The sequence below is a fragment of the Patella vulgata genome, chromosome 4 (genome assembly GCF_932274485.2).
Source record: "Patella vulgata chromosome 4, xgPatVulg1.2, whole genome shotgun sequence".
NCBI classification, from domain to species: Eukaryota; Metazoa; Mollusca; class Gastropoda; family Patellidae; genus Patella; species Patella vulgata.
The window spans coordinates 77,536,128-77,680,306 of NC_065882.2; the positions used below are offsets into that span (position 1 = coordinate 77,536,128).

The 144,179-nt window shown below is 36.5% G+C and overlaps 6 protein-coding genes across 12 annotated transcripts in view; 1 reads left to right on the forward strand and 5 right to left on the reverse strand.

Moving 5' to 3' along the window:
• Window positions 1-4,360: 4,360 nt before the first annotated feature.
• LOC126819425 (uncharacterized) lies at window positions 4,361-7,253 on the reverse strand. Its single transcript, XM_050547445.2, has one exon. It carries the CDS (start codon window positions 6,777-6,779, stop codon window positions 4,953-4,955), a length of 1,827 nt encoding a protein of 608 aa, XP_050403402.1. The 5' UTR covers window positions 6,780-7,253; the 3' UTR covers window positions 4,361-4,952.
• Window positions 7,254-10,890: 3,637 nt separating this feature from the next.
• LOC126819431 (EF-hand calcium-binding domain-containing protein 14) lies at window positions 10,891-45,095 on the reverse strand. Of its 3 annotated transcripts, none has more exons than XM_050547459.2 (15): window positions 44,869-45,095; window positions 43,046-43,227; window positions 31,541-31,677; window positions 30,448-30,543; window positions 29,502-29,594; window positions 28,051-28,137; window positions 27,406-27,489; window positions 27,036-27,143; window positions 25,026-25,118; window positions 24,357-24,437; window positions 23,752-23,887; window positions 22,883-22,972; window positions 21,534-21,578; window positions 18,366-18,563; window positions 10,891-16,880 (listed from the first exon to the last, which is right to left on the reverse strand). In XM_050547459.2, exons 1-15 carry the CDS (start codon window positions 44,988-44,990, stop codon window positions 16,858-16,860), a joined length of 1,575 nt encoding a protein of 524 aa, XP_050403416.1. In that variant the 5' UTR covers window positions 44,991-45,095; the 3' UTR covers window positions 10,891-16,857. The 3 variants fall into 3 exon arrangements, with proteins under 3 accessions (XP_050403416.1, XP_050403417.1, XP_050403418.1); XM_050547460.2 differs by lacking the exons at window positions 43,046-43,227; window positions 44,869-45,095 and adding exons at window positions 35,468-35,616; window positions 40,986-41,605; XM_050547461.2 differs by lacking the exon at window positions 22,883-22,972.
• A 1,652-nt stretch (window positions 45,096-46,747) lies between these two features.
• Window positions 46,748-60,245, reverse strand: LOC126819432 (protein LTV1 homolog). The gene is made up of 11 exons (XM_050547462.1): window positions 60,130-60,245; window positions 57,845-57,970; window positions 57,196-57,363; window positions 56,207-56,339; window positions 55,965-56,112; window positions 53,878-54,073; window positions 52,046-52,179; window positions 50,902-51,032; window positions 50,367-50,422; window positions 49,238-49,432; window positions 46,748-48,615 (listed from the first exon to the last, which is right to left on the reverse strand). Exons 1-11 carry the CDS (start codon window positions 60,130-60,132, stop codon window positions 48,502-48,504), a joined length of 1,404 nt encoding a protein of 467 aa, XP_050403419.1. The 5' UTR covers window positions 60,133-60,245; the 3' UTR covers window positions 46,748-48,501.
• An 815-nt stretch (window positions 60,246-61,060) lies between these two features.
• Window positions 61,061-78,947, forward strand: LOC126819434 (solute carrier family 17 member 9). The gene is made up of 8 exons (XM_056100309.1): window positions 61,061-61,165; window positions 62,688-62,814; window positions 63,564-63,783; window positions 71,845-71,944; window positions 73,956-74,029; window positions 76,569-76,731; window positions 77,430-77,526; window positions 78,891-78,947. The coding sequence occupies exons 1-8, from the start codon at window positions 61,071-61,073 to the stop codon at window positions 78,945-78,947; spliced, it is 933 nt and encodes a 310-aa protein (XP_055956284.1). The 5' UTR covers window positions 61,061-61,070.
• Window positions 78,948-106,827: 27,880 nt separating this feature from the next.
• On the reverse strand, window positions 106,828-114,696 carry LOC126819383 (retinol dehydrogenase 14). The gene is made up of 8 exons (XM_050547406.2): window positions 114,503-114,696; window positions 112,877-112,980; window positions 111,597-111,682; window positions 110,844-111,066; window positions 109,967-110,190; window positions 108,786-108,909; window positions 108,129-108,255; window positions 106,828-107,033 (listed from the first exon to the last, which is right to left on the reverse strand). Exons 2-8 carry the CDS (start codon window positions 112,950-112,952, stop codon window positions 106,940-106,942), a joined length of 954 nt encoding a protein of 317 aa, XP_050403363.1. The 5' UTR covers window positions 112,953-112,980; window positions 114,503-114,696; the 3' UTR covers window positions 106,828-106,939.
• An 11,215-nt stretch (window positions 114,697-125,911) lies between these two features.
• LOC126819380 (WW domain-containing oxidoreductase) overlaps window positions 125,912-144,179 on the reverse strand; it is a 19,541-nt gene continuing 1,273 nt past the window's right edge. For 2 of the 5 annotated variants that reach the window (XM_056100587.1, XM_050547393.2), the window contains exons 2-8: window positions 142,807-142,916; window positions 141,678-141,763; window positions 140,830-141,052; window positions 139,965-140,188; window positions 138,929-139,052; window positions 138,467-138,593; window positions 135,981-137,404 (exon numbers count right to left, since the gene is read on the reverse strand). In XM_056100587.1, the coding sequence (XP_055956562.1) occupies window positions 137,311-137,404; window positions 138,467-138,593; window positions 138,929-139,052; window positions 139,965-140,188; window positions 140,830-141,052; window positions 141,678-141,763; window positions 142,807-142,882 (954 nt within the window). In that variant the 5' untranslated portion in view covers window positions 142,883-142,916 and the 3' untranslated portion in view covers window positions 135,981-137,310. The other 3 variants (XM_056100589.1, XM_056100588.1, XM_050547396.2) reach the window with 3 other exon arrangements.

Consider the following 144,179-nt stretch of genomic DNA (forward strand, 5'->3'; position numbering starts at 1 on the left):
ATAAGTAACATGAATTTATTTCCATTGGTTACGTTACGTATTGTATAATTGTATGTGCAGTTATACGTAAGTACAGATTATACGCAAGTACCAATTTAATGCATATTTGGTACCTTGTCTATTTTCAACACTCCCAAAAAATGACAACTCTTTAAATTGTTTTCTTTACGGAACAATTAAAGAGGTATTATGGGATATCAGATAAAAAGTTGACTGTTCTCGCTATAATGGTTAAAATATAGATAACGTAAATAGAACCGAGATATTAGCTTTTGAATTTTAAGCCTAGTCTCGATCATTATTACTAAAGTCGGTACGATAAAAAGAATATTCTCGATTATCCAGTTTTGAATTTAATCATCAGTGAGCGTTGAACAGCAGATCGGATTCAAATCCAGTGAAAATCAGACCCATAAGATGACATCGAGAGTTGATTATGGTTTGGATAAGTTAATTAATGTCTAATTAATAGTTCATATAACATTTCAGCAACAGACAGATTTAGCTCTTGCATAATGTATGTTTAATTTTATACTTTTTACCCCCCCCCCCAAAAAAAAAGACCACGAAAAAACAAACAAAACAAAACAACACAAAGAATAAAACAACAAACAATCAATAACATTAGTCAACAATGTTCACTGAACTTGGTCTGTTAGAAAATATACAAAATAATTATGAAAAGTCTCCCAGATATCGGTGGATACAGAATCAAATTAAGTAAAAATAAATTGCGTACGTATGTCGTTAATCCTCGCTTGTTATAAAAGACAACAGGTGCTTGGATCACATACTTTTAAAACATTCTAGTTCTCTAAATAAACACCAATGTAATTAGTTGTCCTTTTAAATATAGCTTTTATATAGCCACGAAAAGAAGGCCAATTCATTCCATATTGAGCTCGTTTGTGGATAACAAAGCGTAGTTATTGATTCGTATAGAAATCGAAAGTAGAGTGTATTGATCACGATGATAATAAATATAGACAATACAGCAGAATATGTAGATTTGCGAATTGCATTTATTGGATTTAGTTGAATATTGAAGCTGGAAAATAACACTCAATATTGAATTTTATTTTTATATGCGGGTTTAGCAAATATCTGCCTGTTATAATGAAACAATGACCTTTAACGATTAACAGAAAATTAACGAGAGGGTCCAATAATTTACACAATTTTAAAAAACGATCTTTTAATTGGAGTGTTTACTTAAGTTTAATTTATAAATATGGAGTTTAAAATGGAATTCGATTGGACAATTCACTATAACAGGCTGCATTAACAATCTATTTATCTTGCGATGAGTTTTTTTATGCTTGAAAGAGAAGAAAAATGGGCATCAACAGATCGAGTTCCCTCCAGGGGCTGATTAGCGTAGTTGATCTTCGATCTAAAATAAATAAAGACCAGTCACGTTTAATGAATCGTATTGTTGGAAGTTCTTGTCAATAGTTAACTTTGTTATGAAGCAATTTCAACTCGCTGCCTTTAGAGGTGGGTACATGAGTTAATAATTATAGGGATATTCATATTCAATATCGAGAGAAAGAGAGAGAGAGAGAGAGAGAGAGAGAGAGAGAGAGAGAGTATCTATAAAATCCCTTTTTATTTGCTTATTTTGAAAAGTGTGCGCGAAAATTCTCTGAAGAAGCAAAAAGATAAATTTCATAAAATATGCCAGTTACAACGTTTTGGCTTCTTACCAATGATATCTAGATACAACATAAGTGTTTGTGAGGAAGAGAGAGCATTGGGGTTTAGCGCCTATTCGACACAAACCAGGTCATTTCGGGACTAGCATATGTTTCAATTTTATGGTAATGTCGTTTGGGATAACTGTACTAAGAAAGATTCTGATTTATTAGAAAGTGTCCAGATAGAAGCAGGGCGAATAATAACAGGGCTACGACGAAATTCTCAAAGAAAATTTATTTATTCTGAACTTGGATGGGAGCTACTGTCTCAACGCAGAGAAAAACAGAAACTGATCATGCTTTATAAAATCTATTATGGTTGTGCGCCGACATATCTGCAAGATATCTTAACTGATTTTTTTCATTTCTTTAGTTACAACCTGCGTTCTTCGAATCTCAACCTCCAAATTCCTTCATGTAAAACAACGTCTTATTTTATCAGTTTCTTTCCAAGTACTATACGACTATGGAACAATCTGCCTACTTACGTCAGAAATTCAAATAATCTTAATCAGTTTAAAACTAATATCTCTAAGTTATATCCTTTTCAAAAAATCAAACCCTATCATAACGTTGGTGTCAGAAAAGAGAATATTTTACACTGCCAAATAAGAAACAATAGTAGTAACCTAAAGAGCCACCTCAAAGAACAATTCTTGTCAAATTCTGCTGTTTGTCCTAATTGCCCGAATGCAGAAGAAGATTCATATCACTATTTTTTTTTCTTTTCATATTTTAATCAAATTAGAATACATATGTTCGAAATTATTAGTAAAATTATAAATGATCAAAATATTAACTTTTTATCAAACTAAGTCACAGATTTTAATTTCAAAATCAGTGCAAAATACACTTCCACATAACTTCTGTATATATGTTCTTTAAATCTAATGTTTGTACATTCTTTAAAGATATTTTGTAAATAACATACCTCTATTTATTATACCTTTGTATCCATGGAAAGAGCTGATATAGGCTTCAAGCCTGTTGCCCAATCCCATTCGTTTGTGAATAAAATATTGTTTAAATCAATTTTATTTCAATAATTTGCTTGCACTTAGGGGTCTTTTGCAGTAGGAGGAAACCAGAGGATCCGGGGAAAACCCACAGGGTTGGACAGGCGACCCTACTCCTTGTCACGTACAACCGGGGAATCGAAACCGGGCCCGTAGCCCCCCAATATTTCGCCAACAATAATGATTTCTTTGGAGCGTTCTTAGCCGGCCACATCCTCAGCCACTCCAAAAAATTCCGTAGCCCCACCAAATTTTAAGAGCTGGCTACGGGCCCGATCGAAACCACGCCAGTTGACTCAATGACAGACCTTATGATACACCGCGCACGTGCTAACCATTCGGCCAACCAACCCCCCATTTCGGGATTAGCATATGTTTCAATTTTATTTCAATAATTCGCTTGCGCTTAGGAGTCTTTTGAAGTGGGAGGTACCAGAGTACCATAAGAAAACCCACGTGGTTGGATAGGCGATCCTACACCTTGTCACTTGACACGGAGAGACTGTCATTAAACTTCTTCCACCCCCACCGACCAAATAACTTAACCCCAAAGGTGCGTGTCACAGTGGATACTACGGATAGGTTAAAAGGTGACTTTAATTGGACAAAGTCGTGAAGTATTAACGTCGATGCAAGGGATACATCAGTTTACTGCTGCCCACATGGACGATTAGTACAGGCGAAACTTTCCCTGTCAGATCCATTGGCACCATCCCAAAGAAACTTGCCAACCTGATTAAAATACAGATCTATATTTCGTTTTGTGTTTTTTTATACTTTCGATAGTAAAAGACAAGTAAAACGAAATTTTGAACTATAAAAACGAAACGAAATATGATCTGTGTTTTAATTAGAATGGAAACTTGCATGCCAAAGCGAACTTGTAAATGTGATATGGTATCCGATGTTATATCTTAAGGAATAGACAGACCCTGATTTATAAAGATCAAAAAGAATTAGCCTGACCTAAACCCCCACAAAAAGGACTAACATTTCTAGAATAGAGATGTCTGTGGCCATTTCTATGCAATAAAAGCATAACGGAAAATGTTTGAGTTATTCGCCAATATGAAACAGTTCGTTATTCGCCAGTATGAAACAGTTCGTTATTCGAATAGAAAGACAGCCTTTTATCCCAAGATTTTGGAGTGTTATAAACCAATTAGGCTCATGAAAAACCACTCCCGAATACCGAACAACAAACTGGCGAGTTGTTCGTTATTCGGGTAGAAAGACAGTTTGCTAGGACTTTGAAGTGTTATAAACCAACCAAGACCCATAAAAACCCACTCCAGACGTATTCCCTATAAAAGTGCCTTTGTAATATTACTGATTCCGGCAACTTGCTAGAATCTACTTCTCAGGACTTTGAAGTGTTATAAACCAATTATGCTTATAAAAAAAACATTCCCGGCCTATTCCCTGTAAAAGTGCTTTTATTATATTACTGATTCCATATCTGCAGAATAACGAACAACGAACTAGCTCGTTGTTCGTTATACGCGAATACAAACCGGCTCGTTGTTCGCGAATAACGAACCACAAGGTAACTTCACATCGCTTGATGTACATGTATAATGATATTCGAATTGAACTTATTTCAACTCAGGTAAATTTGCACAATCCAAAACAAAAACAATACAGAACTTGCTTGTTAATTCCAAGTTATATTTCTAAAAAAACGAAGAATCAATTAGTCCATGCTAATTACACTCACAAATAGTGCATTTAATAGAGAACAAGCCATCCAATTATAATGTAACGATTAACTATATTTCAATAGATTCATATAAATATAATACAATAGAAATTTCTTAATTAATTCCAACATTGCAATATAGAGTTTTATATCAAATGGCGGGAACAACAGCACCTGGTTAATTTCTGCATTAACAGAGTCAATGATGAGACAATTGTTTTTTTTTAAAGGACACATTAGCATGACGTCAAAGCGGCCATCTGGGTATTGTGACGTCATATCAAAAATTGAACCCCGTTAATCGATGCGCAATTGTACAAGGAACACGCATGCCGTGTGTCATGTCGATCGTCCTTGAACTGGCGGAGCCTTCGGCTTATTTCGATGATGAGTAGCGTTTGGGGATCAGTTCCCGGTCAAAAAGTCTTGGGTGCAAAAAATGTTGCCATTACGTTTATAGAACACTAGTCAATATCACGGCTTCACGGGTAGCCTACAGTTGAGCGTCACAAAAACAAGCAACATCCCGTTACAAATGAGCTAAACCCAGTACTGTTTCTTATTAAGCACAGGCACACTGAATTTAACCTTTCTGTTGTCCGGTGATTGGTTGTGGTTGAAGTCGTATGATGTAGTTGTAATGTGTCCATCAGATTTAGACTGGTTTGAATCGTCCTTGTTGTGGAAGACTGGGTACGGTTCCCCAGATGGAAGAGACGCCGGTGCTATAGCTGGGAGATTACCCAACGATCCGGAGTTGACGTCAGCACCAAGACTCCAGCTCCTGAACATCTCAGCTTCTCGCGCTGGACTGACACGACTGTTTTCAGCTGTTGGTGGGACGTGTCCATCGGCGGAATTTGTCGAGAAACTATTTTGACGTGTGTTTGTACCCGTTCCTGGATGAGAAGCGTACTGCCGTCCACCGACATTTGAATACGGGCGATCTGGGCTGAAAATGTCACTTGCGCAGGAGCTAGTCGGGTTAGACCGTGGTACAGATGGATTAAATGAAGTGATGCTGCTTCCAACGTTAGGGAACATGGACGTGTTATCCGAATAATGTGAATTATTCTCGGATATATCAATGCTGCTTGTTGCAGTGAAGTTCAGTTTAGCATGGGAACCATTGTAACAAGTGCTAGCAAGTGGATATGCGTAATTGGGAGTGTTGTTCAGTCTACTGGCATGGAATCTGGAAATGCTGCTTGGAAGACTCAAGGAACCACTAGCACTATCAGTAAAGCTGGTCGTAGCAGAGAGTGGGTTGCTGTGAATATTGTATTGTGATCTATTTTCAGGCAAAGTGTGGATGGACGAAAGATCTGCTCCATCGGTCAATGAAGGAGGGGCTCGTCCTATCACAGGATATATTGTGGACGGGAGGCTGACGTTGTCATGGATATGGGTAGAGACAGCTGAATCTCCACCTTGCAGATTGCCGCTAAATTCAGACTCTCTGTCATACTCTGTTGTGGGAGTTGTGTGATGTGGATAGAACGGGGATGTCTTCTCCATTTCACGCACCACCTTAGATTCCTCGTAGTATTGGTCATTCCCAATCTGGTTAGTTATAGGGTTCTCTATCACATGAATGGGTTGCTTTTCGTTGACATGTTGCATTTCTGTATCTTTTGATGATTGTGCAATCCACGTAAGGTGATACGGGGCGAATCGTTCGTGGGAACTGAAGAACTTGGGTTTAATTTCTGTGACGGCTGTTTTAGAGTTTGAAGAATCAAGTTCATCGATTGGGGAAAGAATTTGAGGCTGGTTAGCGATTTTCCAGCCATCTTCATCCGGTGTTAATCTCAAAGACGCCTTTCTTCCCAGGGGAACAATCTGTCCTTTTCCAAAAGTTGAAGCTCCCGTGGATCTGGCAGAAGTCGTAGACCGAGCGGAACCGCGATCTCGTTTAGAATTGTTCTCAGCGCCTTGTCTGTTGAATTCAGGATTTTGTCTGCTTGGGGAATATCTCTGCAGACGTCTTTTATCGCGCCAATTATGAAAAAGGAGGCAAGCTGCAACTGCAAACAGAAACAATCCAATAATTGTAATGGGTGCTATGAATGCCCAACTCACCACCCCAGAAGTGAAAGGTACTCGTTGAGACGTAGTTGTGGGCGGGAGGTAGGTAGGGATGCCAGCTAATTTGGAGAAATATTGAAAGGCTGTAAGGTTATGCCCCTTTAACACTTCTATCAGCCGTTTCTCTACATTGATCTGTGTATCGTGGAGCAAGCTTCTGTTTACATTAACTGAATTGTTTGTGTTCAAAGTTAAATTAGGAATCGGATCGATAATAGTCCCCAATGTTTTAGAAGTAACTGCAGGAACTGTCGAAGCCAAACTTGTCCAATTCATCATAATGTTTTAATAAATCCCTTTTTAATCATGACTTTAGTCTTGTTTTTTCCAGTATAGTTTATCAAATACTTATACATAAGTCCATCTCAAACAAACCACAACACAATATCCTTCAAATTCTATTCTGAAAACAAACATACAGTATCAGTTTGCTGTTTGAAAGAGTAAATCATAATAATATTGTTCATTTGGGGCTTCAAGGAAGTGGGCACGTGACTATAAACATGCACTTGATTCGAATATATACAATGTCAATATTCCTCTTTTTCTTCTTGACAAGCGATTTGTAGTTTTTGCCTTTGGCAGCTATTGTCTTCAGATTTTTGCAGTTCGTGTCATCATTGATTCTCTTCCTTGTTTTTTTAATCACCAGAAAACACAAATAGTTGAACTGTATCAAGTAAAAATCCTATCAGTTTTGAACAATAATTGAAATTTAAAAAAAAATCTTTTCGGCCTCCATTGTTGTTGTTGATTCACTTTAAACCGGAAATGCTTCGACGAGTCCATTTCAAACTTTTCGAGAATGTCTAAAGAGGGAGATTTTAAATGTTTGTGGTTTAAAATTTATTCAAATTTATTCAACCCAGACTGTTGGTACTAAGGAGGTGGTTAAATGCTGTGTATACTGTATGCCCAGACCGGTTGGGGAAGCATGATAGAAAGGTATATTCCATCTCTTCAGAGAGAACAAAGTAGACTATTCCAAATGCAAAGCACGTACATTAATGAGACTGGACAGCGAACAGTTTACAGACTACCCTTATATTTGTTTTTCCAGTCACAAGATCTTGCTAAAAAGTGACCCGATTCCGGTTAGGACAAAAAGTCCGGACCCATTGCAGATTTCGTCATAGGTCACGAGATTTAAAAAGGGCTAGGGTTGAATAAGAATTAGGTTGAGAGCTAGGGTTAATCCTTACCCTAAACCACAATCTCGTCAACAATCACGTGACCTAACCCTATTTACATCTCGTGACCTATGACAAAATCTGCAGTGGGTCTGTGCTTTTAGCACTACCCCCATGATTCCCATACCCCAACACCCTTCCCCAAAGAATAGTCATAACAAAGTTCCATTATTGGACATCGTATCTTAAAAGGCACGATACCGCCTATGGAAGGCGAAATAGCTCTTTATTCTGTGTTATTTATTCTTAGCTCTTAAAGGACAATATTGGTGTCAATCATTATCACAGATGTGCTAGAACTGGTTAAACACGTTCCAAATATAATTTTAACACAGATCATTGGTACAATAGATAAGTTATGAAGATTTCAAGAAACGGAAGTAACAAACGCAAAAGGGAAACACGAATTATCCTCCTATATAACTGACTTAAGTGACGGGCGAATTTCTGCTCACTAATAATTCCTTCAAAGACCAAAAGGTGAGGCCGTGAAAGGATATCATCTGTAATCCAAAAAGTAATTGAATGTCACTAGATAAGGGAAAACGAGAAAAATAGAAACAGTCCCTACATTCCCTTGTTTTTATTCATTCTATACTTAACAGTTTCCTGGTGTCAGTGGTGCAGGTCAGAGGGCCTGACAAGGTCAGTGTCTAGTCTTTCGGATAGGATGACAGCCAAGGTCCCATGCACATGTTGGCATGCACGTAAAAGAACCCCTGATAGTTAGAATTCGAAATAAGAGTAGGACATAAGAGAGAGAGAGAGAGAGAGAGAGAGAGAGGGAAATGGGGTTTAACGTCCACTCGACACAAACTACATGTAGGTCATTTCGGGACTAACACACGGTTAAATTTTATTTCAATAATTCGCTTTCGTGTAGGGGTCTTTAACAGTGGAAGGAAACCGGAGGCCCCGGAGAAAACCCACGAGGTTGGACAGGCGATCCTACTTCTTGCCACGTACAACCGGGGATTCGAAACCACGCCAGTTGACTCAGTGACAGACGTTATGATACAGCGCGCACGTGCTAAACATTCGGCCATCCAACCCCCTGTCCAATTTGGAGCTCTGTTTAAAGCGTAGGGCCAAATGAAATTGTTACGCAGTTAGCTATTGGCTGTTAATTGAACTATTGACCAGTCATAATTTGGAACAGAAATTTGCTCCCATTACAGCAGTGTTAAGTGAGATTAGCTTTAATCAAACTAAACACTGCGAGGAGTATGGGAGATGGTGGGGTCGGGGTGGTTGCGGGGCCCCTGTGTAATCTTATAATTAGAAGTTAATGCTACAAATGTTAATACTTCTGTTCACTTCTCCAAACGTAGATTCAGGTGTGTAGAATAGAGACGGGAGTATCTCTATGGGAGGTCAGAGGGACATTTTAAACGGCGTGTGGTTCTAAAGGGGATGGTATTTATGGCCCTTCAAAATGTGAATGTTTGCTTCAGATCCTGACACAATAATTATTATCTATTCAAGGGAGACTAATCTATTTTGACATTAGGTTTCAGACTAGTAATTTTCTTCACTCTGACTTTGAACATAAATCCATGCATACATTTTTGGGGAGAGAGAGAGAAGTGGGTTTTTTTTTTTGACCTTCCGATGATCTTTATATTTATAACCACAAAGTTCTCAACATATCACAAACGTCTGATAAAACTAGTGAAGGAGGTCAATTGTCTTCATTATTTTTTAATTTTTATAGGTTATGACTTATTTTTTTTTTCAGGTGATTTCTATATTTACATGTCCCCCAATTCATGTCGGTTACCGTTAACTTTCAGGGGCCTGTTTCACGAAATTTTAACTAAGATAAAATCCAAATTTTAGTTATTTGATTGGATAATATTAAATTGATTTTAGTGCTTAGCCAATCAAAACTGAAGTATCTACTAAAATTTGGATTTTATCTTTAGTTAAGATTTCGAGAAACGGGGCCCAGATCCTACTAAAATTTGGATTTTATCTTTAGTTAAGATTTCGAAAAACGGGGCCCAGATCCTTCCGACTCAAAATCATGAATATTCACTAAAACCTGGCCGAATTTGTAAATTCAAATACTCTTCTTTGATTGTCAACATAAATCACAATGCAAAAGTGAGGTAAAAGGGAGAAAGAGACAAATGCTAGACTATTTTCATTTTCAATAGAAGGCTTGATCTCGCTTCAACTCAGTTCGTCTTATCTTGATGTTGAAAAACTTGCGGTCGTGGCTTCAGGAACATGGACTACTAGTATTTAAAGTTTTGACGAACTACATTCTGGCTTGCAGTTGTGGTTTCGATGCCTGGTTTGAGCGTATGTGGCTTGGAGATAGGGGCGCCTTCTCAACCTTGTGGGTTTACTCCGGGTACTCCGTTTCCTCCCACAGGAAAGACACCTGCATGTGCGCGAAGATAATAAAAATGAAAAATAAGGCATCTTGTCTGCGATATCATCTTCGGTGGAAGTGGACGTTAAACACTAAAAACAACAGGGTTCCCGCGGTCCTTGAAAATCCTTGAATATCCTTAAATTTAAAATTTCATTTTCAAGGTCTTGAATATCCTTGAATTTCGCGGAAATAGGAAAATATCCTTGAATTTCAGTTGAGATCCTTAATTTTGTTTCAAATGTCTTCAATTCCTTTTAAATATGAGATTATAACGATAGTTGGTAATGTTTTGGTTATTTTTAAGATGAAAAATTGTAACTTTAGGCTAAAAAATGTCCTTGAAAATCCTTGAATTTGACGTATATTTATCCTTGAATATCCTTGAAAAAATGTTTGACGAAGCCGCGGGAACCCTGAACAACAACAACTACATTCTCATCATGAAATCAGGAAACTGATGACTAGTCTTTAACCATAAAACAGAAATGAACTGGGGTTTAACGTCCTACTGTTCTACTCTGCCTGAGCTAATGAAGACGGGCATACGCCATACAGTTTGCTATGAGGGAAATTTTGCCTGGGCAGCGGCACTATGGCCTACTCTTATATCGAATTCCAACTGCCAAGGGATCTTTTACATGCACGCCAATGTATACATGGGACCTCGGTTTTTCGTCCCATCAGAACGACTAGACAGCTGTCTTGAACTGTCTCGGCCAATGCAGGGATCGAACACATGACTTCCAGGCTAGTGAGTTAACGTCTTACCCTCTTAGCCACCATGGTTCCTAACCATAAAACAACCGTTAACAAAATATTTATACAAATAACATTTTATTTAGAATTTGGCGAACAATGGCAATTAACAACATGAAACTAATATAGTTATTAAATAGTTCAATATATCATTTCTATAAACTTGTATCATAAAGTGTGTATATCTAGCCAAATAAATAACCCATATCTATCCTTTTTACAATATCTACATTATTTTAATTGCTTATTATGATAAAAAGATAAAAGATCTTCAATTCTTAAATTTCAAAGCTGCTTATCATCCTTTGAGGGAATTCGAGTCGCTTAAAAACAATAATATTGCGAACATTAAACCCTCTAAATCAAATATCAGTCCCAAAATGGTTAAATTTTGTTCAGTATTTTGTAAGATATGATAAATTGGGAATTTGCCAATATTCGATATCCTCTGCAGACAAGCCAGGCGCACCTATAATTGTTGGGTAAACTTTTTTGATGGACCACATTATTTTCCGATTTAATCCAAGCCAGAAGATTATCTACCATTAGTATTTTAGTTTTCTTAAATAAATAACGAATCTGAGTACATTTTAGCATGGTCTGAGCCATATAAAATTATATATGGTCTGAAAAATTGACGATAAGCAGCCGTAAGCTAAACAGATAATTAACATACAAAGGTAAATCCTACTTTTGATTTCAAGAACATGGAAAATCCATAATTTCTAGAACATGGAAAATCCATAATTTCTGGAAAATCCATAATTTCTAGAACATGGAAAATCCATAATTTCTAGAACAGGGATAATCCATAATCTTCAACAAACTGGTGGATTAGTCAAGGTGGAAATGAAACCCATTTGTGGATTCAGATTCAATATCTGAAAATTTACCAATCCGTTACTATTGTAGCTAAATTTGAATTTAAGATGATTATGTCAGTATATTGAATCAAGTGTAAAATAGTCTCCCATTTAGTATTTTTATTATTACTATGTATTGCATAGTTCTAATAGAGATCAATGATAACATCTCCCTATCAATTGGATATAATTCTCTCATTAACAAATAATATTTGTTCAATATTTTACATTAATATGGACTTATTTTTCACAAAATACAACATCGCAAAAAATATCTTGTCGACTTTTCTCGGACATGTTTACGAATATTTATAGCAGGAATACCGATTATCAACAATCATAAATAAGCCACATGTCTGTGGAATACAATTACTTATTATTACTAACAGACATCTAGCAATATTTGGCTCTTATAAGTAGAGGGGACTCTATTCAAGTGCTCAGCATGGTTTGCACATGTTTTCTGAATAATAAATTTACTTATTTTGTTGGTTTGTGGAGGGGTTCTATAAGAAGTGGCACTCCCACTCTCCAAGTCCTCCCAGAAGTAATTGTGAATTTAATAGTCCATAGCCGGTTAGATCTAATTCATAAGGCCAACTTCAAGTTTGGTCAAAGGTCACAAGATGTAAACAGGGCTAGAGCTAATCCCAACCCCGGACCGAGCACTAATGCTTAACCTAACCCTAATATACAATCTTGCCAACAATCACCTGCTATAACCTTTTTTACACCTCAGCGACCTCAACGAAAATTGAGCTGGCCTTAACAAATAGATTTAGCCATCCATAGCCTGTTCTACATAGCTACATTTTCGCCAATGAGGCCTGTCAAGTCCGTGTCATTGTTACGAAGGTAGTTTTTGCGATATATCTGACATGGAACAATATCACATGATATTATGAATAATCTTATATACAGTGTACAATATAATAATAATAACTGTTGTAGAGAAAATATCTTAATGTATGTACAATATGTAATAATAAATAACATTATCAACTAACTTCACAGACAAAACGTATAATAATAGCCTGTATTATCGCATGGGACGATTTACCCAATACCACAACATACTACCCAATACATAATGATGCAAAATAAAGCAAAATAGACACATCATTTGATTTTTTTCAAAAATAGAGAGTTATATCGCAGGAAATGTACTCCAAATACGATACCGATGTCCGATGTTCCATTTGCCTCCCTATATCACCCAAAACAAGCAAATAATAACCCAATACTATCAAATACTTGTCAAATGATATGTCTATTTTGAATCATTATGTTGTAGTATTGGGTAGTATGTGCTGATATTGAGGTATTGGTGTGGTATTGGGTAGTATTAAATAAATCGTCCCGCCGGTATTTTCTTTAAATCTATTTCTAGCTTAAAGGTATGTAGATACAAAATAGGTACATTAATGACAGATTTGAAGAAAAGGGGTGGATTGAAATCAATCAGAATAAAATGTAACAAACATAAGGACAACATAAAGAGTAAGCAATTAGTAAGTACAGGATGATCAAATCTACAAAAAGGGAGATAAATATACAGATACCAGAAAGGGTAAGCATTAAAGGGTTTTACTGGCATGATATGATTTTAGGAAGATGGATATGATATGGTTTAAAATGATTAACAAATATTAACAAACCTATTATTTTGAAATTTTCTTTGATTTATCAAAGGGTAATTCATTTTATTCTACAGCAAATCATGAATTGGGATATATATCACCTAAACAGGTGTTTTTTTTTGTTTTTAAAAAAAATCAGATAGGGATAAGATAACCAATGTGTCGAACAAAGTGGGGAAGTGCGGAGGATTAATTTTGAAATATTAAAAAAAATGACAAGAAGTGCACATAGTCATAGGTATAATATATAGATAAGGGTGGTGGGTTTACATCCAGTAAAAACTTCCCCAATCCACCAGACTTGATAAGGAATGTGAAAATGTTCAATTTTATATTAAAACCCTTTAATATTATCCATGTTTAATAAATACAATTACAGGTACTCTTGTGTCTTTTATTTTATTATAGGTAGATCTATGACTGAAAGTTGAGTAAATTCATAAGTCTGAGAATGCTTTGTGAACTTGGGGCCAGACAAACTGTGACTGACAAATCCTGAATCCGTGCCCGACATTGTCTGTGACAGGTGACTTATTTCAAGGCTCTGCTACCACCGAAGGTGATATCATAGACAAGTTGTTTTTATTATCCTAGCGCACGCCCAGGGGTCTTACCTGTGAGAGGAAACCGGAGCACCCGGAGTAAACCCGCGAGGTTGAGAAGGCGCCCCTATCTCTAAGCCACATACACTCACACCAGACATCGAAACAACAACCACAAGTGGTCAAAGCTTTAAATAGTCCATATTATAAGTGTACTCACAGGGGTTGAAAACCTTAATAATCAAAGTCAATAGGATTAGAAAATCACATAGAAAAAGTTTAGTCTTGAAGTAAAAGATCTCTATTACAATTAATTATTTATGTGTTAGTAAAAAAAAAACATTCATACCTAAAATAATGTACAACTAATAATTTATTAACATAACAATATCAGACTTTAAAGTCAATTTATAAATAATACCATTTTACAAAATCCAACATATAACATAGCTAGATGTCATTCTGAATGTCTAACAGTAATAACATCAATGTTTAAAATTAGCTTCAGTACATGTGAGCTGACAAATTTTATTTGTATTTGACAGCGCGAGTTGACAAATTTGTAAGATACTTGGCATTTTGATAGGTTTTTAAAACAAAAAATACATTCAGCCTTTTTTTTTAAATGTTTGTTTTATAATGAATAAATCAGGACTTTCTCCATATACTGACACGTGAGCACCGGCAACACAATTTTGTTTTGTATTTGACAGCTTGATGAAAGACAGTATCAATAGAAATGTTAAAGCTATCAGTCAATATTTGATTATACTTTATACATCATTTTATTGTGTGAATAACTATGTAATATATACAATAATCACAAGAGAATAATCTCTGATCTAGATCACGCTTTAAAAGCTCTAAAGACCGAAATTGATTATGATAAAATGATAAGAGAATACTTATCGAAACGTCAATGTTTCTGTATAATAAACCAGTGATTGTTTTCCCATATAACTGTGTTAGTTCTGTAATGTTTTCAATCGCTAAATGCCACTAAAGGATTATTCTATATCTCATGGCACAACTATCTAAATATATCAATAATTTAAACAGCAAACTAATAATATCAATTCTTTTTCTCCAAAAACAAACAAAACAAATAAACGACAATACTTTTGTTCCTTACTAGCAAAAGTTGTTAAGAAAATATTGCGGATTATTGTGCATAACAAAAGATACAAATTTGGCACAAATTATTCAGATGATGCAAAACTTCAATCTCAATCCCAGTGTTAACTTTACCCTTTGATTATCTTTGGTAAAACTTGCCGGCCATTAATCGGCGTGGAATCAATTCCTAAGCCCCGACCCCCAGTGGCTACTGATTGGCAGTAGCTGCTGATTTCTCGATGGCCCTTAGAATATTTTCCACATCTTGACATTAAAAGGTCATTTGAAAACAGCCGAATTGATGATTTACCAGGAACTATTTTTAGCTCACAAAGTGTGTGATTCGGCTAAATATGCGAGTTTGAGCTGCCATCTTTGATCTGTGTGAAGCGACCGACATCACATGACATGTGATACATCACATGACATTCTAAATGGCCGGCGAGTTTTCCAAGAGATAAACAAAGGGTAAGTTTATCTCTGGGAATGAGATTGGCAAAACTTATATTTGAAAAGATGAAATTCTATCTCATAAGCTTATTGCCTTTCCAATAGATAGATATAACAGTCTTTTACTTATATCATAAAAGCCGAGAGAGCATTTGAAACATGAAGAGCCCCGGGGAAGAACGATCCAAGTCATTTTTTCAACTAACCCCAGTTAATGGCGTCCTCTGGTAGCAAATAGTAGAAGCTTTCTGTGGAACAATCAATTTCAGGTAAAAACGATCGGAGTCAAATCGAACCAAGGCCCTTCTGAAATGGCCTCCCGGACAAATACAAGTCCATCGTACCCTTTATTTGACCTTAATTTGGCTGAAAAGTGGAAGTCAGTTTTTGTACTGGTAATTATGATTCGTATTAAACATCATTTTGAAGTTGAAATTAAACTCACTCGTTCTGATTGCATCAAGTATTCTCGTCCAAAAGTCTGTTTTGCCTTTTAAGTGAAAAGACATAAATGTGACTTAGATCGTTCTTCCTCTGGACTCTTCATATGTTTTTGGATTAGAAGCTGTGTATAAATGAGGAAACTCAATAAGCTATATGTATTTTCATATTTCAAATGTTGGTGATTGAATAAACGTCAAGCTTTACTACGCGATAACCAGCAATACAAGTTGTATCTTGTTTTTGTTTTTTTTTTAATATGAGAATAAACAAACCTAAAATATGAATTAAACATAGTACAGTGAAACATGACAAAAATCCGCAATCCATGAAATTTACATACCAGTAATTTCTAAACACTGTAACCAGGGTATGTTTCATTTTATCTTGTGTATTTAGCACTAATTTCTTTCACATTCATTTAATATTATATGTTTGTTTAATATTCGTAAAAAATTATTTAAAATCACCAAAAATCATCTAATTTGTACTTGTGTCCAGTTTAAAGCTGACTGATTAATTTATGAGTGTCCAATCTACAAGCCTTTAATTTCCTGAACACTGTTAAAAAAATAAACAACCCAATTGATTATTGATGTATAATGATTAATTTTTGAACAGTGGTCAGGAAATTAAACGCTTATAAATTGGACACTCATTATCAAAATTAATCAGTCACTGATTTTTACGAGTTTTTAAACAAAGATTTGATATTAAATGACCGTGAAAGAAATTAGTGCTAAATACACAAGATTAAATGACACCTGGGTTGTTAATCATATTGAAATTATATTTAATTTATCAATCACCCAACTGTCAATTTATGAATGAATGATAAACAGAACAGGTTTTACTGTACTATGTTTTTTTTTCAAGCTATGTGTAACAAAAATGAGAAACAATTTTAAGTAGTGTGAGGAATCTTTGTTCATCTTTGATCTTGTACCTCCATCTTCTATTTAAGGCTTTGTGTTCATTAATTCATATCAGGTGGAACATCTAACAAAAAAATAGATATCAAGGCATTTAACAAATAAATAAATACATTCTATCAAGGCATTTAATGATATAGAGAGAGAAAGAAATAGGGTTTAACATCCACTCGACACAAACTAGGTATTTTGGGACTAACATATGGTTTTATTTTATTTCAGTAATTTGCTTATGTGTAGGGGTCGTTATCAGTGGGAGGAAACTGGAGAACCAGAGAAATCCCACGAAGTTGGACAGGCGACCCTACTCCTTGTCACATACAAGCGGGGATTCGAACCACACCACTTGACTCAACGACAGACCTTATGATACAACGCGCACACTAACCATTTGGCCAACCAACCCCCCAACCCCCCCCCCTGCAGTGGGAGGAAAGCTGAGGACCTGGAAAAAAAATGAAAGGTTGGACAGCAGACCCAACCCTTTGTCACGTTCAAGCAGGGAATCGAAACCATGCCACTTGCCTCAATGACAGACCTCATGATCTAAAGAGCACAGGTTAAACCAGTGATTCTCAAGCAGTGTGCCACGAGATCTTCCTAAGTGTGCCACGAAATTTTGAACGGCACACGGCAAAAAACCATGTGATCCCAAATGATTATTCACTCGTGTCCCCTGGTAACTTATAGCTGTGTTTTCTTTATTTAGTTTGAGTCATTCTATGTGTCTATGTCTACGGTTTTATGCTGTGTATGACTTGTCATGTTTTTATTTTGCAAAATTCAAATATTTTTCATAAATATTTAGCCAGGTGTGCCACTATTTTGTCATTCATTCCAAGGTGTGCTGTTGGCAAAAAAAAGGTTGGGAACCACTGCATTAAACCATTGCTCACCCATTCAAGATGGAGGGGGCGGAGGGAATAATTCAAGGACAAAAAATACTCTTTTGCTCTTCTCAAAAGTTCCATATATTTACGTTTTGAAATTATTAAAGATACATTATGGAAGATTAGACAAGGAGCTGACAGTTCTCACTATGTATAATAGTTAAAAACTATATAATGTAAAGGGATTATGCTGGAAATTTCAGTCAAATTGCTTCACTCTAAGTCGAGAAAATCTATTTTAGAATCGCTGTAGCCTCGATTGTCATTGTTACTGCTGTCACAATAATTAAAGTCTCGATTATCCATTTTTGCGGTTAATCATCAATGGCCATCGAGCAGCAGATTGGATTCAAAGCCAGAGAAATTCAGACACATAAGATGGCATCGAGAGTCGATTATGGTCTTGTTTTGTTAATAAATGTCTAATTATTAATTTATATAACATTTAAGGCCCAAAGAAAGACCTGCTATAGAGTTGGTTATGATCTGGATAGGTTCATTAATGTCTAATTATTAATTTATATAACATTTCAGGCCTAAAGAAAGACCTGCAATAGACAGATTTAGCTCTTGTATAATGCACGTTTAACCAAATCAATTAAGTGGCTATTTATTTCAAAAGACCCTGAAGAGCTAAACATTAATTTGAAACCCTATTTTACCTGATTCTGTTACTGGATGAAGTCCTAATGCATTACTAAATTCTTCTAAACTATATGTTCCACTGTTATCTTTATCATACGGTTCCATGGCATCACTGGACGGGATGCTACTTTCTTTCATGAAGCTTTGTAAATCGTCTAATTTAATTGGCTGATTCTGGTTCCTTGCAGTCCATTGATTATATTTAGTTTTTAATTCTGTAACGATGGTCATAATTATTTAAACAATTGACATGATATGTCAATGAATTGGTGTAGTGATATATCAAGCCCTCAAATGATCTTCAAATATCGGTTTCCCCCCAAGGGTTCTTTTACGTGCACCCCAACGTGTACACAGGAACTTTATTTTTTTGTCCCATCCAAACAACTAGACAATGTTCCCTGCCAGATCCTCCCTGCTGCACCTCTGACAAGGGAAACCACATGAAATACATACATATATAAGAGAGCCTGCTCCTTGCCATGTACAACCAGGGAATCGAAACCACGTCAGTTAATTCAATGACAGACCTTATGATGCAGCACGTACACGCTAACCATTCGGCCATTCAACCCCCCAACATACATAAGAGACTTAAAGATACATTATGGGAGATTATATAAAGAGTTGGCAGTTCTCGCTATAATAGTTAAAAGATAGGTTGCCAGGCAACGAAACATACGCCCACAGCGGCTAAATCGTCCGGGCAGTCAACAAGAGTTGTCGCATATTTTTACTTTTTTCGGTAATGAAACATTTATAATTCACTAAAATCTGATTAAGAGCAACAACTCAGAAAACCATTAGAATTTGTTTTGGTTTTTATAAAGTTCTGCCCCATGTATACAAAACTTTTAATACTGTATCATGAATTCAGCTGTTCCAAGTCATAAAAATTCATTGAAAATCAATATACTTGTTCGTCTCAAGATCTTAAACTCTGTGTATCAATCTGCAGTCAATCGGATATATACTTTGGCCTCTAGAGCGTCCACAAGATTTTTCAAAGTGATCAAGGGCCATAACTTTGCCAGTAATTAACAGAAATCTTTGAAAATCAATAGGATTCTTCACCTCGTGACCTCAAACACTGTGTATAAATTTAAAGTCAATCAGATATTAACTTTAGCCTTTAGAGCATCCACAAGGTTTTTTGAAGTGATCAAGGGCCATAACTCTGGCAGTAATTATCGAAAATCACTGAAAATGAATAGACTTCTTCGTCTCATGACCTTAAACACTGTGTATAAATTTAAAGTCAATCGGATATTAATTTTCGTCCACAAGATTTTTTGAAGTGGTCAAGGGCCATAACTCTGGCAGTAATTATCGGAAATCGCTGAAAATCAATAGGCTTCCTAGACTCAAGACCTTAAACACTGTGTATAACTTTAAAGTCAATCGAATATTAACTTTGGCCTCTAGAGCGTCCACAAGATTCTTTGAAGTGGTCAAGGGCCATAACTCTGGCAGTAATTATCGGAAATAGCTGAAAATCAATAGGATTCTTCGTCTCATGGCCTTAAGCACTGTATATAAATTTAAAGTCAATCGGATATTAACTTTAGCCTCTAGAGCGTCCACAAGGAATTGTGGACGCCGGATGGACGGGGGCGACGACAATATACGACCATATTTCAATGTAGGCGTATAAAAATAGATAACGTAAAGAGAACAAGCCAACAGTGAGGCTGATGTCCCCCCGCCAAAATCCCCAAATAAATAGATGACACATACTAATTAATCGCACATCTAGTTTTTTCAAAAGTATCAAGCAATCAAACTGATTATCAACTATACACTAAATTTCATCAGTCTCTATCAGATAGAATCAAAGTTATCTTGTCCCAAAGCATCGACCAAGGAACTTGCTTATCTCTGCTTAGCTTTAGCTCGATATGTTAATCATTGAACTCAGTCAAGATGAACATCTACATCAAGTTTAAACATTCTACCTCAATTAGAAGGAGAGTTGTTATGTTCCAAAGTCTTGACCAATCAAAATGCTTATTGACCTTAGCCTAAGCAGACAATTCTCATCATCAAACTTAGTCAAGGTATTGATGTAATGAAACTATACACCAAGTTTCATCACTCTCACTTAATTAGAACTAAAGTTATCGTGTTCCAAAGTCTCGGACAATCAAATTGCTTATCACTCTGCTTACCCTGAGCAGAAAATGCTCCTTATCGAACTTAGTCAAGGTATTGATGTAATGAAACTATACACCAAGTTTCATCACTCTCACTTAATTGGAACTAAAGTTATCGTGTCCCAAAGCATCAACCAATTAATTTGCTTATCTCTACTTACCCTAAGCAGAAAATGCTCATCCTCACACTCCATCAAGGCATTGACCTAATAAACACCTACACCAAGTTTGAACATTTTAGCTCAATTAGAAGGAGAGTTATTGTGTTCCAAAGTCACGGCCAATCAAATTGCTTATCGCTCTTACCCTGAGCAGAAAATGCTCATCATCGAACTTAGTCAAGGTATTGATGTAATGAAACTATACACCAAGTTTCATCACTCTCACTTAATTAGAACTAAATGTAATCGTGTCCCAAAGCATCAACCAATCAAATTGCTTATCTCTGCTTACCCTAAGCAGAAAATGCTCATCTTCACACTCCATCAAGGCATTGACCTAATAAACACCTACACCAAGTTTGAACATTCTAGGTCAATTAAAAGGAGAGTTATTGTGTCCCAAAAAGTGTGACGGACAGACAGAAAGACGGACAGATAGACAAGACGGACGAACCCATTTTAATAGTCCCCTGCTTTCTTCGAAAAGCGGGGGATAAAAATGTGAAAATTTCAGTCAAATTGCTCCACTCTGAACCCAGACATAAAACAAAGTCTCGATTATCCATTTTTACGTTTAATTATCCTTCACAAAATATATTCCAACCCGCTAAATATCGCAGGCTAGCGATGACATCGAGAGTTGAATATGGTCTGGCTAAGTTAATTAATGTCTAATTAATAATTTAGATAACATTTCAGGCCTGAAGAAAGACCCACGATAGGCAGATTTAGATATTGCATAATGTATGTTTAATGTAACAATGGTGGAGATATAATATAATGTTTGTAATTATTTAAATAAAATAATAATAATTGTTTTCTGTAGCACTGAACATTTAGTCAGTCTGTGATGCTTTAAAGTCAAACTTACCATCATAAGTTGTAATATTGGGAATTTTGATCAGTTTGGAAGATTCTGAAGAAAAAAACCCAGTATATATGTATATTTTACTATCTTCTTTGATTGGCATTTAGTAATTTAACATATTAACATAAGGTACAAATTATATGGATACACAATTACTGAGTTTAATACTAAGCGACGTTCCAAGGAGGATACTGTCGTCTTTATCATCATTTGCTTGATAAAGAGGAGAGTATCCTCGTCGAAATGTCGCTTATTATTAAACTCAGTAATTGTATATCCATAAAAATTGTACCCAAGTTATATTATACTATTATTTTTGCACACATGCACAAAGAAAATTAAAAAAAGGTGATAATTTGGAAGAAAATGAGATAGATTCCAAAACCTTTTCTAATCAGAGGCTAAAACATCAGTTAATCCTCCTTGTCACACACAAACCAGGCCGTTAAACAGGCCTAATTAAAGATACATTATGGAAGATTAGTTAAAAACTAGATAATGTAAAGGGAATTTGCTGAAAATTTCTATCAAATTGATCCACTATGAACCGAGAATTGAGCGATTGAAAGTTCCACCTAGCCTCGATCATCATTACTAAAGTCAGTACGATAAAAAGCATAGTCTAGATTATCCATTTATTGATTTAATCATGAAGGGAAATTATGCAGTAAATCGGGTCATAATCCACTAAAGGTCGCAGGCTAGCGATGCCATCGAGAGTTGATTATGGTAAGGATAGTTAATTAATTTCTAATTGATAATTTAGATAACATTTCAGGCCTAAAGAAAGACCTGCAATAGGCAGATTTAGCTCTTGCATAATGTATGATTAATATGGAATTGTTTATTAAACAGTAAAATAAAAAAAATGCTCGTGCAGGTATGAAAGTAAAATTGAGTTTAATGTCCACTCAACGCAAACTAACCCATTTTAAGAATAATAGATGGCACAATTTTATTTCAATAATTCACTTGAACACTAGCAATGGTTAATGAGATGATAATGTTCTTAACCACTGCTTCAGGAATATGTTAAAGAGAGAGAGAAATGTGGTGTAACAACCACTCGACACAAACTAGGTCATTTCGGGAATAACACATGGTTTAATTTTATTTTAATAATTCGCTTGCGCGTAGGGGTCTTTAGCAGTGGGAGGAAAGCAGAGGACCCAGAGAAAACCCACGAGGTTGCACAGGCGACCCTACCCCTTGTCAGGTAAAACTGGGGAATTGAAACCACGCCAGTTGTCTCAATGACAGACCCTCTGATACAACATACACGCGCTAACCATTCGGCCATCGAACCACCATTCAGTTTGAGATTTACTATTAGACATTGGAGTATGGTGTACCTGTTGTAGATAATGGTATTGTAGACGTAACTGGAGTTGTTATAGGACTGGATAATGTTGCTGTGCTTAGACTAGAACTACTAGTAATATCTATAAATAACACACAAGTACATTGACAATAACATAAAACAACTGAAGATTTAATCTATAAAGAAATCAAAATAAAAGATATGTATCATGCAAACTGTTGACAACATCTAAACACAATCTAATTAAAATTTAATCTCATTAAAACACAGATCCTATTTCGTTTCGTTTATGACATGAAATACCGAAAAGTATAAAATAAAAGTTTAAGTCAAATTTTAATTAGATTGCATGTAACTGAATGTTGTGATTTAAAATAAAGCTATAAAATATTCTAGCGTGAAAATAAACTAATAAAAAGGTATAATGAATATATAAAGGTATCAAGAAAGGTAAAACTGTAGGTTCACATAATCAATAACATATACTTCATACAATGGAAATAACATTCAATACATGAGAACAGTGGAATCTTTGGAAACAGCTATTTGGGTCAACCAAATACCCCTGGTCAGTCAACATTTTTTTAGACAAACAAGATTATGTTGTATTTGGTTAATCAACTCTAAAAAATCTGCTTAATTGTTACGTAAGACAGGGCTCATTTGGTTAACTCATCTGCAACCACCATTTTTCTAAAATTTTACCAGAGCCACCCAAGTACTGATTTTATCAATCAAAATAATATGGTGTTTGGGTGACTAACTCAAAGGAACTAATTTATGAAATTAAACATTTTGCTTTGTTGTATTTACAGTAATAATCTAAACATTTTGTACACCCCTTTTAGGGTATTTACAGTAATAACTACAGCAAAGGGGAGATAATCTAGGGTCACTTACTATCTTTGGCACCCAGATATTGTTTTATTCCTTCTACTGTTTTATCAACTCTGTGTAGTTTATTTGTATTATTGGTTAATTTATTAAACAGTTGATCTACTTCTTTGTTCATTTTAACAACAGTTACATTTAAACTCTGAAAAAAAAAAAAAAAAAAAAAATACAAATAACCACATACTATTCCAGAGAGAGAGAGAAATGGGGTTCAAAATATGGAAAATAAAGAGTCATTTTGTTCAAATATTTTACCACAGTAACAGAAAGTAACTCTAAAAAATTTGAAAGAATTAAAAAATGTGCAATATGCTCATTTATCAAGTATGTTACCACACCTAGTATGAGAGAGAGAGAGAGAGAGAGAGAGAGAGGATTTAATGTCCAAACGACATAAACTAGATCATTTCGGGACTAACATATAATATGGTACAATTTTTTTTCAATAATTCGATTGCATTTAGCAGTGGGAGAAAACCGGCAGACCTGGAGAAACCCCTATTCCACACCTCGTACCCAGTTACTTGACTCAATAACAGACCTTATGATTTTAAGCACATGTGTTAGACCACTCAACTACTCTAACCCCTGTAAAATAAAGATTAAATTACCTGTATAGATGATGTTGTCTGAGTTCTCAGTTCATCTATAGTATGGTTTATATTATAAAACATGGAATGATCTGTCTGTAGCTACAATCATACCAAATCATTCAAACATATATCATACCATATTATTTAAACATATATCATACCAAATTATCCCAACATATATCATACCAAATTATTCATACCATTTATCATACCAAATATAACATACCATATTATTCAAAAATATAAAGCATACCAAATTAATAGTTACATTAACTTGCCTTCTGTCAGTCATACAAAATCAAATCAAACCCACCACTGCGCAAAAGGTACAGTCCTTACTGTCAGGGTCAAATTGAGTTTGCGTGGGGCCCCTGGCTGAAAATGTCACTGAGGCCCTTGCGTCAACAAAAGAAAATGGTGCATTTCCCTTGGTTGCCATACTGTAGCTGCGAAACTCTGATGCCTCGCCCCATCCCTCCTGTCAAACACTATTGTAACATACGATATAATTATTTAGGGTACAAATTGTTTTTTGTAGAATTAATTTGGGGCCCCTGGCTGCAGCCCTGATAGCCTCCTCCCCCACCCCCCTTTAATCCAGTCCTACTTACTGTGGTATGATAATGTAATTACTTATAAAAAAGGAGTGAAAATAAACCGTAAGGACAGTATAGTAATGTATGTTACCTGAGAAAGATTAGACTGTAAATTATAAACAAGGGCTGTAAGATTGGACAATGATCCAACTCCACCTGTTCCATTAATATCTTTATCTTTTACCTAATAAATATTAACATTAATAGTAAATAAAATGAAATGGAGTTTATCATCCTACTCGGTTAATAACACTGGGCATACCCCATTGCATGTGCATTGAGGGAAATTTTGCCTGAACAGCAATGCTATGACCTACTCTAAGAACTCTTATCTTGAATTCCACCTATCAAGTGTTCTTTTAGAAACTGTTCCTTGCAGGGTCCTGTGACCAGCACCAGTGAAGAAGAGGTACTTTCTCTTCCTAGATTGGGATCTAACCCCAGATCTCCTGGTTAGAGTGCTATTAAACATACATTATGCAAGAGCTAAATCTGCCTATTGCAGGTCTTTCTTTAGGCCTAAATTATTAATTAGACATTAATTAACCTATCCAGACCATAATCAACTCTAGATGGCATCGCTAGCCTGCGATCTTTAGTGGATTGTGAGCCGATTTACTGCATAACTTTCCTTTACGATTTAACGATTAAATGGATAATCAAGACTATGCTGTTTATCAAACTGACTTTAGTAATGACGATCAAGGCTAGGTGGAAATTCAATCGCTTTGTTCTCGGTTCATAGTGGATCAATTTGAATGAAATTTTCAGCAAATTGCCTTTACATTATCTAGTTTTTAACTATTATAGTGAGAACTGCCAACTCGTTATCGAATCTCACATAATGTATCTTTAACATTAATAAGTGAATAGAGAGAGAGAGAGAGATGGGGTTTAACGTCCACTCGACACAAACTAGGTCATTTCGGGACTAACATATGGTTTAATTTTTTTATTTCAATAATTCGATTGCGCAGTGGGAGGAAACCGGAGTACCCGAAGAAAACCCACGAGGTTGGACAGTCGACCCTACTCCTTGTCACGTACAACCGGGGAATCGAAACCCCGCCAGTGCTAACCATTCGGCCATCCAACCCCCCAATAAGTGAATAAAACCCCCAGATAATATATGAAATCAAATGAAATGCGGTTTAATGTCCTACTGTTCTGCCCTGAATGGAGAGAGAGAGAGAAATGGGGTTTAACGTCCACTCGACACAAACTAGGTCATTTCGGGACTAACATATGGTTTAATTTTATTTACATAATTCGCTTGCACATAGGGGTCTTTAGCAGTGGGAGGAAACCGGAGGACTCGGAGAAAACCCACGAGGTTGGACAGGCGACCATACTCCCTGTCACGTTGCACTGAATGGGCTAAAGAAGATGGGCATACACCATACAGTGGGCTATGAGGAAAATTTGGTCAAGGCAGCATTATTTCCACCTACTGTCATGTAATTTTTTATGTTCAAGTCAAATTCTAAAACATCCAATCTAATTAAAATACAATCTATATTTCGTTTCATTTTTTTTTAATACTTTCGATGGCCTCTACTACATGAAGATCTGACCGGTTGTAGTGGAGGGTCGCATCAGGTCATACAAGCGGCTTTTGATTCTTTAACGTCAGACATTTGCTTAGCCAATCAGTGTTGATGTTTCTAGTGGGTTACCCACAGTTCCATAAACCTCACGCCGAAAACTTTAACATACCGGGAGAAAACCCACGGGGTTGGACAGGCGACCCTACTCCTTGTCACATACAACCAGGGAATCAAAACCAAGCCAGTTGACTCAATGACAGACCTTATGATATAACGTGCACACGCTAACGATTCGGCCATCTACCCCACCACATTTTTGGGGACATTCTGATGATATTTATAACCACAAAGAGCCCAACATATCACAATCGCTGTAACAGATGGTTTCATTGGCTAATCCCTCACATCATCCAGAATACGGGTTATATAACAACTCTTCCTGATCCTAGTGTAGTAAAGACAAATAAAACGAAATTTGAACTATAAAAAACGAAACGAAATAGGATCTGTGTTTTAATCAGATTGTAAAACATCAATCAAAAATTTGAGCTTACCCCATCTTGTATTCGAGTTTCAACAGCTGGTGATGAACTACCTGCGGCTTTAGAATTAATCTCCTGAATTAATTTTAAAGTGGAATTTTCTAATAAACTAACTTTTTGCTGTAAGAAATAAAAACACAAATTAAATATACATTATACAAAAGCTAAATGGCTGAACCGTTCTAATCTACCTAATATCGGAGATATCCGATGGCATCGAGAGTTTATTATGGTGTGGATACGTTAATTAATGTCTAATTAATAGTTTGTATAAAATTTAAGGCCTAAATAAAAATCTGCAAATGATAAATTTGTAAGAAGGTGCAGAAATCTTTTATCCGATTCTGTCAGTAACAGCAAAGTCCAGTAAATAAATACCTACCGTTATAGTTGTGTTTAAATAATCATATTTATGTAGAAGAGTAGTATTCATCTCATCTATGTCATGGCTTAAACTCTCAATTTGCTGAAAAATAAACAGGTACACAACAGTGTCAAAACATAGGTGTCTAATTATTTTTCAATCACAATAGCTTAATTTTTTAATAAACCAGGGACGCCACTGACTTAATGTGTGATCAAGTCCAAATGTAACAATAATTTATTTAGAAAACCGAGAGAGAGAGAGAGAGAGAGAGAGCGAGAGAGCGAGAGATTAAAACACAGATCCTATTACTGCACTAGGTTCTGGAAGAGTTGTTATCATTGACCTGTTCTGGATGCATGGAATTGTGGGTAAACCACTAGAAATGCCAACAATGATTAATTAATCAACCTGGGGTTCAATTGCCGTCAATAATTCGCCTGTGCGTAGGGGTCTTTAGCAGTGGGAGGAAACCGGAGAGCCCGGAGTAAACCCATGATATTGGGCAGTCAACCCTACTCCTTGTACCAGTACAAGTGGAGAATGAAACCTTCTGATGCAACGCGCACACTTTAACCATTCAGCCACCCAACCCCCACCCCGCTTTAGAAAACCAGAGGGATAAATTTACCAATTATACCAAGGTATCAAAGTGTGTATTACCTGTTGTAAATGTGCAATTTCTGGTGTAGAACTTGGATTTGATGTCATACTACTTTCACTTTTCTTGATATCACCTTTATTAGCTGTCTAAATAACCAAACAATATTTTACATTAATCAGAGATCTAGTTCTAAATTATTGTACAGAAATCAAGTAATTATCAGAAATAATTAAAATTTAACTGACTCCTAGTTCATCCTTTTGCTAACGGAGATACATGTAGTTGCAAATCATTAAGCTTCCTTGTCTCATGAACTGTGTATCAGGCTGACCTTAAAAATATCTTTGTTTCGCCTAACGCGACCGACTAACTAAAACCACCCCCGACTTAAATTATTTTATTGCACTTTTCCACGATCTTTTTATTTTATTTTGTGTGTCAACCTGAAATATATCATGAGAGTTATTTCCCTTTACTATGGCTATGGTTTGATTCATTATTGAAACTGGTTGATCAAGACGAAAGCGTCATAGGTGTCGCTTCTCAACAAAATGGTTGCAGACGAATACACGTCCATTCCCACGAAATGATTCTGCCTCTATGTCTGTGGTGCGTAGTTTTAAACATGACGACGATATTTTCAATATCCGTTTTCGAGAAAAATGAAGGCACAACCCGCACTATCGTTAAAAACGTGTTGAAGGAGTTTCACACTTCAAGTTCGTGGCAAATCGTGTGCGAGTCGGGCATCACGAAAAATCCCGATGTCATTGATTTGTTTGCCAATAAAGAAGACGAATGTTTAATAAGTTTAATAAAAACTTTCAGTTCGTTACTTTTTACGTCAGACCCCAAATTCATTAAACAAAATTAATGAATCTGTAGTATACAGCTAATAAGTTTTCTGTATTGATTTCTCTGACTTTAAAAAAAAATCTGAAAAAAAACCCGACCTACCGACCCTTCTCCTCGATTGTGGGTCGGGTTTGGTGAAACAAAGATATTTTTAAGGTCAGCCTCAGTCTCAAATCAATCGGAGGAGCATTCACAGACAAGGGAGCCACGGTGGCTAAGTGGGTAAGACGCTGGTTCGCTAGCCTGGAGGTCGAGAAAGTTCATCTGGATTTTCCGACTTAGTTTCCCCTTGTCAGTAGTGCCTGACAAGGACAGCCGTCTAGTCGTCCGAATGGGACAAAAAAAAAAAACGAGGTAACATGTATACATTGGCATGCATGTAAAAAAATCCCTTGGCAGTTGGAATTTGATATAAGAGTAGACCATAGTGCCGCTGCCCGAGCAAAATTTCCCCATAGGACCTCGGTTTTTCGTCCCATCTGAACGACTAGACAGCTGTTCTTGTCAGCCCCTCCGCCCTGCAATAATCCCTGGAATAGTGCAGGTCAGTATGGATCTCAGTGATACTGTAGAGGCGAATTCTAAAATAATCCCAAGATAAAATCCCCTAGCAACAAAAGACTGTTTTAGAATACGGGTAGATTAAATGACATACCTCTAAACTGGTTAATCTTTTTATTATGTCATCTGTTTTGGCTGTAAGATCTTTTTTCCAATTTTTAAAATCACTTCCATACGCAGCTAATGTCTGAAAAAAAAACCCCCAAAAAACAATGATTTCGAAAAATGGGGTTTAGGAGTGTATTTTCAATATTATTCTCGTTATTTGGAGACGTTTATACAATGAAGGAATTTTTTTTTTCTAGGTGAGGCCAGAAGACCTCATTGATTGTGACATCATTTCTGTATAAGTAGGTGATTACCTTCTGATCCTTCTGAATCAAAATTGTGAATATTCAACAAAAACTAGCAGAAATATGTAGCCCAAAACGTCAACAAATATAGGTTGCCAGGCAACAAAACATAATACGCTTCGTTGTCTCATGACCATAAACACTGTGTATAAATTTAAAGTCAGACATAAACTTAAGCCTCTAGAGCTTCCACAAGATTTTTCAAAGTTATCAAGGGCCATAACTCTTGCAGTAATTATCGGAAATCGGTGAAAATAAATAGGCTTTTTTCTTCGTCTCATGACCTTATACACTGTGCATAAATTTAAAATTAATTGGATATCAACTTTTGAATCTAGAGTGTCCACAAGATTTTCCAAAGTGATGAAGGGCCATAACTCTGGCCGTAATTATCGGAAATTGATGAAAATCAATAGACTTCTTCATCTCCTGGCCTTAAACACTGTGTATTAATTAAAAGTCAATAGGATATTAACTTTAGCTTCTAGTGTCCAAAAGAAATTGGGCGAATAAAAATTGCCTTGCAACAGTAGTGGGGTGGAGGAGGGGTTGCTACAAGGTAGATGGACTACCTTCCATTTATTTTGAAATCCAGGGGAATAATTATTACTTTTATTTAGTCCATAAAGATGCTACTGGAGAGGTAAGGTGTTTCTTGTTTTATTCGAAATAATAATAATTACTTACCCTGGTTAAAGTTTCTATCTCTGAAAGTTTTTCAAGATTTTTAATATTTTCTAAACTTTTCTGTAAATTACTGGATGTATCTATCAATGTCTTGTACTGAAAAATAATTCAACAATTTTGTGTTATTTGTAAAACCTATAAATAAGATTATCCCAATTGATAAATGAGAGAAGCAAAGACTGTCTGATAGTGTACGAGTCAAAAAGAGACTTGCCAAGATCTAGCAAGTTTTACAATACCATCCTGTATAATAATTAATCTGATCAAAACACAGATCCTATTTCATTTCGGGGGATCACGGTGGCTAAGTGGGTAAGGCGCTGGCTCGCTAGCCTGGAGGTCGGGTGTTCGATCCCTGCATTGGCCGAGAAAGTTCATCCAGATTTTCCAGCGTGGTTTCCCCTTGTCAGTGATGCAGGATTAAAACAATATATCAGTCATTTTAAGAGTAAAATAGGGAGGAGAATTTTGCCCAGACAGTGGCATTTCTGCTTACTCTGCATTGAATTCCAACCAAGGGATCTTTTTAAAGGGGCATTATGGGAGATTAGATAAAGAGCTGGCAGTTCTCACTATAATAATAGTTTAAATCTAGATAATGTAAAGGGAATATGCTGAAAATTTCATTCAAATTGCTCCATTTTGAAACGAGATATTAGCAAATGAATTTTAGGCCTAACCTTGATTATCATTATTAAAGTCGGTACGATAACAACAACAGTCTCGATTATCCATTTTTGGATTTAATCATCAATGAGCGTTGAGAAGTGAAAATCCAACACATAAGATGCCATCGAGAGTTGATTAAGATAGTTTCATGTTAATAAATGTCTAATTAATAGTTTATATAGAATTTCAGGCCTAAAGAAAGACCTACAATAGGCAGATTTAGCTCTTGCATAATGTATGTTTAAGTGTGGTCCAAGGTTTACACGGGTAGGCCTCGAACATAAGGCAAAAGCAAATGGAAAAAAATAAATCCAATCCTAAATACACAAATCCAATAAACCAACACCATGAATTATCACAATAATTGACGTAATAAAACATATTTTAATATTAAAAACAATTCAGCTCCTTTAATAAACTTTACCTTTGAATCAAGATTAGTAAGATTGGTCTGTAGTTTGGTATTGTGTAATTTATAGGTTTCTAGTGATTTATTAATGGATGATAAATCTGTCTGTAACTTGACCACATCACCTCCACCTTGTTTATTCTGAGACTCAACTATAATAAAAAATCATAAATACATGGCTTTATACACTGATGGTTAACAGATTAATCTCAATAAAAATAATAATATTTCATGATTAAACCTTTAGCCCTTAGTACATGTATATATATATAAATATTAACTACTTCAGTTCCGAGATAAAAAGAGACAGAGAGATGGGGTTTAACATCCATTCGACACAAACTAGGTCATTTTGGGACTAACTTGTGGCTCAATTTTATTTCAATAATTCGCTTGTGCGTAGGGGTCTTTAGAAGTGGGAGGAAACCGGAGGACCCAGAGAAAACCCATGAGGTTGGGCTGCAGGCCACCCTACTCCTTGTCATGTACAACCGGGAAATTGAAACCACGCCAGTTGACTCAATGACAGACCTTGTAATACAATGCCCACGCGCTAATCATTCGACAATCCCCCTCGCCACCCCCACCCCCACAGTTTCTTGTAGAAAATAAGAAAAAAGTGATATATTAATAACAGTGCATTCCTGAACGGACCAAAACAGTTGATCCTTAAGACTTCAAGGATCAATTTACTTGACAGGGTGGCTGAGTGCTAAAGGATTAAGCATGATCAGAGTGATTATAATTATCCAATCCAATTCATATATCTAATCATTATTTCAACAGTAAGGTTGATGTAGTAAATGCATATATTGTGATTGTTATACAGCTCATGGAGGTAGATAAGTTATAGTTACGTTAATGCCAAGACATTTTTAATACAAAAAACATAAAAAAAAAGACAAACACAAGAAGAGGTTGATATGATATTTATTAATAGTCCATTTAAAAAAAAACAAAAAAAAAAAACAGAGAGAGAGAGAGAGAGAGAGAGAGTTTAAATTCCACGCGACACAAACTAGGTCATTTCGGGACTAACATATGGTTTAATTTTATTTCAATAATTCGCTTCCGCATAGGGGTCTTTAGCAGTGGGAGGAAACCAGAGGACCCGGAGAAAACCCACAAGATTGGACAGACGGCCCTACTCCTGGTCACGTACAGCCGGGGAATCGAAACCACACCAGTTGACTCAATGACAGACTTTATGATACCGCACGCACACGCTAACCAATCGGCCATCCACTCCCCCTTTAGAATAAAAGGGTAATCTGAACACATATAGTAACATTACATATATGAAGATCCCCGGGGGAAGAACGATCCAAGTCACTTTTTCAACGAACCACAGTTAATGGCGTCATCTGGTAGCAAATTGTATAAGCTTTCTGTGCAACAATCAATTTCAGGTAAAAACATCGAACCAAGGCCCTTCTGAAATGGCCTCCCAGACAAATACGTCCATCGTACCCTTTATTTGACCTTAATTTGGCTGAAAAGTGGAAGTCAGTTGTTGTACTTGTAATTATGATTCGTATTAAACATCCTTTTGAAGTTGTAATTAAACCCACTCGTTCTGTTCGGGTCAAGCATTCTCGTCCAAAAAGTCTGTTTTACCTTTTATGTGAAAAGACAAAAATGTGACTTAGATCGTTCTTCCCCTGGACTCTTCATATATATACTCAAAAACAGACTTGTGAGCAAACAGCAAATACTAAAAGATAGTTGAATAAACTAAAATCGAATTACATCTGAATTTTGATCGAGTTACTTGCCATAGAATTCTTACCTCTACATGTTTTCAAGATTTTATTGATCGGGACAAAAAATGTGATATAGAGCAAATTTAAAATTTTTCCTTTTTTCCTTTACATATAATCTTGTCTGTAGTGTTTACAAGGTTTTAGTGATGGCGTAAAATCGAATCGTGACTCAATTTCAAATGAAATGAAATGGGGTTTTACATCCTACTGGGCTAATGAAGAAGGGAAATAAAATGAGATGGGAGTTTAATTTCCTACTGTTCTGCTCCGACTGTGCTAATGAAGCCTCGCATACACCATACAGTGTGCTATGTATGAGGAAAATTTTGACCAGACAGCAGCCCGACGGCCTACTCTTATATCGAATTCCAACTGTCAAGGGATCTTTTACGTGTATGCCAATGTGTAACACAAGACCTCGACTTTCTGTCCCATCCTAACGATTATTCAGTGTCTCTTGTCAGGCCCTCTGTCCTTAACAACTTACAAGGGGGAACCACACCTAGTATGAGAGAGAGAGAGAAATGGGATCAATAATTCGCTTGCATAAATTTAGTGGTCTTCAACAGTGGGAGGAAAACAAAGGACCCGGAGAAAACCCACGAGGTTGGACAGATTTTATTTGTAGAAGCCTTATAAAGAATTATTTGGGCAAACAAGAATAGATTTAAAATCCAACAATTTGAAATTGTTCCTTATAGGTTTATTTTTATTTATTGACTATGTCTGCTCTTCTTTATTAAACAAATACATCAATCATAATACATAATATCAACTATACATCTACTGATCTAGTCATTATTCCATATTGAACATTGTATGATCTTCTTTACAAATATTCCAAGTCTATCACAATTACTATTGAATTTTGAAGGCTGTGTAAAAATACATGTAGAATATTGATCTTCTCAACAGAAAGATATCTTTGTTCCCTTGTGTTATGCCAGACACGTGCTGCTATGTCTCTTTATAAATGTTTTCTGCATGTAGAGTATTGAATTCAAACTAGAATATGTATTCAATAATTTCAAGTTTGAAATTATACTGGTATGTAATTATCTCTTTTCACAGGATTTCAGTATTCAGTCCTTCAAGTTTAAGGTGCGCTTTCGCTCCATTTCCTCTCTAGGCAACTCAACTTGCCTTCGCTGAAGTCATTAAAGACTCCTGCAAATTAGCTAAATCACTCTCTCGTAAATATTGAGATTAATCAACTACTTTCAGTTTTTGTTTATTTTTAAACTGCATACCTTCGAGTTATCTGTTTCCATGATAATAATTCTGACGCTACCATATTCACCAAATATTAAACAAGACTAAAGCATAAATACAATTTTGACCTCCTTAATTCAAGAAAATGTAGAATTACTATTACAATATAATCAAGTAGAGATTTTTATGGGAGCATTTTTCTCATTTTTGAAATTGGCAGGAGCTTTTTATGGCTCCCGCACAATTTTTTAAACATAAAGGACTAAGCATTTCTTTATATGAATCCATTAATTGACAATCATCACATAATACCAGCATAATATAAGTGTATTCATCAACTGTTTTATTAGAGTAGTATATGGGAGTAAAGTCTGATAATAACTATAAAACACAAATATTATTCTATATGAGGGTAAAATAAGTTTCACATTATATACACTACATGTATGTAGGTGGCATAATATTTACATATTAATAACTACATGTAAGTATTGTAAGTAGGTACCGGTATTCATCAATTAAAACTGTGTTAAAAGTTATAGTTTTCTTATTTCTATCTCAAATTGTGTAAATATTTTAGTATACATGTATAAGGTCCATGGTACATGTAACTGATTTGGACAATTCTTTTAATCACTGTCCTCATCCACCTTTACTATACATGATGAAATGAAATGGAATGGGGTTGAATGTCCCACTGTTCTACTCCGACTGGGCTAATGCCATACAGTGTGCTATAACGAAAATTTTGCCCGGGCAGTGGCACTATGGCCTACTCTTACATCAAATTCCAACTGACAAGAGATCTTTTACATGCACACAAATGTAAACCCAGGACCTCGTTTTTTCATACCATCCGAAAGACTAGACAGCTGTCCTTGTCAGACCCTCTATACATAAGGAAAGGAGCAGTGTACAATTATAATTTATCGTTAGAATATTACACCTGAGTTACTCAAGAACTTACCAGTTAATAATCTTTCTCTAAGATTATCTAAATCTCTTTTTAATTCGAAATGCATCCATATCAGTCCTGCTGACGCTACAATACACGCTACTAACGTGATAAATGCAATCAGGACCAGACATGGTGAACAAGTTCCACAACTGATAAATCTGAAATAGAAGATAATACAATCATTAGTTCATCTAATATTCTCTAATCTCTATTTCAGATAAATGTACTAATTTTCGCTTATTTGTAGATACTGAACCAAAAACGGTATTTAAACATATATTATGCAAGAGTTAAATCAGTCTATTGCAGGTCTTTTTTAGCACTGAAATGTTATCTAAATTATTAATAAAACATTGATTAACATGACAAGACCTTAATCAACTCTCGATGCCATCGGATATCTCCGATATTAAGCAGATTAGTGCGTTCAGCCATATTTTGATTTAATTTAAAAATGGAGACGCGAGGCTTAGCTTCGAACAACCAGTCAAACCTTCAAAGGCTAATATCCTCACTCGCAATAGAGTAACTTTTTCAATATATTCATTTTGCATTATCTATTTTCGAACAATGATAGCAAAAATGGCTAAAATCCAGTAAACATCGCAGGCTAGCGATGATATCGAGAGTTGATTATGGTCTGGATAAGTTAATTAATGTCTAATTAATAATTTACATAAAATTTCAGTCCTAAAGAAAGACCTGCAATAGGAATATATTTAACTCTTGCATAATGTATGTTTAAATAAATTATGTTAATGAAAAGACTATAAATAATACTAGCTTGTGATTTTGTGTGCTACAAGTAGACTATGGTAATATTTCATGAATATTCTTGATGGTGTGTAAACATTTGACGCTTGACATTATCAGGCTGTATCACAGAATAGACAGAATGACATTTAGGTAATATTTTCTTGTCATTCGAGAAAAAGATCCCTCTTGATTTATTCAGTTTCGATAACAAACCTAATTGCTGGAATGAATTCTTTAAAAAAATAAAACAAGTTCAATCATATATCAAGTCATTTTGGGACTAACATATGGTACTATCTAATTTCAATAATTTGCTTGATCATAATAATAAATAATAATAATGTACATTTGTAAAGCGCCAAATCCATCCAAACGCATGCTCAAAGCACAATGAGAAAATAGGAGCCTTTAGTAGGGTGACCCATGTACTCACAGAAATACAGTCCACCGCTGATAGTTCGAGACTACCACTGAAGCGTGCACATCTACCACTGAAGCGTGCACATTCGCCGTGCCGAGACCAACTTTCTGACAGTATGATACTATAAATAGCCATGGCACGTGCAATTCTCTACAAATCTATCAACTATTACAGCCGTAAAAATTTATTGTTGACGATTTTGAATAGCAGTAAAATTAAGCTTCTTGGTTATTACAGCAGATTTAGAAATTACGTTCGTTTCATTTTTTAAATCACTTTATCATTAACTGTACCGTTAAGAGCGGCATCTTTTGGTTTAGTACAAATAATATCTCTGAATCACTCGGGTTAGACAGGAACATGATACTAGTAGTAGTTTCATTTTACTTTTACAAGCTTCTTAAACGATTGTTGAGCTACCTAACGTGCTTATTTCTAAATTCAATTTCTTGTTCTAGCTTTCTGTTATGTTTCGTAAAAAAGTAGTCTTGATTATCCCGACCTGTCAATCAGGCGTAGAATGGTCTATAGACTGGTTAAGCAAGACTAATTTCAAAACAAGGGCACGTAACCTATCTTTTACTCAAAAGTGTCTGGATGTTATGGACGACTCTTGGAACCAGTTTTCAGTCTATTATTTATACGTGATTAATGGTCATAGCTTATTAAGTACAACATGATCGTTTATTTAGTGACTATAATTGTGTGAAACTGATTTGAGGCTTGGCATATATATAAATATTGTGGTGTAATTGTCGAGATATATGGAGATATTTATTTATGGTGGGTCACCCTACCTTTAGCAGTGGGAGAAAACTGGAGGACCCAGAGAAAACCCACATGGTTACGAAAGCGTAGAAAAGAAATGAAATGTAACCAGCCACTCAATGACATTGATTGGGAGCACACACCATGGAAGAGAACACAAGGGGATATTAACCATGTATGGTGCTAGCAGGGTACCAACTGAATAAAATTATTTTCATTATAAAACCGTTGTACATGTATATGATGTGCTAGTGGTTATTATTCAGAAAGTGTAGGCTGGTTGTATTAGTGTCCACATGAGATCAATAATTCTTAATAAATAATATAATAAAAATAACCTCAAAAGTATTGTGATTTATCATTAAAAAAAACCTAATCAATAATTCAATCTGTTAGAAGTTAACAACTACAACAACATAACATGTTTAATTCAATTAGCTATTCTGTGTCAGATGGAGAACAAAAAACAATCAATCTTTAATGTTTCTTTTTGTATGACTGTACCATAGAAATGAGAGAGAGAGAGAGAGAGAGTAAGAGAGAGAGGGAGAGAGAGAGGGAGAGAGAGAGAGAGACACACACACAAACTAGGTCATTTCGGGACTAACACATGGTTCAATTATATTTTAATAATTTTCTTGTGTGTAGGGGTCTTTAGTAGTGGGAGGAAACCAGAGGACCCGCAGAAACCCACAAGGTTGGGCAGGCGATCTTACTCCTTGTCATGTACAACCATGCCAGTTGACTCCATGACAGACCTTATGATACAGCATGCACACGCTAATCATTCGGCCCTCCCCATCATAGAAATGTCTAGATATACTATACTTGTCAGTCCCATTGTCAGGGCCAAAGGGGAGCTACGGTGGGTAAGATGTAGCTCTCTAGCCTGGAGGCTGCATGTTCGATCCCTGCATTAGCCGAGACATTTCTTACACGGGTCCTCGTTTTTTATTTGTCTCATTCGAACGACTAAACAGCTGTCCTTTTCAGGCCCTCCATCCTGCACCACTGAGAAGAGGAAACCATGCCGGAAAATCCCAATGAATTTTCTTGGTCAACATCGGGAGTGAACTCGCTAGCCTTGAGTTCCTACCATTTAGCCACAATAATGTAGACAGGCATAACAATTAAGCAGAAACTCACATGACAAACATGAATAATGAGAGGACTCCGTTTTACTTCTCTATTTTCTATTTTTAGAAAAAAAAAACTTTCATTTTAATTTTCAGCATGACTACTGTATTATATTGTAAAAGCCTGATGAATAATATTAGGGTGTAGTGACATTTACTATTACCTTGATGAGTGCAAAAAATTCTCAACATGATTAAGGAAACTCAACCTGAAGTGCGTCATAATATTTAAAAGAGATTTCTTTTTTGCTGATCATTAAAAAGAGAGAGAGATCTCAGAGAAAGAGAGAGAGAGAGAGAGAGAGAGAGGGGGAGCTTCAGTTTACTAGTGGGATGATATCAGAGGATTCGGATAAAACCCATGAGGTTGGACAGGCCTTATGATGTAAAGCACAAGCCTTAGACTATTCATCCACTCAATACCCAAAGAACAAAAGATTTAATTTGACAAGATATATGTACATGTACCACTATATTAATTTATATTCCTTAATATATTTCTGATCAATCTATTAATCTTTATAGGTAACGGATTCAAATAGAGTTTAATGAAATGAAATGAAATGGGGTTTAACGTTAGCTTAATGGGGTATTATGGGAGATTATATAAAGAGCTGACAGTTTTCGCTATAATATTTTAAAAAAATAGATAAGGTAAATAGAATGTGCTGAAAGGTTCAGTCCAATTTCTCCACTCGGAACCGAGATATTAGCTTTTGAATTTTAGGCTAACCTCAATCATCATTACTAAAGTCGGTACGATAAAAAACCAAGTCTTGATTATCAATTCTTACGTTTAATAATTTTTTTTCAAAAATTGCATTCCAATCCGCTAAATATAGCAGGCTATGTAAGCGATGGCATCATAAGTTGATTATGGTCTGGATAAGTTAATTAATGTCTGATTAATAATTTAGATAATATTTCAGGCCTAAAGAAAGACCTGCAATAGGCAGGTTTAGCTCTTGCATAATGTATGTTTAATGTCTCATCAAAACAATTGAGACATTTGAGACATACATGTATAGTGTTATTAGTGTTATTTCTATGGATTCACGTACAATGCAGGAGGAGGTGAATTGTGCCAGCTGTAAAATTTTGCCTACTCTAAAACTCTTCTTTAATTTCCAACAGTCACATATTCTTTAATTAACATGCATGCCTATGTGAATGAACCTCAGGTTTTTGTCAGATCCAATTGGCACATCTGATAAAACGGACATCAGGATTAACAAATCCCAAATAACCAAGTTCAAAGCATGTTTGGAGGAAATAAAAATCTTACAAGCTAAAAAAAAAACCCCAAAACAAATTAAAACAGTGAAAGATGAGTATTCACTGTCTGTGCATTGTGCATTTATATTGACAGCCTGTCACCATGACAACACTTGGAAACAGACCTGCGTTTAGTGCATTCAGTGATGTCACATTACTAGCGATGTCTATGGAAGCATGACATCTTTTGAATATGCTTAACGGGTAGCCTGTTGCTGAATATGTTTTTTATAAATTTGATAACTATATACATGTTAAGATTAATGATAGTATTAATACTGTATTAATACTAGAGAACTTATATAGGCCTTTGCCTGTTGTTCAATCCATTTCAGTTTATTGAATAAAATATTGTTTAAACTAATACTGTATATTGTTCTTTAATAGTGTTTATATGTAGGCCTACCTATATGGTTATAATACTACCATTTGCAGTTGTCTTAAACATGTGCAAATAACAATATTCATGTAAAATAATTGATCATTTATCTTCTCATCGAATTACAAAGTTACTAATGTGTCGGGAGGTAATGCTCTATGTGGTGGTTTCTTCTGATCTGGCTTAAAGTCCAAACAATCTCTGCCAGTGACCGATATGATATATGTATTAACAGAACACAATTTTAATGGGAAACAATCACTGTTTTATTCTAAAGGCACGACGTTATCATTATCAAGCACAATGACACATTTAGTAAACTTGAGTTGAATATATATGAAGCCATTTACAGAGTTCAAATAACAATAACGTTGTGCTTTTAGAATAAAACCAGTGATTGTTTCCCATAAAAATTGTCAGTGACCGATATAATACATGTATTTAGCCTAATGTTGTTCCAAGTTAGATATTTTTTTTTTCACAACTTATCACTGAGGGTGATAGAAATTTATCACTACAAACACGACAAAATAAACAATCATAAAAATATGTGCCTATTGTTAATATGTGTCTCTTGGTTAGAAAATCAGACTATCTGTTCTTTATTTATATAATCCCTTATTTCTAAAAGACATGAGGTACATCTATTACGAAATATCACAAGAAGAAAATCAGAAATAACCTGCATGTATTTCTCATGGCTCACAAGCAATAATTCAAGATAATGTTTAATAAAAATATGTTAATGAATCTAAGAAAGATATTTTAAAATGAACAATAAAAGGCTATTACCTGCAACCACCTTTCTTTCCAAATGGGCTTGAAAATTCTTCAATTTCTGAGGAATCGGAATCATTTGATCTCAGAAGTTCATGGCCACTTTTACTTTTTCGTCTGGGTAGTTTGCCATTGCTAACCAGGGCGTCCAGTTGTCGCCGTTTCTTCATCCTTTTACCAGGTTTAAAATCGACATCGACTTTAGTTGTCGGATCCAGCTTGATGACTTTTACAAATTACTCTTCGGCATCAAAAGAGTGAAGAAGACCGGATAAGATATCCTCTAAAACATCCCAAGAAGACGACCAAATTCCGTCATATCACAGAACCGGAAGTGGCAAAACGATGACGCGAGCGGCTAAAAAATCGATCGAAGTAAGTAATCCATTCGAACACGTTATCGATCGACTCGGTAATTAGTGAAAAATCATCAGTCTTCGTGTTACTTGTACACAGAATAATAACACTTGATGGAAACGACACCGGAATGTGCTGACTCAAATAAATTGTCTGATTTTATGATTTTGACAGGTGATAAATTGGAGTTCCCTCCCTTGGAGCACCGGCAAACTTCTTACCGTAAACCTTCTTATAGTCGATCTTTTTTCTTGTTTTACTCCAATATAATAAAATCATTTGAAGTTTTCATCGAGCCAACAGCTAAATTAAACTGGATATAGCCAATTAAAGAGGCATTTTGACTCTCACAGTGAGAATAAAATATGTACTTAATTTGGAATATTATCATTATCATTTCATAATGAACTAGAATCATACATATCCTCTCTACATTAGCCCAGTCAGAGCAGAACAGAAGGATGTTAAACCCCATTTCATTTCAGAATCATACACGTAATCTTCAAAATCCAAGCATATGGGGCCTATTGAAAGTAAGAAATTTTCACTAGAGCTCTAAAATTCTTGAAAACAACTAAATCATTTGTAGAACTTCTAAATTGAAAGTTAAAACAGGTATAACTCATCAATGGGGGATGGCTGATTCAGTCACATACATGTATTCCGAGTGTATTTTTTCAACAGACAAAGCTCTCCAAAGTGCTAAGTAAAAATTATCATTTTGTTCCAGTCTACTCAGGATTAAAAATGTCCATTTTCCAATTTTATTGAATCATCGAGCGTTGGCCAGTGATATTATTAAAATTGAAACAATGAATTTATTCTAATAATTATTCAAAGTTTAATTAATGATTCCATTCAGGCAATAAACCCATTGACATAATTTCTTTCTGTTTACACTCCCTAACAATTTGAAATGTCCGTTTTGAAAAACAGTATATTTTCTAACTGTAAGTTATCGGAGACAAGCAATGCAAAATATGTAGAGAACATGCCCCAGATTCATGTAGAAGGACAGAAAAGGTAGGTGACTTCACTGCCATGCTGATCAAGTTCCTCACACAGGGACAGAAAACAGAATCTTGTCATTACATGGTGTAAAATGATCTCCTCAGTCCTAGTAATTCATAACACCCTGTTTTAATATGATCTGGAGTGCAGTAAGTTTTTTTCTAATTTCTAGGGAATTAATTTATTTACACCAACCGAACTGTAGGCCTACATACATGTACTTTAGGCTGTGCAGTTAATTCTCTGATAATTCAATGCAGTATTTAATGTACATGTAGTTACTTGAGTAACAGATTCTTATTGGCCCTACCCTCTATCCGTTACTGCCTGGCCCTATACACATCTAATATGAAAATAAGGCTTTCCTCCACCTCGGTTCTAAGGCTATTTTAGAATTCTTTTTACTGGCTATTTACCACCGTGATTCTTCTTTATTCGCCAAAGGGGATCATTTCTTGCCACATCCGACACAAATTTATAATAATCCAAGCCTTATTTTCATATTAGATGAGTATATATAGGGCCAGGCAGGAACGGATAGAGGGCAGAGCCGATAAAAATCTTGTTACTAAAGTAACTATATTTAATGGTGCATTTAACAAGGAACATCTCATAGGTTTTCATATAATTTAAGGGTAGCCTATTTCCTTTAGAGTGGAGTATTATGTTCTAATTTATACCAAAATATATACAATGTTATGTCTTACCCAAATCCAAGTGATTTTTCAATTCTGTCACTTGTCTCATTAGCCAGACAGACAAAACACCAAGTACAGAAACAGAAGCCAACAGAAATAATACTACTACTATTTTTAAAAATGTCCCAACAGAACAATGAGAAACGATGATTTCATCTGATGGAGTTTTAAATGGCAGACCTCTGCTCTTCCTATAAAAATAACAAAACATTATTTACAAATTGCAGTCAACAATCTTTTGGACAACCAATCATTTAAATTTAATTAAGAGCCTACAATTTTATAATAAAATAAACTCTACATGAATTTAATGACCACAGAATGTCTTTATTAATTTACTTTTTCAAAGTTAAGATACTGGTGATAAGATAAAGAGCTGGTAGTTCTCACTATAATAGTTAAAAACTAGATAATGTAAAGGCAATTTGCTGAAAATTTCAGTCAAATTGATCCACTATGAACCGAGAATTAAGCGATTGAAATTTCGGCCTAGCCTCGATCATCATTACTAAAGTCTGTACGATAAAAAAACAGTCTCGATCATCCATTTCATGATTAAATTATGAAAGTCGAGCAGCAAATGGGATCATAATCCAGTAAATATCGCAGGCTAGCGATGCCATCGAGAGTTGATTATGGTCTGGATAAGTTAATTTTAAAAAGTCTAATTAATAATTTAGATAACATTTCAGGCCTAAAGAAAGACCTGCAATAGGCAGATTTAGCTCTTGCACAATGTATGTTTAGTAAATGTTGTTTCAAATTGTGTATCTGTAAATAAAGCTAACACGTATGGGTTGAGTGTTCAACTGAAAACTTTTCCTATGGTTGTTACATGTATTTGAAAGAGAGCTTTTAATATAAGCTTACATATTTCATTTGATTGATGTGACAGTTAGAGAATTGGGGTTCAATAGTTTTGAGACTAACGTAATATGGTAATTTTTAAATTTATTAGTGCGTAGAGATCTTTAGGGAGGACCCTACTTCTTGCCATGCACAAGCCAAGGATCAGACAATGCCACTTGACTCCATGACAGACCTCTGATCAAATGCACACACATTAGACCACCTGGCTACTGCACCCCCTCCTTTATGGAATGTGAATGGTTTAACATAGTAAACAAGTTACCAGATCAGCTTATTGATTAATAGTGAGAAATGTGACTGACAACAACGACTATATTGTGAGTACCTGGTACTCTAAAAAGTTTTATATGCTTAAATTTCTGTAGAGTTTTGCTTGTACCCAACAATCTATATAATATATTAATGAAAAGAACTGTAAGTAGTGTAAGTTTATAATTTTGCAATAGGAAAATTCTCTGGCAGACTAGGCCTATTATTATTATTATTTAACCAAATCGGCAACATTTTCTTTTGAGTGACACCCCAAAGTATTTGATAATGTAGATCATCTGATTTTTAGTGTAGTAAGATAAAAAAAACAACAACATTGTTTTATATCTTGATTTTAAAATAATGTTTGTCTGGATCCTGGAATCTCACAATTTACTTAAATATTTTCCCTAGAATAAATTTTACAATCAAATCTAAATACAGATACACAGTAGACAATATAGATATAATAAATAAAAGTAGCCTATATGTATTACCAAATTATCTCAATTGGATTAGAACTGGAAGTGTGTTTACGGTAAATCAATACGTCAACTATACATCTTCAGAAAGTTTATTTGCCTTTTTCTAGGCAACAATAGTTTATTTATGACATTTAAATTTAGTTGCTTTTAAAATAAATATTATTACTATAATAATATAGGCCTACCGTTATTCAATAAAAATATTAAAAAGCGTGAAAAATTCCTTACTTTCTTGATTTTTTCGATTTGTTTAGTGGCGGAAGTTTCAGGTCTGGGGGATCGCTGTCAGATTCCGAGTACAATAAGTTTACATAATCTTGATTAGTTGTTCTTCCGTTTTTCGGCTTCATTGTCACTATATAAACAATCACTTTAAACTAAGTTGTGTACCGTTAATTATCGATTTTCACATTTTTATTATGAGACGAACTTTTAACACATGATTTCTTCGCTGAAGAAGTTTTCGTTGTGACGTCTATTTCTTGGGATCATTTATTTAATTTTTGAATTCTGTTTTTTAGAATTCATAAACGAGAAATATGAATATAATTTTTGTCATTTCCGTTCACTATAAACGAGTTTGTCGCAATTATTACAATAAGTCTTAGTCGACTTTTATTGTAATATGCTTTTTATTATATTTAGAATTCGGTTTTAACAGAGTTCTCCAAATAAACGATTGCAGCGCCAAATCAAGAACGACAATCAACATAAATCGCATTCAAAGGATAACGTTGAAAGTAATTTATGTGAAAATAAAACATTAAATTCATTATAAAGTTTTCTATTTTAATTTCGGAAATCATCGGCTCACAATTTTAAAACCCCTTGGGCTTAGTCGATAAATATTACTGTTTTTTCGTAGTGGTTTTGGGGAGTTGGATTATACTACTGTTTGATGGATGACCGAATGGTTAGCACGTGTGCGCTGTATCATAAAGTCGGTCACTGAGCTAACTGGCTTGGTTTTGATTGCTCAGTTGTACTTGACAAGGATATATAGGGTCGCATGTCCAAACTCGTGGGATTTCTCCGCCCCCCCCCCCACACTGCTAAAGACCCTAACGCACAAGTGAATTGTTGAAATAAAATTGAACCATGTCAGTCCCGAAACAGGCCCTCCCGAAAAAAAAGTTGCCGACCGTAGCACTAAAATACCTACTGTAGACTGTGCCCCCTCTAAAACCTTCACTGCCCCTCTTCAGCCAGCATGCTGGCTACGGGCCTGTCCAGAAATGACCTGGTTTGTGTTGAGTGCACGTTAAACCCCATTTCTCTCTCTCTGTGGTTTTAATAACCACATGCCATAAATAGTGAAAAAGAAGAGTTGCCAAACCTATAGCAGGTATAGCCTACCGGTATTTTAAATTTTATTTTTAATCAAATTTTAATAACCTTGCTGGACCAAGTTATCTGTCAACATATTTATGACTGGAACTTTTCGGCAAACCTTAATCTGTGGGAAATGTCGACTTCAGCTCAAAGGTTAATATTCATTGAACTGCTTTATTTACTGTGTCTTTAGTACTGAGGTTCGATCCCTGCAATGGCCGAGAAAGTTCATCCAGATTTTTCCTGCGTGGTTCCCCCTTGTCAGTAAGGACAGCTGTCTAGTCATTCGGATGAAACGAAAAACCGAGGTCCCGTGTAGGCCTACACATTGGCGTGCACGTAAAAGATCCCTTGAGAGTTGGAATTCGATATAAGAGTAGGCCGTAGCACCGCTGTCTAGGCAAAATTTCCCTCATAGCACACTGTAAGGCGTATGTCCGTCTTCATTAGCCCAGTTCGGAGCAAAACAGTAGGACGTTAGTTAAACCCCATTTCATTTCATTTCATTTAGTACTGAAATGAGTGACAAGTCTTAACAAAGCCCAAGTCCTGCCCATGTCACAAGTTCATCAACTGAGTCAACAATTCATGGCGAATAAGGCAAGTTATGATCTCTCTCCACTTCAAGGTCTTGGCCCACGTGATAAATATTTCAACCCTAGCTCAGGTCCTAGATGCCTGACCGGAGTTCCCACATTTGTCATCATGAGCATTAGCTTGCCACGTGCACCATTCAAATATAGATTTCAATACCCATTGGTTAAGAAACAAATCATTCATAATTAATCATTTAATTTTATCATAAATTTAATATTTCTATGTACAAATATTTTACAGTAACATATGCTGCAACAATTTTTTTTCTCAATTTTATTTTTCACATAATTAACAAATGCTTTAAAAAAATTGTACTAGTACAACCCAAATGAAATGTCATGAGGACGGGTGCTGCTTTCACGTTTGTTACATGCAATTTTCCAAGATTCAAACAACATAAATTTCGAGATTGTTAAGATGAGCACTAAAATTAGATATTATAGTGTAATTTACAATGTAATTCTATTAACAAATAAATAAACATTGTGTATCAATGTAAATAAAGTTTGAACATGAATTTATACTGTCACCTGAATTCCTTCGTTCTATCCAACTCTTAATGTCAACGCTATATACACAACGTTCCGACGTGGTTTCCCCTTGTCAGTGGTGCAGGACGGACACAAGGACAGATGTCTAGTCGTTCAAATTGGACAAAAAAAAAACCTAGGTTCCATTTATACATTGGAGTGCACATAAAATAGATCCCTTTGCAGTTGTAATTCCCTCAAAGCACACTGTATGGCATATGTCTGTCTTCATTAGCCCAGTCAGAGCAGAACAGTAGGACGTTAAAACCCATTTAATTTCATTTTTTTATACACACAATAGTCCTTGGTGGAAGTTTTTAAAACATGGATCATTTGTACCAAAGAAGAAGCACGATTGTAATACTAATATGACGGTAAACATGTTGCATGCCTATTGTGGAGTTATCTTTCTGTTTACATTTTTTACTTAGATTGTGGACAATGATGTTAAAATTCAGCATTGAAGATTTTGTCGCTGGTGGGTGTATAGGGGGCCTTATAAGTCACCATCTATATTTCTATTATGTTTTTCGAGGCTTTGGAGACTGATCCTCAGCAGTAAATAAACGTTTTAAACTTAATATGAAAAATACGAGGTTGGTATTTTCTTAAAATGATTCATTATTAGCGGAGATATATTGTCATTGATAGTAATAATACAGACACGACACATAGAAATAATCAACAATACACCAGGTATGTTCATACTAGGCCAAGTACAAATATAGACATAGTTGAAATAGAAATAAGTCTGTGCTGTTATTAATCAGCCTGTTAACTAAAAATGCATATCAATTTAAAAAATAGACAGGTTAAGCTCCTTTATATAAAAAATATCCCTTGTTTACCTCGTGATTACGTCGTCTAATGAAAACAGAAGTTATTTTGGTAGCTATATGTAACTAACTCATCTGATAACATGTGGGATGTTTTCGGATACAGAAAGCTGTAAATGGCCATAAATATTTTCTGTTTTTACACTCCAAGCATGATTTGAGTTATATGAACCGATAATTCTATAGCTACTTTAAGGCAATATACAGTGGTATTCAGGAGATAAAATAAATAGCCATATTCAAAAGAAAATAAATGTTATTTGATATTTGAATTAACCTTTGGAATAAAACATATTCTCTTGGAAATTATGAATACAAGAAAAGTCAAAAAATCTTATTTAATTTCTCAATGAAAGCACTACTGTCTCCTCAATCTTGTACAAAACAAACTTTGAATTGATTCATCAAAGATTTCTGAAGATAGTCCACCAGGTATAGTTAATAGTAACAAACAAATGTCAATTAGATGTAGATTTAGGGAATCAAACATGTTGCTATATTTCCAAACTCTGATCATTTCATATTTTTCATATGACTGGCTATCATTAGAAATTTAATCACACAGTTCACGATAATTTAATGCCCTGCACATTTTTCTGAACATTGATTAAGTCCTTTTCTTGTTTTAATTTTTCTGCATTAAATGCCACCTTGTTTGTCTTCTTTTCTAATCTTCTCGTCTGTAAAAAATAGCAAAATAAAAATCTTTCAGCACAAAATATCTAAAGAGAGAGAGAGAGAGAAATGGGGTTTAACGTCCACTCGACACAAACTAGGTCATTTCGGGACTAACATATGGTTTAATTTTATTTCAATAATTTGCTTGCGCGTAGGGGTCTTTAGCAGTGGGAGGAAACCGGAGGACCCGGAAAAAACCCACAAGGTTGGACAGGCAACCCTACTCCTTGTCACGTACAACCGGGGATTCAAAACCACGCCAGTTAACTCAATGACAGGCCTCATGATTCAGCGTGCACGTGCTAACCATTCGGCCATCCAACCCCCCAATATCTAAAGAGACAAACATTTCAGTGATTACTTGCTTTCATAAATATTTAAAATACCCACGAGATTGTAAGACGGCTAAATCTATTTGTTAAGGACAGGTCAATTTTTGTCAAGGTCGCTGAGATGTAAATAAGGTTTTGATTGATTTGTTACGCTGTAATGTATTGGTTGTTGACCAGTCCTAATTCGGAACAGAAATTTGCGGTGAGTCCATCAGTGTTTAGTGAGAGTATGCTGGTGTTTTGATTGTGTAAAGAATTGTTACATTCACCGCAAATCTACAAAAGTTCTTACTTTTCTTTCCTCTTTAATGGCTTGTTTTCGCATCTTTTTCTCTTCTAATGTTTCACCTTTAGGTCGATATGTACTTGCTGTATCAGCCCGTCGTGATTCACGCATTTCTTTCTCTATTTGTCTTCTCGTTAAGCCTGGTAAACCAAGACTATCGACAGGAATACCCAGACGTGATGTTAATTTAATTTTACGTTCCTGAAATTTGTAAAATATTCATGATAAATACTTTTCTGCAGCAACTGGGCTAACAAAGATGGGTATGCCAAGGGTTCTTTTACGTGCCCGCCAATGTCTATACAGGACCAGAATTTTTTTGCCCCATTGAAATGACTAAATTCCTTCCATGCTAGGTCCTATGTCCTGTACCAACACCAATGGGAAACCAGACTGGAAAATCTTGACAAAACTTTCTGGGCCAACCCTGGAATCGAACCCTGGGATCTCCTGGTAAATGGGCCAGTAGCATATTCACTGAGACACTTATTATATATATATAGAGAGAAATGGGGTTTAACGTCCACTCGACACAAACTAGGTCATTTCGGGACTAACACATGGTTCAATTTTATTTAAATCATTCGCTTGCGCGTAGGGGTCCTTAGCAGTGGGAGGAAACCGGATGACCCGGAGAAAACCCACGAGGTGGGACAGGCGACCCTACTCCTTGTCACATACAACCGAGGAATCGAAACCCCGCCAGTTGACTCAATGACAGACCGTATGATACAGTGCGCGCGTGCTAAACATTCGGCCATCCAACCCCCCTTTATGATATATACTGATGTCCAAAAGAAAGTATACACACTAAAAGTATAACAAAGTTTTGTTTAGATTAAAAACATTTGATAAAGCATTACTGAGTTTGTCTCTTGCATCCAAACTCAACATTTCAAAGCAAAATAAAAATGTGAAACAAATTGACATTCTACCCAAATACCGTATACCATGGAAAAACGACTTTGGTTGATGCAGCACAAAATGCACAGTGTATACTTTCTTTTGGACATTAGTATATAACATGTAAATATAAATTAGCAGGATCATAACAAGTTGCTACAAACCATATTATTTTTATTTTATGTCATTCAGTTACTTAGTAAAATATTTTGTCTTATTACTGTTTCTTTACCTTATTACTGGGTTCAGAGATGAGCTTTGGATGGTTATATAAATTCGAATAAGTACCTAAAAAATGAATTAACATTATTTATTGACTAGTGAGAAATTTAGTGGATGATCTCCCCTGAACATTAATGAGAGAGAGAGAGAGAGAGAGAGAGAGAGAAAGAGAGAGAGAGAGATGGGGTTTAATGTCCACTTGACACAAACCAGGCAATTTTGGGACTAACATATGGTTCAATTTTATTTCAATAATTCACTTGCATGTAGGGATCTTTAGTTGTGGGAGGAAACCAGAGGACCTGGACAGGCAATCCTACTCCTTGTCACGTACAACCGGGGAATCGAAAACATGCCAGCTGACTCAATGACAGACCTTATGATACAGCACACACCTGCTAACCATTCTACATTCCACCCCCATCCCTTCAGTGAAATAAACAGAAACTGGTTAATTTCTTCTTCCCTTATAACCTTTTTTCTTACAGTGATATAACGAGAATCTCTCTCCAACTGAAATGTATTAATTGTGTGAGAATACTTACTAATGATTGATTCACAGTCCCATTTTTCTTTTGGTTCTTCTATCACCAGATCTATCATATCTTCATCACCAGATTCAATATCATCTTCCGTTATTTTAATCTCAGCTTCATCTATCACTTCTTTTAATTTTCTACATACACAAATATTCAAATGCAATGAAATGACGGTTAGTGCTAAATGATAAGGCCAGCTCAATTTTTCAACATAGGTCATGAAATGTAAACAAGGCTAGCGCTAATCCCAACCCTAACCCTTGACCTAGTCCCAATGCTTACCCTAACCCTAACCTACAATCTCGCCAACAATCACATGCCTAACTTATTTACATCTGGTCTTTACAAATAGATTTAGCCATGAAATGACTACCCTTGTCATTATGGAATTGGCTCTCAAACCCTACTCATCTTCTTGATCTACATGGACAAGATATTACATTTCATTACTCTCTACAAAATTCTAGAAGTCATAGCAATGGTTTGGTTACTTTTTACCATAACTTTTGTTACTGGAATCGGACACTAATATTCGATTGCAATAATCTAACTGTCTTGTCAAATAATAAAAATAGCCTGGGGAAAATAGCCCGGGCTTAAGTTCTGGATGTGTCCTTTAGCCAGAGAGTGACCAAAGAATGATATAAACTTGGTTGTTAAAAATAGCCTAGACTTAAGCTGCACCCAAAAAATCTGGACTTCTCCTTATAGCCAGTAAGTGAACAAAGGATGAATGATCAGGCCCTACTTGACTTAGCAGCAAGTCCTAAAACAGGCACAGGGTTCTTAATTTCTGTCAAATTCTAACATCTTTAGCTGTGTGTGTTAGATGTTATAGGCAAACGGGGGTTGAATGGACGAATGGTTAGCGCGTGCATGTTGTATCAAAAGGTCTGTCATTGAGTCAACTGGCGTTGTTTCAATTCCACAGTTGTATGTGACGAATAGTAGGGGCGCCTGTCCAACCTCTTGGGTTTTCTCCGAGGTCCTCCTGTTTCATCCCACTGCTAAAGACCGCTATGCGCAAGCGAATTATTGAAATAATATTGAACCATATTAGTCCCGAAATGACCTAGTTTGTGTCGAGTGGAAGTTAAACCCCATTTCTATCTCTTTGTCTCTTGTTACAGGCAAACAAAATTGAACTGACCTAGATTTTTCTTTCTGCTCAGCTTTAAATTCCTTTAATATTTGTTTCATGAGAGCTCCTTTAGTTGATACAGTACCATCAATATCTTCTTCATCTAATGCACCAATCTCTTCATCATAATATTGTTCATAAAACTACAATTATATCATATTAATATACAGATGAGACTTCATCCTCAAACCTCGTCAGTTTTCACCGGGTCCTCCGGTTTCCTCCCACTGCTAAAGACCCCTATGCTCAAGCAATTTATTGAAATAAAATTGAACCACATGTTAGTTCCAAAATGACCTAGTTTGTGCCGAGTGGATGTTAAACCCCATTTCTCTCTCTCTCCCGTGACATCATCATTTGATATTGGCATTCCATTATTTAAAATAATAGTACGGTCAATGTGTCAATCGTACATTATTTATACTAGATGAAATATTGGACCCATGTGACATATTTTATTGAAATGTATGTGCTGGATAGTGTCTGTATTTTACGTTGTTTAAAAGGTGTTGAGCTAAAGACATTGCGTAATATATTGAAACAACTCAATTAATTACTTAAAGGAGTATTATAGGAGATTAGAAAAAGTGCTGACAGTTCTCGTTATAATAGTTAACAAGCCAACAGTGAGGCTGATGTCCCCCGCCAAAATACCAAAATAAATAGATGACACATTAATTTATCGCACATTTATTTTTTTTAAAGTATCAAGCAATCAAACTGATTATCAACTATACACTTAAGTTTCATCACTCTCTATCAAAGTTATCTTGTCCTAAAGCATCAACCAACAAGGCATTGACCTAATCAACACTTACACCAAGTTTGAACATTCTAGCTCAATTAGGAAGAGAGTTATCGTGCCCCAAAGTATCAACCAATCAAATTGCTTATCTCTGCTTACCCTAAGCGGAAAATGCTCATCTTCGAACTCCATCAAGGCATTGACCTAATCAACACATACACCAAGTTTGAACATTCTAGCCCAATTAGGAAGAGAGTTATCGTGTCCCAAAGCATCAACCAATCAAATTGCTTATCTCTGCTTACCCTAAGCGGAAAATGCTCATCTTCGAACTCCATCAAGGCATTGACCTAATCAACACATACACCAAGTTTGAACATTCTAGCCCAATTAGGAAGAGAGTTATCGTGTCCCAAAGCATCAACCAATCAAATTGCTTATCTCTGCTTACCCTAAGCGGAAAATGCTCATCTTCGAACTCCATCAAGGCATTGACCTAATAAACACATACACCAAGTTTGAACATTCTAGCTCAATTAGGAAGAGAGTTATTGTGTCCCAAAAAGTGTGAAGGACAGACAGACGGACAGACAGACGGACGAACCCATTTTAATAGTCCCCTGCTTTCTTCGAAAGGCGGGGGACAAAAAATAGATAATGGAAAGAGAATATGCGATTGAATTTTCGGCCTAGCCTCGATCATCATTACTAAAGTCGGTACAATAAAAACAGACTTGATTATCTACTTTGACGTTAAATAATCCATCACAAAGTGTATTCAAATCCAGTAAATATTATATTATATTTTTCATACTACTACAATTATATTGTTCATAGAACTACAAAAAAATAATTATATTGTTCATATTACTACAATTATATTGTTCATAGAACTACAAAAAAATAATTATATTGTTCATATTACTACAATTATATTGTTCATAGAAATACAATTGTATTATTCTTTAAGTGGCATTTAGTAAACTTTATAGTTTACAATTGTATTGTTCATTTCACTACAATTATATTGTTCACAGAGCTACAATTATATTGTTCATATATATATATATATATATACAATCAGTATAATTTATACCTTTTCAAACCTATCATCTAAAAGTGTTAACCCTTCATTCCTTCGAATCACTGATGATGTCATTGAATAATTTGTGAATCGTGATTTGGTTTCTTCCTTTTCAAATTCATCTCCTTCCTTGCCGCCATCATCATCATCATCACTGAACATGTCAGCTTCATCAGATGCAATGTCAGAACCATCACCTTCATCAAACCTATATTAACAAAAAGGAAAGTCATCAAAAAACAAAATATACAGTTCACAAAGCATTCTCAGACTTAAGTTAAGAATTTACTCAACTATCAATCAGTGTTTATAAGAAAGAGAAATGGGGTTTAACCTCCACTTGACACCAACTGGGTCATTTCGGGACTAACATATGGTTCAATTTTATTTCAATAATTCGCTTGCGCGTAGGGTTCTTTAGCAGAGGGAGGAAGCAAGGACCTGGAGAAAACTCACAAGGTTGGATAGGCGACCCTACTCCTTGTCACGTACAACTGGGGAATTGAAACCACATCAGTTGACTCAGTGACAGACCTTATGATACAACGCACATGTGCTAACCATTCGGCTAGCCACCCCCCCTGTTTATGAGAAATATTTTTCATCCAAAAATACAAAGTTTTATAAAGGACTATATTTTAGTTAAAATAAGGCGAACAATTTAGAGTAAATTCTTTAATTTAAATCTGAGAATGTTTTGTGAACGTGGTACCAGATTTTGAGTTTAATCAGTTGTCCTCTGAGTCTCTGAATGTTTGGCAGCCTATACACTGGGTTCCTGTTACATTAGTTGCCTAGACGACCTAATCTCTGTGCAATTCCTTAATATAGTAAATAACATTGCAACTTCCTGGACATATGGTTTAAAAGGAGAAATCGCAGATAGATTTCAACAAATAACATAAATTTCAAAATGACAGTTTACAAACCAGTCTTAGCCTCCTTGTTTACATTCACAACAATATGGTGGCTTGTTCGCTCAATTATAAGAAAGTTTGCAAGGAATTTAATATAAAAGAAGTGACATGTACACAAAAAGATGTCTTAAAACATATTTTCAGTGGGAAGGATGTTTTTATGTCAGTTCTTAGGTATTTAACGATGTTTTTGATTGGTCGATAAAAATAGCACAATCATCAAGGGCAGATAATTTGAATATCCCATGGATGAACCCAGTGTATAGTGGAGTAAAACGGAATGAGACCACTGGGGATACTGAGGATGAAGTTCATTAGAATAAGTCATTTTGTCAGGTTATTCCCTGGGCTTCCTGTATTCTATCAAGCAACTATCTAAAACTTCTGTGATATATTTTTTAAAGAAATACCCAAATTTGAGTGCAAAATGGAGACTAGCCTCTTGACAAGAGATCACCTTATGCCTGAATAAACCTGTCTATGAATCAGACTGATGTTTGCAGTGTGTAATTTATGTCTGGATAAACCTGTCTATGAATCAGACTGATGTTTGCAGTGTGTTATAGAATTCTGTAGGTTACTGCTGTATTGTTGACAATGTTTACAAACAATATCAATATTTTAAGCTGAAACCGTTTGCCAAGCTCTATATTTCTCCACAATCTGAACTCTAATTTGCATATTTAAACAAACTTTTTCAGAGACTTAGTGTAATTTGGCACTTCTCTCTAATGCTAGGTTCCCAGTATCACGATTCGTGCTATGATTGAAATCGTGGTTTTAATTGTGGTGATATTATCAGGTCTTATCATATATTGAGGTCAGTCGTAAAAATCGTGTTGACCGTATAGAAACGTATCGGAAGTATCTACACATGGCAGATCGTGGACTCAATATGGACAATCCTATCATAACGCATCACATGACAGTGGGAAACCAGAATTAACCCGTTAAGCGTGACGTTTTTAAAACGTTAACTACCCCCTATTGTGTAATTAATTTGACGAATTGACGAAGAACTATATACCTCCAAGGCGTTATATTACGCCCTACACACAGTGAGTGGCAGTTGTCCAGGAAGTTATATAACAACCTACGCACTTAACGGGTTAAGTATTGACTTTTGTTTAAACATTTGTGTACTGTTTAATTCACGATCAAAACCAAAAAAACTTAATATACCCTCTCCCTACAACCATCTCCTCTTCTCCTTCAACAGGGGCATTAGCCTTTGTTATAAAATCATCATCTAAAATATTCTCATCGTCATCATAGTCAAAATCATCATCTAATGCCGCTACTATATCAGGATCCCATTCCAATAATGGACCTTAATTAAAAAAAATGTACACATAATAGTATAAAAAAAATAAGCCATTTAGAGCGGCATTAGGTAAAGTTAACATAACAAATCTTCATATTACCTTTTCTAGGAGCAGCTTTATTCAGCAGACCAGTTTTAGCCTCTAATGTTGAAGCAAACACTGAAGATGGTAAACTAATATTTGGTTTATCTTTATTTTTTTCTTCTTCATTTTGTTCTTGACTGCCTTCACCCTATTAAATTAGAAATTTAATGAAATGAAATGAAATGGAGTTTAACGTCCTACTGTTCTGCTCCCATTGGGCTAATAAAGACGGGCATACGCCATACAGTGTGCTATGAGGGAAATTTTGCCTGGACAGCTGCGCTATGCCCTAATCTTATATCTCGAATTCCAAGTGATCTTTTACATGCATGCCAATGTGTACACAGGACCGAATGACTAGACAGCTGTCCTTGTCAGACCTTACGTCCTGCACCACTGTCAAGGGGAAACCACGCCAGAATGTTAAAATAGTATCAATTGATACTCAGCTACATTGTATGCAAAGTCTATAATCAAGTTCACTAGAAAATTCTGGGGCCAATCAAGTCAGGTGTTGAACTTCATCACATTTCTACCTGATTTTAAATTTCTGTTCTATAGGAAAACCTGCTTCCTCTTTTATATGGGATAAAAATAATTGAAAAATATAAAACCTATTTCAAAGTTTTGAAATTTTAAGCAAAACATTGTTCATCAGCCTCCAGTAGAGTAGCCATTTATTTATTAAGACCCTAAAGAATTACATGTATAAATAAAATAGCTTTGGAGAGAGAGAGAGAGAGAGAGAGAGAGAGAGAGAGAGAGAGGTTTAACATTCACTTCACACAAACTAGGTCATTTTGGGACTAACATATGGTTCAATTTTATTCAATAATTCAATTGCGTGCATGGGTCTTTAGCAGTGGGAGGCTACCCTATTCCTTGTCAGGTACAAGCAGCAAGTCAATACCATGCCAGCTGACTCAATGATCCAACGCCCATATGTTAAACCATTCGTCCACCCACACCCCCTAAAATAGCTTTGGCCTTAAGAAATACTTTACCTCTTTCTCAGCTGCTACTTTATCTTTTTTCAAGTCTGATTTATGGATTCTAGTTCTTTCAACTGGTTCTAATTCACTGATCTCATTAGCATCACGTAAATGTTGTAAATAATTATATTCATCTTCATAAAATACACCAAACTTTCGTTCTTCTTCTTTTCTAGATTCCTACAAAAAAACAAGCCATTATAGTTTTTCATGAATCAAATCTGAGTTCTTAGAAAAGAAATAAAATGATAAGGGCTTTTTAATGTTGGCTACGCCACATGAAGGGAATTTTGCCCGAACAGCATTGTTTCTGTCTAGTCTACTCTTTGTCAAGAGAGAGGGAGAGAAATGGGGTCTAACCTCAACTCAACACAGACTAGGTCATTTCGGGACTAGCATATGGTTTAATTTTATTTCAATAATTCACTTGTGCGTAGGGGTCTTCAGCAGTGGGAGGAAACCATGTCACGTATAACCGGGGAGAATTGAAACCATGCCAGTTGACTCAATGACAGACCTTATGAGGAGTCAACATAGGCCCAGCCTGTTCTCCAATCCATTTTCAAATGAAATAAAATACTGTTTACAAAAAAAAAAAAAAAACCTTATGATACAATGCGCATGTGCTAACCAATCGGTCCAAATAAAGAAAAATTCAAACCTTGTTGTCAATAGGAAGCAGAACATGTGATGTTGCCCTGTCATTAGCAATCAGTGGATCTCTCTGACTTCTATGAACCAGGGTAAAAGTTACAGAATTCTTCTTATCAATAAACTTCTTCTTAGGCTGAAAAAATAAAACAAAATTCATTAAATATTGTCAAATTTGTGCATAAGATGACGTTTGAAAAACACAAAAGGGGTCCATAGATTTACTCAAAACTACCTGTAGTTTCCTTAAAACAGCACTTTCATCATATATTGTTGTTTAAAAGTTTTATGTTGAGGTCTTACTAATTTTAACGATTAAGATGATCGGAATGTTAAAAAAAAAAAAAGGGTTTAGGCCAAGAAATGTCATGGATTTAACATTGAAGTCAATGGGGAGAGAAATATTAGTCTGACTCCATAATCACAAGGATGACAGTAAGAGTTGTCTTTCTTGCTTTTATCTTCCATTTATTTTACGTTTTCTTTCAGAAATATTGATAACAAAGAGTAGACTAAAGTCTGGGGAATATTAAAGATACATTATGTAAGATTTAGATAAAGAACTAGCCATTCTTGCTATAATAGTTTGAAAGTAGATGATGTAAAATGAATAATTTGAAAATTTCATTCAAATTACTCTATTGCAAGCGAAGATATTAGCCTTTGAAGGTTTGACAGACGTGTGCAATAATTTCAACCACCGTACTGGTTGATCGAAGCTATGTCTTGGTCCTCCATATTTGATTAAATCAAAGTATCGCTGAACCATTCTAATCTATTTAATATCGGAGAAATCTGATGCCATTGACAGTTGATTAAGGCCTGGATCAGTTAATTAATGTCTAATTAATACTTTAGAAAACATTTCAGGCCTAAAGAAAGACCAGCAAAAGGCAGATTTAGCTCTTGCATAATGCATGTTTAATCATCTATACTGTACATATCAAAAGATGTAAAAAATGCATAAAAATGTGTTTTTATAATTATAAGCAAAACACTGGTTGTTTTAGGTGTATTACTGTATGGACGGACGGAAAAATGCACATTGTGACATAGACCAGTCCAAAGGCTAAGGCAAAGTCATGTCAAAGAAAATCGGCAATAATAGTCGACCTGAATTATTATTATTTATTGTTAGGGATATGATCCATGGGAGTCACATCGATCAACCATGAATGCAAGCAATTCTTCTGATCGGTGATACTATAGTTACCCTACCATTACTTTTGTGCAGACGAACTGTCCTATGTTTCTACTAAAAAAATTCAACTATCCTGTATGGCTTTAATTCTGTTATTTCTGGATAAGGCTGTACAAGGGCTTTACAATGACACCAAAATGAGCTTGATAGGCCCTATATTAATGGAGTTATGCCTAATTAATTGTCACTAATTAATGGCTCTTTTGTCTGAAGAACAATGAATGGAAAGTGCGACCATCTTGCGCAGTTGCGAGCGGTAAAATTCCACTAACTTTCTTACATGGCAGTCACTTCAAAACTGGATCAAAAATTTTACGCACTTCATATTTTGGCTCCGCACCTACAGATGTCATTGAAAACTCGCAGAATTAAAGTTGAATATATATATTTTCAAATCAATATATTATTTACCCTATGCCTGGTATCCGTCCCAAAAATCGGGTTGTTTTCTACTTTCATTTTGACGTTTAGCTTTCTCCGCACTCAGGGCAGCTAGAGTGAAAATACGAAAACGAGGCAAATATTTAGTCATTTTTTTACAAAAATAACCACATTTGCAGCCGCAGTTTTGTACCAATGGACAATCTGACGAGGAAGAAAAGCCAATACACAAATCGCACTGGCGTATCTGTGGCGTGACTCGTGACGACAAAATTACGCCAGCGGGTTACCGCATCATTGGCTTACATACATGTACCTAACTACATTACAGTTACGAGTAGGCTACATCGTACATGCAATATTCACTTATTGAAGTTATTCAGGTCTATGGTCATGGACATGATCATGATTGTTATATTCGCGGAAGGGCTGTTTGTTATTTATTAATTTCACGGGGTTACATTTATTTTCTCTGTTCTTGATATTTACATTACATGATTACCAGTAGGCCTACACTAGTTTACACATTGTGTGTGAAACTGTGACTGTGAGTGTCAGTTAAGTTAATAAGTATGAGTATTGAATTAAATTGAATCTGTTTCAACATTTACAATGAAATCAACCACGTTACATCACATTCAATTTAGTTTGGTAACTTTCAAAAAGAATTACTCATGAATTACACAGAATCTGCAAGCAAATAATGATCTTACCATTATGTTATGTTAGATAATTTTTATTAGAAATAATTAACACAATTTTGATGAATATTTTATATCAAAACAAACCAACACGTGCGCCGGAAGTATATTAAATTTTTCTGTAGCCATAATTTACGGACAAGATTTGGAATAGGAACAGAATCCATTAAATTTTAAAAATCCCTAGCCTGTGTCAGCCTGTGAGAGATAGTTAGGAGTTGATGATGGAATGACAGTATCAACTCCTCAAACGTGTTACGTAAAAAGGGAAAATGATTTTTAAAAACTACGTATTCGGAAAATATCAAAATTTAAACGACTTAATACACGCTAAAAATGTAGCCCACCGTTACTCAAATTTATTATTTAACATTTAATTAAGAAAAATATCTCCCAGCTTGGATTCAGTCAGATTGAGAAGAGGCCCATCGAAATATTCAGCTAAACTAATAATACATGGCGCTGGCATAATGTGTGGACCAGTGGATGCCAAATCAGTAAATGCAAATTATCAAGTTATCATATCTTTCTTTGTCTTTATTTTGTAAATACTGAAAGAATTTGAACATTATTGGGCCGATATTCATGTAAGAGATTTAAATTTCACAATATTGTAATTTGAAAGTAATTAAAAATCCCCCAAATGACGCCCTGGGCTTAAAGCATAGTTTAATATTCTTTAATTGGGACAATGCCAAAAAAAAATGGATTGTAGTCAATCCGTCAAGAATTTGGTGGAATTAATCGATTGCTTAAAAATATTGAAGGATTTAAAGAAATTAAATATGAAATGATGATTACTCTTTCACTGGCCCATCAATAAAATGGAGTCCTAACAATTTTAATGTAATACCGGTATTTTAAAATAAAAACACGAGAAGAAAATGTTGAATTGTCAACAATTTCGTTTCGTTTCCGTGAAATGACTCAAATTTGATTTGGTCGAACTAGTCATGGCGAAAGTTGTTAATCCTGATGACGTTTACAAAGAATGTCAAATAAATATCAAGGATAACAACAAACATCCAGAAGGAAAATACTGGACGAGGTATATTTAACATTCCATCATTGTCTCGGTTTATCTTTTTACTAGTTTTTGACAAGCGTAATCACGTTATGTTTTAAACTCACTCAGCCATTCAACCATAGCCAAGATTGAACTGAAGATTATGTGAGCGTGACCGTCAAGCACTGCCAGTCAGAAGAGTTAGAGCACTGAAGTAATCAAATCATGTATATTCTGAATTTTACTTTGATCACTATGATCGAGGTCATAAAAGAAACCTGAAATATCTTTACCCTTCCTGCTACAGTAGGAACTACCTTTCAAATTTTTCAGACCAGAATTACGCGAACACTGCAGAAAAAAACCCTAAGAAATCTCTGAGATTTCAGGGTGAATTTCCGCTCAATTCCCCGCGAATTTCCGCTCAATTCCCCCGCGAATTTCCGCCAGGATCCGCTCGAAAACACTGTGTTTCCCTAGGAAAATACCGTGTATCGCCATGCTTTCACGCAAGGAATTCATTAGCTTTTCATCGATCCCCCCCCCCCCTTTTCACTGCAAAACTCAGTGATCCACCGTGAAACTCTGTGTTTTGGCTGGCACCACAGGTCATAATCACGCGAAAATCCGCTTATTTCACACATTTTTTTCAAAATAAATGCAAATATTGACGGACGCTGCGTAATTTACACGCAGAAAATTTCCCTGACGTGAGAATAATTAGATTATTCTATGTCGTAGTTTGTACAATTTATGTGCTTCACCCGGCATTTATACACCTCTACTGCACGTAGTCTCTGTAGTTTTTTATATTTCCTGTTATTTCATTCATAAGTTCATGGCAGTAAGCCTACGTAGCTATCCTATTGGAAGCAATAAAGCGCATTTCATACAAGACTTGGGATTGGCTAGAACACGATATACTGTTTACATTCAGCCAATAACTACATGTATTTGACTTAGTTTATAATGGGTTTAATTGTTCTTTTGAGCGATTTATTAAGTTCAATTTAGTGGTTTTGGTTCATAAAATTAAATTTTAAGGAAGCTTCATGAAGCCACAACACACACTCCACATAAACCCACATCCAACAGACCAACGGTTTCAGAAAGTCTTTGTAAATATATAATATTACTACATCTTATGATTTTTGATTTTGCCTTGCTCCTTAATAACTTGATATATTTATTATACAAAATCATCAGATTTCACCGTACAAATATAAAGTTCTCTCTTGAAATATAGATACAATTCTGTGATACCATCGTTCATGTTTTGTGGTTTCGATTCCCCTGTTGTACGTGACAAGGAGTAGGGTCGCCTATCCAACCTTGTGGGTTTTCTTCTTGTCTTTCGGTTTCCTCCCACTGCTAAAGACCCCTACGAGCAAGCGAATTGTTGAAATAAAATTGAGCCATGTGTTAGTCCCAAAATGGCCTAGTTTGTGTCGAGTGGACCTTAAACCCCATTTCTCTCTCTCTCTCTCTCTCTCTCTCTCTCTCTCTCTCTCTCTCATGTTTTGTCATAACTAAAAAAAGATTTTTTTTGTTTATCTTTTTACAGGATCGAGAAACGACAATGGGCTGTTGGCTTATTTTTAGGCACTGCCATGCTCTACTCATCTCGGACAATAATGCCTCTGGCTGTCGTGTCAGTGTCAGAAGAGATGGGGTGGGATAAAACTGAATCAGTAAGATGTTTTTTCTTCTTTTTCAAATAAATATATCTTCTGTATCTTCATTTCATATCACTTACATATCAGTCAGTGCCGGATTAAGGCTCTGCTGGCCCTAAGGCACAGTTTGATAGGTGGCCTGAAAATAGAGATATGTTGGGCTCATTGACAAAAGGAATTAAGTTAAATTTAGCTACAGAAAATTTATTACAAACAAATTCAGAACATTGACAGTACTGTATTTACTATAAGTAGCCTACATATTCCCATTCACTGCCTAGCTAGATTACGACTTTGCGTGCTTTTGTGACTGCAAATTCGTCAGTTAGTTTTTTAAAGTCAATTTTATGATGTAAACCATTTTCAATGCAGAGAGGTGCTAGTATACCAAGATGTTTTTGACCCATCGTTGAAGGCAAGCATTTTTGTCACCACCTGATAATTATCAAAAAAGTTTTACTTTATTATTTTGTGGCCTGGATTTTTGGCTGGCCCTAAGGCACGTGCCTTATTTGCGTTATGGTTAATCCAGCACTGATATCAGTCGAACTTGTCTTTCAAACTGGCACTAAGCGTCTTATTTTATTGCCAACTGCAGAAGAGTAGTAATTCTTTGTAATGTACATGTACCTGTATTAGAAATGTAGAAGAAAATAAAAGCGAACGCTGGACGCCAGCCATTTTGATATCTTAAGGTAGAATTTGCAAATTTTAATTTAGTTAATATTGTTTTTATATATTTTTGAAATTCAAATTCTTTACAGGGAACTGTCTTGTCAGCATTTTTCTGGGGTTACACAATGACTCAGTTCCTGGGTGGTTATTTGAGTGATCGCATTGGTGGAGATGTCGTTATACCGACAGCGGCATGTCTGTGGGGTCTGATAACATTTTGGACACCCCAGTTAGCATACGCAGCCTCCGATAAACATTCTGCTTTATATATAGTAGTTTTAACACGAGCTCTACAGGGAATATTTCAAGGTGAGATCATTGAATATATTTATTTTATTCTGAGTTAGAATTTATGTATTAATTAGGGACCTTATCAATCTGATTAACATGCAGATCTATATTTGTTTTTTTTTTTTTTATACTTTCGATGGCTTCTACAACATGAAGATCTGACCGGTTGTAGTGGAAGATCGCATCAAGTGTCATTCAAGCGACTTTTGACCCTAAGACATCAGACATTTGATTAACCAATCAGCGTTAATGTTTCTAGTGGGTTACTCACAGTTCTGTACACCTCACGCCAAAAACTTGCAGTAACTGACGGTTTCATAGGCTAATAACCTCACATCATTCCAGAATTCGGGTAATATAACAACTCTTCCAGATCCTAGTGTAGTAAAGACGCGACCTTCCACTACAACTGGTCAGATCTTCATGTAGTGTATGCCATCGAAAGTATAAAAAAACGAAACGAAATATAGATTTGTATTTTAATCAGATTGATGAATGTGCTGAATTTTTAAGATATTTTAGACAAAGTATTCATATATAGGGTCACAGATATCTTACTAAATATTTTTCAATGAAAACATTGATGTATATGTAGCAGTAAATATATGTATGCATGGGTCCTGGTTCTGAAACAAAATAACTTTGTGTGTTATATACATATATGTAATTGTGTCTTGTCTGTAAGTTTGTCATCTTGAAGTTTTCTGGCTGTTGTAATGTGTGGTGCTGTTACTCTGCACCCAGAGCCCTAGAAAAACAAGAACTCTTGAATGTTTAAATTAATCACAAAATAAACCATAGATATGTATCTAATGTAATGTATTAATTTCAGACTATTACACATAAACCACACATTATGTCTCTTATTGTGCATTATAACATATCTACATGTAAAACACACATACATGATATTGTTGTGCATTATTATTAATCTAATATACATGAAACATGTACGGTATCTTGTTGTGCATTATTACATATCTAATATACATGAAACATATACAGTATCTTGTTGTGCATTATTATTAATTTAATATACATGAAACATGTACAGTATTTTCTTGTGCATTATTACATATCTAATATACACACACATATACAGTATCTTGTTGTGCATTATTATTAGTCTATTATACATGAAACACACATATATCTTGTTGTGCATTATTACATATCTACATGTAATATACATACAGTATCTTGTTGTGCATTATTACATATCTAATATACATAAAATAGATATATGTCTTGTTGTGCATTATTACATATCTAATATACATGAAATAGATATGTCTTGTTGTGCATTAATACATATCTACATGTAATATACATGTAGTATCTTGTTGTACATTACATTATTAATAGATGTAATATACATGTACATAAAACACACATTAATCGTGTTGTACATTATTATTAGTTTAATATACATAAATAACACATGTCTAAATGTAATGTATAATTGTCAGACTGATATACATGAATAAGTAACAGGTATTATGGCATGCATACAGTAGTAGATAACAGTTATTGTATGTATAATTAATAAGTATCTAGTACATGATATATTGATTATAATGCACTCTTTGTAAATACTGTATTGATTACTAGCAAGATACCTGGGTCTGTTTCATGGAATTTTAACTAAGATAAAATCCAAATTTTAGTCATTTGATTGGGTAATATTAGATTGATTTTAGTGCTTAGCCAATCAAAATTGAAGTATGTGCTAAAATTTGGATTTTATCTTTCGTTAAGATTTCGAGAAACAGGGCCCTGGCTTCACTGAGGTTCCAAATTCTCACAGGGCCCGAATTCGCTATGGGCACATTTCGCTATGGGCACATTTCGCTTGGGGCCCAAATTCAATGGCCTAAAACATTCCCGGGGTCATGCTAGTTTATTTGTTATCACAAATCTGGGGGTGGAGCGTGGCAACACGAGTGGCTATTTGTATAAAAACCACAAAGAACTAAAAAATGAAATTAAGTGGCTGTGACTCATCACATGATTAGTTTAAGAAAGATTTTATACCTTCAGATTTTACCAAATATTTTAGAAGATGTAAAAATATTTTTAGAGTTCTTTGTTTTTGCATGTATTGTGCACTGTCTAACATTTCTATTGTAGAATATTCTCTAGTTTATATTTCTTTGGCATGTTTGATTAATTTAGGCGTGCACATGCCAGCAACTACGAGTTTGATCAGTAAGCATGTTGATAATAAGTCTCGAGCAATTTATACATCTTTTGTTGTAACTGGTAATTATGTTGGGTAAGTCACGGTATTCTGTGCAGACTGAAAACTGCATATTGCATGTGTTTAAAATCCTGGACTAATGGTGTCTATACTTCATAGCTGATAAATATCTGATTGTCAAGTTTTAAAATTTACCTTATATGATTATTTCTAATGTATTTCCGTGTACATGTGTTTGGTTCAAGATTAAAATTTGGTTATGTTTTGGGGGGTTGGATGGCCGAATGGTGTTTGTGTTGTACATAAGGTCTGTCATTCATTCAACTAGCAGGGTTTCGATTCCCCGGTTGTACTTGACAAGTAGTAGCCTGTCCATCACCTGCCCTTCGGTTTCCTCCTCCCTCTGCTAAAGAACCCTACACGCAAGCAAATTATTGAAATAAAATTGAACCATATGTTAGTTCAAAAATGACCTAGCTTGTGTCAAGTTGACGTTAAACCCCATTTCTATCTCTCTATCTCTGGTTATGTTTTCTTAAGGTTGTACATGCATGCTGCACTCTTTCTTTAGCTGACATTGTAAATTCTAAGACCTTTTCGGGGGGTTGGATGGCTGAATGGTTAGCGTGCGCGCGCTGTATCATAAAGTCTGTCATTGAGTCGACTGGCGTGGGTTCGAATCCCCGGTTGTACGTGGCAAGGAGCAGGGTCGCCTGTCCAACCTCGTGGGTTTTCTCCGGGGCCTCCGGTTTCCTCCCACTGCTAAAGACCCCTACGCGCAAGCGAATTATGTAAATAAAATTAAACCATATGTTAGTCCCGAAATGACCTAGTTTGTGTCGAGTGGACGTTAAACCCCATTTCTCTCTCTCTCTCTAAGACCTTTTCATGATTGCTTGTGAATGTTAAAGTCACTGATTATTTTAAGAATTTTGAATCCATTGCAAACTCAAAACAGTTCGAATTAGATGTTAAATTATCAATTTCAGTACATTTTTTGTGTGGAGATTTAGATATTGTCTGATAAATACATGATCGGGATTGGTGATTTTAACAGTTTACAATTAAAACATTTGATATTAGTTATATCTCAATAATCCAATATTCATCTCACTTCACTATTGAAATAAAGTACGACTTCACAATTCTTATATTTCTAAAATTAGAGTGCTCCATTCAACAACACTTCTCAACTCTCATCCTCAGGCCTGGAAATAACGGTTTTAGATGTACCTGACAAAATGTCAGGCACTAATGAAATAGTACCTAATGCCGGACATGTATTAATAATATCAATAAAAAAGACAAATCAGTGCCGGACAAAATGACAGGCCCCAGAGGTTTAGTGCTTGAGAAAGCCTGAATCTGTGCCTGACATTTGTCAGTGACAGATGCCTTATTTCCAGGCTTGCTCATCCTCCATCCCCCTACTCTAATCGATATTTTAAATTAGACATTTATTATTTTATCAGCTATTAAGTGATGATTACGATGACTTCACTTTATATATCACTGTGTATTAGCATTTCTCATAGTGTACCAGGGCTTTTATTTCATTCATATTTTGTCAGTTGTCACTGAATGGCATTAGAATTGACAGACTGGACAATTGACATATCAGTCAATATACATGCCCTAAATTTATGTCATTCAAAGAATTTCACCTTAAAACACAATATATTACAGCTAAATTTATGTTTTTTATACATTAAAAAACTTAAATATTTATTTATAATTCGAGATGCCATATTCTTTGATTAATTCCTTGGGTTAATCTGAGATAAGTAATACACTAAAACCATTAACTGGCTGGCAAAATTCTGAAGTAAAAGTCCATCACACTCTTGGCTCCATTGTATAAACTCTGGTACAATAAGATGCTTCTCATGCGGTGGTTATAATTCAATTTGAGAACTAGAGAGAGACTAACAAAGGGGTCTTTAGCAGTTCGAGGAAACCAGAGGACCAGGAGAAAACCCACAAGGTTGGACAGGGGACCATACTCCTTGTCAAGTACAACCGGGGAATCAAAACCATGCCAGTTGACTCAATGACCGACCTTATGATACAACGCGCACACGCTAATCATTCGGCCATTTGAGAACTAACTTCCAGTCTATGGTAAAACTACCTGTATGTTCAAGTCTACAGAGAATTGTTATTTCTTTGATCGTGATGATGTGAAATGATGCGCTGGTGACTTCAATTAATCTTGCTCTACATGTGCTGTTGGTGACTTCAATAAGTTGGGTTGGATATCCGAATTGTTAGCATAAGGTGTATCATAAGGTCTGTCTTTGACTCAACTGGATTGGTTTCAAAGTTTGAATTCCCCATCCTTGTGGGTTTCTCCTACGCACAAGCAAATTATTGTCCACCCAACCCCCACTCTCATCTTGTTTTACCACTGTGTATACGTCTGGTCATATCAACGGTATTTCTTTCTGTAAAACATACATAATGTTAATGACTCATTGTTTGTTTCTTGGTAAAACCTGTTCAATGAATGAAATGAAATGGGGTTTAACGTCCTACTGTTCTGCTCCTATACTGGGCTAATGAAGACGGGCATACGCCATACAGTGTGCTATGAGGGAAATTTTGCCCAGGCAGTGGCACTATCCCCTAATCTTATATCGAATTCCAACTGCCAAGGGATCTTTTACGTGCATTCCAATGTTTACACGGGACCTCGGTTTTTCGTCTCATCCGAAGGACTGGACATCTGTCCCTGTCAGGCCCTCCGTTCTGCACCACTAACAAGGGGAAACCACGTCGGAAAATCGGGATGAACTTTCTCGGCCAATGCAAGGATCGAACACCCGACCTCCAGACTAGCGAGCCAGCGCCTTACCCACCTATCCACCATGGCTCCCAAAACCTGTTCAAGTTTAATGATATTCAACAATAATGAATATCAATAACGAGTGTAACATATTGTAGCTGTTCAATCAATTATCAGTATTATTATTATTATAGGACATTGCTTTATCTATACACCGGTAATCAAATATTATAGAATAGGTCCAATATTCAATTTCAATATTGAATAACTCCTACATGTACCTTTTAACTATTGAATAAGTCCTACATTTATCTAATTTAGAAACAAAGTATACAATAAGTTTTTTACATATTAAATTCTTATTTATTTGAAACAAAGTATAAGATTTGTTCTATATTTATCTATTTTAGGTCCATTTGAATTGAAACAAAGTATAGAATAGGTTCTATATGTATCTAGTTTAGGTCCAATAGAATAGGTCCTGTATTCATCTATTTTAGGTCCATTTGAAACAAAGTAGAGAATAGGTTCTATATGTATCTAGTTTAGGTCCAATAGAATAGGTCCTATATTTATCTATTTTAGGTCCATTTGAAACAAAGTAGAGAATAGGTTCTATATGTATCTAGTTTAGGTCCAATAGAATAGGTCCTATATTCATCTATTTTAGGTCCATTTGAAACAAAGTAGAGAATAGGTTCTATATGTATCTAGTTTAGGTCCAATAGAATAGGTCCTATATTTATCTATTTTAGGTCCATTTGAAACCAAGTAGAGAATAGGTTCTATATGTATCTAGTTTAGGTCCAATAGAATAGATCCTATATTTATCTATTTTAGGTCCATTTGAAACAAAGTATAGAATAGGTCCTATACTTATCTATTTTAGGACCATTTGAAACAAAGAACAGTGAGGCGTTAACATTATAAAATGTTCATATTTTATTAAGAATTCTTAATTATTACTTATATTGAGTTGAGAACATCAGGAACTCTCCAATGCTTCTTTCAACTCAATCTGATTAAAATACAGATCTATATTATGTTTCGTTTTATGGCCTACACTACATGGAGATCTGACCGGTTGTAGTAAAAGGTCACGTCAGAGATCATAACGAGCGTCTTTTGACTTTATGACGTTAGACATTGATTATTCAATCAGCGTTGGTGTTTCTAGTGGTTTATCCACAGTTCTGTGCCTCGCATGCCAAGAAGTCGTTGTAACAGATGGTTTCATTGGCTAATCCCTCACACAATCCAAAATGCAGATTATATAACAACTTCTCCAGATCCTAGTGTAGTAAAGACACGTAAAACGAAATTTTGAAGTATAAAAAATGAAACGAAATAGGATCTTTGTTTTAATCAGATTGCTTTCAACTGCATCTTTTCTAACAGTTTCAGGGACAATCAAGAGAACACGTTTTTTTATGATTGTCGAGGATATTTGATTTCAAAATACATTAATTAACTATGTTCACTTGTTTATAATTCCAAATATTTCCCATGCACTCTGTTTTTCACAAGCAGTGTTCAACAATTTCTAATTCTACAAATATTTTTAAATGGATTTTATTTATAACAATCTTCTGAACTGTTTAACCCTTTGGACACCCTGAATGACATTAGGCCAATATGCTAGCCTCCGATGGTAAAAATGGACCAAAACATTTTTTTGTAATATTATGAACCCTTGGGACTTCAGGGGACCAAAATACGGCTAGAGTACCGACCAGTCGGTATATTGGCTGCCACTCGGTTAGCAAGCCAAGGGGCATCTGGGCCAGTCTTTCGGCCACTCGGGTCCAAAGTGTTAAGTATGATCTGGTCAGTGTGGGATGTTTAAAAGCATTACAGATGTTTTTAAATTGATTTTAGAGCTAACATGAACGACTTTGCTGCTGGTGGGCGTATTAAGGGGTCTGATAAAGCTTCTATCTGTCTTTACGATTTTATCTCCCGATTATGTAAATTTGATTTGATGGACGGCTTGCTTGTGATAAGATTTGTGTTAGCTATCAGAAGGTTTTTTTTGTTGTTTTTTTTTATCTGTGTTTTATGCATCTGCTGTTTTGTTTCAAAATTTCACCTTTTTGTACGTCTTTTTTTTTTTTTTTTCTATAAATCTAGATATTTGAGGTTGATCTATTCTGGAAACAGTCAAAAAAAATATATATATAGTTTAGATATATGTGACCGGTGATGGCAATTTTAGGTCATTAAGACTCATTTTGCTATCACCAGTCACATATAGAACCTATTGTAAATTATGATACATCTATTTAGGGTTCCATTTTCCCAGTATGACAAGTCTTGTTTCAAGAAAAGTTACAGAATCTGAACGATCATCAACATTTGTTATGGTTTCAACTGGGGCTACATTCGGGTAAGGTGTTGGATAGGGGACAGGATTAGTTATTCAATGGCGCTAAACTTCTGATAACTAACAACAAATCTTTATGGGTATTAAACAGATCCCATATTCACTGAGATTAGAATTATTCATGAGGGAGAAATAACGTCAGATTCTAGAAACAGACAATATCTGCGATATCACCTCGGAGGAAGCGGACGTAAAATAAAACGAACTCACACACAGAAACAGACATCCACATATGCGTCAATCCATATTGACATTTCAGTTAACAAAAAGCACATCTGAAACGGTAGATCTTTAAGTATAATGCCTCTTTTAGTATTAATAATTTAATTAAATCAACCTTTCCATAATATCATATTTTTGTATTGGACGTTAAATCCGTAATAAACAACAACAATACAACGGTAGGTTTTGTGGAAAAATTACAATTATATTTGCCACCCTTCACTAACTGGCAGAGAAATTGATCTTTAGTGGAACTTATACCTGTCATTTAATTTAAGGGGTGAGGCTACCCGTAAATGTTCTTTTAAATGTTAAAGCTATTGAATTGAAAATAGTATAAGTAGTTAGGAAATATAATAAACAAGGGAAATATAAGATATACATGAATAATAATATCTCACTGTGAATATGGCATCTGTTTAAAAGGGATGTAGACTGTTATTCATTTGTTAGATACTAGAGTTAGATTTTGTAATATATCCAATTCAGGTCTACATTATCCCAGTATGACCAGCTTAATATCTCGTAAAGTTATGGAACGGGAACGCTCTTTTACATACAGCACTGTTGCAACTGGATCCCACTTTGGGTAAGAAGACAGTCGTTTAATATCTTATTGATCGAAAACCTTAAAATGGCTGCCCTGAAGCTTATTTGCATGAATCAGGCAATCGGAAACAGGGGGTGTACCTGATGAGTCAAGTACCGATAGCTGCAAAATCATTTTTCAACAATCTAAATTTATGCATGTAAGTTAAACATTTCCTTGGATAAATCCAACTCATATGAGTCGAGTATCTGTGGACGAAAATTAATTTCTCATAAAAAGAATATTTTTATGCATGTAAGTTTAAATAGTTCAGGGGTAAATCCAATTCATATGATAATTACTTTTTCACAAAAAAAAATAATTTATGCATGTAAGTTAAATAGTTCTTTGATGCATGCAAGTTTAAATAATTCTTGGGTAAGTCCAATTGGTATGATAAATATATCTGTTTGATTATCCAGTGTCAAGCGATACAGCCACTAGACTCTAGACTAGAATATCCAGGATACAAATCCTGGCATTGGCTTCTCAAGTCCAGTTTTCACTAATCAAGGCAGGGGTGTGTGCAGAAAAAAGAGTGGGGGAGGGGTGGCAGTCCGTTTTGGCATGACTGACCGCGGTCCTTAAGTGGGGTATGCCATTCTCTCCCAGAAAATATTGCAAATTTGAAGTGGATTTCCTTGCATCTGAGGCCATTTCTGAAGGAGATTTACTCTTTTAAATGTATAGACTCTCTTCTAGGTCTCTCTTGTATAGTATAGGTTCCACATAAGGGGGTGGGTGAGAAGGGTAATGCCTACATGGTTGCCAAGGCAAGTGTTGTTTAGTTTTCCGGATAAGATGAAAAACAGATTAGACAAACAGTTGACAGATTCCCTGCTGTCTGGACAAAATTTCCCTCTGCACACTCTGCATGGTGTATTCCTATCTTTATGAGCCCGGTTGGTGTAGAAAAGTAGGACGTTATTTGTTAAATCCAATTTCATTTCAATCCATTTTGATATTAATAAGAAATTAACTATGTTTGGTTTTTAGTGCTTTTATTTTAAACTTTTGGTGGTTAGGAATTTCTTTATTTCGACGTTGTTGTAAGTGTTAAAATTACTACACTGGATTATCACTGTAGATGGCAGTGGTGATGTAAGTGTTAAAATTACTACAATAGCTTATCACTGTAGATGGCAGTGGTGGCGTTGTTGTAAGTGTTAAAATTACTACAATAGATTATCACTGTAGATGGCAGTGGTGATGTTTGTCGTATGTTTTTGATTAAGCTAGCTCTGGGTAGTCTGAGGAAAATAAGAATGTGATAAATCTAATTAAAATTCTTTTACCGATAATAAGAAATACCGTATTTTTCGAGGTATAAATCGATACTGTTTCCGCGGAAGTCGGGCCTCCTTTTTGTATTCCACATAAAGGTAAGGTGAAAAAAATGACAGCCTGTAAAAATAATTCTGTTGAATGACATCTTCTGATAAATAATAGTGTCCATGGGGCAAAGTCAAACTTTTCATGTACCCTTTAAATAGAAATATTTAAAAACAAATATTTAAAAGCATATCAATTTAACTTGAACATTGAAGCCAATAAATTTAAGACAAAATTGTGAACTTCACACCAAGGAAATGTGTGTTTAACACTTGGAAAATAAGCATTGACTAGAAAATGCCAGTATGTAAAAGAGAGTTGCTAGTACGATGTAAAGAAAACAAAGGTTGTGATCACGACATATTCTCCGGCATCTATTATCTTTGGACTCTTGGAGGGTATTTTTTGGAGGGATTATTGTTTTTACTAATCACCACTATTTAACTAACATTTATAATCTTGATATACAAAATAATTAAACAATTTAAATATAGTAAATATATTTATAGACTCGATAATGGTTTTAATTATTATTAGTAATTGTTTTAATTATGTTATTCAATGTGTATTAATTCAATGATTACTATTTCAATCAGCATTATATTTATTTAATTAACGTATTTTATTGTGTTTTTATACATGTTACATTGTTTTATATATTCTGTGTATTATATTTCAGAACATTATTAACAGGCAGTTTAGGCTCCTTTTTATTAGATAGATATGGTTGGCAGATGCCATTTTATATTATTGGTAAGTCTTGAGACCCGAATTACCGGAAGCAAAGATAATATTTTTCAAATTTCTCGGCATTAAAATAGATAACTTTTACCACTCCAAGGCATCATTTTTAAGGAACTTCCCATTTTCATTAGCCCAGTTGATGCAGCAGGGGGGGGGGGATGGTCGAATGGTTAGCACGTGCACGCTGTATCATAAGGTCTGTCATTGAGTCAACTGGCGTGGTTTTGATTCCCCGGTTGCACGTGACATGGAGTAGGGTTGCCTGTCCAGTCTCGTGGGTTTTCTCCGGGTCCTCTGGTTTCCTCCCACTGCTAAAAACCCATGCGCGCAAGCGAATTATTGAAATAAAATTAAACCATGTGTTAGTCCCGAAATGACCTAGTTTGTGTTGAGTAGACATTTAACCCCATTTCTCTCTCTCTCTCTCTGACACAGCAGAGTAGGCAATTAAACCCCATTTTATTCATTTGAAGATGCTTTCCCACGTCCAAATTGTGATTTGATGATATATTTGGACTAAAAATATATTCAAACCAATTAATCTATCAGAAATTTGCTTCAAATTCCTCTCAAAACTTTGTATTCACTGGGAGATTCCTATAGCTATAAATAAACTGTTGTTAGATGCTATGGCTGTCCCCTTACTTCTTTGTGGAAGCGTCCATTTTTCATAATGTATTTTTCATTACTTACTGTCCATTTACCATATATATTGACTAATTGAGGCCTAAGTAAATTCTTAATTATTTTCTGTCAACTTCTTTTTCCGCTGTTTAATTGGAGAGTCTTTTGTATGTTGACACCCCTCAATGTTCCCAAAAAACGCCTAACCATTTGATCAAGAAATAACAACCGCTCCCTCAGTCAAGCTAGCTCACAATAAGCTGGCAGACATTTTTGCCCAGTGCTTGCACCATGGGTGTTTGTCAGGTTATTCAGTAGTTTTCTACGGGGATCACGTGGCTAGGTGGTTAAGACGCTGACTCGCTAGCCTGGAGGTCGGGTGTTCGATCCCTGCATTGGCCGAGAAAGTCCATTCAGATTTTCCGGCGTGGTTTCCACTTTTCAGTGATGCAGGATGGAGGGCCTGACAAGGACAGCTGTCTAGTCGTTCAGATGGGACGAAAAACTGAGGTCCCGTGTACACATTGGCGTGCACGTAAAAGATCCCTTGGCAGTTGGAATTCGATATAAGAGTAGGCCATAGAGCTGATGCCCAGGCAAAATTTCCCATTTCCCTCATAGCACACTGTATGGCGTATGTCCATCTTCATTAGCCCAGGTTAGGAGCAGAACAGTAGGACGTTAAACCCCATTTCATTTCATTTCATTTCATTTCATTTAGTATTTTTCTAGTAAGATTGGGTATACATACTTTGAATATATACCAAATTTGCCATAGTTTTATTGGAAATAACCACCCGATAAATACTTTCGGGACAATGTATCTTTAAGGAGCTTGATATCACCTCGCGCTTGCAAATGTGTTCGAAGTGAAACAGAGAAGTAGGATTTTTTTTAGGAGACATGCATGTGTAAGCTTGGAAATAAAAACCCTGTTGTAGACAATGTCAGGCACAAATAGTGCCTCTGGGTTCTGTCATTTTGTCGGGTTTAAATTTGTTTTTTCATCCGGGTTTTTAAGGATCTATGTACATGCGTGGCGCAACAAAGTTAAAAAAAAATTCCCTAATAGCTCACTATATGGCGTCTGCCAGTCTTTATAAACCTGGTTTTCCGACGTGGTTTCCCCTTGTCAGTAATGCAGGACGGAGGACCTGACAAGGACAGCTGTCTAGTTGTTCGGAAAGGTATGACAAACCGAGGCCACGTGTATACATTGGCATGGGACGAAAAACCGAGGTCACGTGTACACATTGGCGTGCACGTAAAAGATCCCTTGGCAGTTGGAATTCGATATAAGAGTAGGCCATAGTGCCACTGTCTGGGCAAATTTTCCCTCATAGCACACTCAACACTGTTTGGCGTATGCCCGTTTTCATTAGCCCAGTAGGAGCAGAGCAGTAGGACGTTAAACCCCATTTCATTTCATTAGCTGGGTTAATACCGAAAGGTAAGAATTTAAAAAAAAAACATTGCACTTAATTTGACTATTTAACTCAGTATGTGTATTGGTGTGTAGGTATGACAGCAAAATGAAATGGGGTTTTATCATTCTATTTTTCTGCTCCAAAGAGATGATAGTATGTGAAGAGAGAGAGAGAAATGGGGTTTAACGTCCACTCGACACAAACTAGGTCATTTCGGGACTAACATATGGTTTAATTTTATTTCAATAATTCGCTTGCGCGTAGGGGTCTTTAGCAGTGGGAGGAAACCAGAGGACCCAGAGAAAACCCACGAGGCTGGACAGGCGACCCTACTCCTTGTCACGTACAACCGGGGATTCGAAACCACGCCAGTTGACTCAATGACAGGTCTTATGATACAGCACCCACGTGCTAACCATTCGGCCATCCAACCCCACAGCATGTAAAGTGATGTGACCATACTAACATGTGATAAACTTTTTGAATTATATTTTCAGGGTCGTGTAGTTTGATTTGGATGCTGTGTGTACGGTATTTTTTAATCAACAGACATCGTAAAAATTACGCAATGGTTCGACTGGATGACGCTCCGTCACAAGCTAAGTTTAGAGGTCAACCAGCTGTACCCTGGGTTTCTCTATTTACTAAACCTGCCTTCTGGTAAGTAAATTCTTACGTTCTGTTTACATGGCAGGTGGTCTCTAGTGATCCAAAGGAACCCCCGTGGCTAGGTGAGTAAGACACAGGCTCGCTAGCCTGGAGGTCGCGTGTTCGATCCCTGTGTTGGTCGCAAATGTTCATCAGGATTTTCTGGTGTGGTTTCCCCCTGTCATTGGTGCAGGATAGAGGGCCTGACAAGAACAGCTGTCTAGTCGTTTGGATGGTATGAAAACCTGAAGACCTGTGTATGCATTGGCATGCACGTAAAAGATCCCCTGGCAATTGGATTTCGATATAATAGTAGGCTGTAGCGCTGTTGTCCGGGCAAAATTTCCCTCATAGCACACTGCATGACGTATGCCCGTTTTCATTAGCCCAGTTGGAACAACAGTAGGACGTTAAAACCCATTTCATTTTATTTAAATGTAAATCTGTTGTTATGACTAGTTTCTATTTTTACGTTTATTTGTCGAGACTGTAGTTAATAATTAGAGTAAAATCAATTTGTCCAAGATTATCCTGGTTGGTGTCAATAACTGGAATGGCATCAAACGAATTAAGGAGATTGAGGTTGGCGAGGATATATTGATGAATCAGAATTTTGTTTCCATATTAAATTGGAACCTACTTGCAAGGTTATCGCCAATCTTGCAGTTATCTCCCTTTTAAATTTACAAAATTCACTTTGTCTTTTGCAGGTCCATTATTGTTGGTCATTTCTGTGAAAACAATGCATTTTATATTTTATTGTCATGGTTACCTACATATTTTCATGAAAATTTTCCACATGCCAGGGTAAGTGTCTTAAACGCACAAGTTGTCTATTCACATTAATTTCATGTTTAGTTTGTCATTGAAGAAAACTAACCCTGACGCCAAGCATCCGTCAGCTGGATGTCCTGTTTTAACTTTTTTTTATTATGACAAAGGGAGAAGATGACCCGCCCTCTAATCTCATGATAGGTATTTTATAAGTGTTTTTTAAGGTGACTTTTTTATATACAAGGACTTTTTTTTATTTTGTGTTTTTACTAATTTTCAACCCATTAAGTATAAATAATTTAAAGATACATTAATGGGAGATTAGATAAAGAGCTGGCAGTTCTCACTATAATAGTTAAAAACTAGATACTGTAAAGGCAATTTGCTGAAAATTTCAGTCAAATTGATCCACTATGAACCAAGATTTTAGCCATTGAATTTTGTCCCTAGCCTCAATCATCATTTCTAAAGTCACTAGGATAAAAATCATATTCTCGATTATCCATTTTTTGATTTAATTATCAATGAGCGTTGAGATTAATACTTTAGATTAAAGAAAGACCTGCAATAGGCAGAGTTAGCTCTTGCATAATGTATGTTTAATTAAATCAACCTAGTGATCCAAAGGAACCCCCGTGGCTAGGTGAGTAAGACACAGGCTCGCTAGCCTGGAGGTCGTGTGTTCGATCCCTGTGTTGGTCGCAAATGTTCATCAGGATTTTCTGGTGTGGTTTCCCCCTGTCATTGGTGCAGGATAGAGGGCCTGACAAGAACAGCTGTCTAGTCGTTTGGATGGTATGAAAACCTGAAGACCTGTGTATGCATTGGCATGCACGTAAAAGATCCCCTGGCAATTGGATTTCGATATAATAGTAGGCTGTAGCGCCTTTGTCCGGGCAAAATTTCCCTCATAGCACACTGCATGACGTATGCCCGTTTTCATTAGCCCAGTCGGAACAACAGTAGGACATTAAAACCCATTTCATTTTATTTAAATGTAAATCTGTTGTTATGACTAGTTTCTATTTTTACGTTTATTTGTCGAGACTGTAGTTAATAATTAGAGTAAAATCAATTTGTCCAAGATTATCCTGGTTGGTGTCAATAACTGGAATGGCATCAAACGAATTAAGGAGATTGAGGTTGGCGAGGATATATTGATGAACCCTCATTAATGAACACAGTCATCGATATAAACAGTTTTTTTAAGATAGATATTGTGATCTATTTCGACAGAAGATTGAAAGCCAGTGTGAGGCCTGGTCAGATAAATTTTCTGTAGGCTTAAATGTTTCTTATTTTGTTTCAAGATTGGGTGTTTAGGGTTGGGTGTTGAATGTGTTTTTATTTTACATGGTTGAGTGTTTATTCAAGTACCATGTGTTTGTATTTTACAGGGTTGGGTGTTTAATGTTGAACCATGTGTTTGTATTTTTACAGGGTTGGGTGTTTAATGTTGTACCATGGATTGTAACTATACCAAGTTCTATATTCAGTGGTTGGTTGGCTGATAAATTAATTACTAAAGGTACATAACTCCTATTATTCTAGAAATCTAACAAACAGTTGTCTTGCACCATGGACAAGGGGGGAAACCAGTGTGGAAAATCCAAAGGAACTTCCTTGTCCAACACAGGGATCAAACGCAGGAACTCCTTGTTAGTGAGGGGGTTTGGATGGCTGAATGGTTAGTGCATGCACACTGAATCAACTGAGTCAACTGGCATGGTTTCGATTTCCTGGTTGTATGTGACAAGGAATAGAGTCCTCCGGTTTCCTCCCACCATATGTTAGTCCCAAAATTACCTACTTTGTGTGGAGTGGACGTTGAACCCCATTTCTCTCTTCTCTCTTGGAGTACAAACAATTATAATCCTTGAGTGGCATAATAAAAACACAAAAAAAAACATTTATATGGAAAATAATCACTGGTTTGTATGTATTATGGGCTTTAATTGGTTGACTGCCAGAGATAATTGATGATTTCTTGTGTTTTAATTGGTTGACTACCAGAGATAATTGATGATTTCTTGCGTTTTAATTGGTTGACTGCCAGAGATAATTGATGATTTCTTGTGTTTTAATTGGTTGACTGTAAGAGATAATTGACAAATAATATTTTCTATATTTCAGGTTATTCTGTAACATTTGTTAGAAAATTAATGGAGGTTAGTGAGGTTTTAATATTAACTAAATATTGTCGTAAAAATGTGTGCCAGGAACTTTTTTCTTTTGATATACAATACTAATTTAAAAATCTGAAAGTCACCTCATTATAACTACTGTTCGGGTCTGACAAATAATTGTCAGATCGTAAAGTCTGCCATTAGGTCAAGTAAATTATTGAAATAGATACCATATGTTAGTCCCAAAATGACCTCTCTCTCTCTCTCTCTCTCTCTCTCTGTCTGATCTTATGTAGTACCATAAAATCAGTCATTGAGTCAAGTGGCATAGTTTCAATTCCCTGGATGTACATGACAAGGAGTAGGGTCGCCTTATTCAGTTTCCTCCCACTGCTAAAAACCTCTACACACAATCAAAATAAAATTGAACCATATGTTAGTCCCGAAATTACCTAGTTTGTATGGAGTTGAGTGGATGTTGAAGCCCATTTCAGTCTCTTCAGATTACCTTCACAGGTAATATTCTATGTCTTTTACAACTCTATGTTAGATTGGCTAGCACATGCTATCTACTGGGGTTTCAATATTCATTGTTTCATATTGTAAGGGGTGTTGGATTACACAATGGTTAGCATGTGCGTGTTGTATCATAAGGTCTGTCATTGAGTCAACTGGCAGGGTTTCGATTCCCTGGTTGTATGTGACAAGGAGTAGGGTCGCCTGTCCAACCTCGTGGGTTTTCTCCGGGTACTCCGGTTTCCTCCCACTGCTAAAGACCACTACGCTCAAGCAAATTATTGAAATAAAATTGAACCATGTGTTAGTCCCGAAATGACCTAGTTTGTGTCGAGTGGACGTTAAACCCAAATTCTCTCTCTCTCTCTCCTTTGATATTGTGTGGAACTGAGGTGTGTTGATGAGCATCTAGCTGGCTCCCTAACTAGAAGATTCCTAGTACGGTACCACCAGTGTTGGCAGAGAAATTTCCTTCTAATTTTCAAGTCTGGTTCCCCCTTGTCAGTGGTGGTGTATGGATGGGAAGAAAAACTGAGTTGACCCTTGAATGTGCACGTAAAAGAACCCTCATAACACTTAAATTTCATTTTATTTTTTAATTAAATATGTTTTTTTAATTTATATTTTACAGAGTGTTGCGTTATTGGGAACATCATTTTTTTTAGTATTTATATCACACACAACTACCTACATGGGATCATTAACTTGTATGGCTATAGCTATATCTTGTTGTGGTTTTCATAATAGTGGTATATTAGTTAATCCACAAGATATAGCTCCTAAACATGCTGGATCAGTATTTGGTATGTACAACATTTAACTTATACAGTAAACTTTGCATAAGTCGGATCTAAATGGACTGACCAATTTTATCCGAGTTACGCGAAGATCCGAGTTAGCCGAAGACCTAGTTCAGCTCTGAACGTAGGTCTCATTATCGCCCTGTATGTTCAGGAACCGTCTTACTGAATCCTTGTCGAAATAAAATCGGTTCCCAGTCAATTTTACAGGGCAACTTTTTACAACTAAACGGTCGTGTGTCAGTCTCTGTGAACGCCTGAACAATGTAAAGGAACATTTTAGTGAGAACATAAGACCTTGCTTACCTCGCTAGAGTCAGCATGTGCAACACAACATGCTGTTAAAAATGTGTACTGTTGAGGTCTAGAGTGGGCTAGCGTACGAATTTACGTGGCACGGCCATATAAGACGAAACGAAATTTAGGTAAGCTGGGGTGGGAAATAATTAGAATCATTGAAAAGCTGAGAAACTTCATCAATTATTGCTTTGCCTAGCCAAATTGCAATCAAATTTTTTCAAAAATTCCAATTTTTGTCTTATATGGCCGAGTTGCGCAAAATGTGCGCTGCCCTGTATTTGGATTTCAATAACGTAAGCCAGGCCGTTTGGTGGAGGGGGGCGTATTTTTAACAGCATGTTGTGATCATACTGCCGATCCGACTTAGGCAAAGGAAAAAAGCCGGAATTAGATCAAATGGACCGAACATTTTGATCCGAGTTGAACAAAGATCCGACTTATGAAATCCGTCTTACGCGCACAAATTTTAAAAGAAAAACGTGCAGGATCAAAGGGTCCAAACGATTTTATCCGAGTTGAACGAAGATCCAACTTATGCAAGGTTTACTGTATATAATTATATATATATGGGGTCACAAATGGCCGCTATAGGTCATAAGTCATGGATTAGATCCCACAATTATAATATGGGATCTTAAGTAATGGGTTGGATCCCATATTTTAACGTAGCAAGGAGTAGGATTGCCTGCTGATCCTAATGGCTTTTGTCTAAGCACTCCTCCTCTCCCCCCCCCCCCCCCCCCCCCCCCCGCCAAAAAACCAACTAAAGGTAATTATTGAAACAAAACATACCTTTTCAGTGTTTGTTGTAAAATGACCTAGTTGGTGTAGAGTGGATTCTAAACCCGAATACTCTCTATCCCAAGATTTTATTTCATGTATCGGGACAAAGAAAAATATTTGTTAAGATGTCAAAAAGGAGCCACGGTGGGTAAGACACTGGCTTGCTGGCCTGGAGGTTGGGTGTTCGATCCCTGCATTGGCCGAGAAAGTTTATCAGAATTTTCCAACGTGGCCTCCCCTTGTGCAGCACGTTTGACCTGACAAGTACAGCTGTATAGTCGTTCAGATGGGACAAAAAAAAAAAACGAGGTCCCGTGTATAAAAGATATCTTGGCAGTTGGAATTCGATCTAAATGTAGGTGATAGTGCCACTGCCCGGGTAAAATTTACCTCATAGCACACTGTATGGTGTATGCCCGTCTTTATTAACCCTGTCGGATGCAGGACAGTAGGACATTAAACTCCCATTTCATTTCATTTTCATTTCATAAGATGTCAAAAAATACTCTCAAAAAATACTTCCTTAAGAAGAAAGAATGGAAGTTATATTTATTTGTGTGGCATATTAATATCTCTGAAAGACAGGTATGGGTATATAATATTGTATATTCTGTATTACAGGTATAATGAATATGGCAGGTGCAATACCAGGTATGTACATAATCTAATAAGATAATCTAACATACACTTAGTTAGCTCGAGGGGTTGGATGGCCGAATGGTTAGCACGTGCATGCTGTCTTATAAAGCATAAAGTCTGTCATTTAGTCAACTGGCGTGGTTTTGATTCCTCGGTTGTACGTGACAAGGAGTAGGGTCGCCTGTCCAACCTCGTGGGTTTTCTCCGGGTCCTCCGGTTTCCTCCCACTGCTAAAGACCCCTACGCACAAGTGAATTATTGAAATAAAATTAAACCATATGTTAGTCCTGACATGACCTAGTTTGTGAGGTTAAACCCCATCTCTCTCTCTCTGTGTCTTTCTTGAATTATGGGGATCACTATGGCTAAGTGGGTAAGATGCTGGCTCGCTAGCCTGGAGGTCGGGTGGAGCAGAACAGTAGGACGTTAAACCCCATTTCATTTCATTTATTTTATTGAATTTTCTCCCATACTGAAAGAGTTTAAATAGAGTTATCTCCAATGTTTCTGAGATCCCAATTTTAAAACAATATGATGATAGGTTTATTTTATTTTGTAGGTTTTGTTGGTGTGTATATAGCAGGACATATTTTAGAGGCTACCAAGAGTTGGAGTGCTGTATTTAATCAGACAGCAGGGGTGTGTCTGGTGGGTTGGATAGTTTTCGTGCTCTTTGGAACTGGCAAAAAAATCATCTAAAAACCTTTGTGTTTCAAAATAATTATGGAATAACATTCAGCAACAAATTAAAAAAACACTGCCATAATTTATTTGTGTTGGGCTGATATTTAAAAACTTGAATATTCATTCCTTGTTCGATTCATATTAAAGATGGAATCATGAACTCATTGGGTGTTTTTTTTCATCATCCCGGGAGACAGTGGAATAAAGAAATAACATAACAACATTGTGAAACTGCTGCATAAACTTATAATTGATACGTGGGTATTATATGGAACGTTGTTGGTGGTTTTATTTTTATAAAATCTATTTTCTGTGATCAATGATCTATGTTGATTGTGATTTTAATTCTTAGTCAGTGATCAAATCCGCCCAATTATTTCAACTTTTATCCTTTTCATTTGTAAACGTTAAACCTATGTGTGTAGAAGTGAGAGAGAGTATGTAATGTATATGTTGTACAGTAGAGCCTGGTTAATCCACACATTTGGGTTCTCATAGAAATTCTCCAGACCAATGAAATTCATTCATTATAATATTCATCCAAGAGTTACTGGATTACATGTGTCCGGAAAAACGAGGTTCCACTGTATTTCAGTCTGATTAAAACACGGATCCTATTTCGTTTCGTTTTTTATAGTTCAAAATTTCGTTTTATTGTCTTTTCTACACTAGAATCTGGTAGATTTGTTATATAACCCAAGTTCTGGATGATGTGAAGGATTAGCCAATGAAACAATCTGTTACAGCGAGCTTTTGGCATAAGATGCACAGAACTGTGGGTAAACCACTAGAAACGTCAACGCTGATTGATTAATCAAATGTCTGACATGATGGGGTCAAAAGCCGCACGTATGTCTGACGCGACCCCCCAAAACAACCGGTCAGATCTTCATGTAGTGTAGGCCATCGAAAGTATAAAAAAACGAAACGAAAGACAGATCTGTATTTTAAGGAGAATGTTGATAAAAGTTGGTAAGAAAATTATGTATTATTTACATGTATGTATATTTATTTGTATATATAAGTAAAGATAAATTGAATGACATAATAAATTATTAACTATGTATTATATACATGTATGTTATGTACATTATATTAATTTATGTATTATATACATAAATCTATGTACGTACACAGGGGCAGAAAAATGATATGTTAGTGAGGTGCGGGAAAGATGAATCATGCTAGTTTTGCTTTCTTGTCCTGTCAGTTATTCATAACCAGATGGGGACGATGGAAACCAGTTGGTTCGTGGGCCCAGGGCTATCTAGTCCACCCCTGTATCTATATTATATAACTGTGGTCGGCAAAAATTTTAGGTGATGGGCCAAACACATGAAACGGTCTGTTACGGTGAGTTCTTGGCGTGCCATGCACGGAACTGTGGGTAAACCACTAGAAACGGCGTCGCTGATTGATTAATCAATGTCTGACGTCATAGGGTCAAAAGCTGCTTGTACGACACCTGGCGCGACCTTCCACTACAACTGGTCAGATCTTCATGTAGTAGAGGCTATCGAAAGTATAAAAAACAAAATGAAATATAGATGTGTATTTAAATCAGATTGTTGTGTTATATAATATATATTCTGTATGTGTACATATGTAGTATATTGTGGGAGTATTAGTTTTTACATTAGACCATACTTGGGTTTCTTTCTTTAACAATTGCACTACAGTAAGGTCTAACAACATCTTTAACAAGCTTGTCTTCAATTGTCCTGATCTGACGTTCCATTCAGTCAATGACCCATCACCCAATCAAAATGGTTAAAATAAGGCTTCAAAGGGAAAAGAAATGAATGAAATATTGTTTAAAAAAACTACTTTTCTGTGCCAGGGGGTGGATGGCCAAATGGTAAGCACGTGCACGCTGTATCACAAGGTCTTTCATTTTGATTCCCCGGTTGTATGTAACAAGGAGTAGGGTCGCCTGTCCAACCTCATGGGTTTTATTAATTTTCCTCCCCCTGCTAAAGACCCCCTACGTGCAAGCGAATTATTGAAATAAAAAACTGAACCATGTTAGTCCTGGAGTGGAGGTTAAACTTTAAACCCCCTCTCTCTCTCTCTCTCTCTCTCTCTTCTGCACTAATGAAGATGAGCATATGTCATGCAGTATGGACTAGACCCAGTTCCTTGCCAGGTCTATTGTCTTGCAGCACAGAGAAAAGAGAAGAAATGAAATGAAATGAAATGGGGTTTAACGTCCTACTGTTCTGCTCCTAACCTGGGCTAATGAAGACGGGCATACGCCATACAGTGTGCTATGAGGGAAATTTTGCCCGGACAGCGGCACTACGGCCTACTCTTATATCGAATTCCAACTGCCAAGGGATCTTTTACGTGCACGCCAATGTGTACACTGGACCTCAGTTTTTCGTCCCATCCGAATGACTAGACAGCTTTCCTTGTCAGCCCCTCCGTCCTGCATCACGAAAAGAGAAGAAGTAGTTAGATCTTGATGTAGTGTAGGCTAACAGAAATAAAAACAGGAATAAATTTGTAATTAGATTATTAGACTATGTATTATACCTAGTAGTAAATGTATATACATCACTGGGGCACATGTAGATATTTAGTTACATAAAAATATGTATTATAAATACAATAGTTAATTGGGCATTATGGAAGATTAGATAAACAGCTGACAGTTCTCACTGTAATAGTTAAAAAAAATAGATAATATAAAGGGAATATGCTAAAAATTTCAGGCAAATTGTTCCACTCTGAACCAAGATATTAGCAATTGAATTTTAGGTTAGCCTCGATTATCATTACCAAAGTCTGGATTATTCATTTTTTGGATTTAATCAGATTGGATTCAAATCTAGTGAAAATCTGACACATAAGATGGCGTCAAGAGTTGATCAAGGTCTCTTCATGTTAATTAATGTCTAATTAATAATCTAGATAACATTTCAGGCCTAAAGAAAGACCTGCAATAGACAGAATTAGCTCTTGTATATAATTATGTACATCACTTTGGACAGGCGTAGATAATTGGATACAAATTGGGACTGATTATTACAAGAAATATCATTCCTTTTATATCTGAAGATTTTATCAAATCTATTGGAACAACACTTTTTTTAAAATCTATTTTATGTACTGTAGATAAAATTAAATAAAGTTGAAATATATTTAGTAATACAAAAATATTATTTTAAAATAATTCATGTGTAATAACGAAATTTTAACTAAGATAAAATCCAGAATTTAGTAATTTGATTGGATAATATTAGATTGATTTTAGCGCTTAGCCAATCAAAATTGAAGTATCTACTAAAATATGGATTTTATCTTTAGTTAAGATTTCGAAAAACAGGGCCCTGGACCACTCTGGTTTCAGGTAGTCTAAGGGGACTTGGGTAATTTCGAAGATCAGCTACAAAACTCAATGTTAAACGGATTACTTGTTTATCAATTTTATTTTTTTTTAGGGGAAGTGGGGTAGTCAATATTTACTTATACCAGATTCTAAAGGATTAAGTTAGTATGTTGCGGACAATTATCACTGTGCTTTTCTTCGTATTTTCTGCTGTTATTTAACGCTAAGTTGCCACTATCACGATTCGCGCTACGATTGAAATCGTGGGTTTAATCGTGGAGAAATCGTGGTGATCCTTTCGGGTCTTATATAGTGTGGTCAGTCGTCGCATTCGTGTTGATCGTATCGAGACGTATCTGAATGTATCTGCATTTACCAGATCGTGGATTAAATAGGGTCAACCCTATCGTAAAACATCGCACGATGACAGTAGGTACCTAGCATTATGTATACTATTCAAAAAAAGTAGGGGATATTTGATTTTGGGGGCATAATACTAAAATATGCAAATGACTACGAAAAAAGTCACTATAGAACCTAACAGAAGAAACATTTCCAGTTACATGTGACGCCCAAACGCACCAATAGCTACCGCATGGAATGCAGGTGATGCTTGGGATCATCATGGGGGTCCAACCCAAGATTTGCACGACTCTGACTTTGAATGTTACAGTCATTGTGGCATTGAATTCCAGGGTGGAAACATCAGTTTAATTGTTTTAGTGACCAGAAAACAAATTTTGATATGCGTCGGCTTACCCAAAATGAAAGGTTACGTGCCCTTGGCATGCTACAGATCGGCACAACACAGGCGGTTGTGGCGCGGACGATGAATGTTTCTCAGTCTGTCATAAGCAGGCTATGGTCCAGATACCGTGATACACAATCTGTACAGGACAGACCACGCTCAGGTCAACCAAGGGCGACAACTCAAGCCCAGGATCGATTTATCCGTACCTTGGCCTTGAGAAATCGTGTCATCACAGCAAATCAGATCAGCGCTCGTCTTCAAACAGACACTGGTGTGAGAGTGAGTGGCCAGACGATTCGGAATCGACTGCATAGGGGTCATCTTCGCGCCCGACGTCCTCGCGTGATCCCTTGTTTGAGAGATCATCACATTCAGGCAAGACGTCGTTGGTGTAGGGATCGTCAACACTGGGATAATCGACGCTGGAGCAATGTGATGTTTTCAGATGAGTCAAAGTTCAAGACGTTAACGTCATCAGACATGATCCATTTGGGGGTGGTTCTGTTATGGTGTGGGGAGGCATCACTGTTGCTGGAAGAACGGCTTTACATGTTGTTGCGGGGCGTGTTACAGGCCAGTACTACCGGGACAACATCTTGGCAGTCCATGTTGTGCCGTTCGCACGACGTCATGGCCGCCGTTTCATCTTCCAGGATGACAACGCAAGATGTCACAGGGCCAGGATCGTTACAGGTTACCTCCAACAACAGAACATCACCACATTACCTTGGCCAGCACTGAGTCCCGACCTCTCCCCCATCGAGCATGTCTGGGACATGCTTGGACAGAGGTTACGTCAACGTCAACAACGTCCTGCCAATGTCCAAGAACTTGCTGCTGCGTTGCAACAGGAATGGGACAATCTGGACCAAAATGACCTTAGACGTCTCATTAGGAGTATGCCACGTCGGATCAATGCTTGTTTGGCAAACAGAGGAGGATTTACCCGTTACTGACTTGGTTGTGATGCTGTGGTAACTTTGCTGTTTGACCCCGGGTATCATTTTACCCTTAAAATGGTCAGTCTGTGCCTTACTTAGTCTAACGATCATTTGGAATAAATCGATGAATGTGAACTTCATTTCATTTTGTCATTTGTTTCTTCGTCAGTTTCATTAGGTGACTTTAATAACACTTAAAAATCAAATATCCCCTACTTTTTTTGAATAGTATATTATACATGTATGTAAAATAAGGACCAATAACTTGTACGGGCATATTTTAATTAAAACACCAAGTCAGTACAACGTTGCAACATTCTAACAGTGATATCATGTTGTTGAATGTTCACTCTTTTTATTGGGGTATATTACATAACAGAATTCCACGATAGAAAACATGGTAACAGGGGCGGATCCTGGGGGTGGGGTGGGTCCAAACCCCACCCTACTCAGCTACATAATTTTTTTTTTGAAAAGTGTAACGACCGTGTGATTTATCCTCAGATGGTGTGATGGGATTGGCATACAAAGTGCAATTTAGACATGTGTGATATCACAATTAATGCTTTGCATCAATGAAATTGAATCACAATGTGATCCTATTAATTCATAATAAAAATAGACTTCAAACGGAGTGTTGGATTTCTCTCATTAAAAAGCCCAATGTCTATTTTTGCCTACGTAATTTAGAGACGATAATGGCATCATACATTGTCAACTGTCAAAATTCCTTAACATGTTGAATATGAATATATATTTGATAAAAATGTTAAAATGGTTCCAAACGTTTTAATATATTGACTGCTTTTTTTTATAATAAAATGTTTTAAATATGTTTATTTTGTTGCCCAGGGGGGTGGGTTGGCCAAATGGTTAATATGTCAAGAAGGCGGATTCGATTCCCAGCCTGTACTGACAAGGAGTAGGGTCGCCTGTACGTGACAAGGAGTAGAGTCGCCTGTACGTGACAAGGAGTAGGGTCGCCTGTCCAACTTTATGGGTTTTCTCAGAGTCCTCCGGTTTTCTCCCAAGCGGGGGATCACGTGGCTAAGTGGGTAAGACGCTAGCTCGCTAGCCTGGAGGTCGGGTGTTCGATCCCTGCATTGGCCGAGAAAGTTCATCCAGATTTTCCGGCGTGTTTCTCCCTTGTCAGTGATGCAGGACGGAGGGGCTGACATGGAAAGCTGTCTAGTCGTTCGGATGGGACGGAAAACCGAGGTCCCGTGTACACATTGGCGTGCACGTAAAAGATCCCTTGGCAGTTGGAATTTGATATAAGAGTAGGCCGTAGTGCCGCTGTCCGGGCAAAATTTCCCTCATAGCACACTGTATGGCGTATGCCCGTCTTCATTAGCCCAGGTTAGGAGCAGAACAGTAGGACGTTAAACTCCATTTCATTTCATTTCATATTGCTCCCAAGCGAATTATTGAATTAAAATTGAACCATGTTAGTTCCGAAATGACCTACTCTCCCCCCCCCCTCTCTCTCTCCCTTTAATAGTTACTTTACTATTCCTTTAATTGCCATCCGTGACGGGTTTTGAAACTGCAATAAAACACAGGAAAAAAAGGTAAATCTGAATCAGATAGAATGACTAAAACCAGAGGGATCGTGTCAGACAAAGTCTGATTTCATCGCACCCATTTTAGATTAATTGTTTCAATGGCAATTAGTAATTGAACTAGAGTATACAGGTCACAATTCTATGGAATACAATTACTGCTTATTACTGAGCGACGTTTCGACTAGACTTTAAATTCACTTTAGGTACACGTAATTAAGGGGTATCTCTGGTTGATCAGCATTGATTAAGTATTGTTGTGTACATGTATATATTGTCCTGTCATATTTTCATTTTTTATCATTGCTTGATAATGACTAGAGAAGCCTAGTCGAAACGTCGCTCAGTAAAAAGCAGTAATTGTATTCCATAGAATTGTGACCTGTACTATTTTAGATTGTCTAGTAGGCCTAAGTTGCAATCATTCAAGACCAAATTATTGGAGGAGCCGCAAATTACGAGATCACCTTTCTAACCATTTCGATGGAATATTTTACAGCAATTTTGGACATTGAAAATTGTCACAAACAGATAACAAACATTTCACGACACATGCGGGAAGGGAAGTTAGATTTTTTCCAGTGCCGGATGGTGTAAATAGTAAACTGAACTAAGGCCAACGGAAAGTTGCCATACAATAAATGATATAAAACATAAATATTCCTAATAAGTCCTGGTAAAAGCCAACTAATATTTTAATCTTTTCATAAATCTGCAGTTGAATCAATTTATCCATGATTTTGCCGTCAGAAAAAAAGCCAAGGTTGTTGTTATAAATTACCGGTATTTGTAGGAACCATAATATTTTTTTCAGTGCGTAGGTCTTTCTTTAGGCCTGAAATATTATATAAACTATTAATAAGACATTATTAACAAAACAAGACCATAATCAACTCTCGATGGCATCGGATACTAGAGATTTTAACTAAATTAAAACGGTTCGTCATTTAAAAATTTAATTTTAAAATGGGAAAGCGAGGCTAAGTCTCGAATATACTAGTGCCCTGGTTACCACTATGCACACATCTTGTCAAAGCTACAGTGTTAACTTGGCTCAGAATGAGGTAATTTGAATGACATTTTCAATATTTTCTTTTTTTATCATCTATTTTTAAACCATTATAGCAAGCATGACCAACTCTTTATTAAACTCCTATAACTGATATATCTTTAAGAATGCAGTAATTTCCTCCCGAAAATAACCAGCTACAAATATAAGCTTCCTCATTATGATAAACAAATAAAAACCATTCAACCTGTAGTTATTGTGTTAGTCCCACACAACGTATTATCAACAGATGAATTAATTATGAAATCTATTTTAATCTGTTTATGTTTTTTTTTGTTATGTTTAACTGCTCACATTTGTTGCACTTTTAACAAGAGGAAGAAATGCGGTAAACATTATAATTAAAAAAGAAAAATTGAATTAAAAATAACAAAGAGAGGAAATTAAATTAAAATGTCTTTTGTTGTAAGAATATGATTAAAACAGGAAAATGGTATATGATATAATTAATGTAATTTGATCGTACATGTCGGAAAACATGTAGACATATTAGAAATGTATGTCATGGATGTTCATGGACAGATATAAAAAATATGTCATTGTTTGATATTACATATTTTTAAAGATGCGAGAGAGAGAGAAATGGGGTTTAACGTCCACTAGGTCATTTCGGGACTAACATATGGTTTAATTTTATTTCAATAATTCGCTTGCAGTGGGAGGGACCGGAGGACCCGGAGAAAACCCACGAGGTTGGACAGGCGACCCTACTCCTTGTCACGTACAACCGGGGATTCGAAACCACGCCAGTCGACTCAATGACAGACTTTATGAAACAGCGCGCGCACGCTAACCATTCAGCCACCCCCCACCCTTTTAAAGATGCATTTAGTGATAGAAGTTTAAGATATATACCTAATTTGATCTAACCATTATTATGGATATTTTTATGCTTTAAAATCTATCGCAGGTCCCAATACAGTTATAACCTCCATACTTTCTTCCTAAGGACGTTTTTGAGAGTATTTTTGACATCTTAATGGGGCTAATTCTCTAACTCAATATTTTCCGTGTTATACGAAATTAAAAACACAAATAAGAATTCAATATTTGCACATTTCCACCCATATTGATGTTGCCGTGAAACTAAAGGATCCTAATATCCAATATTTAAGACATAATTAACATTTTATAATCAGTACACGAGTCGTGTACCCTATGACTTCGAGTGCCATTTTGTAATGAGCAAATAAAAACATATCCTAAAACACAATGTGGAAGTAATTAGTAAAGGTTGATTCACAAACGACAAAATAATAATTTAAACGACTGCCGTTCAATACGAACTGTTCACGTATTTCACTGAACATAATCGATTAGAAATTACAATATTTTGTTTTAAAAATAGAATATTAATATTTACATACATTAATTTGTGCTTTCAGAGCCATTTTCGTCTGTGGCCGTCATGGTGTACCCTTATATCTAATTCCAACTGTCAAGGGTTAATTTACGTATACACGACAATGTTTACATGGGACCTCGATGTTTCGTCCCATCCGAACGACTATACGTTGTCCCTTGTCAGGCCTTCTGTCCTGCACCACTGAAAAGGGGAAAACAGGCCGGAAAATATTTTCCCCAGATCGAACACGAGACCTCTTTATTAGCGAGTCAACGTGTTACTCGCTGAACCACCGGGGCTCCTGGTTTGGAACTATTTATTATATGTTAGGCACAGGTAGTTAAATTGAATAAAAGTTGGGTTGATAAATTGAGCAAAATAATCTTTTTTTATGTAATGACGACCGTAAAACGTTTTTTTTTAAAACATAAATTTGTAACTTTTTGTGATACTGAAAATCACGGATGATATCCCCGCGTTAAGAAGATTAGATTACCATGGCTACTAAATGTTGTGGATGAATCATTAGTGTAGATACCAATCAAAACAATTGTAGACGAATGAATGAATGAAATAGGGTTAAAGGGACATTATGGAAGATTAGGTAAAGTGCTGACAGTTAAATAGTTTTAAAAAAAAGATAATGTAAAGGGAATATGCTGAAAATTGCAGTCAAATTGCTCAACTTTAAACCGAGATATTAGCGTTTGAATTTTAGGCCTAGCCTCGATCATCATTACTAAAGCCGGTACGATAAAAACATATAGTCTCTATTATCCAATTTTTGTATTACATCAGCAATGACCGCTGAGCAACAAATCGGATTCAAATCCAGTGAAAATCCAACACATAAAATGACATCGAGAGTTCATTATAGTGTTGCCATGTTAATTAATATCTAATTAATAGTTTATATAGCATTTCAAGCTCAAAGAAAGACCCTAACGTGTACACGGGACCCCGGGTCGTCGTCAAACCCCAACGTGTACACGGGAATCCGGGTTGTCGTCCAACCCCATCGTGTACACGGGAATCCGGGTTGTCGTCCAACCCCATCGTGTACACGGGAATCCGGGTTGTCGTCCAACCCCATCGTGTACACGGGACTCCGGGTTGTCGTCGAACCCCAACGACTAGACGCTGTTCCTTGCCAGACCCTCCGTCCTTGACCACGCTGGAAAATCCCATGAGGACAGAACTTTCTCGGCTAACACTGGGGTCGAACCCCGGTAGAAGCATAACGATTAGTTAGCTTTGGTCTCAGAGAGAGAGAGAAATGGGGTTTAACGCCCACTCGACACAAACTAGGTCATTTCGGGACTAACATATGGTTTAATTTTATTTACATAATTCGCTTGCGCGTAGGGGTCTTTAGCAGTGGGAGGAAACCGGAGGACCCGGAGAAAACCCACGAGGTTGGACAGGCGACCCTACTCCTTGCCACGTACAACCGGGGATTCGAAACCACGCCAGTCGACTCAATGACAGACTTTATGGTACAGCGCGCGCACGCTAACCTTTCAGCCATCCAACCTCCCGCTTTGGTCTCAACTAATGAAATGAACCAACTTGGCTTATGAAGACTGAAGTTTCTCCAGACTCATTTCGATTTCAAACTCAGTGGATCTTTAATGTTCTCCCAATGATATTCACGGGGATTCGGCTTTCGTCCCATCCGAGAGTATTCAGGGGCGTGCTGGCAGGGAGTTTAGGAGGACGGTGTCCTCCCAGGCCCCCATTAAACAATAAGTCCACCCGTATAAGCGGGCCCCCTGAGAGCTCTAATTTTCATTAGCATTAAATTAAGCAGACCTGTCATGAGTGTCTTGTGTAGTACAGTAGTATGTCTTATAGTCAAAATAGCAGCATAAATTTGGAAAATATGATACCTTGATTTCTCCCAGAAGTGCTTGCAAAACGCGTTTCCCGCACGACCCTGGATTATACGCTTTTCCTTGCCAAGACATCCGTCCTATCCCAGTGACAAGAGGAAACCAGCGGGAAAATTCCCGATGAACTTTCTCGGCGAACACCGGGGTCGAACCCGGGAGGTCCTTTAAACATGCATTATGCAAGAGCTAAATCTGTCTATTGCAGGTCTTTCTTTAGGCCTGAAATGTTATCTAAATTATTAATTAGACATTAATTAACCTATCCAGACCATAACCAACTCTAGATGGCATCGTTAGCCTGCGATCTTTAGTGGATTGTGCGCCGATTTACTGCATAACTTTCCTTCACGATTTAACGATTAAATGGATAATCGAGACTACGCTGTTTATCGTACTGACTTTAGTAATGATGAGCAAGGCTAGCCGGAAATTTCAACCGCTTAGTTCTCGGTTCATAGTGGATCAATTTGAATGAAATTTTCAGGAAATTGCCTTTACATTATCTAGTTTTTAACTATTATAGTGAGAACTGCCAACTCGTTATCGAATCTCATATAATGTATCTTTAAGTGAACAAACCCCTCACACGCTAAGCCATCGCGAAGCCGGGTACCCTACTAGTGAATAAATGACCATTTTAAAACCACTCTTGATGATGTCAGATCAAATTAAACATGATGATATTCGTACTATTAAAGATGCATTATGTAAGATTCATATAAAGAGCTGACGGTTCTTGTTAATTGTTTAAAAATAGATAATGAAAAAGCAATTTATTGAAAATGTCAGTCAAGTTATTTTATTCTGAGCGACGCTATGCATGTCGGAAGTTTTGATAAGAATAGCGTGGTATCGTCAACTTCCCACTGTCGTACGATGCGTTACAATAGGATTGTCACTATTAAGGGTCCACGACCTGGTACGTGTAGATACGTCCGGGCACGTTTCGATACGATTAACACGATTGCTACGAATGACCTAAATATATAAGACTTGATAGGATCACCACGATTACTCCACGATTAAAACCACGATTTTAATCGTAGCGCGAATCGTGATAGTGGGAACATAGCATTAAAAAATACGATCATGACTCAATCCGATATTCAACATATGAGACGTTGCCACGAGCCAGGGGCCTGTTTCACGAAATATTACGATAAAATCCAAATTTTAAGTAGGCTAATTTGATTGGATAATATTAGATTGATTTTAGTGCTTAGCCAATCAAAATTGAAGTATCTACTAAACTTTGGATTTTATCTTTAGTTAAGATTTCGAGAAACAGGGCCCTGATTAGCAAATCTTTTGATCATTAGTTGGTTTCAGTGATAGATATCACTTATTTCTTTGTTTTCAATAAGGGATTGGGCACAAATTAACTCTGATTTTCCAAGTTTCGTTACAATCTACGTGTTCTAATGAAGTCCCTTGTGCATATTGGGTTCATCGGGATTTTCCGGAGTGGTTTCCCCTTGCCAGTGGTGCAGGACGGAGGGACTCACGAGGACAGCTGTCTAGTCGTTCGGAAGATACGAAAAACCGAGGTCCCGTGTACACATTGGCGTGCACGTAAAAGATCCCTTGGCAGTTGGAATTCGATATAAGAATAGACCTTAGCGCCGCTGTCCGGGCAAAATGTCCCTCATAGCACACTGTATGGCGTATGCCCGTCTTCATTAGCCGAGTTCGGAGCAGAACAGTAGGACATTGAAGTGTTAAACCCCATTTTATTTCATTTGTTCGTACCATCTAAACGACTAGACAGTTGTCCTTGTTAGGCCCTCCGTCATGCATCACTGATGAGGAGAACCATGCCGGAAAATCATGATATATGCCCATCTTCAATAGCCCAGTCGGTGAATACAAGTATAACATTAAACCCCATACCATATCATATCATTTCACACGTTGAAAGACCACCACTTTAAATTTCTGAATTCAGTTTGCTTGCACTTCATTTGTTTGAAGAAAACGCCTGACTGCATAGTGCGCTGTCTTATTAACACGCGTGTGTGCTGTGTTAGCTAGTAGGCTATATAGTACATACACGTACATAATACATATTATAACATATATATCTCATTAACGTATAAGCTACAGACCATAATGTGAAGGATGAAGTGAGGTGAATCAACCCCTGTCGATAATACAGATTATTTGAACAAGCTACTAAAGGACTGTTTGATCAGAACTCTGTCAAGCAAGCAGACGATTTTTTTTACGGAAACGAACGGAAATTGACGAGAGTTAAAGAACAAACACGAAGTTCATACAGGCACGAGAAAAGAAAATAATTTTGGCAGAAAGACAAGTTTTGTTTTCAATTTGACCCGATCGGTTTTAGAACAACACAGTGAGCTCTGCTCTGATTAAATGTGTCTTCATCTTTAATTAACGAGCCGAGTGTTATTTTGAACGACTCATCACTCATTTGATGTTGTAGGCGCGGCCAATCCTTAGTTTGATGTGAATAAGTATTTCTGCTTTGGGTTAAATCCGCATAGTTGTGTGTACAGAGCTATGTTAGACCTCATGACGTGGGAAGAAATGGTCGACAGCCTCACCCAAGAGGGAAAGTTACAAAAAGCTGCAATCTTCGATTTAAATGGCGAGAAATTAGCAGGAACATTGGGGATAAAACTCTCCAAGACAGAGGCCCAGAGCCTTTTGACCTGCCTGAATGGAATAAGCAATAATATTTTTGGATTGTTTATAGAGGGAGAACTCTACAGCTTGTTTCTCGTGGATGAAAATACACTGATTGGAAAAACTCAGAGCACGATTTTCGTTGCTCAGAGGAGTAAAAATGTTCTTATTTGTGCTTTTTCCGGAATGAAATCCAACGTTTCTTGCCTGGGAGGGGTGAGAAATTTCGCTACTAAACTGGCACTGCAGTCCGGACCGGACACTGTTGTACCAAGCTTGATATGAAGTGGAGTATTTAATTTTATAGTGAATTTGTATATATAATAATGTATTGTGAATATATAATGTTATTTCTGGATATATAATGTACCGTTGTCTTAGTATGTGCAATGGATGCTTGCTTGGGCGGGGTCAAAAATAATCCTTGAAGAGTGCACTGCAGTTCAAAGTTCAGAACGGATAATTTGTATACCGACCGAAATCGGTATATTGTAGAGGGTAGAGGTCATTTAAATTGTATATATTGTGTATTATATGTGTGAAATATTTAACGAATTTTGTGACAATAGTGTTAGGTTAAAAGGACAGCCCGGGTACAACGTTGAACTATTTTAACTTGACCTCGATGTATAATCACAATATACGCGAGAGTCGACATTTCATGGTTCAACTGTTTTTGTTTAGTCAAGCGGATATGAGTAATTTGTTGCCTTCAGCTGTCAAATCATCATCGTCAACTAAAGTGATCGATGACTTGTTGATCAATGTGTATTTATAGGAATCGACGATGCCACAGCAACATCATTGATTAGGGACCAATAGTGCCACAATAACAACATTGATTAGGAACCGATAATGTCACAATAACAACCTTATTATTAAGAACAGATGATGCCATAATAACCACATTTGTTAGGAAACTACGGTGCCACAACAACATTTATTAGGAATCGATGACGCCACAACAACATTTTTTAGGAAACGATGAATCCACAACAACATTTATTAGGAACCGATGATGCCACAACAACAACATTGATTTGGAACCGATGATGCCACAGCAACATTTATTAGGAACCGATGATGCCACAACAACAACATTTATGATGATCCGATGGTGTCACAACAACACCATTTTTTAGGAACCGATAACGCCACAACAGCATTTATTAGGAACCGATGGTACCACAACAACATTTATTAGGAATCGATGATGCCACAACAACAGCATTTATAGGGAACCGATGATGTCACAGCAACAACTTTTATTATGATATTAGACATTAATAAGTTATTATCAACGTCAAAAGATCGAGTGAATATCTCATTTTAATTTAATAATATGAAAACCGTCAACATTTACAGAACAGGTGTCTTGTCATTTGTCATGTACGACTTATCATGGTCGTAAACTAAATTTCAACTTCAAGGTCCATTAGACGGACAAGGATAAATGGTTTCAGTATCATTTAATAACAATTTTGTGGAATACAACCTGGATAAAGACCTATAGCAGAATGATCGAAAAGGCGCCCAGTAATAAACTAATACTCAGTATCATAAGGATCAAATCGGACAGAGATTCGCTTCCTGAAACCTTGAATTGAAATGATGAACTACACTTTGGAACCATCATAAACTAAACTTTGAAACCATGAATTGGAATTTGAAACCATGAATAACTTTGAAACCATGAACTGGAATTTGAAACAATGAAACCACGAATTGGAATTTGAAACAAAAAACCACGAATTGGAATTTGAAACAAAAACCCACGAATTGGAATTTGAAACAAAAAAACACGAATTGGAATTTGATGCAATAATGAAGTAGTTATACAACGTAGAAGATATGTTTAATATCCGCTACAACAGAGATAATCCATCTCAACAAAATGGCTAGGAGTCAACACATGAAATGTGTTAAGCTGGTGTGTAGATTTCGTTGACCCGTGTCATTGACCCGTGTCAAAAAAAGAAAAAAAAATGTCAACAATGATCAACGCTTAACGAACTCTTAATTATTTTTTTTATGTTGAATAACATTTCACTACTCTTGTATTTCAATCAAGATCAAATGGTCACATGTTATACGGATTAATATCTTATGTAATTTCCATTCGAGATTATGTCCACGAACAGTATACAGTATTATTAATATTTATTGTATATTAGAACTGAGAGGATTATTATAATAATTATTCTTCTTAGTGGTATATAAGAAACTAACCCCTGACCTCACGTGCACCGTTCCACGTCATGATCAGCATGACGTCATTTGTCTGATGTCGAAAATAACAAACTAACTTAAATAATGTTTATATTTGTAATATTTTAGTATATAAATGGTTATATAATTTATATCACGTTTACTTTGAATTGTATTTATTTTTGTCTTTGTGTCAATACAAAGTCTTATATTCTATTACGGGTGTTACCTTATTAATGAATTCAACAACATGTTTTTGTTCTTTGCAGTAAGTCGCTAATTTAAACGACACATAGAATAAATCTATTTCACCTTACTGTGGAGTCTACTCGGCATGTGGATTTTAGTCAGAGCTATTTATTTTTCGTTGGCGCTGTAAATAATGTTTATATATATATAAACAGTATATTTATACGCCCTTGTCTCTTAACGATAAAACTGCATTATTGTTTAAAGCGACAACAGATATCTCCCATGCTCAAAGCGAGCGACAACAGATATCTCCCATGTTTAAAGCGACAATAGGTCTCTCCTATGTTTAAAGCGACAGCAGATATCTCCCATGTTTGAAGCGACAACAGATCTCTCCTATGTTTAAAGCAACAACATATATCCCCTATGTTTAAAGCGACAACATTTATGTCCTATGTTTAAAGCGACAACAGATCTCTCCTACGTTTAAAGCAACAGCATATATCTCCTTTGTTTCAAGCGACAGCATATATCAAATTGACAATAATATCTTTGCCTGGTCACCCAAGATTCCGGTTTATCATCCCCATCTCACTTTTCTGCGCAAACTTGGATAATGCAGACGGGAGTTGGTCATGCTGTGTGCTTTGTGGAAAACTTTACTCAGACAACAGCAGTATCGCTTTCCAACTTTCGAGGGAACTTTAACGTGCTGCCAATGGATTTTCATATCGCTAAAACGTCTAGACGCTGTACCCCCCCCCCCCCCGTCCTGCACCATATCGTGGTCTCCTGGTTAGTGAGAGAGTCAGAAAAGTCACTAAGGTACCGCGATTCCCCACATTAAGTACCTCGTGTTTCAAATGTGACAAACTTAGATCCCATTCCCAATTTGGCACCATATGCAATGCCACTAGAAAAATGTGGGATTCAGCCCACTCAACCTTTCCCATCCCCACAAAAAAACATGACTGATTCTTATGTTCATGAACACATGAATTATTTTATTTAAAGGATATTGTAAATTAATGTAAACAAACAAATTTTCTGATTTTCACAGCGTCACTTTAACTGTGTAGGCATACCTTTGATGTGGTATTTGATAGTTTCACACTCTTGTGTCATGTCATGTTAGTCTGCTCAAGTTTTGTTATTGCGTGTTAAACTGGATAGCTATACGGTTATTATTATTTTCGGGTCAAGTTGTGAGTTAAAAGATAGGCAAGCTGCCATTTATAATTTACTCCTACTCATTAAGTTAAATCTATTTGTTAAGTAGAGCTCAATTTTTGTCAAGGTCGCTAAGATGTTATATTAAGGCTAGGGCACGTGATTGTTGGCGACATTGTAGGTTAGGTTAAAGATTGGGGCTAGGTACAGGGTTAGGTTTAAGAATTTGGGGGGAGAGGTTAAGTCTCCACATAAGCACTGACCTAGAATTGAATCAAGTTGGGTGGTTTCGATTCCTGCGCTTTCCTCCGACTGTGAAGCGCAAACGAATTAATGAAATAAACTTTGAAATGACTTAGTTTGTGTCGAGTGGACGTTAAACCAAACCCCTCCCCAACTCATTAAAACATCTAGTATAAGGTCCATGTTTAAATGAAATGAAATGGAGTTTAACGTCCTACTGTTCTGCTCCGAACTGGGTCCGTGTTTAACCTCGGGTGTCAATAAAACAAGCATTGGACCAGGAACCACGTAAAGATTGAATTGAATTGGAATGGGGTTTAACTGTTCTGCTCCGCCATACAGTGTGCTATGAGGGAAATTTTGCTCGAACAGCGGCACTAAGGTCTACTCTTATATCGAATTCCAAGTGCCAAGGGATCTTTTACGTGCACGCCAATGTGTACACGGGACCTCGGGTTTTCGTTCCAGCCGAACGACTAGACAGCTGTCCTTGTGAGGCCTACTCTTATATTCCAAATGCCAATTGATCTTTTACGTGTATGTCAATGTATGTACGGGACCCTGGTTTTTCGTCCCATCTGATTGACTAGACAGCTGTCCCTTTCTATGGAGCGGAATTTCCCCCATAATTCTAACTCCTAACCGAGTAATGCTTACTTCTATGCATGTAATTTTAACTTCTTACTAACATATGTTAAATTGGCTATTTACACATGTAAAAATGCTAATTTATATGACCTATTTTTTGAATATTGCAGTTAGAATTTGTATTGTGTTCTATTTCCATTATTACTCTTAATTTATTGTAGTCAGTTTAGCTTCGTTAACATTTTGACATTTTACAAATGTTACGCGGTAAAGGCGACATCATTGTAAAACCCAAATTTTGATAACAGATGGCGCTGTTAACAATTGTATCGCGCCCTTTCCACAACCCGACATATATAACGACATTTTTCTGTCAAAAATAATAAAATATTTTATTTGATAAATAAATAGGCTATTTTACCGAGCATTTTCACAAATAATGCAATATGGGTTGTTTTGGCCTATTTGTTTTCTAAAAGAATAATATATAGCAAGAACTCATTACGTCATGCATGAAAGTGAATAAATAAATATATTACGCACACAAGTAGAGTATTTTTGATATCATTGAAGTAATCTATATCGGGCCAGGTTTCCAAATCATCGGGAGCCGCGGTGTTTCGGGTTCGCTCCCGGAGTTGGAAGAGAAAGTTCCTGGGTTTTCCGACGTGCTTTCCACCTGACAACGCACAGTAGGCCATAGCACGCCTGGCCGTACAAAATCTCCTGACATTGCACACTTCATGGCGCATGCCCGTCTTTATTAGCACATTCAGTGCATAACAGCAGGACATTAAACTTTATTTCATTTCCAAATCACCGGTTTTGTGTTAGGAAGTAGAAGGACTCTTTGGGGATTGGGCGAACGATTCACCGCCCTTATTGATCTCATTCTACAGTTCGGTATCATAATTAAACGAATTTAAAATTGGTATAGTTCTACACTGTTTACACCCTCTCAAAGTCCCATATTAAGCGCCCGTTGAGGTGTCCCGGGGTAATTGTCACCACCCCTCCTCTCTTATATTTTAATGTTTCCATGCCTATAAATTTTGAATCAATAAATTTATACCAATGATACTTAAAGATACATTATGGGAGATTTTTTATAGAGAGTTGGCCATTCTTGCTATAACAGTTCAAAAGTAGATGATGAAAGAAGAATATATTGGAAATTTCAGTCAAATTACTTTATTCTGAACATAGTTATCATCGTTGTAATATTTGACTAGAAATGGTAGTGAAATGTGCCTTCACCTTGGCCGAACGTTTGATTGACAGGCGTTAACTCCACCTACATATCACGATTATCAATTAAAGTTTTCAATGGCATGCGGAAACGCTCTACAGCGGCCTCGCTAAGTACACTCTATCATTTAGCCTCGATCTAACTGTCGTATTCTCATCAGGGTGCGCCATATTTGAATTTATCAATAAGTGAAATCCTATTTAAATCCGAGCTGTAGCCGAGCCATCCGTGGGTCTACAGAGTTGATTTTGGGCTTGTTGTTTAAATAAAGATCTAATTTATAATTTCTATAACATCTGAAGTCTAAATTAAGACTTGCAATAATCAGATTTTGCTCTTGCATAATGTATGTTTAATAGGACTGCGAAGATACATAACCTTAAAATTTATTAGTCAACATAGGGTAATATAGACAAATATTATGATTTCAAGATTTTGCATCCACTCATATGTCCATGTTCACGTATTATGCCACCACCCCTGTCCATGCGTGTGTCTACAGATCACAATTTGTTGTCCGACTTTTATGATACTTGGAGCCACGCTGGCTAGGTGGTTAAGACGCTGGCTAGCTAGCCTGGAGGTCGGGTGTTCGATCCCTGCATTGGCCGAGAAAGTTCATCCTGATTTTCCGACGTGCCTGACAATAAAAGCTGTCTAGTCCTTCGGATGAGACGAAAAACCGAGGTCCCGTGTATACATTAGAATGCACGTAAAAGATCCCTTGACAGTTGGAATTCGATATAAGAGTAGGCGATAGTGCCGCTGCCCGGGCAAAATTCCCCTCACAGCACACTGTATGGCGTATGCTCGTCTTCATTAGCCCAGTATAGGAGCAGAACAGTAGAACGTTAAACCCCATTTCATTTCATTTTGATGAAACTTAAACTATATGTTGATATCTCAAAGATCTCGAATGGGTTCGATTTTTGCACTTATCTCACGATAACATTTTGGATTATAGCTCCTGATCTTACGAAAGTCGCACACATAGTTTGTGGATCCCCTGGAGATCACAATTTTTATTCAATTTCTTTTAAAACTTAAAATGTATGTGTATATATGATAAAAAGATCTCGAAAAGCTTAAATTTTGACACATATCGGACCGTAATTTCCTGGATGTTTGCCCCTGGTTGAACGATTTTTAAAACTATCCAGAATAGTTTTGTTTTGTATATAAAATATTTTATGATTTTTATCTGTCAGGTTATGAAGAAAGGCGAGATTTTACATGTTCCCACTCAACCTCCATACAATTGTAAACAGCGCCATCTGTTACCAATATGAGCTTAGAATTATGACGCCTTTATCGCGTAACATTTGTGAAATGTCAAAATGTTAAAGTGTCAATTCCGATAATATTTTAGAGAATAAAACTGCTTATTTTTGTGTTAAAAAAACTTAAAATCCTCTACCTTAGGACCGAGCAACTAACTCAGTATATATGATACGTTTTCAAACAACTTAAACCTGTCAGTCTTCATCTGGAAATGGAGATCTGTGTTCCAAGCTGTATTATGCGGTGTCTGGATAAAACCAGACTTTTATTTTATAAAAATAATGTGTAGGTCAAATTTACCTTTCGTTATCAAGTACAGCACGTGGGTCATTCATTCACAGCATAGACCTCTAAAGGAACGGGAATCGATTATCAGGTCACCCAACAAAAAAACTGACCCGAAATCTTAAAAGGGTTACTTGTCCGGATAAGCAGTTTTGACGTTCACGTCCACACGACTCAATATTTTGAACTGAAATTTTGAGACAAGGTAAATACACCATTCCTCTATATTTTGGCGCTTAAATTTCATACCTACTCGGATTTTTATTTTTGAGACTCTGTTCAAATCGGAATAGTCCCTTTAACGAAACTATACCGACTACAGTAAATTAAAAGTAATGATGGAAATAAAACAAAATACAAATTCTAACTGCAATATTAAAAAAAATAAGTCATATAAGTAAGCATTTTTACATGTGTAAATAGCCAATTTAACATGTGTTAGTAAGAAGTTACATGCATAAAAGTAAGCATATTAGCATACGCATTACTAGGTTAGGAGTTAAGAATTATGGGGGAAATTCCGCTCCATACCTTTCAGGCAATCCATCCTACACCAGTGGTTGTCGCACTACTTGCTGTACTAAAAAATGCCCTGGCGCCTTCGAACCATTACTGCAAAATCGAATGTTCTTATTTCGTCCGTTCGTTGCGGTTTATGTACGAAATTGAAAAAACCGTTGAATTCTACTGATAAAAAATGCGCTGATACATGGGAGGCAACTCTTTTTTTGTGACGAATAGGATTGCATATAATATCACCTACTACGAGAAGATTTATTTCTATAAACTTTACATATATTTCGATCAGGCACGATATTTTCTGACAAAAATTGAAAATTCCACCGTTTCAACAATCCCTAGTGAGGTCATGTCTTTGGAATAACCATACCGAAGAACAGGGTGAGAGTCAGACACCATGGCGTATGGCGGCGACAGAGGATGTACACAAGCGCACAAATAAACAGATAAAAAGTTAATGCATGCACTTTGCACCCGAGACTATACAATCGAAGTTCCTTTAGTCAATTCTCATCCATTCTGATTAATCCTAATGATGAAATGGGGTTTAACGTCCTACTATACTGGGCTAATGAAGACGGGCATACGCCATACAGTGTGCTATGGGGGAGATTTTTCCTGGGCAGCGGCACTATCGCCTACTCTTATATCGAATTCCAACTTCCAGGGGATCTTTTACGTGCATTCCAATATATACACGGGACCTCGGTTTTTCGTCTCATCCGAAGGACTAGACAGCTGTCCTTTTCAGGCCCTCCGTCCTGCATCACTGACAAGGGGGAACCACGCCGGAAAATCTGGATGAACTTTCTCGGCCAATGCAGGGATCGAACTTGATTATTGCTAAAATGAATTTATTTCTGTTGATTCTGTGCCTCATCCAAGAAATAATACAAATCGTGTATTTTGCCAAGAAGTTTAGAAGATGTCTGGCTTCAGCTCATTAGCTTGAAATATCTGTATACCATGAGTACACTTTAGTTTCATGTTAATATGTCAAATGTTATCTCATGTACAATGTTTAATACGTCATTCAGCCACTCTAGCAACCCTTATTGCATGCAGTCCTGACAAACACAAAATTAAAATGAAATGGTGCCATGAGGGGAATTTAGCCCGGTACGCAATAAAATAAAACCAAGTACGAACAATCCAAACCATTAGACAAAATTCGAAGTCCTAAAAAAAAAACCAAACAAAAAAACAAAAAAAACGGTATAGGCAAAATAGTGTAATCAGCATATGGACTGTTCAACGTGTACAAAATACACGACAAACAGTGGTAACAGGTGTCCGGAAGAGTAAGCTTACCCTGCCTGGCGCCACACCCACCATAGCTGCATCCAGACTATTAGGCGAAATCTCGGTAAAATAGCGTGATTGGCCAATGGACTATCGGTATGCAAAATGCACGTGATGAACAGTGTTAACGATGTAGTAGACAGACATTGTCAGGAAGATGCTACGGTCTACACTTATTACGAACACCAACTGTCACGGGATCTTTTACGTGTACACATTGGCGTGCACGCAAAAGATCCCTTGGCAGTTGGAATTCGATAAAATGAGATCAGCTGACAATAATTATTAAACATAACCTTTCCTAATATTTATGTGAAGATTGAAATTATTGAAGAAATATACCATAATACGCTCGTATGAGAAAAAATTAATAAATTCTTGATTGGTTGCATATTTACAATTATTTGAGAAAATATACCCTTTAATATGAGAAAAAATTAATAAATTGTTGATTGCGGTTGAATATCGCACGCAGATACAGTGGACTACATACCACACATAACGAATTACAAATCAACACAAAACAATTACTTATCAATATGAATTAATTACATATCAACAGAAATCAATTAAATCTCAATATGAATTAATTACATATCAGTTACGTATTAATATGAATCAATTACATATCAATTACATATCAACATATATCAATTACATATTAATATGAATCAATTACATATCAATATGAATCAATTATATATTAATATGAATCAATTACATATTAATATGAATCAATTACATATGCAATCACATAGCAATCACATAGCAATCACGTAGCAATCACACAGCAATCACGTAGCAATATATTGTTTAATGTCTCGTACAAATTGATCTAGAGAATGAATTACATATCAAATATTTATCTAGACAAGACAATAAATTACATATCAACATATTGTTTATTATCATTAATTTATCTAGTGAATCAATTACCCATATAATTACATATGTGGTAAATATTATTACATATCCATATATTGTTTAACATCACGTGGTAAATATTTATCTAGAGGATGAATTAAATATCAATGTATTGTTTAACGTCACGTGATAAATATTTATCCAGAACTTTAAAACTGTACGTCATCAATTCATCCTGGCGTTCAACGTTCCTGCAATAAAAAAAAATAATTATGTTTACTTCTGAAATAGTAAAAAAGAAAATATATATAAAAAAACACCAGAAAATAACTATAATGGCGTTTCATTATTATGACGTATGACGTGGTCAATAATTTGAAAAGATGCTGTTGGAATAATATTGGGTCTTTCATTATAAAAACCTTACTTTTTAAAACAAGAATGAGAAGAAACAGAGAAATTTACATGACTAATATTATGCATTTTGATTATATAATCGTTTTACTCCATGGTTTTATAGCAACCAAGGATCTAATATAGAGTCTTACAATAGGATTAAAATCATACTAAGGATAAACAAATATAAGTCTTACTTCGGATAAGAAAATAGAAGTTTTACTTAGGATAAGTACTTAGGTTAAGGAAATATAAATCATACTTCGGATAAGGAAATACAAATCATACTTAGGATAAGGAAATACAAATCATACTTAGGATAAGGAAATACAAATCATACTTAGGATAAGGAAATACAAATCATACCTAGGATAAGGAAATATAAATCATATTTAGGATAAGGAAATATAAATCATACTTAGGATAAGAAAATAAAACTCATACTTAGGATAAGGAAACCTAAATCATACTTAGGATAAGGAAATATAAATCATATTTAGGATAAGAAAATAAAACTCATATTTAAGATAAGGAAATACAAATCATACTTAGGATAAGGAAATATAAATCATATAAAGAAATACAAATCATATTTAGGATAAAGAAATATAAAATCTATACTTAGGATAAGGAAATATAAATCATACTTAGGAAAAGGAAATATAAATCATATTTAGGATAAGAAAATTAAACTCATACTTAGGATAAGGAAACCTAAATCATACTTAGGATAAGGAAATACAAATCATACTTAGGTTAAGGAAATATAAATCATACTTAGGAAAAGGAAATACAAATCATACTTAGGATAAGGAAATACAAATCATACTTAGGATAAGGAAATACAAATCATACTTAGGAAAAGGAAATATAAATCATATTTAGGATAATCATATTTAGGATAAGGAAATATAAAATCTATACTTAGGATAAGGAAATACAAATCTTACTTAGGATAAGATGTTGTTGAATCTATTTTACAATTAGAGAAATATACACCAGTCTCTCCTTTATACGCTGGATCTGTAGCAGCTTTTATTATTGTTGTAGCTCCTTCATAGCCATTACGAGAGAAAGCTAAAATAAAAGATCGATCAAATTAATCAATTTTAATCATACACGCCCCAATAATCTCTATAACATATAATAAAGTGATGCATGTCTTCCAAAATCTAAACAAAGTGCTAAACCAAACATATTCGAAAAATAAGAGAGAGAGAGAGAGAGAGAGAGAGAGAGAGAGATGGGGTTAACGTCCACTTGACACAAGATGGTCATTTCGCGACTAACATATGATTCAATTTTATTTAAGGTTGGACGGGTGACCCTACTATTTGTAACGTACAACGGGGGAATCGAAACCACGCCAGTTGACTCAATGACAGACCTTATGATATAGCGCGCACTCGCTAACCATTCGGCCACCCCCCGCCCACCAAGCAAGACAGGATTATTATTAAAATAAAATAAAGAATAATTATAAATAAGTCTTATAAGCTGTTCTAGAAAGGGTAAGGTATACCTTTGTTTCACGAATCTATAAATCTTTATAGATGGAACACAATTCAGAGATATCGGATTATTGTATTAAGGAAATAATTAATTACCTGCCATTGCTCGACCAAAAGAATAACCTTGGGTCATCTGTGTTTTAACATAACCAGGATGACAACTTGTTATAGTAACAGACTTGTCTTTAACGTGACGTGTTAACCAGTGCATTGACATGATCTAAAATAACATATAATAGACTTAACATGATTGGATAATATTAGATTGATTTTAGTGCTTAGCCAATCAAAATTGAAGTATCTACTAAAATTTGGATTTTATCTTTAGTTAAGATGTCGAGAAACAGACCCTTGTGCATTGACGTAATCTAAAATAAACTATACTAGACTTAAAGGAGCAAAATCGCTAATATTTGGGACCTAGAAATTGACAAAAATGGGTCGCAACGCATATAATAATGTAATATGAATGTATATAAACTGATTTACATTCAATCGTTTCTGTTTTTACTGTAATTTCTAATCAGTTACGTTCGGCGAAATACGCCAAAAGTCTCATGTGAATGGCAATCTTTATCGTCTGGTTTTTCCAGTCTACACAGATGGTATTTATTGCGCATGCTCTCCAGACAAGAATATAGCGTCAAGCCCTGTTCTTTGAGTCCCTTGTTCCAAATGGCGCTGAAACGCAGTATGGTACACGATTCGTGTACCAATGGTAAAATGTTTATTTTGTCTTGAATATTGGATATCAGAAGCCCATCTTTTCCCTGTAAGATCACAAAACCAATGTTGATTTGAATTGACAAATAATTCGTGTTTTCAATGTCGAAGATTTTTGATGATATTGAGTTAGAGACTTAGCTACTTTAACATGGCGTTTTAACCGATGCATTGACATGATATCAGTATAGACATAACATGCTTTAAAAAAATAATAATAAAATATATGATGAAATCGGGTTTAACGCCCTACTCTTCTGTGTCGACTAGGCTAATAAATAGGCCTACGGCAAAAAATTAAAATCATCTCTCACCCACGGATCGAGCAATATGGTTATGAATGAATGATGATTAAAATAAGCCAATAGCCTTTAGGATGGGGCGCAAAACCTCCACGTGGCACAAAAACTATAAAACCGTTACACAAAGCGCGTCAATGCGCACTCTTCCAATAAACTTTGCCTCTGTGTCCCACAGACTTCAAAGACATCTTTTTTGGTCAAACCTCAATTTACCCATTACCAGAATCTTCCAACAAAGAACTACAAACTAACCTGAAAAAGTTTACTATTTCCATAATTAGTGACTGAGCTAAATGACTGCTGGACGTTGATATTGTTCTTGTCTAATTTACCAAATCTGTAGCCGGCTGATGTTGTCTGCACAATTCGGCAATCTTCGCCAGATTTTTGTAAAAGTGGCAGAAAATGGAGAATAATCAAAAGATTTGATAAATAGTTCGACTGTAACATCATTTCATATCCATCTTCAGTCATTTCTGTAAATAATTACAAATTAATATATGAAATGAATTGATTTTCACGTCCTCTCTTTTACACCGACTGGGGAGTTTGATGGCCGAATGGTTAGCGCGTGCGCGTTGTATCATAAGGTCTGTAATTGAGTCCTCGGTCGTATACGTGACAAGGAGTAGGATCGCCTGTCCAACTGCGTGGGTTTTCTCCGGGTCCTCCGGTTTCCTCCCACTGCTACAGACCCCTACACGCAAGCGAATTATTGACAGTTGAACCATATGTTAGTCCCGAAATGACCTAGTTTGTGTCGAGTGGACGTTAAACCCCACCCATCCCCCTCTCTTTATAGTAGGACATAACGCTAGTGACGTGAGATTAAATGTAAATTACCAGCAAAACACTTCTATCTATTCTTATAAATTAATATTTTCATAAAATTGCTATAATGCGTGTACGACGTTACAGCTACCAACGTTTCGGTCACAGTCTTTTCTAGACCAGGCCGGCGGCGTTATCAGTGAGATTCCCGCCCCCTACCCAAACACACCCAATAAGCACCAATTAGTGCCTATTTAACCACCGTGACCATGATCAAACTGTCTGAAAGATCGCTCTTCCCATTAAAGTTGACTATAAAAGATTCTGCTGGTTATTTTTATTTCTATCGCCATTTTACCTTTATTATGGACATGTATCCCAGCGTTCAAAATCAGAACATGTAATGGACAGTTCCTTGCTTTAAATTCTTCTATAAATTTCATGGTTTTCTCAAACGATGCCAGATCTAATTCCATCTTTTCGACATTTAATCTTCTTGGTTCCATTCTCTCTGTTTCTGGTAATTTAGCCTGTTTTTCTTTAAATTCTTTCTCGTATTCCTCCTGCATCTGTTGTATCGCCTGAAAATAATGGCGGGTTACAAATCGTCAATGTTATTGTCTGAGACTGGAAAAACCAGACGGAACTCACCCGAGACACGGACACTAAGTCTGAGATCATACGCACAAATGAAATGACATGAAATGAAATGGTTTTAATTTCTCACTTTTCTGCCCCAACCGGGATAATGAAGACATGTATAGAACATATGCAGAGTGATATGAAGGAAACTTTCCACAGCCAGCGTCTCTAATGGCCTACCCTTTTTGATGTGCTGCGAGAGGTATACACGAGACCTCAGTTTTCCGTCCTCTACGAAAGAATCCCCGTCCTGCACATTCTGAAAAATTCTGATCCCGGGACTTCTAAATTGTATATAACCCATATTCACCAAACCACCGTGGCCCCCGAGACCACCCTCACGAGAAGACACACATATAGAGAGTACAACTATTGTTATAATGTTATTTCATAATCTTTAACACACATTCATTTTAAGATATAGTTTGGAAATTCACGCAGGGTCGGATATTATTAAAACAAAACTTACTGTTTCAGCTTTATTCATATTTCTACAGGCTATAATAACATGGCCGCCCATTCTAGATATTTCTTTAGCAATGTAATAACCAATACCTGCAATTTGATTTTATTAATATAAATGAAATGAAATGGGGTTTAACGTCCTACTGTTCTGCTCCGAACTGGGCTAATGAAGACGGGCATACGCCATACAGTGTGCGATGAGCGAAATTTTGCCCGGAAAGCGGCACCACGGCCTACTCTTATATCGAATTCCATCTGTCAAGGGATCTTTTACGCGCACGCCAATGTGTACATGGGACCTTGGTTTTTCGTCCCATCCAAACGACTAGACAGTTGTCCTTGTCAGGCCGTCCGTCCTGCATCACTGGCAAGGAGGAACCACGCCGGAAAATCGGGACGAACTTTCTCGACCTATCCAGGGACTGAACACCTGACCTCTAAGCTAGTGAGCCAGCGTCTCTACCCACTTAGCCACCTGACCCCTTTATTAAAATACATCGGAATATAATACAACAGCATCTTTGTCGTAGCCTATACGCTAAGCAGGTTCAACAGACTAGGAGAATATCAAATGAATTATTAATTCCGATATGTAATAATTTACATGATGTATGTGGCACTTGAGGAGCTACGGTGGCTCAGTGAGTAAGGCGCTGGCTCAGTAACCAGGAGGTTCGATCCCGGTGTTAGCCGAGCAAGTTCGGACGAGACGAGAAACCGATGTCCAATTTACACGTTGGTGTGCACATAAAAGAACCCTTGGTAGTGTCACACTGCATGACGTATGGCTGTCTTCATTAGCCCAGTTAGTGTATAAAGGTAGTTGGCCGAGAAAGTTCATCCAGGTTTTCCGGCATGGTTCCCCCTTGTCAGGGCCTGACAAGGACAGCTGTCTAGTCCTTCGGATGAGACGAAAAACCGAGGTCCCATGTATATATTAGAATGCACGTAAAAGATCCCTTGGCAGTTGAAATTCGATATAAGAGTAGGCGATAGTGCCGCTGCCCGGGCAAAATTTCCCTCATAGCACACTGTATGGCGTATGTCCGTCTTCATTAGCCCAGTATATATGAGCAGAACAGTAGGACGTTAAGCCCCATTTCATTTCATTTAGTAAAAAGGTAGGACGTTAAAGTGAAATTCCATTTATTTCATTTCATGTGGTCCTTGATGTTCTAGATATGTAGGCCAGCTCGTCTTAGTACATGTAAATAAACATCCAAATTATATTATTTATCTGCGTAGGTGCTATAGTTTGTTTTAGTGCGAGGCTTGTCCACTTGCCTGTATTTCCACCTGTGATAATATAAGTTCTTTCAGGTGGAATCTCAACTTCTGGAAATGACAGATTAGACCCCATGTTAATAAGTTGTCATATACAGATTTCTCTGAAAATAAAGATATTTCCAATTAATACTGAGACTGTTTTAAACCTTTTTTGTCACTAATTTTTGTACGTGAAAAGGAGTTGAATGGCCTGTTCAACCTCGTGGGTTTTCTCCAGGTACTCAGATTTCCTCCAAGTACTAAAATACCCCTACGCGCAAGCGAATTATTGAAATAAAATTGAACCATGTGTTAGTCCCGAAATGACCTAGTTTGTGTCGAGTGGAGGTTCAATCCCATCTCTCTCTCTCTCTCTCTCTCTCTCTCTCTCTCTTCACGAATTCAGATCAACGCTGCAACGACCCCTCGTGCTGATCAACGCTTTTGTTATGTATATTAATCATACATTATTTCAGAGCTAAATCTGCCTATTGCAGGCCTTTCTTTAGGCCTGAAATATTATCTAAATTATTAATTAGACATCAGTTAACTTATCCAGACCATAATAAACTCTTGATACCATCGTTAGCCTATGATATTTAGTGGACTTGAATACATTTTGTGATGGATAATCTAACGTAAAAATGGATGGTCGAGACTTGGTTTATTATCGTACCAAAGTTAGTTATGACGTTCGAGACTATCCTAAAATTGAACTGCTAAGTGAAGCAATTAGACTGAAATTTTCAGCATATTTTGTTTTCATTATCTATTTGTTAACTATTATAGCGAGAACTATCAGCTCTTTATCTAATCTTACCTGATGTCCCTTTAAGGACTAAGCATAACAGACTTTTCCCGCGAAAGTTGTGATGACATTATTAATAACCCAATAATTTTCACCCCCTTGAGACGTTGTGATAGAATCGAAAGTAAAAGAAGCCTTGACAGTTGAAATTTCATGAAGAGTAGACCGAACGGCCGCTGATCGTCTGGTCTGATCTGGTCTTTTTACGACTGCTTCCACAATAATGATATCACAGGGTTATTTAGCTCAGTTGGTGCAGAAAAGTAGGACTTTAAACCCCATTTCATTTCATTTCTATTTGTATAGTACCCCTCCGTGGAAAGAGAAAGGTTTATATACATTTTATCATCAGATAACGTAATAAAAATATATCTAGTCTTTACGTATAGACCGCACTGACCTATTTATCTATAACGTCTATATGTATGTTCTATATATCAACCAAGTCATCATATACATATAACATTGATGCATTGTCGTACACACACACACACACACACGGCTAAATCTATTTGTTAAGGCCAGCTCAATTTTTGTCAAGGTCGTTGAGATGTAAATAAGGTTAGGACACGTGATTGTTGGCGAGGTTGTAGGTTAGGGTAAACATTGGGGCTAGGTCCAGGGTTAGGGTTGCGCTAGCCCTGTTTACATCTCCTGACCTATGACGAAAAATTGAGCTAGCCTTATCATTTAGTACTACCCCACCCCACTTACACATACACACACACGTACACACCCACACACACTGTCACATCTTACATATTATTCAATACAATCAATGGATGTCATTGACTATTTGAATTTAAAAAATAAAAATACTATAGTTGGCTACATACCGTTATGCTTCGTTTAGTATGGCTTCTTTCCTTTCGTTTTTACAGAGATATATTAGGAAAATCACTTTTAATGCAGCTAAGCGTGAACGCCCAATCACATGCTGTTTGAATTAGGACAACTGAAAAGAGTATAGGTCCACCTTACCTTAAATATTATATTAGAAATTTCACGACCCGTTTCATCAGACAAAACATAATATCTGCACTATTACCAGGGTTTACTTTATTTACACAAACTGATCACGACTCTACGATAGCCGGGCGCGGACTGCTGGTTAAAACTCTTAGTAATTCAATAACTTGTCTAACAACTTATTACTCTCTTTTTTAACTTACTCTAACAACTTATTTGCCTATTTCTAACTTACTATAACAGAGAGAGAGAGAGAAAGAGAGAGAGAGAGATGGGGTTTAATGTCCATACAGTGTGCTATTAGAGAAATTTTTCCCGTACAGCGGCACTACGGCCTACTCTTATATAGAATTCCAAATATCAAAGGATCTTTTACGTGAACGCCAATGTGTACACGGGAACTCGGTTTTTCGTCCCATCCGAAAGACTAGACAGCTGTCCTTGTCAGACCCTCCGTCCTGCATCACTCACAAGGGGAAGAGAGAGAGAGAGAGAGAGGGGGGGGGGGGTAACGTCCACTCGACACAAACTAGTTCATTTCGGGACTAAAATATGGTTTTAATTTTTTTATTTCAATAATTCGCTTGCGCGTAGCGGTCTTTAGCCAGTGGGAGGAAACCGGAGGAGCCGGAGAAAACCGGGGATTCGAAACCACGGCAGTTGACTTAATGACAGGCCTTATGATACAGCACGCACGTGCGAACCATTCGGCCATCCAACCCCCAACTTACTATAACAACTTATTATTATATTTCCAACTTACTCAAGCGGCAGACACAGTGTACAGACGAATTTCTGTCCCTATCAACCAGCGCCGAATTGCAGCGGCTTTCATTCGACTGATTGATTGGGGTGGGGTGGGGTCTAAGTGGGTTACCTAAAAATACTAACTTCGTTTAGCTTCTAACGCCTAACTTCAAATTGCTCTTATAGTTTCCTATGTCTATATCCCTATTTTGAATACTTAAACGCATTTAATTTCTTACCTAAATGCAGTCAATTGGCCATTTACACGTGTTTAAGTGTCAAATAAAATGTTTTACTTCATAAATATTGCATTTGATTTTGGATTTTGGATTTTTACATTATTAATTTTGATTTAATAACATAATGTTTGTATTGTAACAGATCAGTCTTGTTTAGTTTCTTAAAATATTTTAACGTTAATAGGAATTCAAGAACGATAACTCGTTTATGGCAGAAAATTACAGATAACAATTTAATAAATATCTTTCATAAATACATATTTATTATCATAATGTATTTAACACAATAAAACAATTGTAGACTGCTATTGAATAACATAAACTTATGTATTGTTTATTTCAAGATATATTTTATAGACTATGATGATTATATCTATTTTGCCATTGTAAAAAATCCTGTACTTTAAAAAGTAACTCTCTCAACTTAGATTCCGCGTTATGTCGACAATATAAACCAAATATTGAACACCTAATGCAGATAAGTCCCTAACAAGGACTTAAAATATTTGAATCCGCGGAAGTGGATTAAAGTATTATAAATTGTATTCTTATCCAATGATGGAGGGATTCAGCTAAGAAGACACGTGACATGATAGGCGTGGTTACATCTCGTGACGTGGTCACTGAATGTGTTCATTCTTCGTATTACTGCATATTTATAACTTTTATTGGTTTTTTTTTATCAGTATTGATACTGTTTAATAACTATTTAGTGGGAAAAAAATAACGTTTCTTTCTTCATCTTGGACACGTCCATTTAAACATCGTTGGATGTTTGTGTTTTCCTTGACACAAAACTTTTGCTATTCGTTAAATGGTGACCTCCTTCCCCTGAAGCTTTATCTATCTCCTATTCTTTCTCGACTCATAGGCGTACGGGCCGATTTTACTTGGGGGCTGTATCATTTTTGTCCGAAAAATCGAGCGGCAGCGCCCGGAAACTGTGAAAACATAGATCAGTTTCGTACATATAGGGGTTATTTTTGTCGGAACAGAATATAACACATCTGCATACAAAACAATACCGGAACTTAAACTATACAGGAACTGGACTACGTCGGGAACTAGACTACGTTACAGAGTATGCCTCGACTATCTTTCTTTTTAGACCCCCCCCCCCCCTTGTCAGTGATGCGTGACGGAGGGCCTGACAAGGACAGCTGTCTAGTCGTTCGGATGTGAAGAAAAACCAAGGCCCCGTGTACACATTGGCGTGCACGTAAAAATCCCTTGACAGTTGAAATTCGATATAAGAATAGACCGTAGTGCTGCTGTTCGGGCAAAATTTCCCTCATAGCACACCATATGGAGTATGCCCGTCTTCATTAGCCCAGTTCGGAGCAGAACAGTAGGACGTTAAACCCTCTTTATTTCATTTTATTTTTTTTAGTGTTTTTAATTACGGCTAGGTTTATCCTTACAGAGAAAGTAGTATTCTCAAATCATCGGTACGGGAACCTTGCTGTTCGTGTTAGTCCCTAAATGACCTAGTTTGTGTCGAGTGGGCGTTAGGGGTCTTTAGCAGTGGGAGGAAACCGGAGGACCCGGAGAAAACCCACGAGGTTGGACAGGCGACCCTCTTCCTTGTCACGTACAACTGGGGATTCGAAACCACGCCAGTTGACTCAATGACAGGCCGTATGATACAGCACGCACGTGCTAACCATTCGGCCATCCAACCCACCAAGCATAAATGAAGGTCGGCTATGTCAGGTCAGTCAATTAAAATGATATGTCTATTATTCTTGTTTACACAAAAGGTTACGCTTGCCTCTATGGGCATATATAACGCGGAACAAGAACAAACGAAGGTGACGCAATATTGTTATAACGGTTACAAGCTCAATCAGCTTGGAGGAAGATGAGGGGAGAGGGGAGAGGGGAGGGGAGAGGGGGTGGGCGTGGTGGGGTTAGAAATAGAAGTGTCTGAAAATCTTCCATTAATTATTTTGATTTAATAACATGATGTTTATATTGAAAAAGATTGTAGTCTGTTTAGTTTCTTAAAGATACATTATGGGAGATTCGATAACGGGTTGGCAGTTCTCACTATAATAGTTAAAAACTAGATAACGTAAAGGCAATTTGCTGAAAATTTCATTCAAATTGATCCACTATGAACCGAAAACTAAGCGAATGAAATTTCTGCCTAGCCTCGGTCATCATTACTAAAGTCAGTACGATAAACAGCATAGTCTCGATTATCTATTTAATCGTTTAATCGAGAAGGGAAGTTATGCAGTAAATCGGCTCACAATCCACTTAAGATCGCAGGCTAGCGATGCCATCTAGAGTTGATTATGGTCTGGATAAGTTAATTAATGTCTAATTAATAATAATTTAGATAACATTTCAGGACTAAAGAAAGACCTGCAATAATAGACAGATTTAGCTCTTGCACTACGAGCCTACTCTTATATCGAATTCCAACTGTCAAGGGATCTTGTACGTGTACGCGAATGTGTACACGAGACCTCGGTTTTTCGTCCCATCCGAACGACTAGACAGCTGTCCTTGCCAGGCCCTCCGTCCTGTATCACTGACAAGGGGGACCCACGCCGGAAAATCTGGATGAACTTTCTCGGCCAATGTAGGGATCAAACACCCGATCTCCAGGCTAGCGAGCCAGCGTCTAACCCACTTAGCCACCGTGATTCCCCCCATGAAATAAGACCGGACCTTAATACTGCTGTCCAAAGAGTTGTTGTTGTTGTAAGTTAGTTGTATTTTACGTCCGCTTCCACCGAAGTGATATCGCAGAACATCACGTGTTATGTTTGATGACGTTTTTTTTAAAATTCGAATATCTCTCGGATTTCGTAGATGCCTGGTGTTGAGGTGTGGATACTGCTTTCTACTTCGTATAATCCTATTGATGGATTCCGTGGCTTTATAAATTCGAATTTTTGATTTCTCGAGATCTGGTGTTGTTGGAGATCTAGCTTCTCCTTCTCGTCTTCTTTTTAAAGCTGGTGGTTGGACTGGCGGAGACTGGTTGGCTGGTAAACTTTTCGAGACTGTTGGTGCCGTCGGAGCTGGCTTCCTGTCTTGTACTGTTTTTACTGCTGGTGGAACTGTCTCCTTTCTTTTTCAGGGCCTCGGAGAGGGCATTCTTTCCGTGAGTGGCCAAGCTTCTCACATCTAATACATGGAGAATGGTTGGCCTGGCGTAACTATTCTAACTCTCGCGTCTCCGTAGTGGGCTTGAAGTACTATTAGGTTGGGTATTTCTTTTACTTTTTTATTTGGTATTTCTATCTCGACTTCTCTTATTCTTCTGTGGACATTTGTATTACCTAGCCGGAGGTCTTTGAACGATCTTACTTGACCTATGTCTGTCATTATTTCGATGAATTATTCATCAGAGTAAGAGACTGGGAAGTCATATACCGCGAGGGTGAGCACTTTGGCGAAGCGTTTGTGGAAGCGGTAGGTTATTCCCATGTGGGTGTGGTTCTCTGCCTCGAGGATTTTTGTTTTGGTTTCTTTTGTGCGTACGTGTACGTGCCATTCTTTCTCTTTCAGGTATATGGTTAGGATGTCATCCCACTTGCCGAGTAGGTCTGTCAGGCACTTCAAGATTCCCCTGTCGGTTCATCTATCCGTGCTGCTGACCGCCACGTGGTAGGATACTCGGCTGGTCTCTTCTTCTGGTACGACATAAGTTTTAACTATCGGGTCCAAGGTGACTGGTTTACTGGAAGACTGGATAACTGGAAGACTGGATCACTGGAGCAGCAGGTGTTAACAGGGTGAACGCTAATTAACGAGTGTCCAAAGAGTACCCTATTGTAGCTTTTATATCTCATCCCCTTAACGATAACTTCTTCTAGCATCTGATGGGGTACCTCCAAACCCTTAACTTCCACTGTCTATTCTCCGGATACTAACTTCCCTTAGCTTCTTATGGGTAACTATAGGCGAACGATTCCGATCAGTTTGGGGGAAGGAAGGGGTGAGGTCGGGTAGAAAAGAAAGTGTCAGAAAATTTTCCGTCGCGGCCTGTACCAGCGAGTCCCGAAGGCGCACTGTACGACAGATAAAGCATAGTCAGATATAGCCTTATTTATGTGGCTTTAAAACTAAAATCCCTGTCTGTAGCCACCTGAATTACAGAGGTTTGTGGGAGAATAACATGTCGACATAAATGATAATGCCCGAAAAACATATCGAAACAAATGATAATGCGCGAAAAACATATCGAAGCAAATGATAATGGCCGAAAAACACATCGATACAAATGATAATGCACGAAAACATATCGAAACAAATGACTATGCCCGAAAAACATGTCGCGCTACGAGCTTAGTGACTTAGGAGATAAACACCCCATGTTTCGCATTTAGAGGGGTGTTATTGTCGAATAGACATGTCCCTGAGATCATTAGGATACAATATTTTAACGTTAATCGGAATTCAAGAACGATAACTCGTTTATGGCAGAAAATTACAGATAACAATTTAATAGATATCTTTCATGAATGCATATTTATTCTCATAATATATTTAACACAATAAAGCAACACTAGGTTTCTATTGAATTACAGAAACTTATGCATTGTTTATTTCAAGATATATTTTATAGACTATGATGATTATATCTATTTCACCATTGTTAAAAATCGTGTATCTTAAAGGGTATCCCTATTAACTTCGATTTTTCGGTATGACGACAATATATGCCCACATATTGTACGCCCACTAGCAGTTATAAGTCTTTTAAAGCAAAGAATATTTGAAATTCACTTAAGTGGATTGAAATAAAAGACAACAAAAATAAAAATAATTTTTTTCCCGTTAAACAGGGCAGGAGCGACGCACCGGTGAGTTTAAAGACGCTGGCTTGCCAGAAAGTCGCAGGGTCTCTCGCGGTGCGGGCCGAAAAAGTTCCTCTGTATTTTCCTGCGTGGATTCCCCCCCTTCTCAGATTTGCAAGAAGGAGGACCTGTCAATGAATAGTATCTAGTCATTCGGATGAGACAGAAAACATAGGCCCCGTGCACACCTTTGCGTTTGCGTTATAGAACCCGTGAAAGTTGGAATACAAAGTAAGACGGGTCTGAATGCTGCTGTCCAAAGAGTACCCTCTTATAGATTTTTATATCTTATCCCCTTAATGCTAACTTCTTCTATTAACTTATGGGTTATCTCCAAATACTTACTTCACCCAGCTTCTTGTGCCTACCCTCCAAATACTAACTTCATCTAGCTTCTTGTGCCTACCCTCCAAATACTAACTTCATCTAGCTTCTTGTGCCTACCCTCCAAATACTAACTTCATCTAGCTTCTTGTGCCTATCCTCCAAATACTAACTTCATCTAGCTTCTTGTGCCTTTCCTCCAAATACTAACTTCATCTAGCTTCTGGTGCCTATCCCCCAAATACTAACTTCATCTAGCTTCTGGTGCCTTTCCTCCAAATAATAACTTCATCTAGCTTCCTGTGTCCATCCTTCAAATACGAACATCATCTAGCTTCTTGTCTCCATCCTTCAAATACTTACTTCATCTAGCTCCACGGGTGTATTCCAAATAATAACTTCATCTAGCTTCTTGTCCCCATCCTTCAAATACTTACTTCATCTAGCTTCTTGTGCCTATCCTCCAAATACTAACTTCATCTAGCTTCTGGTGCCTATCCTCCAAATACTAACTTCTTCTAGCTTCTTGTGCCTATCCTCCAAATACTAACTTCATCTAGCTTCTTGTGCCTTTCCTCCAAATAATAACTTCATCTAGCTTCTTGTGTCTATTCTCCAAACCTTAACTTCATCTAGCTTCATGTGTCCATCCTACAAATACTAACTTCGTTTAGCTTTTTATGGGTAACCATAGGTGAACGAGCATGATCAGCTTGGGGTGGGGGTGAAATTGGGGTTTCTGACAATTTTCCGTTGCAGCCGGCGAAGTCCGCTACCAGCTCGTATAAAGCAAAGCAAGATATAGCCTTATATATGTGACTTTGGAACTGAAATCCCAGTCTGTGGCCACCTGCATTCCAGATGTTTGTAGGATAAAAACATTTTGAAACAAATGATAATGCCCCCCCCCCCCCCCAAACAAAAAACCCCCAAAACATATCGAAACAATGATAATGGCAGAAAAACATGTCGCGCTAAGAAATGAAATGAAATGAAATGGGGTTTAACGTCCCACTGTTCTGCTCCTATACTGGGCTAATGAAGACGGGCATACGCCATACAGTGTCCTATGAGGGAAATTTTGCCTGGGCAGCGGCACTATCGCCTAGTCTTATATCAAATTCCAACTGCCAAGGAATCTTTTACGTGCATTCCAATGTATACACGGGACCTCGGTCTTTCGTCTCATCCGAAGGACTAGACAGCTGTCCTTGTCAGATCCTCCGTCCTGCATCACTGACAAGGGGGAACCACGCCGAAAATCTGGATGAACTTTCTCGGCCAATGCAGGGATCGAACACCCGACCTCCAGGCTAGCTCGTCGCGCCAAGAACTTAGTGACTACTAAATAGAGTAGCGGTATAAACTGTTTATCACACCGATATCAAATGTTTTATTCCTCATTAAATTTACAGGAATTTAGATTCCAGTTAAAAGTTATGACACAAAAAATAATCGATGTACGAAACCTGTCGAACAATGCAGAGTGGTTTCAGACCAAAAAGTCAATGGACTCAGGCACTTTAATTTTTCGACCAGAAGACAAAAGCGTGTGCTATTATGCACCCTTAAACGCACGTAATTTCTTTCCTACATACAGTAAATGGGCCATTTATATATGTTAAATAAAATGCTTTACTTCTTAAATATTTTGGATTTTTCCATTATTAATTTTAATTTACTAATATAATGTATATATTGAAACAGATTGTAGTCTGTTTAGCTTCTTAAACATTTTACTAATCTTCCCCTCATGAAATATTTTAATGTTAATCGGAATTCAAGAACGATAACTCGTTTATGGCCGAAAATTACAGATAACAATTTAATAAAAATCTTTCATAATTACATATTTATTCTCATAATGTATTTAACAATTATAGAGTGCTATTGAATAACAAAAACTTTTGTAGTGTTTATTTTAAGATATATTTTATAAACAATGATGATTATATCTATTTTGCCATTGTAAAATATCGTGTACTTTAAAGGGTAACCCTCTCAACTTCGATTCCACGGTATGACGACAATATATACCCACATATTGTACGCCGACACGCTGCTAAGTCGAAACAAACAAAGAATATTAGAAATCCGCGTAAGTGGATTGAAAAAAAAAGAGAAAATATCATGAATTTTTCTCCATTGAAACAGGGGAGTATGGATTGATCAGTGATTTTCAAAAAGACGCTTGCTCACTTACCAAGAGAGATCACAGGTGTTGGTCGAGAAAGGTTTCCATTCTCGGTGGTGGTATATGGCGGAGGACCTGTCAATGAACAGTGTCTAGTCATACGGATGGGATAGAAAACATAGGTACACCTTAGCTTGTACGTAAAATAACAGTTGACAATTAGAATTTTAAATACTGCTGTCCGGTGCAGAAACGTAAGACGGTAAAAACCATTTCATTTGATTTCTATTAATTAGTGGGTTAGGTGTCTTCTTGTATACGAAAATTATGTATTAAAGGAGTACAAATTCAAACTACAACATGTAAGGAGCAAGTCATGTATATTACTATTTTACATATCTAAGACGTTACATGTATTGAAGTACATGTAGGCTTATTAACACAATTATTTCCCAGGTTAAGAATTATGTCTTGAATTCCGCTCCATAGTACTGTGTCTCTGTCGTTTTTAAAATCACTTTCGAAATCGTCATGTACAGTATATTCCTGAAACAATGGCCCGATAAATCCACCTCTGGCCATTGCTGGATTGGCTTCTGATACTTTTGAGGGAAAGTGTCTATTCTTCCCGTTCAATCAAATATATCCCAAGTACAGCAACATGGCAGCTCTTCGTTTAATTTGGGGTCTTCCCTAAAACTTCGGACAGTGATTTAAGGTATTCAAAACAGTGAAAGTATTGTCTACATTGTATTTGTTTTGATAGCCTCGTTTGTCAGACAATTAGTTTTTTTTGCAATATTCTGCTCTGCACTGGTTAATTGGGCGTAATAAAATCGTGTGTCATGACGTAACGTTATGTAAATATATTTGGTCCAATGATATTGTTACGCAATTAGCTATTGGTTGTTAATCGGACTATTGACTAATCATAATTTGCCTCCATTACAACAGTATTAAGTAGGATTAGGTCTAATCAAACAAAACAGGACTATGCATGTACAAAAGCAGATTCAACTCTTATAACAGCAAATTGTTGGCTGTGTGTGATACCCTACAATAAAGCCGAGAAGCTGCTGGATCAGTGACTGATGCAGATGGATGGAATATAGATAGGAATATAAGATGAAGTAGTCGTCCCCACTGAACAGTAGTACAGATGATTTGTGTACAAAAAGTTGGAGTTTAATTCATAACTTCTATCGACCTGAAACGTTATCAATTAACCCCTAACCCTTGTCAGTGATGCAGGACGGAGGTCCTGACAAGTACAGCTGTTTAGTTGTTCTGATGGGGCGAAAAACCGAGGTCCCGTGTACACATTGGCGTGCACGTAAAAGATCCCTTGACAGTTGGAATTCGATATAAGAGTAGGTCGTAGTGCCGCTGTCCGGGCAAAAATTTGCCTCATAAGACACTGTATGGCGTATGCCCGACTTCATTAGCCCAGTTCCGAGCAGAACAGTAGGACGTTAAACCCGATTTCATTTCATTTCATTTCTAAATTCTTTTAAAAAGCATAATATGAATAATGTATCACAACTTTCTTTTAATCTACAGTCCTAGTTATAATTTTAATCATTACTTAAACATACATTATGCAAGAGCTAAACCTGCCTATTGCAAGTCTTCCTTTAGGCCTGAATTGTTATCTAAGTTATTAATTAGACATTAATTAACTTATACAGACCATAATCAACCCTTCGTGTCATCGCTAGCCTGCGATATTTACTGGACGTGAATCCGACTTGCTGCTCAAAACTCATTTGATTATGAGAGTTGATTATGGTCTGGATAGGTTAAAGGAGCTAAATCGCTAACATTTGGGACCTAGAAATTGACACAAGTCGGTTGCAACTCATATAATACTGTAATATGAATGTATATAAACTGATTTACATTCAATCGTTTCCGTTTTTACTCTAATTTCAAATCAGTTATGTTCCGTGAAATAAGCCAGCAGTCTCAATCGAATGCAAATTCCTAGCGTCTGGTTATTCCAGTCTACATACGCCGTTTGGTTTGGTGCAATATGTCTAGCCTCTTTCCTCGAGTCTCTTGCTAGAACTGGAGCTGAAACGCATTATGGTACACGATTCGTGTACCAATGGTAAAATATTTATTTTGCCTTAAATATTGGATATCAGAAGCCCATCTTTTTCCGGTAAGATCACAGCATCAATGTTGTTTTAAATTGACAAATAATTCGTGTTTTCAATGTTGAAGATTTTGGATGATATTAAGTTAGAGACTTAGCTACTTTAATCAATGTCTAATTAATAATTTAGCTAACATTTCAGGCCCAAAGAAGGATCTTGCACTGGGCAGATTTAGCTCTAGCATAACACAGGTCAAAATTCTATGGAATACAATTACTGCTTATTACTGAGCATCTTTCTGACTATGCGTCTATAGGTTTTATCGTTCAATGATAAAATATAAAATACTAGCAGGATACCCGGCTTCGCTCGGGGTCATAACTCCGAAACCGGAAGTGGTAGACTAACGCCACCTGGCCTATGTTACTCCCCGGTCCGAGCTACCCATATACCCAAAATTTCAGACTCGGGGAAGACATAGTGTAGCCGCCAACCCCGAACAGACCGGCTTCGATCGGGGGTCATAACTCCGAAACCGGAAGTGGTAGACTAACGCCACCTGGCCTATGTTACTCCCCGGTCCGAGCTACCCCTATACCCCAAATTTCAGACTCGGGGCAGACCTGGTGTAGCCGCCAACCCCGAACAGACAGACAGACAGACAGACAGACAAACGACAGTCACAAATATATATATAGATAACGAAAGAATATATACCATTGAAACAATCTAATATGGAATAAACTGCATTTATGTATTGGATTTCGACCAGACAATAAATTACATATCATCAATGTATTGTTCTAACTTAATGTGGTAAATATTTATCTAGATAATAAATTACATATCAATGTATTGTTTGATGTCTTGTAAATATTTATAGGGAGTGAATTTAATATCAATATAATGTTTAACATCATGTGGTAAATATTTATCTAGGACAATAAATTCCTTATCTATATATAGTTTAATATCTTGTGGTAGATATTTATCTAGACAATAAATTACATATCTGTATATTGTTTAAAATCATGTTGTAAATATTTATCTAGACAATAAATTACACGTATTGCTTAAATGATAATGTTGGTGTCAGACATTAACACATAAAGACATTCCAAATATAATTTTAACACGAGATCATTGCTGCGATAGATGCGTTACGAAGATTTGAAGAAACGGGAAGCGACGCAAAAAATTGAAAACACGAGTTATCCTTATATATAACTGAGGGGGTTGGATGGCCGAATGGTTAGCACGTGCGCGCGGTATCATAAGGTCTGTTATTGAATCAACTGGCGTGGTTTAGATTCCCCGGTTGTACGTGACAAGGAGTTGGGTTGCCTGTCCAACCGCGAAGGTTTTCTCCCCTCTGCTAAAGACCCCAACGCGCAAGCGATTTTTGAAATAAAAATTGAACCCTGTGTTAGTCCTGAAATGACCCCCCCCCTCTCTCTCTCTCTCGAATTTCAGCTCACAGTTGTTATATGAGACTGTGAGAGGATATCTGACAATTCATAAAAAGATCTGACTATCACTAGCTAAGAGAAAACAAGAAACATAGAAAAGGCCCGCACATTCCCTTGTTTTTATTAATTCTCTACGCATATCTCTGTGTTAAAATTATATTTGGCATGTGGTTAAAATCAGTTCTAACACACATGTGATAATGGCTGACACCGACAATGTCTTTTAATATCATATGGTAAATATTTGTCTTGAGATCACATAATAATATTTTGCTTAACATCACTTGGTAAATATTTATCTAAAGAATGTATCACATATCAATATATTTTTTAACATCACGCGGTGAATATTTATCTAGAGAATGAACTACATCACGTGGTAGATATTTATCTAGAGAATGAATCACATATCAATATATTGTTTAAAATCATGATGTGGTAAATATTTATCTAGAGAATGGATTACATATCAACATATTGTTTAACGTCATGTGGTAAATATTTATCCAGAACTTGAAAACTGTACTTCATCAACTCATCCTGACGTTCAATGTTCCTGAAATAAAAAAAAAAGAATTTTGTTACATGTTGGAATAACATAGCGGGAAAAGTCCATTGTGTTTCCTTAGCGCGGGGCCTTGATAAAGGCCTTTAGAAAAAAAGTGGCCATTAAAAAAAAACATACCTTGTCACTATCCCTTTGACCACATACCTAGTATGCTTTTAATTAATTCTTCACTATGATCCACATCGCCACGCTTTCGATGCATATAAAGGAGATCGGGTGGGTTCGGGATCAGATGGGTTAGGGAAGTGATCAGATGGGTTGGGGAGGTGATCAGATGGGTTAGGCAGTGATCAGATGGGTTAGGTCATTGATCATATGGGTTAGGGAGGTGATCAGATGGGTTAGGGAGGTGATCAGTTGGGTTAGGGAGGTGATCAGTTGGGTGAGGTGATTATATGGGTTAGGGAGGTGATCAGATGGGATAGGGAGGGAGGTGATCAAGCGGATTGGCGAGGTGATCAGACGGATCGGAAAAGGGGTGTGTGCGATCAGACGGGATGGCGAGGTGAACATAGACTCTCCACAATGTAGACTATCCCAAACTGATTATCTATCGCAATTTTATAACCGTTCCTCAATATAATCCAGTAACGTCCCGTGTTTTTGAATTTTCCCCTTTTACATCTTCTTTACGTTTAAATCATACTTAGGATAAGAAAATAAAATTCATACTTAGGATAAGATGTTGTGGATTCTATTTTACAATTAGAGAAAAAAAGACCAGTCTCTCCTTTATACGTTGGATCTGTAGCAGCTTTTATTGTTGTTGTGGCTCCTGCATAGCCATTACGGGTAAAAGCTAAAATGATAAAACTTGAAATGATTAAACTTGTGGTTGTGTCATCTGCCAAAATACAATTTTACAACTACTGTATATACCCCTGTAAAACTACACAGAAAGAATAAACCAAACTTGTCTCATGCATATCATTTAACATATTCCTGCAACAATGGGGCTATACTATATACCGGAAAACACGGGAAAACACCGAAAACACCGGAAAACAACCAGAAAACTACCGGAAAACCATGTTATACTGAATACCGGAAAACATCAGAAAAACACTAAATACCGGAAAACACACTAAATACCGGAAAACATCCTAAATAGGTAACTCGGAGCCTGATCCTCTGGAAAACACCGGAAAGACCTAACCCTAACCCTAACCCACCGCTGGTCCTCTGGAAAACACCGGAAAAACCTAACCCTAGCCCTAACCCCAACTCACTGCAAACAGAGGACCAGGCTCTTTGTTACCTATTTAGGGTGTTTTCCTGTATTTAGTGTGTTTTCCGGTATTTAGTGGTTTTCCGGTATTCAGTATAACATGGTGTTTTCCGGTAGTTTTCCGGTGTTTTGCGGTATATAGTATTGCCGAAACAATGGCCCGAGCAATCCCTGAATTGGCTTCTGATATTTGAGCTTTTGAGGGAGTGTGTCTATTCTTCCCGTTCAATCAAATATATCCCAAGTACAGCAACATGACAGCCCTTCGTTTAATCTGGGGTCTGCCCTAAAACTTTGTACAGTGATTTAAGGTATTAGAAACGGTGAAAGTATGTTCGTCACCAAACAGTAACGTTTACATTGAATCTGTTTTGATAGCCTCGTTTGCCACGAAATTAGTTTTTCTGCAATATTCTGCTATGCACTGGTTCACTGGGCGCAATGAAATCGTGAGTCATGACGTAACGTTATGTAAATATATTTGATTCAATTTGGAGCTCTATTTAAAGCCTAATGATATTGTTACGCAGTTAGCTATTGTTTGTTAATCGGACTAAAGACCAGTCATAGTCATAATTAAGAACACACAGAGAGAGAGAGAGAGAGAGAGAGAGAGAGAGAGAGAAATGGGGTTTAACGTCCACTCGACACAAACTAGGTCATTTCGGGACTAACATATGGTTTTAATTTTATTTCAATAATTCGCTTGCGCGTAGGGGTCTTTAGCAGTGGGAGGAAACCGGACGACCCGGAGAAAACCCACGAGGTTGGACAGGCGACCCTACTCCTTGTCACGTACAACCGGGGATTCGAAACCACGTCAGTCGACTCAATGACAGACTTTATGATACAGCGCGCGCACGCTAACCATTCAGCCATCCAACCCCCCCCCCCCCCCAATTTAGAACAGAAATATGCTTCCATTACAGCAGTGTTAAGTAGGATTAGGTCTAATCAAACGAAACACTGCGAGGAGTATGATCATTTAAACCTGTGATGAGGTCATAAACACGTTTATCCAAACGTAACATATAGATCCATCTTACCACTAAATACTCGACCAAATGTAATTGTCTGGGTCATCTGAGTTTTCACAAAACCAGGATGAACACTCGTAATGGTAACGGACTTGTCTTTAACATGACGTGTTAACCAATACATTGATATGATCTAAAATAAAATACATAGATTTATAATTATAATTTAAAACAAAATTTATTTATATTTTAAAACATATTTATATTTTAAAACATAATAATATTTTAAAACATAATAATATTTTAAAACATAATTATATTGTGTTACTGATACTAATATAATAGTTTTAGTGAAAGTACCAGAAAGTACCCCATTATAACCCACTTATACACCAACCTCATTACTGACTTCTAGTTAGCTATGAATTAAACTTTCTTCGCATTACAAGCCAAAGGAGTCCCTGTTACCATGTCTGCCAGTGATTGTGACTATTCCCTAATCATGGAGGAGTTCCTATTATCATGTCTATCAATGATCATAACAATTATGTAAGTTTTATGTAGTTTGAAAATATCACTTCCTTAAGACAAACAAAATAGACGAGACAAACATGTAACGTTTTTACATAAATATGAGAGAGAGAGAGAGAGAGAGAGAGTTGGAGAGAGAGAGAGAGAGAGAGAGAGAGAATGGGGTTTAACGTCCACTCGGGACTAACATATGGTTTAATTTCATTTCAATAGTTCGCTTGCGCGTAGGGGTCTTTAGCAGTGGGGGGAAACCGGATGACCCGGAGAAAACCCTACTCCTTGTCACGTACAACCGATGATTCGAAACCACGCCAGTTGAGTCAATGACAGGCCTTATGATACAGCGCGCATGTGATAACCATTCGGCCATCCCCACGAAAATATGAAGAAAGACACTAACCTGTTAGAGCTTACTATTATTTCCCGCAGACAAACAAAATAGACGAGGCAAACACGAAACGTTTCAACGAAAATATGAAGGAAGACACTAAATTGGTAGAGCTTACTATTAGAATAAAGACACTAACCAGGTAGAGCTTACTATTAGAATAAAGACACTAACCAGGTAGAGTTTACTATTAGAATAAAGACACTAACCTGATAGAGCTTCTATTAGAATAAAGACACTAACCTGGTAGAGCTTACTATTAGAAGAAAGACACTAACCTGGTACAGCTTACTATTAGAATAAGAAGAAGTCGTGCCAAATGATTGTTCATAATTAATATTGTTGATGTCCAATTTTCCAAATCTGTAGGCCAATGATGATGTTTGGACAATTCGACAATCATCTCCAGATTGTTGTAAAATTGGTAGAAAATGAAGAATAATAAGCAGATGTGACAAATAATTGGCTTGTAAACCCGTTTCATATCCATCTTCAGTCATTTCTGTAACACATATACACCAAGCAAATTAAAATATTTAAAACAAAATAGCTAAATATCTATTCTTTGGAACCTAAAATAGGCGAAAATTGGTTAAAACACATATTAATGTGATGTGAATGTGTATAAAGTGATTTACATTCAATGTTTATAATTTTCATTGTATTTTCGTTGAAAAAAGTAAGCAGTCCAAATCTAGTGTCACTTGCTCGCGTCTGGGAAGTCCGGAACTTGTCCAGAATACATCGGGAGCATGGTTTGACATTAATTCACTTACGCACTGACGTTTTGCCTCGAGCATCAAGGTGAAGGGGTCACGGTGGCTAAGTGGGTAAGATGCTGACTCGCTAGTCTGGAGGTCGGGTGTTCGATCCCTACATTGGCCGAGAAAGTTCACGAGATTTTCCGGCGTGGTTCCCCCTTGTCAGTGATGCAGGACGGAGGGCACGTTAAAGATCCATTGGCAGTTGTAAGTTGATATAACTATGTAGTGCCGCTGTCCGGGCAAAATTTCCCTCATAGCACATTGTATGGCGTATGCTCGTCTTCATTAGCCCAGTTCAAAGCAGAACAGTAGGACGTTAAACGCCATTTCATTTCATTTCGATTTTAGAATTGTTCAGAGGCCCATAATTTCACTGTAAGATAACAAAACCAATATTGATTACAAAAGACAAATAATTCGTAATGTCTAAGACTGCGTATGATACTGAGCTAGAGCTAAACGCCCTTTAATTAAGAACCAGGGCCCTGTTTCTCGAAATCTTAACTAAAGATAAAATCCAAAATTTGGTAGATACTTCAATTTTGATTGGCTAAGCACTAACATCAATCGAATATTATCCAATCAAATTACTAAAATTTAGATTTTATCTTAGTTAAAATTTCGTGAAACAGGCTCATGTTTCATATCAGAAATAATTCAGTTATGCCTGAATATTGTAAACAATGGATAATCTTCTATTGGTACCTTTGGTTTTCATAATTATGCCAGCATTGCAAATCAGAACATGCAATGGACAGTTCCTTGCTTTAAATTCTTCTATAAATTTCATAGTTTTCTCAAACGATGCCAAATCTAATTCCATCTTTTCAACATTTAATTTTTTAGGTTCCATTCTCTCTGTTTCTGGTAATTTAGCCTGTTTTTCTTTAAATTCTTTCTCGTATTCCTCCTGCATCTGTTGTATCGCCTGACAATCAATAAAATATAATATGTAGGGATTCTCTATTGTTCGCCCAAAGTAATCATTTCTCGCCATATATGTCAGAAATTTATAATAATTCAACACTATTTTTCAGTAGACTTTTGCAATTAAAAAAACATTCGGTCTGCGCATGTTTGACATTCGTAATGGGTGATCAGTTTAAACGTATTTCGTGTATGTTTTTTAATCGCAAGATTTTACTTGAAAATGGTGTTGAATTATTATAACTTTGTGTCAGATGTGGCGACAAACGTTTCCTTTCGGCGAACACTGATGAATCGCGGTGAAAAATAGTCGGTCGATACGGTTTTCAAAATAGCCTAAGACCAGAGGTATAGAAGAGCGGTATTTTCATACTGCAGCTATACAGGGACAGATAGGAACGGTCAGCGGGCATAGTCCGACCAGAGACCATTTCTAATGGAACTAGCCGAAGTGCGGCTGCTCGTACAAAATGTATGTCCGTCTTCATTAGCACAGTCGGAGCAGAACAGTAGGACGTTTAACCCTATTTCATATCATTTCTATTTCATTTCCCTCTTCACCACTATCTGTTGTTAGCATGTTTACCTGTTCATACCTGTTCAAATGGACACGTCATACGTATGATATTATTTGGGTTTATTGACCAGGGTCGATGCAACCGAATAATGACCGTTATAGATATATGTTTAGTTTGTTGATTATACAAATCACTTCTAAATACAGTCTAATATTATTAAAACAAAACTTACTGTTTCAGCTTTACTCATATTTCTACAGGCTAAAATAACATGGCCGCCCATTCTAGCAATTTCTTTAGCCGAGTAATAACCAATACCTGTCATATTGAACATAAATAACTAAATAAAAGTTTATAGAAGTATAGCATGTACAGTTGACGATTCTTCAAATTAAAAAGTGTTGTAGGGCAGAGGGCGGGGCAAGGAAAGTGTATAGTTGTTCGGGTGGAACGAAAACACTTTTGTGTACACGTAAAAGATCCCTAGGCAATTGGAATGCGATATAAGAATATGCAGTTCCGCCGTTGTCCGGGCTAGATATGTTTGGTGTATGCCCGTCTTCATTAGAACAGTAGGAACAATACAACAGGACGTTAAACCCCACTTTATTTCATTTCATACCAGTAGTCTGTCTAACACTAACTAAACTATTTCAAGATCTTTTGTTAATCATTTATCATTTGTTATCTCTTTCATTGAAATGATCCAAGATAGTGAGAGCATATGCATTTCGTTATTCGTAACCGTTTAACGTTTGACATAATATAATACATTCAACATATGTCATCAGTGCGGGGTACTTTGTCCACTGATTGTAATGTATATTTCGGATAACAGAATCTAATTCTTCAAATAACTGTTCTACCCACCAGAATTGCCACCTGTGACAATGTAAGTTCTGTCAGGAGCGATTTCAACTTCTGGAAATGACAGATTACTCCCCATCGTGAAGATTATAATAATTCCTAATTATAGATTAACCTGGAAGCAAAAAATCTTGTTATTATTTGATATAATCACATTATTTCCACTATTTCCAATTCTTGATTATACCCGTGTGTGTGTGTGGAGGGGGGTCTAGTGGTTTAACGTGTGCGCGTGAAATCACACATCCTGTTATTGAGTCCTGTTTTGATTCCCCGCTTGAACGTGACAAGGAGTAGCGTTGCCTTCCAACCTCATGGGTTTTCTCCAGCCCATCCGGTTCCCTCGCACTGCTAACTAAAATTGAACCATATGTTAGTCCCAAAATGACCAAGTTTGTGTCGAGGTGACGCTTAACCCCATTTCTCTCTCTCTCTCTCTCTCTCTCTCTCTCTCTCTCTCTCTATTATAGCTATGTCTTGGCTATTAACACCAATGTACTTAATTTCAACCAACCGCAAAATGTAATTTTTAAGAATAGACCCAGAAAGCTGCGATAACGCACCGACGATAGAAACAGCCATTGGTAGCCTGTATAACACACAAAGGTGGTCGCTTTGTACAGGTGAGGACAATGGTCACAAAAGGACCAAAACGACATCAGTCAACCAAACAGGTTTATAATAAACAACATCAACTATGACACACCTATTTAAGCTACATGGATTTAATCTGTAGTCTTGTCTGCGATATCACCTCGGTGGAAGCGGACGTAAAATACAACTAACTCATCATCACAATCTGTAGTTGATAATAATTTACCGACTGGCCATGTCGATTGCGATATCTACATTTGATGTATTTATCAACACAACTGAACTATGGCATGTATGTAATACACAGTAAACACATCCATATAGTTAATGTACGCACCTTTCTATTGTCGTACATTTAATATATCATTTAAAATAACCAACATGCCATGTGTGTGTATAATACACACAAATATTGTTTATAGAACAATAATATAGTGGAATATGTACCGTTCTCTGTCGTATGATTAATATATCATTTATGCTACCCACCTTACTCAGTCGAACGTGTACAGAAACGCACAAGTACTCCCATGTCTATGGTAGATAATATTCATATACATACACTAAGTAGAGCGTGTTGTTGTTTTACATACACGAAGAAACAGCAAAAGATTTTTAACTCAAACCTTGAACTAACCAAAGTCAAATATAGAAATAAAATCTACTATCATTAGAAATTTCTCGATGCATTTCATCAGACAAATAAGTACTATACTCACTTATAAACAGTCTTTCTGAACATATTAATAATATTGTATCTTTCTTTATTTGCTTGACCTATTTCTTGACGTTATGAAAGCCCGACCGGGACATCTTACTTCGATAACGTCTAGCTCTCAAATATATTGCATTTTCTTTAACAAACATTCCACATGCGCGCCGATTATCAAATGTTTACATTTTAGCTATTTTTGGATAGCCTCGTTAATCACATAATTGGTTTCTCTGCAATATTCTGTTAGGTACTAGTTAATTGAGCGTATTACATTTCGCGCGTTCTAGCTTAATGTAGCCGCGTTTGTCACCAGACATTTTACGGTAATATATTTAGAGCTCTGGTCAATCCCGATTGATTTTGTTACATCATTTTGTACTGGTTGTTGATCGGACTGTTAACCGGTCATAATGTTGGATAGAAATTTGCGCTAAGTATGGCAGTACTTGAGTGAGATTAGATCTAATCAAGCGAAACACTGCGAGGAGTATACCAATCTACTTACATCATGTACTAATCATAACAATAAATACTGCGGATAAATAAAAACAAAAAATACAGAAGGTATATTTCATGTATTAGCAGGAAGCCGCATTGGCTCAGTGCGTAAGACGTCGAATCGCTAACCTTGAGGCCCCCATCTTCGATAGCAGGCTTGATCTCGCTTAAACTGCGTACTCGCAGTCGTTGCTTTAGGAACATGGGAGGACCCATGACCGACCGTGGTGTTGGTCAAGAACGTTCATCGAGATTTTCCTGCGTGGCTCCGCCTTGTCAGTCGTGCAGGCTGGATGGCCTGACAAGCGACAACGTAAAGTCGTTTGGATGATAAAAAACCCAGAGTTCCTGTGTACAAATTGGTGTGCACGTGAAGGATCGCTTGGCAGTTGGATTTCGATATAAGGGTTGGCCGTAGTGCTGCTGTCCTGGCAAAATTTACATCAAAGCACACTGTAAGATGTATACCCGTCTTCATTATCCCAGTCGGTGTAGAACAGTTGGACGTTATAAACCCCATTTCATTTCATGCCTGTCGCGTGATTACATTCTGATGTATGTAGTTCGATAATCGCTTACTGCTACAACATAAAAATATAGTGGTAGTTATCCAGGTTGTTAGACAGCGTAGATGTTTGAAACGCACGGAAATCGAAAGTTTTCGAAAAGATAAAATGAAATGAAATGGGGTTTAACGCCCTATTGTTCTGCTCCTAAACTGGGCTAATGAAGACGGGCATACGTCATACAGTGTGCTATGAGTGAAATATCGAATTCCAACTGCCAAGGTATGTTTTACGTGCACGCCAATGTGCACACAGGACCTCGTTTTTCCGTCCCATCCGAACGACTAGACAGCTGTCCTTGTCAGATAAGCTATATATCTAGTTAACATGACTAGGATATTGATATTGCACCCCTAATTAATATATAGTTTAACATCTTGTGGTAGATATTTATCTAGACAATAAATTACACGTATTGTTTAAATGATAATGTTGGTGTCAGCCAGTACCACGTAAACACATTCCAAACATAATTTTAACCCGATATCATTGCATAACGAAGATTTGAAGAAACGGGAAGCGCCTCAAAAAGTGGAAAACACGTGTTATCCTTATAATATATGTTATCCTTATGTATATCCAAACTTTTTAGCACATCCGCAAAGCTTCACTACTTTGTTTCACGGTAAATTATAAAAAGATAAAAGGTATGCTGACACAAACTGATTTCAACACCGGTTTAATAAATTTTTTTACATTTTAAAGTACTTTTTGTCCGTCTTGGGACTATTCATAAATAATGTCATTACATATAGATGGACACCATTGTATATTTATACATATTTACATAGTAACACTGTGGTTTTAATTGGCCACAGTTACCATTGTCTATGGTTACATAGTATATAGGTAAGGGGCAGAAAACATGTATACGTGTTAATCTGTTGTATAATGGGTACAATACAATTTAGAAACAATATATTATATAAGTGACCGACGTAAGGAACGATAACTGATACACGGTCGAATTTCACCTAACTCATCATTCCTTCAAAGAGAGAGAGAGAGAGAAATGGGGTTTAACGTCCACTCGACACAAACTAGGTCATTTCGGGACTAACACATGGTTCAATTTTATTTCAATAATTCGCTTGCGTAGGGGTCTTTAGCAGTGGGGGAAAACCGGAGGACCCGGAGAAAACCCACGAGGTTGGACAGGCGACACTACTCCTTCAAAGACGAAAAGTTGTTATATGATACTGTGAGAGCTGACATTTAAAAAAAAAATAAGAAGAAAAAAAAAAGAATAGTCTGTCACTAGATAAAAGAAAAATACAAAAGGTCCGTGCATTCTTTTGTTTTTATTAATTCTCTACGCATCTACTGTAGCAATGATCTCTGTGTTAAAATTATATATTTGGAATGTGTTTAACCAGTTCTATCACACATGTACCAACAATGTCCTGTAATATCATGTGGTAAAAATTATCTTAAGATTTTTTAACATCATATGTTAAATATTTATCTAGAAGTGACAAGGAGTAAAGGAGTAGGGGCGCCTGTCCGACCTCGTGGGTTTTCTCCGGGTCCTCCGGTCTCCTCCCACTGCTAAAGACCCCTAAGCGCAAGCGAATTATTGAAATAATTAAACAATATGCTAGTCCCAAAATGACCTAGTTTGCGCCGAGTGGACGTTAAAACCTAAAATCCATTAAAAATCATTATATTGTTTAACGTCACGTGGTAAATATTTATTGAGAGTGAATTAAATATCAATATATTGGTTAACGTCTTGTGGTAAATATTTATCTAGAACTTTAAAACTGTACGCCATCAACTCATCCTGGCGTTCAATGTTCCTGAAATAAAAAAAAAATAATTATGTAACATGTTGGAATTACATAGCGGGAAAGGACCATTGTGTTTCCTTAGCGCGGGGCCTTGACAAAGGCCTTTAGAAAAAAAAAGTGGCAATTTAATAAAAACATGTCTCGACACTCTCTATCCTTTAGAACACATATCTAGTGTGCTTTTAATCAATTCTTCACTATGATCCACATCGCCACGCTTTCGATGCATATAAAGGAGGTCAGGTGGGTCGGGGAGGTGACCAGATGGGTAAGGTGATCAGATGGATTGGGGAGGTGATCAGGCAGGTTGGGGAGGTGATCAGATGGGTGAGGTGATCAGATGGGTTGGGGAGGTGATCAGATGGGTGAGGTGATCAGGCGGGTTGTGGAGTTGATCACCTGGGTTAGGGAGGTTGTCAGGGTGATCAGATGGGTTAGGGAGGTGATCAGATGAGTTAGGGAGGTGATCAAACGGATTGGCTAGGTGATCAGACGGATCGGAGAAGGGGTGTGTGTAATCAGAAGGGTGGACGAGGTGATCAGTCAGGTTTGGGGGAGGGGTCTGTCAGGCGAGTTGGGGAGATGGTCAGGTCGGTTGGGGATGTGACAGGCCGGTTGTCAGTTGGGGAGATGATAAGACCAGTTGTCGGTTGGGGAGATGATCAGACTGGAGATATTGGGGTGGGGATCAGACGGGTTAGGGAGGTGATCAGACGGGTTAGAGAGGTGGTCAGACCGGCTGGGGAAGTGATATGACAAGTTGGCGAGTTGAACAAGCCTGTTGGGGAAGTCATATCCCTGCGGAAAATTCATCTATAGGGAGTTCTCCGTTTAAGGTACGGGTTAAGATTGTCTAACCTTTGTAGATTTGCCTAACCTCTGTGGTGACTATACAATGCAGCACGCGGGAATCCACAACCTCCTTCACTTGCCAGAACATAGAATCTCTCAAATATAGACTATCCCAAACTGATTATCTATCGCATTTCTATAACCGTTCCTCAATATAATCCAGTAACGTCCGGTTTTATACCTCCTCATACTTATGATAAAAAAAAATAAAATTCATACTTAGGATAAGATGTTGTGGATTCTATTTTACAATTAGAGAAATATACACCAGTCTCTCCTTTATACGCTGGATCTGTAGCAGCTTTTATTGTTGTTGTAGCTCCTGCATAGCCATTACGGGTAAAAGCTAAAATGATAAAACTTCAAATGATTAAACTTGTCTCATCGGTCAAAAATAACAATTTTACAACTATATAGCCCTGTAAAATACCCAGAAAGAATAAGCCCAACTTGTTTCATGCATATTAGTTAAACCTCTGATCAGTTTACAAACAAATGGTCAACGATATTATTACGTCTACATTAAATCTGAAAGTGCATACCATCAAAAAGTAGTTTAGGGGGTTCAATTGACACCGATTGATTCAAGAGGGCGTGATAAGTTGATAATACAAACAGTTTCTATTTTGAAATATCTCCATCAATGTTTATCCGAACGTAACATATATAGATTTATCTTACGACTAAATACTTGACCAAATGTATTTGACTGTGTCAGCTGAGTTTTCACAAAACCAGGATGAACACTCGTAATGGTAACATGCTTGTCCTTAACATGACGTGTTAACCAATACATTGATATGATCTAAAATAAAATACATAGATTTATAATAATATTTTAAAACATAATAATATTTTAAAACATAATAATATTTTAAAACATAACTAAAACATGATAATATTTTAAAACATAATAATATTTTAAAACATAGTAATATTTTAAAACATAACTAAAACATAATAATATTTTAAAACATAATAATATTTTAAAACATAATAATATTTTAAAACATAATAATATTTTAAAACATAATAATATTTTAAAACATAATAATATTTTAAAACATAATAATATTTTTAAACATAATATTTTAAAACATAATAATATTTTAAAACATAATAATATTTTAAAACATAATTAAAACATAATAATATTTTAAAACATAATAATATTTTAAAACATAATAATATTTTAAAACATAATAATATTTTAAAACATAATAATATTTTAAAACGTAATAATATTTTAAAACATAATAATATTTTAAAACATAATAATATTTTAACACACAATTAAATTTTAAAACATAATGATAATTTAAAACATAATTATTTTGTGTTACTGCTACTAATATAATAGTTTTAGTGAACAGGAAAACAGATTGTGGAATTAGGGCACCAGAAAATACCCCATTATAACCCACTTATACACCAACACGCGACATGTGTCATAAGTCAGAATGAGATGGCGACGAGATAATCCATCATCAAAAGGTGTCCCTATTATCATGTCTGTCAGTAATCGCAACAATTGCCTAATTATGGAGGAGTCCCTATTATCATGTCTACCAGTGATTGTAACAATTCCCTAATCATGGAGGAGTCCCTATTATCATGTCTTCCAATGATCATAATAGTTATGTAAGCTTTATGTAGTTTGAAAATATCACTTCCCGAAGACAAACGTTTCAACGAAAATATGAAGAAAGACACTAACCTGGTACAGCTTACTATTAGAATAAGCAGGAAATGTGCCAAATGATTGTTCATAATTAATATTGTTTATGTCCAATTTTCCAAATTTGTAGGCCATTGATGATGTTTGGACAATTCGACAGTCATCTCCAGATTGTTGTAAAATTGGTAGAAAATGAAGAATAATAAGCAGATGTGACAAATAATTGGCCTGTAAAGTCGTTTCATATCCATCTTCAGTCATTTCTGTAACATATATACACCAAACATGTTAATTTAATATTACTGTAATATGAATGTGTATAAAGTGATTTACATTCAATGTTTATAATTTTCTTTGTGATTTTCATCGAAATCAATAATCAGTCCAAATCGTGCCAGGTAAGTTCGGAACTTGTCCAGAATACATCGGGAGCATGGCTTGACATTAATTCACTTACGCACTGACGTTTTGCCTCGTGCATCAAGGTATTCCATCCTAAATGGCACTTAAGAGCATGGAGTACACGACGATTTTAGAATTGTTCATTGTATTTTAAATATTTGATATCAGGGACCAATATTTTACTGTAAGATAACAACACCAATATTGACTAGAATGGACAAATAATTCGTAATGTCTATGATAATACTGAGTTAGAGCTCAACGCCCTTTAAGAACCAGGGTCCTGTTTCTCGAAATCTTAACTAAAGATAAAATCCAAATTGTAGTAGATACTTCAATTTTGATTGGCTAAGCACTGAAATCAATCTAATATTATCCAATCAAATTACTAAAATATGGATTTCATCTTAGTTAAAATTTCGTGAAACAGGCCCCTGTTTCATATCAGAAATAATTCAGTTATGCCTGAATATTTTAAAAATGGATAATCTTCTATTGTTACCTTTGGTTTTCATATATAAGCCAGCATTGCAAATCAGAACATGCAATGGACAGTTCCTTGCTTTAAATTCTTCTATAAATTTCATGGTTTTCTCAAAAGATGCTAAATCTAATTCCATCTTTTCGACATTTAATCTTCTTGGTTCCATTCTCTCTGTTTCTGGTAATTTAGCCTGTTTTTCTTTAAATTCTTTCTCGTATTCCTCCTGCATCTGTTGTATCGCCTAACAATCAATAAAATATAATATGTAGGGATTCTCTCTGATCAGTTTAAACGTATTTTGTGTATGTTTTTTAACCTCAAGATTGTACCCGAAACTGGTGTTGAATTATTGTAACTTTGTGTCAGATGAGGCAAGAAATATGAAAAATCGCGGGGAAAATAGTTGGTAAGGATTCCAATATAATCGTAGACCAGAGGTGTGGAAGAGCGGCATTTTCATACTGCAGCTATACAGGAACGGTCAGCGGACAGCGTCCGATCAAAGACCGTTTCTAATGGAACCAGCAATAGTGCAGTTGCCCGGACAAAATGTAGGCCTGTATTCATCAGTGCAGTCGGAGCAGAGCAGTAGGACGTTTAACCCGATTTCATATCATCTCTTTTCCCTCTTCACCACCATCTGTTGTTACCTGTTTCGCCAGACCACCTGGTATGGACATACCTGTTCTTACCTGTTCAAATGGACACGTTATACGTTTGATAAAACGTAACCCAATCTCTGATTATTTGGGTTTTGTAACCTGGATCGATGCAACCGAATAACGACCGTTATAGATCTATGTTTAGTTTGTTGATTTGACAAATCACTTCTAAATACAACCTAATATTATTAAAACAAAACTTACTGTTTCAGCTTTACTCAAATTTCTACAGGCTATAATAACATGGCCACCCATTCTAGATATTTCTTTAGCCGTGTAATAACCAATACCTGTCATATTGAACATAAATAATCAAATAAAAGTTTATAGAAGTATAGCATGTGCAGTTGACGATTCCAAAAAATTAAAAAGCCCATTCTATTTTCTGGTGCAGAACAGCGGGTCGGGCAAGGGACAGCGTATAGCCGTCGGATGGGACGAAAACACATTGGTATACACTTAAAAGTTCCTTTGAAAGTTGGAATTCTTAAAACTAAAAAGCCCATTCTGTTGTCACCAATGAATCAGTGACAACATTTCATACCAGTAGGGGGAGCCACAGTGGCTTGCTAACCTGGAGGTTCCATGTTCAATCCCTGCGGTGCAGGACAGAGGGCGGGGCAAGGAACAGCGTATAGTTGTAAAAGATCCCTTAGAATCCGATATAAGTAATGCAGTTGCGCCGTTGTCCGGGCTAGATATGTCTGGAGTCTGACCGTCTTCATTAGAACAGTCTGTCTAACACTAAATAAATTATTTCAAGATCTTTTGTTAATCATTTGTCATGTGTTATCTCTTTCATTGAAATGAGTCTTTTTCATATCATCCGAGATAGAGAGAGCATAATACATTTGTTACTCGTAACCGTTTAAACATGCATTATGCAAGAGCTAAATCTGCCTATTGCAGGTCTTTATTTAGGCCTAAAATGTTATATGAATTATTAATTAGACATTTATTAACAAAACAAGGCCATAATCAACTCTAGATGACATCGGGTACCCGAGATTTTAACTAAAGGCTAAGTCTCGAATATACCAGCGCCGTGGTTACCACAGTGCACACATCTTGCCAAAACTACAAACAGTGATAACTTGGCCCAGAGTGAAGTAATTTGAATACAATTTTCAATATTTTCTTTGTCCATTATTTATTTTTGAGCTATTTTAGCTAGAATGGCCAGCTCTTTATCTAAATCTTATATAATGTATCTTTAACGTTTAATATAATATAATACATTCAACATGTCATCATTGCGGAGAAAGGTGTCCACTAATTGTAATGTATATTTCGGATAACATAATCTAATTCTTCAAATAACTGTTCTACCCACCAGAATTGCCACCTGTGACAATATAAGTTCTGTCAGGAGCGATTTCAACTTCTGGAAATGACAGATTACTCCCCATCGTGAAGAATAATAATTCCTAATTATAGATTAACCTGGAAGCAAAATATCTTGTTATTATTTGATATAATCACATTATTTCCATTTCTTGATTATACCCGTGCGCGTGCGCGTAAAATCACACGTCCTGTGGCGTTGTTTTGATTCCCCGGTTGTACGTGACAAGGAGTGGGGTCAGGGGCGTACATAACGATTTTGTTTGGGGGGGTGTTTAGCCAAAATGCGACCGACTGATGCACATACCCCCAGTACGAGTGACGCAGTCAGGAACCGCGCACCACAGGATCTAGAAGCTGGGAATAGGGGGTGGAGTGGGGTGGTTCCAAATCTAGGGCGCCATCCTAAATCCCACACCACAATGAATGTCAACAAAATACTGGCTATAACATTAAGCGTCCCATTAGAACATAGACAGTATTGTATAATTATATAGTTGTTCGCCGATCGTTGTCTCGCCGGAAAGCAGTTTTATTTAAGTTGACATAAAGTTTATGTCATATATGATGATTGTGCCTATAACACTGAGCAACCTGAGAAAATTTTGAAAAATTTTAGTCATTGTCATGGCAAATGGAACCAAATTCTCGCTAACAAGAGGATAAGAAATGAGACAGAATCTTGTGGCCTATCTGTCAATTTCGCCTGTTTTGTTTGTCTCTATAATTCATTTAGTCTGAGACCGACAGCGGTGAGTAATTTTTTTTTGAGACCGACTATTTTTTTGCCATGAGGGAAAAACATTTCATAGAACAACATACTCACAACAGAATAAGAGAGACAAACATTTTTTCAAACATGACAAGCAGACATGGTTATTTTATACTATAGTTTTGTGTGACGTATGCAATTTAGGCTCACGAAGTCATACAGATACATAGTATTTGGGATCTATTCTGGCATTGTTTGTTTACCTCATTAATTCATTGAGTCGCCGATGCATTATTTTGAGACCGACTGCAGTGACTGCACTTATTTTGAGACCGACTATTTTTCTCCCTCGGGTAAATTTTGTTCATAGACCAACATACTCACAACAGAATAAGAGTGAAACACAACATTTTTTCAAACATGATAAATTGACAAGGTTATTTTATACTAAAGTTTTGCGTGAGTAGCGTGACGTATGCAGGGAGCACTTATTTTGATACCGACTGCTCTTATTTTGCGACCGACTGCTCTGATTATGCGACCGACTATTTTTCTTCCTGGGGGGGGGGGGGGTGTACCACCCCCAACCCCCCCACATTTACGCCCCTGAGTAGGGTTGTCTTCCAACCCTAAGCGCACGCGAATTATTG

Excerpts from the sequence above, each read along its gene's own strand:
- LOC126819383 (XM_050547406.2), bottom strand. The coding sequence starts at position 112,952 with ATGGGGTCTAATCTGTCATTTCCAGAAGTTGAGATTCCACCTGAAAGA. Across the intron at positions 111,067-111,596 it reads ATATGAATAAAGCTGAAACA|GCGATACAACAGATGCAGGA; the intron begins GTAAGTTTTGTT and ends CATTATTTTCAG. Across the intron at positions 108,910-109,966 it reads GAAATAGTAAACTTTTTCAG|ATCATGTCAATGCACTGGTT; the intron begins GTTAGTTTGTAG and ends ATGTTATTTTAG.
- LOC126819432 (XM_050547462.1), bottom strand. Across the intron at positions 56,340-57,195 it reads AAGTAGCAGCTGAGAAAGAG|GGTGAAGGCAGTCAAGAACA; the intron begins GTAAAGTATTTC and ends CTAATTTAATAG. Across the intron at positions 50,423-50,901 it reads GGACTGTGAATCAATCATTA|GTACTTATTCGAATTTATAT; the intron begins GTAAGTATTCTC and ends TTCATTTTTTAG.
- LOC126819425 (XM_050547445.2), bottom strand. The coding sequence starts at position 6,779 with ATGATGAATTGGACAAGTTTGGCTTCGACAGTTCCTGCAGTTACTTCT.
- LOC126819434 (XM_056100309.1), top strand. The coding sequence starts at position 61,071 with ATGGCGAAAGTTGTTAATCCTGATGACGTTTACAAAGAATGTCAAATA. Across the intron at positions 62,815-63,563 it reads GGTGGGATAAAACTGAATCA|GGAACTGTCTTGTCAGCATT; the intron begins GTAAGATGTTTT and ends AATTCTTTACAG. Across the intron at positions 74,030-76,568 it reads GATGCCATTTTATATTATTG|GGTCGTGTAGTTTGATTTGG; the intron begins GTAAGTCTTGAG and ends TTATATTTTCAG.
- LOC126819431 (XM_050547459.2), bottom strand. The coding sequence starts at position 44,990 with ATGAAGCCGAAAAACGGAAGAACAACTAATCAAGATTATGTAAACTTA. Across the intron at positions 31,678-43,045 it reads GAAAAATCACTTGGATTTGG|TTGAGTCTCAGAATAAACAA; the intron begins GTAAGACATAAC and ends TTTTTATTATAG. Across the intron at positions 29,595-30,447 it reads AGATAGAAACTTTAACCAGG|ACATTAGCTGCGTATGGAAG; the intron begins GTAAGTAATTAT and ends TTTTTTTTTCAG.